This window comes from Miniopterus schreibersii (assembly GCF_964146895.1).
Source record: "Miniopterus schreibersii genome assembly, chromosome: 1".
Taxonomy (NCBI): domain Eukaryota; kingdom Metazoa; phylum Chordata; class Mammalia; order Chiroptera; family Miniopteridae; genus Miniopterus; species Miniopterus schreibersii.
The window spans coordinates 166,068,013-166,199,592 of record NC_138101.1 but is presented as its reverse complement, the minus strand read 5'-3'; the positions used below and the strand labels follow the sequence as shown (position 1 = coordinate 166,199,592).

Genomic DNA, 131,580 nt, shown 5'->3' with positions numbered 1-131,580 from the left:
TCCCTCTCCTTTCCTCTCTCTTAAATCAATAAAGATATATATTTAAAAAAAATTTATTTTCTAGCCCTAGCCATTGTGGTTCAGTTGTTTGAGCATCGCCCCATGCACTGAAAGGTCACCAGTTCAATTCCTGGGCAGAGCACATACCCAGATTGTGGTTCATACCCAGTGGGGGTGCACGCTGATGGATGTTTCTCTCTCACATCAATGTTTCTCTTCCTCTCCCTTCCCTTCTCTCTCTCTCTCTCTAAGGAAAAAAATCAATAAAAACATTAAAATTTTTTTTAATGTATTTTCTGGAGTCGATGATCCTTGAATGCAAAAAACAAAGCTGTTTGCTCCTGACCTTGTCTTTCTACTTCAGAATCCTAAGTTGTCAGCTAACTGAAACTGGTCATCCACCCTGGCCACCCCCAGGTGTGTGGGAAGAAGAGGATTCAGACCCCCCGATTCCTCTCTCTGAAATCAATAAAAAGTCTCAGCATTTCACCTTCTCAATGAGACCTACCAGACCTGAGGCGATAAACCTAATTTTGGAAAAGAGTTATTACAGATTATAAACATCCAACCTCTTTTTTGTATTAAAAAACACACACACCCTTTGTCCTTTTTTCTCTGCATTTGAAGAAGTCCTTTGGCCTATCTTGATTGAAGTGTCCAAAAAGAATCGAATCTTGGACAATTCCCTCTGTGCACTTCAAGAAGGCGAAACCAACTTTTATTATCAAGTGTCCTGAGCTCCAATCTAATGGCTGATCAGAGGTTTTTCAGGTCATTAATGCATCTGTGTAATGATTTAACACAGTTAAATGTTGTCTGCATGCCAGACAGTTTTCCAGGTACTTTATATGACCTATAAAGTAAATCCTCCTTGAAAATTAAAAAATTGTCATTAAGGATATTCAAAAGGTGTCTAAGGATGTAAAAGTGAACTTATACACAAAACTCTGCCCTCAAAGAGCTTGCCACTTGGCACGGGAAGACAATATAATTATAAGCAAATTATTTAGTATTCTAGAAGGTGAAAATTCCCATGGGAAAATCATAACAAGATAAAAGGAATAAGGAGTGGGGGCACTGGGAAATGATGCAGATTGCCGTTTTAAATGGAATGATCAGGTTAGTTCTCACTGAGAAGGTGAAATGCTGAGACTTGAAGGACGTAAGGGAGTTAACCACGTGAATAAATGGGGGAAGACAGTTCTAGATGGAGCACCCAATGCAAATAAGAGGTAAGAATGGTTTATACATTTTTAAATAGTTGAAAAATGAAAAGGAGACTATTTCATGACACATGGAAATCGTATGAAATTCAAATTTTGGTGTCCATAAATAAAGTGGCATTGGAACACAGTCATGCCCACTTGCTTCCTGGCTGCTTTGGTGGTACAAGGGCAGAAATGAATAGTTGCAGCAGAGACCATATGGTCCACAAAGACTAAATATATGGTTTCAGAGAAGCAGGAGTGGCAATTTCACCATTATTACCAGGCCAACACATTATCAAGCAAGACAACAAATAAGAGATACAGGTTGTTCTTTGAAGGTTATTTTCACAAATTGCAACATTTTAAAAAAGTCCTGGCGGTTTTACTACAATCCTTTGTTTAAATTATTCTTCCAAAGACAGTGAACAGAACAAGTTGATAACACTTAGGAATATACACGAAATCTTTATATTGAACAGAAAAACAAGTTTGATGTTCTAATGAATGTTATCAATTTAACACTCTATTAAATCAGATATTTTTTAACAAGTGGTAAATGCAAAGAGCAAAGAGAAGCTTCAAGCCTTCTTCCTTGGAGCATTCTAGAGAGAGTACATCTCCTTCATCTCTTTCTGTTAATTATGAAGACGTGCTTCTTTTTTTACTTTATTTTTATTTTTAGGTCAGGTTCTGGAATTTCATGATTTAACATTAAAAGTAAAAATCAGGCCAGTAGAGCTCAATTTTAATGGTAGAAATAGAAACCAGAATATGTCATCCCCAAATATGCCTTTTTGACATAAAAATTATTTGGAGCTGAAGGCAATTAAGAAGCAGCAAACCCAGAAAAAGCTCCCCCTTTTTTTTTGCCTGAAGGCAGGATATAAATTCTCATTTTACTAGAGACAGCCTCTTATCAGCCCGGAGACTTGATAGAGGACTCTGCAAACAAACCTTACTTCACTAGTTTTCTCCTATATATTTACCTTCCCAGAATTTGTGGCCCCTGGAAGACTAAAACTGCTTTGTCCTATATGCTTCCACTTATATGAGGTACCTGGGGTAGTGAAACTCATAGAGACAGAAAGGAGAATGGCTGTGGCCAGGAGCTGGGGTGGGGGCAGGACCAGGTGTTATTGTTTCGTGGGTGCAGAGTTTCTATTTCTCAAGATGAAAAGAGTTCTGGAGATGGATGGTCGTGATGTTTGCACAGCAGTGTGAATGTACTTAATACAACTGAGCTGTGTACTTAAAAAATTGTGAAGCCCTGGCCCGTGTGGCTCCGTGGGTTGGATAATTGTCCGTGCACCAAAAGGCTGCAGGTTCCATTCCCCGTCAGGGCACATGCCCAGGCTATGGGTTCGGGCCCTGGTCGGGCATGTGCGGGAGGCAGCCAATCAGTTTCTCTCTCACATCGGTGTTTCTCTGTCTCTCTCTCTCTCCCCCTTTTCCTCTCTCTGAAATCAATAAAAAAAAAAAATTAAACCTTAGAGCCAACCCATAAATCAGAATATTTCATATATTTCAGATTTCTTCTCAGCCTTTCCTGTCTCCTTGCTTTCTCAGAGCCTATAAATAGGCTTATATCACCTTGAAAAAAAAAAGCCAGCCTCAACAATATGCTTCAACCTACCACTTCAAGTTGACTTTTTCCAGTTCTGCTTCACATCCTGCCCTGTAGAAAGCTCAAGACTTGACATTCCTTAAACCTCAGGGATCCTCAAACTATTTGCGATGAAGGATCAATTTAAAAATTTCCAATCTATCACACACCTATACTTTTGTAAAATACAATAAAAAAACATAACACCAGAAAAATGAAAGAAAAAAGATACACAAAAATATAAACTCAATTTTATTATTCTTAGTTTGAACAGAAATAAAATTATCAATTTTCTATATGTTTTTAAAAAATATATTTTTACTGATTTCAGAGAGAGAGGAAGGGAGACGGGGAGAGAGAGAGAAACTTCAATGATGAGAGAGTCATTGATTGGCTGCCTCCTGCACACCCCCAACTGGGGATTGAGCCCGCAACCCGGGCATGTGCCCTGACCGGGAATCAAACGGTGACCTCCTGGTTCATGGGTGGGTGATCAACCACTGAGCCACACCCACTGGGCTCTCTATGATTATTATATGCTTACTCTCAGTTTCTGTACTTCACTCACTGTGAACCAATAACAACTATATGCAACCCAAAGTCAGCAGAAGAAAGGAAACAATGAAAATTAGAGCAGAACCAAATGAAATAGAGAACAAAATGACTATACAAAAAATTAATACAGCAAAGAGCTGGTTCTTTGAAAAGATATTAAAATTGACAAACCCTTGGCTACACTCACTAGGGGAAACGGAGAAAAGACTCATATAAACAAAATCAGAAATGAAAGAGAAGGTACTACAGACATCACAGATATACACAGGATCACACTAGAATACTATGAAAGACTATATGCCAACAAATTCAATAACCTAGGAGAAATAATAAGCTCCTAGAAATATATAACCTTCCTAGACAGAACCATAAAGAACTGGAAAGTCTAAATAGACCAATAAACAGTGAGGAAATCAAAACAACCATCAAAAACCTCATAAAACACAGAAGTCCAGGACCAGAGGGCTTCACTAGTGAATACTATCAAACTTTCAAAGAGTTCATACTTGTCCTTCTCAAACTCCTCCAAAAAATTGAAGAAGAGGAAATACTTCCTAACATATTTTATGAGGCCAACATAACCCTCCAACCAAAACCGGGTAAGAGTAACACAAAAAGAGAAAACCACAGACCAATATCTCTGATGAACACAAACGCAAAAATCCTAAGCAAAATACTAGCAAATCAAATATAACAATACATTAAAAAATAATATATTACGAATAACAAATGTAAGTGGGGCACAAAACAATTCCCAGCTTTCTCTGCTCCGGTGACTCTGCTTATGCTGTTCCCTCCATCAGGAATGCTGTGCCCACTGCTGTCCACCCACCTTTTCTTTCTCCCCCCTCATCATGATCATCTTCCAAAGACCTCCTGATCCTTCAAGGCCTTTGCAATGCCACCTTTGCCAGGAAGCCCAGACTGGCTGTCCTCCTCTTGGCACTGTGTTATGATCACTGACTGCGTGCTTGTGTTATCATGCACCCACCAAAGACCAAACTTCCTGAGCTCAGGGATTTTCTTTCCCATGGTACTAACACAGAGCCTTGTATGTAGTAAGCTTTCAACACACACAGTACTTCAATTAAAAAAAAAGCAAAGATGCCACTGGGTTAGTCACAGAATGTTAGTGGCAAAGGTAGAAACAAGACTCAGGGCTTTGGGCTCTTAGTTTCATTTTCATGAATTATTACAAATTTAGCCCTAAAAGTGAGATAAGTCAGACAGAGAAAGACAAATACTATATGATATCACTTATATGTGGAATCTAAAAAAGCCAAAGTTGTAAAACCAGAGAATAGGATGGTGGTTACCAGGGGCCTGGTGGTCACCAAGTAGGGGTCTTAGGGAGATGCTGTTTAAGGGCATAAACTTGCTACTAGTAGATATATTAAGTTCTAGAGTTCTAATGCAGAGTATAGTGATTATAGCCAATAATCCTGTATTATAAACTTCAAAGTTGCTAAGAGACTAGATCTTCATTGTTTTCACCACAAAAATGAAATAATAACTATGTGACATGATCATATTAGCTGCTCATATTGCAATATATAAATGCATCGAACCAATACATGTTGTACACCATCAACTTACATAGTGTTGTATGTCAAGTACATCTCAATGGAAAAAGCAACCCCCAAATTTGAAAAGCTTGAGCTCTAACAGAATAACAGAGAATAACAGAAAAATCTGATTAACAAAAGAAAACCACAGCTCTATTTATTGTCAAATAAAATTTGACAGTCTGTATATCTTATCTGAATTTGAATGAATGCTCAGGCATCTGGAAGAAGCACAAGGGGAAGCCCTGGAATTAGAATCCACATGTTCTGTCTGACTTTAGTACACGTTCACGCAAGACTTGGTAATTCCTGATTCTCATTCTGGCCTAAAAAAGGGGGTGGGAGAGAGACTCCAGATAATCGAGGGATCTAAAAGGGATCTTATGAAGGAGCTGCTGGAGGGAGCACATCCAGGGTCGGGGAACTGTTCTTGGAAGGCTGGAACCTCTGAAGGCTGGAACAATGAAGGAACAGCCAGCTTGAGAGGGACACTGAGGACACGTAAAATCTTGACTCCCTATTTAGGGCTTCTGGGAAGTTCAGGGAGGTCTGACCCTTTCCAGTTTTTGAGGTTTCAGGCTTATTTTTTAAATCAAGAAACACCAAGCCTTGAAAAAATTGTGGTATAAATGTAATGTTTACTATATACCAAACGAACACTTTTCTCACACATACACACACATACACACACACACACACACACACACACACACACACACACACAAGTGCATATGTAGCCTCACTTGGAAATTAATCTAAAAGTCTGTATGTGAGGCTGCTAGGGAATCAGCCAAGATATGGGGGTTTGGGCGGGAGGTAGGAAGTCCCACAACTGGTGGTTTATGGCTGATGTTTCCTCCTTTCTGCGCCAAAGATTTTGAACATTTGCCTCCTGGTCTGTCGTGGGAACCATTTGCAGCAGGTTCCCTTTACAGTCAGACATTCCTGGGCAATTTCACTTATTCCTGTGTCTTTAATTGCCATGTATTTGCTGATTCTCAGATCCATACCCTCAGGCTGGCCTCCGAATTGCACCATGACCTCTCTTCTCTGCCCCTTTGCACTTGCTCCTCTCAGTCTACAGCAGCCTCGTGTCCTCCCTCCGCTTGGCCGAGGCTTCCTGGCCTTCAGGACTCAGGTTAGGTCATCACCTTTGGGATGCCTTAAGCCACCCTCTCTGCAGTTGGTGGTATTAGGTGTCCCTCCACAGTGTCCCTCACTGGGTCACTGCTTCACATAATTATTTTTTATCTGTCCCTTGACTAGACCTTGAGCTCCTTGAGGGTCATTTGTGTCATACCGCTTTGTATCCTCAGTACCTAGAACAGTGTCCCAGCACAGCGTAGTGCTCAAGGAATATTTGTCAGCCCTGGCTGGTGTGGCTAAGCGGTTGGAGAGTCAGCCTGTGCACTGAAGGGTTGCAGGTTTGACCCCTGGCCCCAGTTGGGGCACGTGCGGGAGGCAACCAATGTGCCTTTCTCGCACTGATATTTCTCTCTCTTTCTCTCTCCCCTCCCTCCCTTCCACTCTCTCTAAAAATCAATGAAAAAAATATCCTCAGTAAGGATTAACAAAACAGAACAAAAAAAGAGAAATATTTGTGAAACAAATGCAATAAAAAAATCTATAGGCAGGGCTGGTATATACATATGTGTGGGGGCAGTGGCCCCTGAGGAGGCCTGGGCCGTCTCCAGGAGAGGAAGGAGGCCCATGCAGGGCCATGGTGCAGTGGGAGAGGCCCCCAGTTCCCGGGCGGATGGTGGAAGGGCAGGCTTAGGAAGTTAGGGGCATGTGCCCAGCTCTCCATGTGAGTGTCCCGGGCACATTCTGCTGTCCTTGTCTCCGCGATGCGACGGGCTCTAGTCATAGCTCTGCTCTAAATTTTACTATGATCTTGATCTCTTAACTTCAGTTTCCTCATCTGTAAAGCAGGACCCAATTAATCGCCCTAACCAGGGTATTCGCTGTATTCGCTACTGCAAAACCGACTGCTTGGCTTTCCCTCCTGGCTGGGCAGTGTCCGTGCCTTTCTGGTTGTCAATTCTCTTCCACTTGACTCCTAACGACACAGTAAGTATGAATGTGAGGTCGCTTTCTTTTTATGCTCTTATTTACTATTAGTCATTTGCATACCACTTTCTGAGTTTCCTACATTCACATTTTGCCTACATTACTTTTTTCTTAATATTTTTACTTAAAGCGACTCACTTTTTACTTATACCCATCCTAAACAAGAATATTCTTAAAATCATGAATATGATATGCAAGCGGTACTTTTGAATAGACATACAAATATATACATAATTGTTACAAAGAATAATATTCATCTGTGTGCTTTCTACAGTCATCTTGGGGATCTCACACACCAGTTGTTCTCAAAGCGTGATCCCTGGACCAGCAGCTCCAGCATCACATGGGAATTTGTAGAAGTGAACGTTCTCCAGCTCCACCCCGGACTTATTGAATCTAAGACTCCGAGGGTGGGGCCAGCAATCTGTGTTTTCACAAGCCCTCCAGGTGATGTGCCCAAGACTGAGAATAGCTGCCAGAGAACTTTGGGGGCTCCCAGCAGCTGACCTCTTGTACACAGAAGAGTTCCCAGCTCAGACCCTTTCCTGAGCCTTGGCTCAGCCCCGCCTCCCTTCAGGACCATCTACTGTTCAACCAGGGAGACCTGAGCACCCGCATAGGGACACATCTGCTTCTCCTGCGTCTCCACAGGGACAGCCTGCACTTGGAACAGTTTCCTCCCCACTTCTATTGCTTCCCAACCTTTCAGGCATTGAGTTGATTAAATTCAGAGGAAGAAATAGGTCATATCTTCTGTTCCATAAAAACTGATGTCCTTCTCTGTCCTCCTGGTTCTGTCCTGTGAGGTGGGGGAGTTCTTTCCTCCTTCGTTCTGAGCATAGTCCTCTGTTGTCCATGGCCCTGTCTGCTGGGCAGGTGGCCCCAGATGTCCATACATGCTCTCAGACGCTTTCTGGGCCTCTGACAAGAAGGACCAGAAAGGGAGAAGTGCAGGCGTCTGTAAGGCATGTGGCTTCGCTCAGCCATTGTCGCTGCCGCTTCTCCTTCAGGGGCAATGCACCTTTGCTCTGCCCTCTCTCATTTGCTGGCTTCAGCTATAGACACGCCTCGCTTCATGCTCTTTGCTTCAATGCGCATCACACAGGTCACGTCTTTGCAAATCGAAGGCAAGACCCCCGCCAGCAAGTAGATTCCGATTGGCCTTATTCCAGTGGTGTCTGGAAATGAACCCACGGTGTCGGAAGCATGCCGGTGCTTCATGGCCTCAGCCGTCCACCCGCCAGGGAGGCCCAAACCTGACCGTTCAAGCCCCCCCTCGTCTGAGAAGCTCTAATGCTGCCATTCCTGGGCTGGCCTCATCCTCTGCACCTCACAGTCGACGTGTCCAAACTAAACACATCACCCTTGAGGAGAGGAACAAAACATTTTCCCTCTGCCTTTCTAAGTTCTTGGCTGGGGCCCCTGTTACAGATAAATAAGAGAAAAGCAAACCACTGTTTATTTACATGTATCGCTCATGTATACATGGGAGACACCCAGGGAAAAATCAGTGGCTCTCCAAGAGAAAGCTTAGAATTCAGGCTGAAATACCATCTTTAACTAAAAACAAAACAAAAAAAGGGTATAGGGAATACCAGTCTCCGGGAGATAACCAGGAAAAGTAAGGTCCACAAGAGTCAGGTTTGTTATGCAGACTTAATTCAGTGGCATAAATTAAGAGTCTCTAGTGATTTATTCATCCAGGTACAGAGAGGGGATTTCCTTTATAAATGTAAATTTCCCTTACTAAAGGGTAACTTCTAGTCTATTTTCAGAGCTTCTCCTGTGTCTGCTGTTTCTCAAAATAAAGCTTATGCCAAAGGGGCATATTTTGGGGTGGCCTATTTCCACAATAAACCCATTTGTTCTCCTGCATTTCCCATCTCAGCTAATCAAACCAACGTCTACTGTATCATTCAAGCCAGGAAACCTCGATCCCTCATCTGCAGCTTCAGTGAGTCACCAGGGCAGTGACTCTGCCTCTTCATCAAGTATCTTTCCCCTCTCCATCCTTCGAGCCACTCTCTTAGCAAAGGCCCTCCATCTATTATCTCCATCTTAGCGAAGGCCCTCCATCTATTATCTCCATCTATTATCGCAGCAATATTTTCCCGCTGCTTAGGCCCTTTTTGTACCCACCCACCCACCACTCTGCAGCTAGGGTGGAATTCTAGATACTAAGTCTAATCATTAGCACACTTAGCACTTTGCTGCTAAAACTTTTTCAGGAGCTATGACCTCCTGGGTAAAGTTCAACACCTTCGCAAACAAGGCCCTTGAGCACCTGGTCCCAAACTTCATTTCCTATGTGTTCCCAAAACACAGTGCGCTCCAGCCACACAGAACCACTTGCCATTCCCAGAACATGATGGGAGGTTTGGGACCTCCGGGCCTGGGAAGCACCCAGCTGCCCCTTCTTCCTTAGTTTCGTGAGTTCCCATCATGCCTCAAATGCCAGCTCTAATGTCAACTCTGCAAGTTTCCCTGACTTCTCCCCTCGGCACTGGCCTCTGTGTACCTTCAGTAGCCTCTGCAAGGGAGCAGATGGGGGTGGCCTCTCATTCCCCTTGGTCTCCTCAGGGCCCAATGCAGATACTCAAGTCAAACCAGCACCTTAACAATCTACAAAGATCAACCCTTTTCCTGTTAGGTGTAGGCGAGAAAAAAGTTTTTCTTGACCCTCTTGGGGTCCCTGGCTAGATCTGAATATTAAATTGACAAAGACAGACTAAGAGGAGAAAGGAATACAAATTATATAGAGTTCTTACATGTACATGGCGTCTTCACAAGAGAAAGAAGACTCGAAGTGACCAGAGCAGGAAGCTTTTGCAGGAATACTTCGGAGAAACTGCAGATTTGGTTCCAGACCACTGTTATAGAGAGGGTATTGCAATAAAGTGAGTCATAATCTTTTTGCTTGTGGTACGTCTTGCCTTCAATTTGTAAAAAATGCAACACTTTGAAGTGCAATAGAATTGACAAGACCAAAAGGTCTGGGCTAGGGGACTCATTATGGCTGGGCAGGCCTCATTGTCCTTAACTGGGAAGATAGGGTTAGTTTAACAAGGTTTGTTGGCAGAATCCTCTGGTGCCCTCTCTTGGCTGATAAGAGTCTGTCTCCAGTTAAAGGAGAATTTATTTCCTGCCTTTAAGCAGAAAAGGGGGAGCTTTTTCTGCATTTATTGCTTCTTAATTGCCTTCAGTTCAAGATAATTTTCATGTTAAAGAGGCATACAAATTTGGGGTGACATATTCTGGTTTCCTTCACAGGCTACCTTATAGCCACAGAGTCCTCATATCCAAACATGAAAGCTGTAAACACAGTTCCATTCACCCCTAAAATCTGGAAACCCAGAGCAGGCTCAACATTTTGTCTCAAGTCACGAGGGCACTGGCTGTGCCTATATCCCATCCACACTGAGCCTCTTAGACCACAATGACCGTTTTTAAAAAGCTGAGAACCAAAACTGTCTACCCCCTAAACTCTACAGTTTACCATCTACTTTAACATATCCATACTGTGCCATCACCCTTATTAGCATACCTTTACTAGTTCAGAGACTCTTTCCCAGGAAAAGCAAATTTGCAAATTTTTGTTTCATTGTAGAAATTTCTGGAAAGTCTCAGCAAGTTATCAGATGACAGTTTACATTCCTAGACTCAGTTTACTTGTGTCCACCAACCCTAAAGGGCTATATTATAATCCTTACCCAATCCTAATCCCTCTCCCAACATGAAAAGATCTGGTTTAATCCAGACCTCAAAGTCTTGGTAAAAAAGACCTTGCCCTTCCCCTAGGGACTCAGACTTCCTTATGGAGGTAGGCAATACACTCAGCTTTGCCTTATTAACAGGCTGTTCGGTCAGCCGGCCTTCAACAAGGCTTCGTGGTCCCCAGACCTCCCCCTCCTAACCAGGGGGATTATTAGTTTGCATTCAAAGAGAGTTTCATTTTCTCACCAAGTTAGACAACGAAGTTCTGTATCTTCAGGTGCTGATACTCATGTACTGTGAACAACTTGACCAGGCATGGAAATACTTGTCTCTAGGTCAAAATCAGCCTTTTGCTTCTTGCTGGAGACAAAGTCCACCCGCAGATGTAAACACGCTGACATGGTGCCTTCTGAGAGCTGACCAGCAGAGGGTGCTCTTGAGAGAGAAAAATGATTTGAAAGCTTCTTTCTGCCAGGGACTGGAAAATTCCCACACTGGGGGCACCACTTAATTTTAATTATTGTAATTAATGGTAAAGGCAAGCGGAGCTTCCGCAGGACATAAACCAGAACAGCCACGGAGTGACAGAGGTGCCAACGGTGGGAAACCCAGCGGAGAACTTCCCCAAAGTGGTGCTCAGATGAGAATTTAAAGCCTCTAGTGGGGTTTTGCTTTTTTACCGAGGCTTCTGCAGTAACAGAATTTCCCCCCCAAGTAATTCTGAGACCTGAGACATTTAAGTCATGTCATGCTGAAGTCCTTCAGAACGACTTATTCTGGAGTTCCTGAGAAATTAATCCTAACATTCACACAGAAAATCGCTCTCAGCCAGGAGTTGGTGATTATTTTCTGTTAATAACAGATATTTTCATTTTTTACAGGCCATACAGTCTCTGTTACAACTTCTCACATCTGCCCTTAGAGCTTGAAATCAGGCTCAGAAAATACAGAACTAACAGGTGTGGCTATAGTCTAATGAAACTACATTGATGGACCCTGAAATTTGAATTTCATATAATTTTCACAGGTCACAAAATTTTGTCTTTTGGTGTTTTCCAACCACTTTAAAATGTAAAAAATCATTTTTAGCTCATAGGCTATACAAAACCAGTTGGATTCAGGCCATGGCCTGTGATTTGCCATCTTCTGCTCAAGATGAAGGAACTAGAACATCCCTTTGAGGTCCTACTATGTCTATTATTGAGCAGACAGCTGTTAAAATTTTTGGACTGAGTTTGGGGTTAATAAAAACTCATGATTCTCATAATTAATGCTCTTTATTGTGTGGATATTGACTGAAAAATGCATATTTTGCCCAAAAAAACTCTACTGGATCAGCACTGAACCAGGGGAGAGAGTGGAAGTGAAACCAGGTACACCAGGGTGAGAACCCAAACAGAGCCTTACAGATTGAGGTCTTGGGCATGTATGTGACTTAACTTCTCCAGCTTCTCTTTCCTCATCTGTAAAATGAGGAGATAACATTATCTATATGATGGGGCTTTAGGGAGGATGTCAAGAACCTGAAACATAGTAGACACTAAATTGATGGTAGCTATTATTACCCAGAAGATAGAGATGAACTCTGAGAAATACCTCTTCTATAGATGAGAAACGGTACACTCCAACTTTAGTAATGGGTTATATGGTATCTTAGTCTATTTGGACTGCTATCACAGAGTAGCATAGACTGAGTAAATTATAAACAGCAGAAATTTTTCACAGTTCTGGAGGCTGGAAAGTCCAAAATCAAGGTGCCAGCAGATTTGGTGTCTGGTGAGGGCCTGCTTCCTGGTCCATAAATGGCTGTCTTTTTGCTGTGTACCCACATGGTGGAAGGGATGAAGGATTTCTCTGGGGTCTCTTTTATAAGGGCACTAATCCCATTCATGAGGGCCCCATCCTCACAACCTAATCACTTCCCAAAGGCTCCACCTCTTCTATTTTTTTTTTAAAATATATCTTTATTGATTTCAGAGAGAGGAAAGGAGAGGGAGAGAGAGAGATAGAAACATCAATGATGAGAGAGTCATTGATCGGCTGCAGCCCGCAACCCGGGCCTGTGCCCTGACTGGGAATCGAACCCCGATCGCCTGGATCCTAGGTCGATGCTCAACCGCTGAGCCACGCCCGGCTGGGCATCCACCTCTTCTAAATACAATCACACTGAGAGGTAGGATTTTGACATATGACTGTTGGGGAGACACAAAATATTCTCTCTACAGCATATAGTAAAGGAATGGATTGTAAGATCCTTGAGAGCAAGCACACACCAAGTTCCTGTTTTTCTGACTCATTTAGCTTAGCTTGGTGCCTTTACCTAAAGGAGCCTCAATTGTAGAGTAAAACCTGTGCTTTAAGGGGAAGCTATGCACTGCTCAGAGCACACGTTTCCAAGCTATCTGAGCCTGATTCGATGGGGGCTCTGTATCTTTCTTTGCCTTTGAGCGACTTTATAACTGTGAGTTGTAGATACAGTGTGAACTAGTTCTTGCTGTAGTCATGCAACTAAGTTCTGTCTATTGGAGGTTCCATGACTTCTCTCACCCTTTGTGAAAGAAACCAGTTTTGCATCCCTTTGCAGATTCAGTCTGCCGTTCCTGATTTTAAAATGTCTCTGCTTTTTTACTTTTGCCTTGAACCAGTTGTAACATCTGCCTGGGTTCCTTATTAATAGTAAGTTAAAGAAAATCTCTGACATGCGTTCATTTCACACCTGTATGAGAGTCAAGATTTTGCTTCTGTGGAAAATTCTCTTTCAACACGCTATTTAACTGTGAAATTGAATTCAGGAGTGTTTTCCTAGGAAACATTTGAACAGCATCCAAGGGGATGACTTAAAATGTTTGTCTTGCCCTTTCAAGTCACCTTTCCTCACCACTCACGTTCTACCCATGACTCTGTCACTAAATAGCTGTAAGATTTGGAATGATACATTTTCTCATCTGCAAAATATGGGGTTGAACTAAAAAACTGTCTATAAGGCAGCAGTTCTCAAACTTTATGGTCTAAGGACCTTTTTCCACTCTTAAAATGATTGAAAATCACCTCAGGTTATTAAGATTTGGGGACCTATATATTGCTATCTACCATATTAGAAATTAAAACTAAGATTTTAAAAAATATGCATTTTTAAATTCACTGAAAATAACTACAACAAACCCATTACATGTTAACATAACTAACATATACTTACGAAATATAACTATATTTTCCCAAACATAAAAATGCAGTGAGAAGAGTGGCACTGTTTTAGACTTTTGCAAATCTTTTTAATGACTGGCTTACTAGAAGATTGCTGGGTTCTCACGTATGCATTTGCATTCAGTCTGTTCTGACATCAATATCATTTAGCCTCTAAAAGCTCCACTGTGTACGCCTAAGAGAGTAAGAGTAGAAAAGGCAAATATCATAGTATATCATAAACATAGTGACCTAGCAGACCCCCCCACACACACACATCCACACAAAGGCTCTCAGGGACCCTCAAGAGTTTGTGAAACACTCTGGGACCTGCTAAGTACACCCAGATAACCTGCAGGTGGGAGGAGTGGTTTCTGATGCGGGGATGGGCCAGCACCTTGCACTGTCCCTTTTTTCCCAGTGCCCAAGTGCCCGTCTGCCTTCTCGAGCACTCTGGGACAGTAAGCGTGTCCCCCTGCCCGTGGTGTGCGATTGCAGGGGTATCTGGATCTGAGCTGGGACTCTGTGACCGGCCGCCTGGGATGCTGCACAGCCCTGGAGCTGGGCAGGAAACGGGGTGGGGGAAGGAAACGAGCACCAATCTTAGCTGTTCCCAGAGAAGCTCTGGGTGAGACCTTGAAGCTGCACTGGCAGGGGCCTTTGTCCTGAGAGTCTTCCCCACCCTTCTCTCAGATGAAGCCCCTGGAACCCCCCATTGCCACTCAGACCGCGCTTCTGGCCCTTGGAAGGGCCCTGGGTTCTGAGATTACAGGGAAGCAGTTGTTAGCACAGTAGTTGGAAAGGGAAGAAACTTTCCCCTCCTGAAGTCCTGAAGGAAAAGAAACACTCTAGCCCACCGTTAAAATCACCCTTCTTGGTTTCCTGGCCCCGGCTCCCCGATTCCAGGCTCTGTGCTCCGCGCAAGGCGAGCGCTTCCCAGGCACCAGGCGGGCACAGTGAACAAAAGGTGACGCTCGGCTCTGTTCAGGCAGAGGAGCCATTCAGAGGTTCGAGGCTTTTACAAACAATCTGCTTATTCTGTAAATAAGTACAGCTTCGGAGCTTTTCTTACACCTCCCTCTTCCATACTTGCATCCCCGTTTCCTATAAGATAGTAGTTAAGAGTTAAATCTTTGAAATCAAGACACAGCCAGGTACATATCCTTGATCTCCCACTTAGTAGCAATGGAAGCTTGGAGAAAGGCCTATTTAAATCTCAGAGTCTTCGGTGTAAAATGGGGTTGAATTCGCTTGAGTGTCCCCAGTGCAGAGCCTGAGTCAAGGACCTGGGGCTGGTGGTGAGGGTGATCCCAGAGAGCGGACATGTAGGAATAAAAATAATGAGACAAGTGAAGAGGAAAGGCCACTGTGGCGAGTTACTGGGCTGGTTACTGTTCTGGATAATTGAGGCTCATCCTGCCAGAGACCCTCTGAAACGCCATATAAAATAGACTACAGAATTATCCTCTGAAGGGTAGGTGCCTGAGACATTTGTCCCTCCTTGGCTGAAGATTGCCCCAGGGGCACTCATCCCCGGGTGGGGTGGGGAATGAGCGAGCACAGGAATCTCCACCGCAGCTGTGGCTGAGATCAGAAGTGGGTCACCGGATGTGACACGAGGCGTAGAAAGTACCTGCTACACGAGATAAGCAACACCCATATGCTAGAGTTATTGTGAGCATTCACTGAAATATCTGTAAGAGGTTTAGCACTGTGCCTGGCACATAAATACTTAATAAGTGTTCACTTTACTGTTGTTGCTGCTGCTGTTATTATTGTCTCATGATTGTTATCATTGCACTTTCTTGAATGGGAGACAGGGGTAAAATTTTGGAATGATACCTAACCCACAGCCTGTCTCTTCTATATCACAGCCTGTATGATTGACCATGACCTCTGGCCATTTGTTGTGATTATTATAGATTATTACAATACTTTTAATTTTTCCATGTATGTGTGTGCGTGCGTGTGTGTGTGTATTGAAATTTGGTCGCAAGGATAAGTCATGTCCGGTCAGTTGTATGGGGTGGAAAAAAGGTTGCTAACCATTGCTCTAGAACAGTACTGCCCAACAGAACTCCCTGCAGTGATGAAAGTAGTCTCTGTCATTGTCCAATGCAGTAGTCACTAGCTGTATGTCGCAATTGGGTACTTGAAATATGGCTAGTGTGGCTGAGAAACTCAGTTTTTAATTTTATTCAACTAGTTAATTTGTATCTAATTTAAATAGCCACCTGCAGACCCAGTGGAAGATCAGCAGAGATCGTGTTCTTAGTGAATAGCCAGTGGGAAGGACCCTTTCCCTGGGGCTAAGATTAACGCAATGTGGCTAGTGGTGTATTTCATCTAGACCTAAGCCCACCAAATCTGACTTCTGGGTTGGAGAGTTGTGGTATCACCGAGACCAAGGGCTGCTGGCTGAAAAGCATAAAGTTGTGGAGACACAAAGCTGGTACTGGCTGGGAGAGGAGAGGCCGCAAGCTCCCTAAGGCTTGGCCCATTGTTCTGTGCACGGAGTGACTGCTGACTGTTGTGCAGGGGAGGGCTTTATTCTTAGCTGCCTTTGCAAGCTCGCAAGGCCAGCTTTCACTAGATATGCCTCTGTCTTGTCCCATTTCTCTGCAGGCATTTGTCCTGTGCTCACGATCCATGAATAATCATTGCTGGGTACTTACTATGATCCTAAGTGCTGTGCTAGGCACTGAGGAAGATAAAAGAGTGGCCTGTTCTCTACTCCTGAGAAGATTACGGTGAGAGACAAGATTCTCATATAATGGGCCACTGCCTTCACTAGCACCTTCTCTGGTTGGCAATACCCCTCTGCCTTCCTCCCCTCAGCTTTCTGTCCTGGAGCTTCTCACTCTGAACAGTAATTGACAATTTACTTGTCTACTTCCTCCACTAGAGCACAAGCTCCTCAAAGTCGGAGGCCTCAAACACTAAATACTAAATACTAAACTGTTTGAAGCTGATAACCAGGGCAACAGGAGTTAAGAAAGGAAAGAGATAGTATTCCCTAAAGTCATTCATAGATAACATGAAATTCAGGCTGGGCCTTGAGAAATGATTTATTTACTCGAGGAATTGAGTAATGGCATTCCGGAGAGAGAACGTCATAAGCAAAGGTGTGGAGGTAGGAGGCAAGATGAACCAGAAGAGAGTTTAGAAAACGAGGTAGGTTTAGCAGGGTGGGCCTTGACAGCCAGGCGGTCCAGTGGGGATCTATCGTATGGGTTGATAAGAGCACCGTGAGCCAGAGCACTCTGTGCCTGAGTGTGGGGAAACCTGAGGTTACAGGAGTGAGTCTTGCAAGACGTGGTTGACACCACTTTTTTTTTTTTTTTTTTGCCTTTAACCTTCGATCTCTCCTCCTTTAGTAGAAGCATTTCAAATTCCCAAGAACCATATTTCTGCCCTGTGGCACAGTGACCTTACTCCCATGCCCAGGTTCAGGAATCGGTGGACACGTGAACCAGATCCAGCCTCTGAGAGTCTTAGGAAGAGTTTCACAGACACAGCCAGGGACTTTTGCTGGAGCTATTATCTTTCTTCTCCAAATGCTAAATTAGTGAGACGTAAGCCTGGAGCTGCTGACTCTATCCTGATGCTGCAGGGAAAGAGTCTGAGAGTTAAACAGGCACAGAGGAAAGCAGAGGCAAGGAATGAGAGAGACACCTGAGGACATCATCTGAACACTTGGATCCAGCTGACCCTGAAGTAGCACCCATTTCTGAGCTCATCAGTTATTAGCCGGTTTCAATTAGTTTCCTGCCACTTGCAACTAAAGGAGTCCTGATTAGTGAAGACTCAGTGGTAAGTGGGATGGCTTAGAACAGAGGAGATGAGAATCAGAGTGGTCACACCAGCAGGTCGTGGCTGGAACTCAGACATGAGGCATTGAGGGTCTCAGTCAAGGGCTATGGAGGTGTAAAAAATTAAAAAAAGTAGGCGAGTCAAGAGGAGAGAAGGAACTATCTAGTCTTTTCCTCTTTGGAAGTTATACAAGCAGTGTCTAATGATTATTCATCATATCTTCCTTCATGATACCCTTTACCTGCTCTCTTTCATTTGGTTTTGACAACTTAGTGATGCAAGTGAATCGGGTATTCCTGTCCCCATTTTATAGCATGAAGAGGTTAAAGGACTTGCCTAAGGTCACACAGGAACTCTGGGGTGTAATCCTGATTCTCTAGCTCATGCTAGGTGGGCTCCTATTGCTTGAGTACAGTAGGGACTGAAGTCACCAGACACGGCATGATCTTTCTGTCACCTCAGAGTGGAGATGCACAGCCTCCCCCAGGCTTCTCTTATTATGGACATGGAGAAACAGTAGGAGTTCTCACTGAGGAAAGGCCTGGGAGCCCATGACCCCCTTCATTAAAAATAAACTGCCTGAGTCTCCTGGTTCTAAATAGAAGAAATGTAGATTTGGGGCAGAACCGAAGGGAAAGGGATTTCCCTTGGCAAATTATTTGCAATTTGTGGATTGGAGCTGACCCAGCTCTAATTCCCACGTCATTGTGAGCGCTAAAATGTGACCAGCTTATTAAAGAACCAGAGCTGGAGGCAATCCTCCCACGGGGCTCCACTGAACAGGAGCAGAGTTAAAACCCAGCAGCTTCCTCCTCAGCGTCTCATGTCCAGGAGCTGCCTAGATTCTCACCCTCGGTTACATGTTCACTCCCAGGCACCACTTTGTGCGCTGTAGGAACTGGAGCAAGAGCAAGCATATTTATAATTGGTTTGTGTCTTTCCTTAGGCATTATGAAAAGCTACCTGTTGTATAGTTGGCACTTGAACAACACGGGTTTGAACTGTGCAGGTCTACTTGTAAGTGGGTACTTTTCCCAATAAATATATACAGTAATGTAAATGTATTTTCTCTCCCTTATTCTTTTCTTTTTTTTAAAAAAAAAATATATCTTTATCGATTTCAGAGAGAGGAAGGGAGAGGGAGAGAGAGAGATAGAAACATCAATGATGAGAGAGTCATTGATCGGCTGCCTCCTGCATGCCCCTGACTGGGGATCGAGCCCGCAACCCGGCATGTGCCCTGACCAGGAATCGAACCCAGATCACCTGGATCCTAGGTCGACGCTCAACCGCTGAGCCATGGCCGGCCGGGCATCCCTTATTATTTTCTTAATAACATGTTTTCTCCAGCTTTCTTTATTGTGAGAATACAGTATATAATGCATATAACATACAAAATGTTAATTGACTGTTTCTGTTATTGGTAAGACTTCTGGTCAACAGTAGGCTAAAAATAGTTAAGTTTGGGGGAAATGTAAAGTTATATGCAGATTTTTGTCTGCACGGGGGAGGGGATGGTGGTGGTCAGCACCTTTAAACCCTGCACTGTTCAAGGGCCAATTGTACTTAAATTTTTATTCCCCAGACTATAGCATGCGGCGGGTACATGTTCTTAAGTGCTACTGCCAGAAATTCTGAGTTAATGTGGGGCCTGGTGTCTGCTTTTTTTATAGACACCCCAGGTGATTCTGAAGTAGGTGGTCCAGGGAACATAGTCTAAGAAACAATGATGTAAATGGACAAATGCATCAACTCCAGTGGCCTCTTAATCAGAGGTTTACAGGTGCTGCTGTGATCTGCCCAAGTCCTAGGAGATCCAACATTTTCTTCTTTACTAACAGGATATCTTACTGGCATAATTTGAAGGACATATAGAAAGCTTTCTTGACTAAGATTACTCTGAGGAACTGCTGACTCTAGATTTCTAAGCATTTCTCTTCTCCAGTATGCTTTTAAAATCATGACCAGCTAATGGAGACCACTTTCTGTGTTCTTCTTCTTTTTTATATGTTTTTACTGACTTTAGAGAGAGGGAGGTGGAGGGAAAGAGAGAGAGCAAAACATTGATTGATGGGCTGCTTCCTGCACACCCCTACTGGGGCCTGCAACCCGGGCATGTGCTCTGACTGGGAATCGAACTGGAGACCTCTTGGTTCCTGAGATGACTCTCAACCAACTGAGCCATGCTCGCCAGGTTTTTAGGGTTTTTTTTGGAAAACAAAAATCCCCGTGTGGCATACCTACAGCATGTTAGAGTATGAATGCAGCTCATCTGTCTTCATGATCCAGCCTACTGGGGCCCTGGATGTGTCCCCACCATCTTCCTCTGTGCCCAAGCCCTTTACCTGAGATATAGACACCAGGGAGAAAGGCTTGTAAAGAGCTCATGTGAGTTTTTCCTTCCTAGGGCATCTCTATTAACAAAACCCTAAAGAAAAATCAATGAATTCCTATTTCTACATTCACCTTACGTGTCGTCATCCTTCTCGAGTTAACCGATGGGCGAGGTGGTCCACAGGCCTTCCCAATAAAAATGACTGCATATGAAATGAATCTGAAAATTCCATTTATTAAAACAAATAAATGGTCCATGTGGGATGAAAATGTACACATCACATTCAGGTTTTCCTGCTTTAACATTTCTGTATTTCCCTCTCTTTGAAAGACACACTCCATGGATCTTATATAGGAAAAATGTGAACAATTTTTAAGCTGGGAAAACATTAACGTATATGTAACAATTCACTGTTGCCAGGAGCAGCTAGAAGCAAATATGTTAAAAAAAAAAAAAAAAGAGAGAGAGTACAAAAATTCCTTAAGCTAGCATGCTTGGTTTCTCAAAATTCCACTTGTGAATGAATATATGAAGAAATGGTTTCTAATTTTCCTTGGTAAGCAGCCTCTTTCAAATATTATTAGCAAATCAGCCTCAGATCAAAGTACTTATTTACAACCTCTGATTTAAATAAAATAGTATTTGGTTTAAAAAAAATGAAACTGGAGTTAATATTGAGAATGATGCAAGATTTTTTTTTTCTACATATGAGGGCTATTGTTACTGTTTAACTAATTCTATGGCAGATTTCATTACTATCCAATACATTATACACAGAAATTGTGGCCTTTAATAATTTAATTAAATTGCCCCTTGAGATAAAATTATGCTGGTGAAAATGATTGCTGAATTTCTAAAAGAATTAAAACTCTTTAGAGGCATAAGTAATCAAAAAACTTTTTGCTTCCCCCGCTTAATAAGTAAAAATATTAATAAGCCAAAACTCATATAAAGACTCTGGTATTATAATAATTCCATACTGTAGGACATAAAATTATGAAAAAGCCAAAACATGTTCCTCAAACTTAATTTCAGATGGGCTGTATATTTACTAACTTCCCTCTCCTTTTACAAACAAGACCACATGAAATTTGGAACTTTCTTAATTTTTAATTACCAGAGCTGTATTATGCTGCTTCCTAAAGTTTGAATTCCATTTTCATTGCTCCAAAGATCTAGATTTACATGAAAATAGAGTCCTTCTGAGAAAAATAAATGGCGTGGATTATGAAATTCATCAGGGTCTTATAATGACGCCTTAATCACCAACAAAGAATGCTTATTCACACTTGTTTTTATGTGACCACATATTCAGTTCATATTGGCTTATTTTACGAATGGGTATGGTTTTCGCTGATTCCACAGTATTACTAAGCTAATGGCACAACACTGTAGTTTAATACATACTCCGCCAGGGATTTTCCCCTCTAAATCTCCATCTGTGTCCTACTGACTAGAACAAAATCCCACAGTTTGAACAGGAGGAAGTTCTAGAAGTGCATTCGTTTCTGTCACAATTATTTCAGTACTCCCTTCACTCCACCCCAGGTGTGAGCTTTAATTGGATGCGTTTATCCTTGTAACAGCATGCCCATAAAAAGGAACAAAGGAAAATATTTACCAAGTCTGTTTCAAAATCCGTCCTTGGCATATTGTCTTCTTTATCTTCGTTTTTCCTCCCTTTCCATCCATTTTTTTTTTTTTTTTTTTTTTATAGGAGTAAGGAAAGAGAGGAGAATACAATTACTTTGGAAATGGTCTTTTGGGATTTTGAGGCGAACAAGAGCATGCAAGAGAGGCTGTCTTTTGCCTGGGAATGGCACAGGAAAAAGGTGCTACAGGCTTCCAGGGCCTCCTGCCACCGCCGGGGCCGGAGCTGCCATGGAAAGTCACGTTCAACGTCACCTCTTGCCAAGAGGCTCTAGCTGCAAGGAAGCTGTAAATAAAGACTGAGAGACTCTCAGGAACAAGATGGGGAGCAAAAACAAAGGGAAGATTCTAGTGGAAAAAATAGGTGAGTGACACACAAAGACCGTCTCAGTGGAAAGAGGCGCCAGGCCCCCTCTGGCGGAGGCTGTGGCGGCCACACCTGCCCCTCCTCCCTGGCGGGCCAACAGCCGGGATTCTGAAAATGGGTTTTCTCTGGTGTCATGGGTCCGTTTCTCCTGATACTGGGGGGGGGGGGGGGGCACAAAAAAAGGGCCACATTTTTCTTAAGAGCACACAGAGTTCTTTCAATCTAGAATTTCTGTGATTCAGGGAAAGAAGCAATTTCTGCTCTTGCTCTGATAAAAGCGCCTCCAACCACGGTGGACCCCTGCCTCTCCTGCTTGGCCGTACCTGCGATGGCCTGGATCCCACATAAAACCCAAATGCTTTGGATTCTGGAAATCCTGCTGGGGAGGCGGTTACACCAGCGAAACAGGAGGTATTTCAGGCGTGGCTAAGGCCCTAAAGTAATTCCAGTTTTCAAGCTACTGAGTGTTCTCCTTCCCAGCTTCTTTTCTCACTTATTCTTTTTCCAAACGTTAGAGTCAAACAACAAAACTTCTGAATGGATGTAACACGGGGACATTTTCATGCAATATTACTCAAAAATTGTCACAGATATATGAAAGCACCAGTCACAACACATGATTTACTTTTACTTGCAGAATCAAAGCGATCATGTACAAATGTTAGGAACAGTGATAGGAGAACACAGACAACCGGCACGGTTTTTGTTATCACCATGAGGATAAACCACGGGGAACAGCTCCCTAGACACTGTGGGTGCCCATCCTTGGAGTTCAGTCTCACAGACAAGTCCAGCCTCATCTCTGTTCTACTCTACTGGGGAGCGGAGAGAGGGAGGGCCAGGGAGAAAGATTAAAGGAAACAAAGGCACAAAGACTAGACATCAACGCCATTAAACCGAACCGCAGTTACACTGGACAACTCAGCTGCTCAAAGGGTATTCTAAAGGCAATACTCATTCCAAGAAGGTCATATGTCTCTCAGCTCAGTACAGCTGTCTGTTTGAATTTTTATTTTTTAAATATGAAGCAGAAACATAAGGTTCGGGGAGGGATAGCAGAAAAGAAATGACACGGATTTATCTTTACACAGTCCCTTCCTCCAGGCAATTCTGCAGATATCAAAGCTCTTAACTGGGGGTGTGGATTGGCTTTCATTGTCATAAAGGGGACCAGTTCTTTAAACATGCATAGCCTGGAGTTTCCAGGATGGTTCTCCTCCCTCTATTTAAATGCTGTGGACTAGAAAGGTGCCCACTTTGCTAAAAACTCTACATCAGTGTCCCAGGAGCCCCGAGGCTCTTCAGGCTCCTCGTGAAGACTTAAAGGATGGCACAGAAGAACTTCTTCTCCCTAAATGGGTTCTCTGAAGCCGGAACGGGGGTCAGGAGCGGGTCTTCCTTGGCGTGAGCTTCACAGTAGGCCATCAAGTCCGCAGCTGCCTTGGATACCTGGAAAGGAAGACGACAACCGAAACTTTAGAGGAGGCATCGATGCAGGGGCAGTCAGTCAAGGCCCGGGCTTTGGCGTCCAACTCCCCTCAAGAATTCAGGTTCAGATCCTAACCCCACCACTTACTAGCTCACGTGAAAGTGAAGCAAGCTACTCAACCTCCATAAGCCTCTGTTTACTCATCTGCAAAGAAGGGAGCTGATGATCTTGACCTCAGGACTGTCGCAAGCAGGTCCAGGGCAAAGGCGAGGGGAATAAGGCACTCAGGGTACAGAACTGAAGGAGGCGCTCATGGTCAGGGTCGCGCAAGTCTCAGCTCTGCATCTGCACAGCGCTGAGAGTGGCATTTAATTTTCATAGTATTTATGGGCATTTAATTGTTCATAGTATTCTTTTATGGTCCTTTTTATGCAGTATCAGTTGTCTCTTCTTTCCTCTTTTTTATTAGTCTAGCTAAAGGTTTGTCAATTTTGTTTATCTTTTTAAAAAACCAGCTCTTAGTTTCACTGACTTTTTTTCTATTGTTTTTCTGGGTTTTATTTATTTTTGTCCTGATCTTTGTTGTTTCCTTCCTTTTGCTAATTTTGTGCTTAATCTGCTTTTTTAATCCTCACACAAAGGAGGATATATTTTTACTGATTTTGGGGGGGGAGAGAGGGATAGTGAGAGAGAGATCGGTTGCCTCCAGTATACACCCCAACTGGGGATCGCACCCACAACCTAGGCACCTGGGAATCACACTTGCAACCTTTTGGTGCACGGGACGAAGCTCCAACCAACTGAGCCACCCGGCCAGCGCTTTGCTTAATCTGTTTTTTAAAAGCTTTTTGAGGTATAAAGTTAGGTTTAGATCTTTTTTTCCCCTTAATGTAGGCATTTATCACTGTAAACCTTCCTCTTAGAACTACTTTTGTTGCATCCCACTAGTTTTGACATGTTGTGTTTCCATTTTTTTTGGATGCTTCAAGATATTTTTGATTTCCCTTTTTATTTCTTCTTGATCCATTGGTTGTTCGGGAGCATGTTGTTGAATTTCCACATGCTTGTGAATTTTCCAGTTTTCCTCCTCTTACTGATTTCTAGTTTCATACCACTGTGGTTGGAAAAGATTCTTGGTATGATTTCATCCTTCTTACATTTGCTAAGACTTGTTTTGTGACCTGTTCTTTAACCTATCCTGGAGAATGTTCCGTGTGCATCTGAGAAGAATGTATATTCTGCTGCTGTTGGATTAAATGCTTTGTATGTGTTTGTTAGGTTCATTTGGTCTAATGTGTAGTTAAGGTCAAGTCCAACATTTCCTCGAATTTCTGTCTGGATGATCTAGCCATAGTTAAAAGTAGAGTATTGAAGTTCCACACTGTTATTGTATTGTTGTCTATTTCTCCCTTCTGGTCTGTTAATATCTGCTTAATATATTTAGTGCTCCAGTTTGGGGTACATATATATTTATGATTATTATATCCTCTTGATAAATTGACCCTTTTATCATTTTATAATGACCTTCTTTGTCTCTGGTTTTAGTTTTGGCTTAAAGTCTCACTCTTTAATAGGCATTACATTGCTTATAAAAATATTTTTATTGTGTTCCTATTTTGTTCCAGACATCGACTTAAGTTTTCTCTTTTGATCTACACAATAATCCTGAGGCAGAAACTCCTATCCTCCTTTTAAAAATGAAAAATTCAGCTCAGCACATTGCATGAGTTGTTCAATGGCATATAGCAAAGTACACAGCAGAAAGAGAACTTGAACTGTTACGTTGTGCCATTAAGCCACAGTCATCCACATACAAACCACTCAAATGCAGGGCTAGCTCTAAGGTTAATTAAAATTCTTTGTGCATCTTCATGAAATGCTACCATGACAGAATGAAAGGAAACATCCTGTTCTTGTCTTAGCTCCTCTAAATGAAAGCAAAGAACAGACTTTCGGAATCTTGATTACTTTTTTTGTCTGTGTGCCTTTTACTGTCTGAGCCACAGTCATTATTACACCAGACAGGAGCTTAGCTGTTAGCAGCAAAGACTGGACAACAGGAATATCTAAAACTCACTTGTTAAAAAGAGACCAGCACCATCATTACTCGTTTGTAATGCTCACCCACAAATACGTGGCAGAAATTCTCAAAATCTTGTTATGAAACAGAAAGTGCTATCCTGAGCAAAATTAATAGCTTAGGATTGCTCATCTCTTCTATCTGAACACTTGATTCGGAATGGTTTCCTCCTCAAAATATATGACGTGCTTTACCTTGTTTCCTCAGCTAGATTGCAATCTCTTGGGGTGATATCCCAAAACAATGTCAGATTTTAGCAGTCATTAGAATAACTACTATATTTATCTGCCCTTGCTATGCGTCGGAACTGTGCTAACCACTTTATATACGGTGTCTCATTTAATCCCTACAACAACATTACGGGTCACAAGCTATTACTATCTTCATCTTTTGAGAAGTCAAGGCTTCATTAGGTGTTTGTCCTACGTCTCACACTCATGCGTGGCCGAGCCAAGGGTCTCGAGGTCCCCGACTTAAACCTTCATGCCCGTCCTGCCCAGCCCACAGCTGCCAGCCTGGTTCCTCACCTTCCAGTGGTTCACAGCAGGAGTCTGCTAGCAAATCTTGCTTTCCGACTATTCCTTTTAACATTCTGTACACTGCTTATTTTTACATGTCGCATCCCTCGGCCTGGTTTTTCCATGAAGACTTCCCCCATAACTCTAGGTAATCTCCCCCTTTTCTGTCCTATTGATTCTTCTTCCAAAAATATCTCAGATCTGTCCCCTACTGTGATCTCTACCACTATCACCCTAGTTCAAGCCTCCATTCTTTTTTCTCCATAATTACTGAAATAACCTCTTAAGATAAAAGTCCCAAGGGATCTGCTATAGACTGAATGTGTCTCCCCAAAATCGTATGTCAAAATTCTAATCACTAAAGTGATGATATTTGGAGGTGGGGTCTTTGGGAGGTGATTAGGTCATGAAGGCAGAGCTCCCGTAAATAGGATTAGTGCCTTTATAAAAGAGACCCCAAAGAGCTTCATTGCCTTTCCACCATGTAAGGTTAGAGTGAGAACATAGCCTCCTATAGGCAGGGAGCAGGTCTTCATCAGACACCAAATCTACCAACACCTTGGTCTAGGACGTTTTGCTTCCAGAACTGTAAGAAATAAATTTCTACCGTTTGTAAGCCACATAGTCTATGGTATTCTGTATAGCAGCTCAAACGAACTAACACAGGGTCCATGGGCAGAATATGGGGGGTAGTCTATGAACTTCACTGATTTAAAAAAATTACATCTTTATTTTCACTAACCTCAATGGAAATTTAGCATTTCTTTCCACTATAGATATAGCATTTCCACCATAGCATTTCTTTCCACTATAGTGGACAACACACTACAACAGCATTAGCAGCTTCTGTGACTTAGTTGCCAATAGAAATCAGATCTTTTCCCTCATATTACAATTTTTGCAAACATCTCAACATTTCATTTGTGCTCACCCACTTTATCATTATAGACCCACTAAAGGAGTATGCATATAACTACATCACAAATATTTTTCTAAAAAATATTCTGGCCCGGCCGGGTGTGGCTCAGTTGTTGAGCATCGACCTAGGATCCAGGCGATCAGGGTTCGATTCCCGGTCAGGGAACATGCCCGGATTGCGGGTTGCAGCTGATTAATGACTCTCTCGTCATTGGTGTTTCTATCTCTCTCTCTCCCTCTCCCTTCCTCTCTCTGAAATCAATAAAGCTGTATTTAAAAATAAAAAAATAAAAAAATAAAAAATAAAAATAAAAAATATTCTGGTAAACTATATTTCAATATAATTAGTTTCCTTTGTAATTTAAAAACAATCTGAGAAGGGGACCATATTCTTCAACAGGCAGCCAAACAGGTTTAGGGCACAACAATTGTTTAAGAATTTCCTACTTTTATAACTGTGCCAGGGGTAGTATTCTCCATATATAGCTAGAAAGACATTTTTAAAATATAAATTGGCTCATATTACGCCCTATTTAAAACTTTCAATAGCATCCCATTGTACTTTGTAGAAAACTAAAACATCATAAAACAACCTGTGGATCCTGCCTGCTTTGGGCCTGCCCATTGTTACCATTTCATGCCGTGGCATTCTTTCCTCCCCCAACAGGTCTCCTCTACCTTTGCAAAAGCTCTAAATTCTTTTCTGCCTCATAGCTTCAAAGATACATTTCCCTGAAACCATTGAATAAAAGGAGAAACCATGGGTCCATATCAATATAATGAAATACAACTTTAAAAAATAGAATGTTTGATGAGGAGAGGGATAGTGATAGTCTCAATTTCCCTCCCCCAAGCTCCAAATATTTATTAACTATAAAGGGGAAAAGAATAACTTTACATGAAGAACCTGGAAGACACCATCTTAATCAAGTAATGAAAGTTAACATTACTAGTAAGTGCCAATTTGAAATTATGCACCACTGATAGAATGCAATGAGACAAATGCCCCATCAGTTCTTGTATATTAATGCCACGGTTTTGTTACCTAAATTTAATTGTAAAGAAACATCAGACAAACTCAAACTGAGTTACTATCTACAAAATAAATGGCTTATAGTCTTCAAAAAGGTCAAGGTCATGAAAGTCAAGAACGTCTAAGAACTAGATGCAACACATGATTCTGAGCTGGGTACTTTTGGTAAGAGGGACATTACTGGGGTGATTTGCAATAGTTAAATGGGGTGTGAGGTTTAGAAAGTAGTATAGTAATGTATCAATGTTAATTTCCTAATTCTGATGATTGTATTATGATTATAGAAGAATGTTTTTAGCCTGGCCTGCGTGGCTCAGTGGCTGAGAATCGACCTATGAACAAGGTCATGGTTCCATTCCTGGTAAGGGCATGTGCCTGGGTTTCGGGCTTGATGCCCAGCAGGGGGCGTGCAGGAGGCAGCCAATCAATGACTCTCATCATTGATGTTTCTCTCTCTCCTTCTCCTTTCCTCTCTCTGAAATCAATAAAAACATATTTTTTAAAAAAGAATGTTTTTATTTGTATAAAATACACACTAAAGTATTCAGAGGTGATAGGGCATCTGTTGACAACTTATTCTCAAATGGTTCCGGGGAAAACAAAACTCTTTCCACTGTATTTGCAACTCTTCTGTAACTTTGAGATTATTTCCAGAGTAAAAATAATTTTTCAAAAGAAAGGGAAAGGAGAAATTAAAGACAGTGAATATAAACAACTTTTTCAAGAAGTTATGCTACACTGCAGAGCAAACAAATGAGGCAGTTGTTGGGAGAGAAAGTGGGAGATTCAAGAGGAAAAATGTAAATTTTATTTAGGATGGAGGAAGAACATCACGTTTGTATGCTGATGGGAAGATGAAATAGCCTAAATGATTCAGGACAGGCAGGTGGTGGGGGGTGAACTGCTGGAGATGTCTTTGATTAGGGAGATGAAACTTACGGGCAAGTGAAGGAATTTACTTCTGTTAACAGCAAGGATCTCCCTAGATTGACAGTTGCTAAAACCCTGTTATCCAGCAGCCTCACCAAACCAGACTAAGAAGCAGGGAGTAAGGGGAGGAGGACCCTAGATAGTCCCAATAAAGGCCACCAGGCTGTGATGTTAGACTCTAAAAGAAGAAAAGGAACCTACTCTAGGCAGACACCCTGACAGCTCTGAGAAGCAGTTTTCTGTACGGATAAAACCAGACCCAAGAATTTAACCAGTATGCTAGGATATAGCTCTGTCTTCATTACATCCTGAAATTGAGACGCGTCTTTTGTTTTAAAAAGATATCTCAAATTACGTAATTCCACCTCCGTCTATCTTTTGAGACACACCTTAAAACTGATGTTGCCAAATGCTTGCAAGCCATCAGGCCGAGAGTCAGCACTGAGAGGCTGTCTCTGCCTGTTCATGCGGGAAGTTGTGCATTAAGGTATCGTCATTCAAGTGCTTCTTCCATTGAGGTGCTGGCATTAATGGAGCCATCCAGGTTGACAACTTTAATCTGTTGCTTAAAAGAACCTCAAAAATTACACTGAGATGGAGGCTTGAAAATGAGACGTAATACTGAACACTGACCGTTGTCTGTCACAGGCCTGGCAATACAGCTGAAGGCAAAAGAAACCTCTGAACCTCTGGGAAGAGATCATAGAATTTTCAAACTAGGAGAGATCAGTCTGACATTTGTTTAGAAAGATCTTTTACTCAGGTCAAAAGCTGCCGGCTACTGTCAAGCTTTCGTTTTCTTTGAATCATTAACAAATAATTCAAGGAAGGGAAAATTTACGCATCTAGCTTACGCACTAGCCAATGCAGAAGCAACCTCAGTATTCTTTGGTATGCTCTGGAATCATACTGAGAACGGCGGTGCCTTGGAGAGCAAGCTCCCTAATGCTGGGGAAGGAGAGCAGCAAGTTATGCGACGCGGCATCGCCAGGTACCCCCTCACTGCCCGTGGCAGCGGCCAGGCTAACGGGCCTTCCCGGCGCCGTGGGTGAGGCGCGCTCAGGATCCAAGTTTGACTGTGGTTCTAGAGAAATTAGAATTGTATAGATAAATATCTACTATTTTTTGTTTATAAAATAATGTGAATATTCTAAGTGAGCTTTCCCTTCCCACTCCTCCAAGGTGATAATTGATGGTACATATCCATAGAATATTTTTAAAAAGGAAATAGAATAATTTTTAAAACAACAGTCATCAAGAAAAAGTACCTTATATTTAATTTACTCTACTTAATAAAAGAAAAAAAGACATTCAAAATTTTCATACAAAATAGTTTTATTTTTTAAAGAAGGGAGACATCATTTGGCCTGGAAACTAAGCTACTCGGAAAAATCCAGTTCCCAGAGATTTCAGATGATCAGAGCTTTATAGTTCTACTTCTCTAGCTCCAGACACAACGTATAAGGCTAAGCACATACATGGTGCTTAGCAAATATCTATTAATTTTTTTTGTAATTTTGTTTTAATGTATCTTTATTGATTTCAGAGAGAGGGAGAGAGAGAGAGAGAGAGAAACATCAATGATGAGAGAGTCGTCATCGATCGGCTGCCTCCTGCACATCCCCTACTGGGGATCGAGCTGGCAGCCCGGTGAATGTGCCCTGACCAGGAATCGAACCAGGATCTCCTGGATCCTAGGTTGATGCTCAACTGCTGAGCCACACCCAGCCAGGCTCTCTTAAATTTTTAAAATTTATATCAACTCTTATAAAAATGAAGTTTTGTGTTCAATTATTAATGTATATTTGAAGTAAAGTTATAAATTTTTGCTTCATTTTCAGCAAATCAAATGAATTAGAACTGGCCACCTCTGAACACAGCCCTTTCCTCCATTAAATCTCGGATATACGATGCCAATTTCATGATCCCCAAAAATACCCTCAATTGGCCTAGGAGGCTTACATTTCATTCTGTCTAATAAATTGAATGCAAGCATGTTTAGGGAAGAAATGTTAAAACTTTCAATTCAGTGCTGGAAAAATACTTGAAAAGCCCCCAAACCTAGGATGTATGTCCCCTCTCTAGTACAAGTATGATGACTAACTGGTCCATTTCTCAGTACAGCTTTCTGTGAAGTTCAGTTCCAATTACCATGAGCCAGTCACTAGAAAGATGATTCAATCATTAGACATGTTCATATTTGGAAAGTAAGTTACACATATTTGCCAGTTATGAAAATCAGTCTGTTCTTTTTATGTTGAACTATTTTAAAAAGAAGGTATACTATAAATACTGGCTACTTATAATCATACATATGACATGATATACTTTATCCATAAAGTGATCAATTCTGCCCTTCTTTTTTATATTCCATTAAATGTTCTCCCATTACCACAGTTTTATTTGGCTGATTACCTTACTTCTTGGAATTTCCTAAACCATAAATATAATTGGAAATGTGATGTAGAATAGTTCCTAGTGTCTTGTCATATGACACTCTTAGTACATGAACTTAAAGCTATCCACTAAATAAGTGTTACCTTATGGCCTGGATATCTCAAGACCATTAAGGATGCAAAGAAGTAGATAACACGGTCATTGGCTTGGAGGATTTTATGGTTTAGTTGGAAAAATGTATCTGATGAGGGTAAAATTAATTAGTAAATTGATTAGTACATATGGTCAGAATGTAAATAAAGATTCATGGACAAGTGAGGATTTGAGCTGACCCCTAATAGAGGAGTAAGATTTGGATAGTGTCTTAGTCTATTGAGGCTGCTATAACAAAATACCATAGATGGGTGACTTATAAACAACAAAACTTATTTCTCACAGTTCTGGAGGTGGGGAAGCCCAAGACCAAGGTGCTAGAAGATTTGGTGTCTGGTGAGCGTCTGTTTCGTGGCTCATAGATGATTGTCTTATCACTGTGTCCTCACATGGTGGAAGGGGTAAGGCATCTCCCTGGGGTGGCTTCTGTAATTGCCTTCATGACCTAATAACCTCCCAAAGGCCCCACCTCCAAATACCATCACGCTGGAGGTTAGCATTTCAACATACACGTTTTTGAGAGGGACACAAACCAAATAATCTATAATAGAGAAAGAATAAAAGGAAGGGTGTTCTTAGTGAGGGACTTGGAATTTCCAGAGAGGTGGAAATTTGCACAGCATATTCTTGGGATGAGAAACAGTCTATTGGGATCCTTCGGGAGAAATGAGAAATAAGTTTGACAATTTTATATGGGGTCAATTTATGGAGCATCCAGTTAATAAAGAAGCAATCATTTCACCCACTCTCCCAGCCTCGGCTTTCTTTTGCTCTTACATTATCTTTCACGATATAACAATGGCTTCTGTCACAGAACATTTTCCCAGCTTACAGTGATTCTCTCCCCTCCTTAAATATCTATCCCCTTCCCATCCATAGGAATGGGTTCATTCCTAGGAGCCATGTCTATTCAATGTGGTTCAATTCTAATGTCAGTTGATTGTAGCGGCAGATGGCTCATTCTTGCTAGAACAGAGATGCCACTCCAGGAATACGGAATTGAGACTAAAAGGGATTGAATCAATCTATTTCTTTATTCATGGAGCTGGAACTGTGACATGTGATCCTGGGAGCCATGGGAAGTCATCCTGTGTCTGCCACATGGAACAGGTAGCTGAGTAATCTGTTCTTCCCGGGAAAAGAAAGAGGCAGACACACAGAGAGAAGCAGAGAGCGCACAGTTCCTGATGGCCTTCCAGTTCTCACGTCCACTGCTAACCCAGCGACATTTCTGCTCTTGGGTTCTGAGACACTCTCTATCTTTTACAATCAACCCCCTCTTTTTGCTTAAGCTGGCTTGGGTTAGGTTCCTATTATTAGAAACCCAAAGACTCCCAACATAGTGATGAATAAATAGCTTTACTGAAGTCCTGCTGTCCTTTACTTTTATGCATGCTCTCTCAGCTTGTGCTCTCAGGACAGGGTTTCTTTCATTCGCCTAAGTGTGAGTGTACTGCTGCTTCACATATCTGTGTGTCACGTCTCCACAACACCCTCCCTGCCCCTGCCCCCAGACCCCTGCCCAGCTCCTTTTGATTTTACCTTCTGTCCCTGAATGAAATACTAACAAAAAAACACAGAAAGGCTGAGAGTATAATATATATGCCTGAGGCTTATGAATAGATAATGGGTTCCTTAGCCCAAATCTCCCAGGATCTGTGATGCAAAGGGATAGGAAACAAGAAATTTTAAAAATGAATACACTATTCAGATCCTTTTACAGTAGGGCTACTCTATGCAGCCTGAGTTATTCTGGAGGCCACATGAGATATAGGCCACCTCCTGCTTAAGGGACCCTCGGCAGCTCCAGGGCCAGCTGTGCCCCTTTACCCCTGTTCCTTGTGGCCTCAGCCACGGTAGGCTCTGCTGGATGTGCATGAAGCCATTGCAGCCAGAAATGATGACTCGAGCAGGTCACTACTCCGACTAGAAAATCACAACCTGGGCTCTTCAGAGAGAAGCCCCTTCCCGCTGACAGTATCATGCATGGAAAGCAGGTACAGAAGCCTGAATGCTCAGAAGCCCTGAAGGGACCCCAAAGGCAGATAACCAAACCCTAAACCAGTTAGCTGACAACTGTGTCAACACAGCCGCAATTTCATCCAACAGCTAAACTAAAAATAATCTGACACTTCACAGCATGCCAGCCTGGCTCAGATGTGCAGAGCAAATGCTGAAATACAGGCTGCTGCTGTGCGTCCAACAATTTAAGATCTAATGACATCAAGAGGGATTTGGAGGTTTGAATGAGAAGATCACCTAGGAAGACAACTCCTTGGAGCTCAGTTGATTAGGCTGATGTTTTGTCTCTCTTTTAATAGTGATTTGTTTGGTTTCTTTAGAAGTAGTATACAAAGATAATCAGGGTGTTCTGTTGGCTTCTTTCTTACAATATTTGGTAATTATGCTCCTTGGATATCTTACTGGCATCATTGATAGGTCTTGTTCATAGTTTGTGTAACCCTTCACTAGACAAAAAGATCCTTGAGGACAAGAATTATGTCTTCATCTTTACCCATCTCTATATCACTAGTACCTAATGAAGCCTGGAAATTTAGAAAGCTCTCAGTAAAATATTTATCAGAAAAATGAATAAATGAACAACTGAAGAAATAGCAAAAATTCAACTTTAGGAGGAGGGTTTGGGGGAGCTTTTTAAAGGATATAATGATTGACTTGAGTCTTCAAGGATATGTAAATTCATTGATGTTAATAAAACAGAAAGGTAGAGAGGAGGAGACTGAACGTTCTAGGCATTTGAAATTCCCATCAAGGGAATTAAGTGGTTCAGTATAACAAGTGGACAAAAGGAAGGGAATGAAGCTGAAAGATGGGCAGGGTCTAGAAGGACCTTGCATACTCTTCTAAAGAATTTGAATTTTATAATGTGATACATCACATAAACAAAATGAAGGATAAGAATGATATGATCATACCAATAGATGCATAAAAAACATTTGACGTAACCCAACATCTATTTATGATAAAACTCTCAGCAAAGTGGGGATGGCGGAACATACCTCAACATAACAAAGGCCATATATGACAAACCCACAACTAACATCAGACTCAACAGTGAAAAACTGAAAGCTTTTTCTTTAAGATCAGGAATGAGACAAGGATGCCTACTTTCACCACTTTTATTAAACATAAGAATAGAAGTCCTGGCCACAGCAATCAGACAAGAAAAAGAAATAAAAAGCATCCAAATTGGAAAGGAAGAAGTAAAACTGTCATTATTTGCAGATGACATGATACTATATAGAGAGAATCCTATAGATTCCACCCCAAAGCTATTAGAACTAATAAATAAATTCAGTAAAGCAGCAAGATATAAAATTAATATTCAGAAATAGATTGTATTTTACACACTAATAACAAATAATCAGAAAGAAAAATTGAGAAAACAATCCCATTTACAATTGTATTAAAAAGAATAAAATACCTGTGAATAAACTTAACCAAGAAGGTAAAAGACTTGTACTTAGAAAACTATAAGATATTGAAAAAGGTGAAAGGGATTAAGAAGCACAAATTGAAAGTTACATCCCAAAAATAGTTATTGGGATGTAAAGTGCAGCATAGGGAATATAGTTAATAATATCGTAATAGTTATGCATGGTGCCAGATGGGTACTAGAATTACAGGGGTGATCACTTTGTAAGGTATGTCAATGTTTAATCACTATGTTAAACACCTGAAACTAATATAATATTGTATGGCAAGTGTAATGAAAAAATAATTTTTAAATAGAGAGTTTGAATTTTATTTTACAGGTGATGGCAATCACAAAAAGATTTTAATAGGAGAGGAATATAATGAAATTTTTAAAGGAAATTTTTCTTTGGCAGCGACAGGGAGGGTAATTGAGATGGGCTTTCAGGGATCAGCTAAAAGCCCCTTGCAGTTAATAGTCAGGTGAGGAATGATAAAGGTCTGAGCTATGGCTGAGAAGGCCTCTATCTTTCTTCTTCCTCTCACTGTCAGCTTTTCATCCCCATCAATACTATCACAACCTCCCTCGGAAGGCAGGCCCAGGGATGGAAATGCCAACCACAATAGTTCTTCACAAACACTTTTCTCTTAGTTGGGCCACCCCAAAAGGGAAAGTGGACTTTTCCAGAAGGTTTATGAGCAGAAACTGCCCCCCATCCCCACAAAAGGAAGAACTGCAGAAAACTCTTTCGGATGCCACCATCCTCAGGCCACCTCACTTCTCTCAGCAATTATTGTGCCCACCTGACACACTGTACTTTTTCAGCAAGGGCGTATACAAGGAGAGGCGAAGGGAAAAGAGGCGACGAGGAAGGTGGCACAGGAGCAAGGCAGACGGTGAAGGACCTTTATTTACCTCATTTGTGAATAAAGAAGAGCGAAGCTGTTGCAAGAAGAGTAGAAGCTGTTTACCATCTTGTGGCCCATTAGCAGGACTCAGATTTTACAAAGGAGATTTAGGATAGATGGAAAAGCTTATTTATGAGGGAACACCAGCTCTCCCTCCACTCTCTGGCACATATCTGATGGGAGTTAAAAGGAACTAACCCCTTCCCCTAGGACCAAGGTCCTCAACCTCAGCTATACATTGACATTAACCAATAACTAAAAAAATATACTCATGTCCGAATCATACCCCAAGAGATTCTAATTTAATTGGTCTAGGATATGGTCTTAGAATTGGTCCATTGATAGAATTCCCTGGGTGACTTGAATGTACAGATGGGCCAAGAACCATTGCTCTAGACCAGGGGGCAACAAAGTTTTCTGTAAAAGGTAAGAGAGTAAATATATTATGCTTTGTGGGCCCCATAGTCTCTGCTGCAACTACTCTACTCTGCTGTTGGAGTGTGAAAGTAGCCATAGACAATATGTAAATGAATGGGTGCAGCTGTGTTCCTATAAAACTTTATTTATAAAAACAGGCAGTAGGCTGACTCTGGCTCATGAGCCATAATTTATTGATCTCCACTCTAGAAGCACACTCCAAAGGAGGCTGGATTGTCCAGGTTGCCAAGTCAGGTATAGAGAAAATGGGGAAAATATTCTAGTTTATAAAAAAAGCATTTGGAAAATGTTCTAGTTTTATTTTAGCAAAATAAGATATGTTTCTGAGTCCCATTTCATAAAATGTTTGGTTCTTCTGGGAAAGTAAAGTTTTGGTAGTTGACAAAAATTCACTTTCCCAACCCTGCAGGAGCTATCAGTTAATAAGGACACTGTGTAGATAAACTTTACATTTGAAATCTGACAACAAGGAGTTTGGATTTAAAGTCTTGGTTCCAAATTAGTTAGGCCCAGTGTAAGGCAAAGCGGTCAGGTTAGATCTGGGGAGTGAGCGAAAGAAGGTAAAAAGTAGGCTAAGTTCCATTCAATCTCTATGCTGTTTGACTTCTCAGGGAGACCATGTGTGATTTTTGTGTTTTGGATTAAAAAATACAATAAGGTATAAAGAAAAAAACAACCACCTACAATGGTGAATTAGAATGATTAGACATGAAAAATGGGCAACTTAAACTTAGAACTTAAATCAGGACAGAAAAAAATTAAAACCCAAATAAGAAGGTCATAGAAGGTAAGGGAGGTTGACTGGCGGACTGCTATGTTTTATGTGTTCTCCGATTTCCTTCGCTAGAATTCAGTCAGGAGCCTATGTTTTCTTTTTGTTTCTTTGTTTTTAATATATCTTTATTGATTTCAGAGAGAGGAAGGGAGAGGGAGAGAGAGAGTTGAAACATCAATGATGAGACAGTCATTGATCGGCTGCCTCCTGCACGCCCCTGACTAGGGATCGAGCCCGCAACCCGGGCCTGTGCCCTGACCGGGAATCGAACTGTGATCTCCTGGGTCATAGGTCGACACTCAACCACTGAGCCACACCTGGCCAGGCAGGAGCCTATGTTTTATTTCTGTTTTATTTCGTTGTTGTTTTGTTTTTAATCCTAGATGGATAATCAATTTTAATTTACACTATCATATTATGCTGGAGAAATCTAGAGAAAGCCAAGACATTAGAAAAATGAACTTCTGCCTGATGATTAAGTTTCTCTTCCATCCTCACTCACTCTGGAAGTAGTAAATGATAGGTTGCGGCCAGGCATGCCCCTTGTGTGGGTTATTCTGTCCTTACCTTTATCCTGTCAATGTTGGCTTCCATCTTCAGCTGTTCCACCAGCTTCCTGGCTTGTGCTATGCTGGCAGTGTTGTTGCTGGCCATTGGAGTGCTGGGGGGGGTTTTCAGACACCCTGAGAAAGAAAACGAGGAAGAATGCATGAGAGAATTCAGGAGCTGTCAGATGTGCAGGTTCATCGTAATTGAGGATCTCGAAAGAGTGGCTGCAGTCGAGCCTGGCTAATCCAGCCTCTACCTCTTCAGTCCAGCACTGCCTTGGGCTGCCAGGCAGACCAGAATATGGGGTTTGCTTTTCCAACTCCCTGCACCTTCTCGCCTTCCATCCTTAGTTAGGGGGGGAAATGAAGAATGTTACCGAGTCAGTTATAGTAAGATGTGCTGCCACATTAATAAAGCAAGTTATTAAAATTATCATAGTTTATGAAATAAATTCAAAAATAATAAGGGTGACCATATACTTACTACTGTTGTTATTTATTGGGTACTACTATTGTCAGATACTGTGCTAAGTGCCCTAGGCAGATGAGTGAAAGGCAAGCAGAGAGAAGAATGGTAAATTATATAACCCTTCAGGACTAAAGACACCGAGTTTACCAAGTGTTCTTGATGGGCTCATACACCAGCTTTCTGGTTAACTCTAATCACCAAGGCCTATTAAACTGCAGAGACACTGCAGTAGGAGGTGTGGCTTTGCAGTGTTACTGATCCAGCAAGAGAAATAATCATTTCATTTACTCTGCCTGAAACATGGCTTTATTTACAACTACTCACTTTACTCACAATTCTTCAGGATCATATCTATAAAGTCCAGGGGGAGGGACTGCCATATCTAAGTTGTTAATTATATCAATGAGTTCACGAGTGGCATCCTAAATTAAGTACCACAGACTTGCTACTTTTTAAAATGTGAAGATGGAAGATAAATGTTTGGAGAGTGGAGCTCTGTACCTATGTAGATGGTGAGATGGCTTCCTAGCCACTGGCTCTGCCTGACCTCTTCCCACCCTCGCTCCCACCCCCTTCCACTTCCAATCCCAATTTCAGTCCTTTCCTAATTCTTTCCTGACCTACCATCGCACTTCATTCTTGTTGTTCATCTCGGAGTGCATCCTATTTTATTTTCAGCGCCCATTTCCCCCACCCTCTGATCAGGTCTCGCTTCATGCCAAGGTGCCACGTGCTCTTTCAGAACCGTCTGTGTAGATGAGCCCCTTGAGGTCACTGACCCCCAAGAATGAAGCAGTGTCTGAGAGCTGCAGTTTTACTAGAGTGCAAGAAATGCGGAGCATTACAACACTGCTGCAGTCAACGCTGGTTGAAGCTTGTTCTGAAGACATTATATTAAAAACCTTGACTTCTGCTAGCTTTGGGGAATATTTTTATCTATGGATAAAGTAGGATCAGGTTACCATCTAAAAAAGGAAAGAGGGCAAAGAGAAAACCTGGGGAAGGAAGACTAACCCATAATAAGTTCAATACAGAGATTTTTTTTTTTTACTAAAATCAAGAAACAATTTTAAATTACCAAAACCCCCCACAAAATACTATAAATTATCTCCTTTGGTTCTTAATTCTGATATCTAGCTCTTCATGACAAAAAAAAAAAAAAAAAAAGTATAACTCTCTATAAAGAAGTCCCTTTATAGAAAGGGCTGTTTTATAAAGAATACTGCAAAATAAATCACCGTGACAATATTTGCAGTATAAACTGGCAGATAAATCAATTATTGCCTCAACTTATTTTCAAAGGGTTTGGAGACAATAAAGTGGGATGGAAGATGCAAGGGCTTTTAAAGCCACAAAGATCTCTGACTCTGCTTTCATATGCTTGAAGATAAGGAACATGTAAAAACAAACAAATATAAATAAATGAAATTAGGCTTTAACAACTATGATTTCATCAGCATGGTTAGGGACCCAATCATCTCAGTCCTACAGGAAAATTATAGGCCCCCAAATCAAACAAACATCTAACCACTTTGCAAAGCCTCACAGGGCCAAGATGGAATACTGACTTATCCATTAGAGTAGCCTAACTCTTCCATCCATCCAGAGCTGGATGCAGCCACGATCTACAAGCCCCTGGACACGGTTCTGTGAAGCTAATGTTTCTTACAAACTAAAATTTATCACACTAGAATACAGACTATCACAGAATTACCAAATCGTCATTGGGCCTGAGGGAGCTTTGGGATTCTGGCCAGCTGTTCTCCTGCCCTTGAGTATAAATCAGATCACAGAGACCACAGTTTGCCTCCAAATACCCCTTCTTCTCTTCTTCACTAGTAATAACAATTCTTGTTTTTGTTTTTAACAGAGACCCAGAGAATGTTCAATTTTAGCTGGGCATATTTAGCTGAAAGATACATTCCGCAGCCTCCCTTGCAGCTCAGTCCAAAGTTTTGGCCAACGAAATATAAGCAGAAGTATCCTTGAAGGTAGGGGTTGTGCCCTTTGCCTCCCCTTCCTCCTGCTACTGGCCTGGAGGGTGGTCATGTTGACCACAGAGCTCCATCTTGAACCCCTCGGCTACACTCCAGGGTGAGCAGGAAGGATCTGGGTCCTTATTGACAAGGTAGAGCCACCAGGCCACCTGTGAACTGGTTACGATCTATGTGAAGAGAAATAAGGCTTATCTTGTGTCCACTATCATTACTAAGGGTTTCTCTGCTATTGGCTGACAAATCCGCCATTAACTGGATAAACCACCCATTCTTTTCATTTGAGTATCTAAGAAAGTCTATGTCCTAATGCCTGTTCATTTTCTAGGGAAAGCTGTGGATGTCTTGAGGAGACTAACCTAGAAAGTATATGAACTGGCTATTGCCGCTGTGATACATTACGATAAATTTAGTAGCTTAAACAATAGAAATTTATTATCCTACAATTTTGGATGTCAGGAGTCTGAAATAAGTCTCACTGGGCTAAATTCTAGGTGTTGGCAGGGCTGCATTTCTTCTGGAGGCTGTAAGGAAAAATCTGTTTCCTTTTCTAGCTTCAAGGGGCTGCCAGCATTTCTTGGCTCTTGGCCTTTTCCCTCATCTTCAAAACTAGCAAACGTGAGTTGAGCCCTTCTCATGTCATATCACTCTAACCTCTTCTCTAGTCACATTTCCCTATGACTTTCCTCTGCCCCCTTTGTTCACTCATAAGGACCTTTTTAACTACATTGGGCCCACCCAGATGATCCAGGATAATCTCCCCACCTTTAGGTCAGCTGATTAGCAACCTTAATTCTACTTTTCCATGAAACAACACATTCACAGGTTCTAGGAATGGGGACATGGACATCTTTGGGGGCCTTTATCCCTCTTACCATAGAAGGAGACCTCTGTGCAGGCAGAGGAGGGAAGTGGGGAAGTGGGGGTTGAGATAGGGGAAGAAGAGGAATGGGGCAGGATGCCAGTCTAGAAATGCTGGGAGAGAACACGTTTGAAAACGAAGTGGACTTAAGAGAAAAAGGAAACATAGGCTTTGATTATGTTCCTAGTTTTAGGAGGATAACATCCTGAATGTTCTTGCTTTACCATATCATCCACCAGAGCCTAGTGCCACTTTGAAAATCACTATGTGCATTTTCCTCTTGTTTACATCCAGCTGCTTTTCCATAAAAGCACTGACAAAATCCCCCTCTTGATGACTGACAACTGTGGAGTTCTTGACCAGTGTTCCAAGGAAGTATGTGTTTTCCTGAAAAGTGGCTGTGGTAAAAAATAAAAGATCTATTTCCTAAGCTTGAGGCATTTGAACAAAGCATTTTACACACACACACACACACACACACACACACACACACACACATTCTCTCTCTTTTTCTCTCTATTCATACATAAAACTGAAACTCTGTATCTAATAAACAATAACTTCCATTCTTTTCTCCCCCCAGCCCTGAAGACAACCATTCTACTTTCTGTTTCTGTGATTTTGGCTATTCTAGGTTCCTCATAGAGGTAGAATCTTACAGTCTTTGTCTTTCCATGACTGGCTTATTTCATGTCCTCAAGGTTCATTCATGTTGCAGCATGTGCCAGCATTTCCTTCTGTTTTAAGGCTGAATAATCTTTCATTGTATGTATATACCACATTTTGCTTATCTGTTCATCTGTTAATGGACACTTCGGTTACTTGCATGTTTTAGCTACTGTGAATACCTCCTCTGTGAACACGGATAAGTAAATATCTCTTCAAGACCCTACTTTCAGTTCTTTTGGGTATATTCCTAGACTTAGATTTGCTGGATCATATGTAAATCTAGTTTTAATTTTTTTGAGGAACAGTCTACTGTTTTCCACAGTGGCTGTATCATTTTACACGGTCATCAAAAGTGCACAAGGGTTCCTATATTTCTTTATTCTCACCAACACTTGTTATTTTCTGGGCTTTTTGTTTTTTAATGTGTGTGTGTGTGTGTGTGTTTGATAGTAGTCATCCTGATAAGTGAGAGGTGGTTTTTCATTGTGGTTTTGATTTTCATTTGCTAATGATTAGTGAAATTGAACATCTCTTCCTGTACGTAGCGACCATTTGTATATTTTCTTTGGAGAAATGTCTATTCAAATCCTTTGCCCATTTTTTGAATCAGTGTTTTTGTTGTTGAGTTTTTGGAGTTCTCTATATATTCCGGATATTAATCTCTTACCAGATATATGGTTTGTAAATATTTTCTTCCATCCCATGAATTGCTCTTTCACTTTGTTAATAGTGTGCTTTGATGCACACAAGTTTTTAATTTTCATGAAGTCCGATTTATCTATTTTTTCTTTTGTTGCTTGTGCTTTTGTTGTCATATCCAAGAAATCATGGCCAAATCCAGGGCTGTGAAGTTTTTGCCCTATGTTTTTCTTCAGAGTATTTTATAGTTTTAGCTCTTACATTTAGGTCTTTGATACATTGTTAATTTTTTAATATGGCATTAGATAAGGGTCCAACGCCATTCTTATGCATGTGGATATCTAGTTTTTCCAGCACCATTTGTTGAAAAGACTCTTTTTTCCCTATTAAATGGTCTTACTACCCTTGTTAAAAATCATTTGACTGTATATGTGAGGGTTTATTCCTGGGCTCTCTGTCTTATTCTTAAATTAATTCTATTCTAAGTTAATTGCTACGTATTTTATGCTTTGGCACAATTGGAAATGGAATGTCTAAATTAATATCCTTTTCAGATTGTTCACTGTTAGTGTATAGAAATGCTACGTTACTGCTTTTTAATGGGGAAGAGGAAGCCTTTTGTCTTCCAACCCGATCTGAGTTGAGAGGAATTGTGTGCTGTGAGAAGTGTGGTTGAGGAAAGGGTCTTGCACCTTGTGAACATAATGAGGCCAAGAAAAAGTGGTGACAAAGTCCTTTTAGATGCTTTGGCAGTTGCAAAAGGGAAGCACAGGCACACATCAGATATTCTTGGCTAATGTTCCTGTTTCATTTTACATGTAACCCAAATTGGGCAGAAATAATTTTTTATAAGAGGGAAGGAAATTGTTTGAATATACTAACTAAAATAGCTAAAGGAAAAAGTAAAATTCCAATGAAAATATCACACAAATAAAGCTTTAAAACTCATATACCTCTTAAAACAACTAAAAACTTTTAGTTAAAAATAGAGGGTGATTCATCTCTATGCATTGCTTCTCTCTCACCCCATCAGCACAGTCTTTGGACTGCATTGTATGCACTGGCGTTTTTACCTTTGCAGGGGCCCAGCTTGGCCCTGGAGCCATCAGAGGGCCACTCCAGAGATTCACCCAGCTGTGGACTCTACCTCTTCTCAAAATCAGTGGGACAGAAGGAAACTGAGTCCGAGTCTGGATCTCTTAGGGAAACTCTGGATTCCTGAGGTCATTTCTGGACTCTCCGTCAGGTGGGGTGACAATCAAAGGTTGGGTAGCGCTAGAGTGACACTCTTTGGTCCAGCAAGCTGTTCTTAGCCCAGCAATTGTTAGTACCTGTCAAATGCTGGATCATCTGGCAATCAAGCTATGACACAAAATACAGGTAGTTGCACATCTCCAGGTTTGACTTAGAGGGCTATAATATCGCACACTGATTCTTTCAGAATTTTATAGCCAAAAGCTCTTTTTAAAATGCTAATAATGTAACTCTGGAAATTCCAAATGGGATTCAATCTCTTCTCCAAGCCCCACACTAGGTTCATGGCAGTGGTTCTCAATCAGGGGAGATACCACACATTTGGAAATGTGTGGGGTGGTCTGGGTTATGACAATAACTAGAGGTGCTCCGGGCACTTAGTGAGCAGAGGCAGATGCTCTCACGCCCTGCAGACTGCCAGGCAACAATGACCCGTGCTGCTCGATGCCCATAGTACTCTCAATGGGAAAGGACACTGACAAAGTAGCCGCAGGGCCATGCGTGAGAAATCTGCTCAAAGAAGTTTACCCCTCAAGGAAACTTGCAACTAACTGGGCTTTTATACTTGCGTTTTATGATCCCTATTACCTTTCCGCGGATGAATATGTGTTAAGTGCTCTTCATTCTCATTAGCGGGCGCTTTATGGATATTTGATTTCTGCTTATTTAAAAGAGAACAAAGTCTCTTTCTTTCTTGCAACATGCTGGTGGAATGAGATTCTGCTGAGTTTATCTGCCAGCCAGCAAAAAGAATGCAAGCAACGACACCCCCTAGAACAATGATAAAGCTTGTGTATGACCGACGGGCAGGACTCTGCAAGAATGTCCTAATGATCCCACCTGAATTCCAAACCCAAGAATAATACAGAAGGCATTTTATTGTTTTCGACTGATGGGAAAGTGTCCCCCCACCTCTACCCCAGCAACAGGAGAGACAGGCCTGTCCTGGAATAAAAACCATTAAATGAGTTTTCTTTTTCTTTTCTTTTTTTTAAATATATCTTTACTGATTTCAGAGAGAGGAAAGGAGAGGGAGAGAGAGAGATAGAAACATCAATGATGAGAGAGTCACTGATCAGCTGCCTCCTGCAATACCCCCAACTGGGGATCAAGCCCGCAACCTGGGCATGTGCCCTGACCGGGAATCGAACCCTGATCGCCTGGATCCTAGGTCGATGCTCAACCACTGAGCCACACCCAGCTGGGCGAGTTTTCTTTTTCTAATGATACATCCAGCATTTAAGTTTCTTTCAGGGGGAACTTTTCTGTTAAGAAACCACACATTTTCTTGCCATTTAGGCTTAGGAATAAACACACAACCCCTTATTTCTTTGGCACAAAGATAAATAAATATTTTGATAATGGGACCTTTGCCTTAGAGTGTGTAGGTTAATTGCAGAGGATTCCATTCTTTTCATACCCTAATGGGTGTTCTTTAAGCCTGGCATCCAGCAGGCTTCCTGGTGGCCTTTCATTTTAATTACAACTGTGTGTTTCTCAGAACTGTGTTTTGATATTTGCAGTAGGTGCAAAGGGGGGGGGTTGATTTATTTGCTTTGCGTATTTACAGGTTCAGATTACATTGGCAATAAAACAAACGATTTTAGGTCTAGAAAACAAATTAGAGGTTTATAGTCTCCCAGTTACCTGATGATACCTCTATTATTCTCATTTGCCAATTAGCCATATCATTTAATTGGTGAGTGGTTGTTACTTGCTTTTGAATTAGAAGGCTAACTTCAAACTATTCCAATTTAAAATACTTCAGAGCTTCTACAATTAGTTGCCTAGATAAATATCTTTGTTAACTGTTCACACCACAACCCAAGTTCAGCATGGTCGTTTTGCCACTCATTTTAATTTTCATTCCCACTCTAATTTATTCTGCAGCAAGTAAGGACATCATCACGACATTGATCAGATTATACATACAAAGAGTACAGTTAATATCTATTCCTGTGAAGGGCTTTAGCAGTCAGAACACTGGTGAATTTATGCATAGCAGCTGCAGTGTGAATAATAATAATTGTGAAATAGCCTGCCAGGCCTCAGCGTAGCTTTCTGTCAGGCATCTCTTTCTATTACCCATTGGCCACTTTGACTTGATACCAAAATAGCACATTTCAATCTGTACTAATCAGTACACACTCATTTCTCTTTGGTTCTCCAGCCACTAGGGAGATTTTAAATCAATAAGGGATTTATCTGGGAAGCCTGTTGCTTATCCCTCAGCACTTTCAAGCCCCAGAGTAGCAGGGTTGGAATCCATCTTGGATGCCCACTCTTTCCCAATCAGGTGTTTTAAAACTTAGAAACATCGCCAAGATAGCTTTCGGGTGTCACAATGTCCTGGTCGCCTCACTTGCCTTTGCTCACTTTTGAGCAGTAGTGTGGAGGCTGGAGACGGAGAACATGCACAGGGATGCACATAGGGCAGGTGGGGGGCATTGAGGGGTAGGTTAGGGCACATCCAGGCAGACGGGCATGGCGGGGCTTGGGGATAAAAGGTACGAAATGATGCTGAACTCCACTGGGCACTGGTTGGTATCTGAAGAGGAGAGGGGAACCGGGAAGGAGAGGGGAGGGAGGGGCCCAGGGAGGGGAGGGATCCGAGGAGGTGGAGGCCGGGAAGCTAAGGTGAAAGATGGGTTTGTAAACAAAACAAAACTGGGGCCTTCTAAGTGCCTCCTCCCCCTCCCTCATCTTTTAGTGCTTCTCATTTCCGGGAATTTGATTTTACAGGACAAAAGCTCTGTTCTTTCATCAGAGGATCAGGAACTCATATTAAAAATGAATATTAGGTTATAAACCAAGGGCTTGCCATGTGCCAGGAAGTGGGCCAAGCGCCTTAAAGCGTTACCCTATTTAACCCCCGCAATTCCAGGGAAGGAAGTAACCGCCGCATCCTTAGTTGAGGGAAACAGGTTTCGATTAAGTCAGAACATTAGCGAGAAGGCTGTTTCTGAATCATGCTCCCCAGGGAAAGGTTTTCCTCCAGTGCTCTCAATTCACATTTTTAGAGGCAGCAGACTGATCCTAATCTGGGGAGTACAGAATATGCTTGGCCATTTCACAAACATAATAGCAATTTTCCAGGTCTTTGTAGCTCGGGGAGAGCAAATGTGAATGAGGGCGAGTGTGGAGGCTGTTCCTAGCAAAAGTGCTAGGGGGCCAAGAGGGAACAAAAGGAGCCAGGGGAGCGACATCAACTTGAAATCCACCCTGTACTATTTCCCTGCGGCTTTGCTGGGATACTGCCACTCGCCCAACGGAAGAAAGACAAGATCCCACCTGATTTCCCTTAAACCAGCATGGGAGCCATTTATGCTGTGTAGGTGGAGAGTACGACACAATACAGCCTCCCTGTCTCACTGGGCTACCAGAAGCCATTATTTGAAATGACAGCTCTCTGCTTTCCAGTAAACTGTTGCTTTTGAAACAACATCTCTGCGAGGGGCAGCCTCCCTCTTGGAAAGAGCATCATTGGTTAGCTGCTTTTAACGACCTTGACAAAAACACAGCCTTTGAAAAATATTCACTCAAAGTCAGGGATTTCACCAATTTTGTAAAACAAAACAGGAATGAATAAGCCACGTTGCAACTTAAAAATGACACGTAAGCTTTTTGTTTTTATCTGAGTCTTGGATAAGAAAAAGGCTTGTTATCCACACATGGGGCTGACATTCTTAGATGTTAAATGGGCTTTGTTCACCCCAAGGATAAAAGATTAGTATTTTGTATGGCATATGCTAGATTTTTCTCTTTCTTTTCCTTTTTTCTTTTTTTAAATATGGAAGCCCAGACCATGAACCAGTAGGATTCCAACAAAAGAGAAATAATGAGCTCGTTTCCATAGAAATGGCTCTGTTAACCTCCTGATGTCTAATGCCCCACAACAGCAGGCAAGGGGGAATCTGACAAGCAGCGGTCTTCTGCCCTCTTGTAGGAAATTATCTATTGGTTAATTAATTTCTTTAAAAAACACACACACACAAAACCGCCCCCCCCCCACCCCGCTCTGATTCTAAATCCTCAGTGGATCTCAAGCCTTAGGCAACCCCTGGAGTTCAGGGAGGCTTGCCTGTCTGAGCTTCGGCTTACAAAATGGTAACGCCAGAAGTCCTTTGGCTGAGCTTTTCAGCATAGCCCCCTTCCCCCAGTAAGAATTGGCCCTCCTCCATTCACGTTTGTTTTTTATAGCTGTGTTGTCTGGGGATAATCCCCGTGATGCAGCTGACAGGTAGTACAAGAGCGAAAAAACAGGCAGAAGGAGATAGGAGACCTGAATCCTAGTGTGTTCTGACATTCCCAAGCTGTTTTACAGTGGGAAAATCGTTTAATCTTTCTGGGGCTCAGTGGCTCAGCTCTAAAGTGGAAATCACAACTCCAGGATTGCACAAGTGTGTTTAATGTTTGTAACAGCACGCTATAAGTTATAGAATGCTATATAAGAAGTAGGCATGAATAGAGAATGACCACCACCATACACTGAGCAACTACTAAGCACTGTGACCTAAGAACATTACATACATAATCTCCAATCCTCATAACAAGGAACATGGAGAAGGGGTCAGGGACTCAGAAAGGCAAAGGGGAAAATCTATGACGGTGACCAACTGTGACTCTATTAAGTGAGGACTTAATAATACGCAAGAAGAACTCCACAAAAAAAGCCAAAGGGAAGGAAATCTTTTCTGGGAAGAGAATGGGTAAATCTTTACCTTTAATTTTGAACTTTCTAATTTGCATTGAGAACCTATGGAAGAGCTGGAGATGATTTGAAAATCAACTGTGATTTGGAATTAGTAAACAAGGATTTATTGAATCCTTCACGTGTGCGAGCCAGAAGCCTGTGCCCAGGTTACCCACAGTGTTTCTAAGGAAACCAGCTCCCGAGTGCTATCCTGACAGTTCCAGGAAGGCACTTTCTTTCACTGGTATCTTCTGCAGGGAAAGGCTCCCATCCACGGACAGTGTTTGTGAAGGTTTTCTGTGGCCACAGGATAAACCTGTAAGCCTAGCATCTGAGGCTAACTGGCTTCTGCTCCCTCCTCAGGCCTGTCTCCTGTATGGAAAGGCCAGCAGAGCATCTGTGCGCACGCAGCGAGCGTTTCCATCAGCATCACGGCCTGCGGCCGCCCCGCATCACCAGCCCTGGTCTTCAGCCAAACCAGCCTTGCTCTCTGTTCTCCCGACACAGCTCGTGCCCGTGGCAGCCATGATTTTGCCCTATCTCTTACCCCACATGCACACCCGTATCTGACAGCCCAGCTCCAGCCTCTGTTCCTCTGAGAAACCTTCCTCAGTCCCTCAAGCCCTCCTCAGCCCAGGAGCCAGTGCTAGCATAAACCAGGCCATTTCTCTGCCTGTTTTTAAAATTGCATGCTGACTGGTATGATCAATTATTAGTATTTTGTCCAGCCTTCCTCCCATAAATATTTATTAAACCTGCCCCTCTAACCCCCCGATTGCTCTAAGTTTGTCTGTCTTCCCTGGTTCGACAGGTGAAGCCCGGTTTCCCCCGGGCTCTCGCACTTGCTGTCCCCAGGTCCGCAGTGCCCTGCAGCGCTGCATCTTCCCGGGGCGGGGCCGCGGGCTGCGGCTCTCTCCTTCAGACCAGCGTTCAGCCGCCAAGTATCCTGATCACAGGATCTGAAGTGCCGCATCCCATGGTCATTCTCCAGTACATCCCCCTGTTGATTTTCTTCAATGCATTACAATAATCTGCAGTTATTGAATTAATTTATATATCATTAGTCACTTTTCTCCTCTAAATATAAACTAAGAGCAAAGACCTTGTCCGTTGTATTTACAGAAAGTGCTCAATAAATATTTGTTAAGTGAGTGAACGTCCTCCAGAGCACCCCCAGCACCCAGCCTCGTACACACATATTAGTGCATCAGTAACTGTTTGCTACTTCTGCGGGTGAGTACTTGGCGCACAGCATCACCCACCCCCGAGCTGTAGCCCCACCACACAGAGGTTTCTGGATACAAATTGGTAACAACGGCTTTTGTCTGGTAGCAAATGGGCTTATGGCGCATATTCTCCAAAAGGGAACCTCCCAGATTTTATATCCTGTCTGATCTTCAGGTACCCCCACATTCTTAGGGCAAAAGATAAGCTTGTGACTAGTACCTCCTTCCCTCTCACCATTTCCTGGCTCCTGCCAAAAAAGGGGGCAGATCCTCAAGTGACCAGATACATTCTGGGCTGTTTTTGGCAACATATAACGCATCAATAACTTTTCCCAGTTGCTCTGTTTGAGAGGGTAAACCTCAGTCCAACGCTGAAAGCTGCTCTGTAACGTTGGGCTCGCGTTCCCCCGCCCCCCACACCAATCTATGACCACCCATCAGACAGAATCCCGTGTGAGGCCACAGCCCCCAAAACGCAGCACCGAAGGCCTCGCCTCCTTTCTATTAGCTTAATGTCAGGGAAAGCAGGAGGCCCATTTTCCCCCAATTCACTTTTAAAAATATTTTCTCTTATAAAACAAACACATAGCCATTATTGGAAAACTGGAAAACACAGAGATTCAGAAAACAAAAACCTCCTGCAATCCTTCCACCGATAGACAACCAAGCTAACCTTCACAGTAACTTTCCAAAGTTCCCCAGCTTAGAGTGCTTATTTTTTCGGTGGGTGACATCATGCTAGGAAGATAATAGTAACTGATATACATAACCATTGCTGGGCCCTGCATAAACAGGGGCTTTCTGAGATGTTTTCTTATCCACCCTGCAAGAGTTGTTCCTCCTCTGCCCAACATCCTTCAGAGAATGAAGCCCTTGTAATGTTTCCCCATCACTCAAGTGCCAGTCTTTTAAGGTTGTGACATATCTCACACGCACCCATTTTTTTATCCCTTCAAACAATATTGTTTTCAAAACTGCTGCTCTAGGTGCATAAAATAAATTGCCACGCCAATATCCCTCTCATCCTAAGGAGTGAGGAGAGAAAAAATGTAAGAAGTGATGAGACAAGAAACCTTTTTTATTTATTTGTCACTAGGTAAGGAAATAGACAACTACTGTCCACACTGAGTCAGAAGCACCCTGGCTGCAGGAGAGGAGAATCGAGAAAGGAGCCCTTCTCCACAGGACACCTGCTTATTTGCCATCTCCAAAGGGTGGGAGGAACTTGTCTGAAATGTTGACTTGGGAATCAGGAGTTCATCTTACAGATACTTTTAGTAAAGGCAGTTTCATCAAGGTATAATTTAATACACACATTAAATTTCACCGTCTTAGTGTGCTGATGAAAGGGTTTGATAATTGTGTGTATATAGTCCCGAAAGCACCTCAATTGCAGATACTATTTTCAGGAGCTATCTAACCACCTTGGCCGCTCACTTTCTTCTTTCTCTAGCCTGCCCTCATAGAACGAACACCTTTGAGACCAGTTGCCAGGTTCCTAGAGAAGTTCAGAGAAAGCAAAGTCTGTGAACTGGACTGACCTTAATTAATCTACTCTGGAATTCATGGAGTTATTAAATCTCAGGGTTTGGCAGGACCCAGAAGTTATCTTGCAGACCTATCTATCCATAACAAAAATCTTTTTTATAACCACTGATTTAATACCCTTTAATCACTTATGGCACAGGTTTAGAAAATAAAATGTATGGAGCCCAGAGTGGCACTGTGCTTTATTTAATATTTGGTCCAGTTTGGGCAGACCCTTAGGGGCTCATGAAAGGAGGCCTCTCCAGGTTAAGAATTCAGGGTTTTTTTTAGGAATGAGCAAGTAAGAAAATGGCTCATCTGCAAATTTATGCCACCAATGTTTAAAGAGAGGCTAAATATAAGCCATTTGAAACCCACTGAACCAATACTCTTATTTCACAGATGAAAAAAGTTAAGGGCCAGGGTGAATAAATGAATTGCCTTAAAAAAACAGCTATACCGGCCAGGCGTGGCTCAGCGGTTGAGCGTCGATCTAGGATCCAGGCGATCAGGGTTTGATTCCTGGTCAGGGCACGTGCCCAGGTTGCGGGCTTGACGCCCAGTCAGGGGTGTGCAGGAGGCAGCCGATCAATGACTCTCTTATCATTGATGTTTCTATCTCTCTCTCTCCCTCTCCTTTAAAACAAAACAAAACAACAACAACAACAACAGAAAACAGCTATAACCTAGCAGCAGAATCAAGTACTTAAACCCTGGTTCAAAAGTTAGATGCACTATTCACTGTTTCTTGAGTATTTCTAACATTTTCGTACTTCTTAAATTGGAAGCATTATTATGGTTCATGTTCTTACTCAGTTTTGCCCCCCCCCACCTCCCCGGGTGGTCACTAGTAGGGAAAATCTATTAGGAAAATGGGGGAAGGAGAGAAGGGAGTCAATGAAGTCAAAGTAATAGCCTACTCTCTCTGCTGACCCTCACCACCCTATGCTGATCACTACTCAACAGTGAGGCATTCTGATCTACTTAGACTAGTTACTTTTTTGTATCATTTTTGCAAAGAATGTAAATAGCCAGCAAATCTGACTACAACATTTCCCCGATTAGTGAGAGAATAGTATTTCCTAAGCAAATCCCTGCACTTTAATAAAATAAGTTCAATGTTGTGTGGAAGGAGAAAGAGATAATTATGTAGGTCCCTAAGGAATTTTTAAGAGGACATCTCTTTTTAATAAATGTGGTTCTCTTGATGGAAGTGTGATGGGAAAAACAGAGGGTATGGAAATAGCAGAGCCATGAGGATGCTCAATGAGCTGACAGTCATGGAACCCCAAGGTACTGAACCAATGTTCATGAAGAAATGTCAGAATCAGTGTGGGGTAATACAGAGTGCTGAATTATGAGGCTGGAGGTCTGGATTTGAGTTTCAACTTTTCTGCATAATCATAAATGAGTTATTTCACCCTTCTTGGCCTCGATTTCCTCTTCTGTAAAATGAGAGAATTAAGTTGGATAATTTCTTGATTCCTTTCTAGTTCTTTTGCTAGCTATTGAAGATATTAACATAGTTCCATTCCTGTCACTGTATCATGAAATCCCACAGCTCTGGGACTCTCTCAACATAGTTAAGTTTCAGCCACACAAAACTGAATGTCCAAGGAAAGTGGGTAAATAGGCAGAAAAGCCCTACGACCAAGAGGACTCCAGCTGGTTGAAAGGAGTATTTCAAGCTTTCCATTCTCTCATGTCCACTTCCTGTCTTTCCAGATCACTCCCACTATACCCCAATTCTAAGAATTCAGGACTCCAATCTATTGAGCCTGCTGTTTCTTCACTGTCCCTCAAAACCCTCAGGTCCTTTTGTGCTACCTTAGCAGGCTTAGGGATTCCGTGGTCTATCATGTGGTCACTCCCTTTCAACTCACAGCGACTTTATCTCTTTCTCCCTCAATCATATCAGCTCATAAAATCCCCAACCCTGGTTGAATCCATCCCTCAACCTGTCCTTGGGCAACTAAAGAATGTTGAGTAAACACACAACCACAGATTCATAGATATTAACTTCAAGTGGGTCCTTAGTGCTGCCCAGCATTTCTTCCACATTTCCGTAGTCAACTTCCAATGGCTTTTTTCACACCTTCTTCTCTCTCCTCAAACTTTTAATACCTCTTTTCTCCCCATCCGCATCCTTAACTGGTAACTCTGCTTCTTACTTTAAGTAGCAGCACCCAGAAGAGAACGCCCATCTTCTCCCATGAGCAATCCCACCAGCTTCCCTGGCCTTGCACTTTCATAAACTCTGCCTTCTCTTTTCTTGTGATGATGAACTGCCCATGCCCCGATTTTGTTCTGTTTTGGTGAGGAGCCCCTTCACTTCAGCACTACTCCCATCTTCTCTTGTCTAGTAAAGGACTCTCTCCTCTTTATTGCAGCAATCTCATCAGTATACAATACAAACAAACTAAAACATCTCCCATCTTAAGAAAAACAACAAAACCTGTCCCTTGACCCTGCACATTCTCCTGGGCAAGAATCCCATTTTCCCTGACAGGTGACGTGGAACCGTTGTCTAGCCTGGCAGCATCCACTTCTCTTTCTCTTCCTCCTATCCTTTCTTGTACTCATTTTAAATCATTTCTCCCCAACGACTCTACAGAAACTACATTTGTCTAGGTCACCAGCAGCTCCAGCTTCCAGTCTGCCAAATCCAATGGTTCTTTCTCAGTCTTCATTTTACTTGGCCCCTGTCTTAGTTTTTTACGGCTGTGGTAACAAATTACCACACACTTGAGGGCTTAAAACAACAGAAATTTATTCCCTCACAGTTCTGGAAGCTAAATGTTCAAAATCAGTTCCACTGAGTGGAAATCAAGGTGTCATCAGGGCCATCCTCCCCCTAAACTCCCTAGGGAAGAATCCGTCCCTTGCTTCTTTCAGCTTTAAGTGGCTACCAGCATTCCTTGACTTGTGGCCACACGACTCCACTATCTGCGTCTGTGATCACGTTACCTCTTCCTCTTCTGTGTGTCATCTCCTTATGCCTCTCTCTTGTGTGGATACTTATCATTGGATTTAGCATCCACCAGGATAATCTAAGATAATGATTCCATGTCAAGAACATTAAGTTAATCACATATGCAAAAACTCTTTACCCTTATAAGGTAACATTTACAGATTCTAGGAATTAGGACCTGATGTCTTTGGGGATCATTATGAAACTACTGCAACCTTCTAGTAGCATTTAACACAGTGAATTACTCCCTTCTCCTTAAACACCTTCTTCACTTGACTTCATCACTTGACTTCAGAGATGCTGCTATTTCTTACATGATTGATTCATTCATTCATTCATAATTGTGGCAAAAGACACCTAACATAAAATCTGCCATCTTAACCATCTTTAAGTGTACAGTTCAGTTGAGTTAGCTATGTTCACATTGTTGTGCAACAAATCTCTAGAACTTTTTCATTTTTCAAAACTGAAACTCTATGCCCGTTAACAACAACTCCTCTCACCAGCCCCTGGCAACCACAATTCTATTCTTTGTTTCTATGAGTTTGACCACTTTAGATACCTTTTGCAATTGAAATCCTACAGTATTTGTCTTTTTGTGACTGGCTTATTTCATATAGCATAATGTCCTCAAAGTTTATTCACATTGTAGCGTTTGACAGAATTTCCTTAAATTTTAAGGCTAAGTAATACTTCATTGTATGTATATATCACACACTGTTCATCCATTCATTCATCAATGGACATTTGGGTTGCTTCCACCTCTTGGCTATTGTAAATAATGCTGCTATAAACATGGACATGCAAATATCTCTTCAAGATCCTGCCTTCAATTTTTTTGAATATATACCCAGAAGTTAAATTGCTGGATCATATGTACATTCTATTTTTAATTTCCCAAGAAACCTCCATACTGTTTTCCCCAGCAGCTGCATCACTTTGCATTCCCACCCACAGTGCAGTGCACAAGGCTTTAAATTTTTCCATAGACTTGCCAAAACTTGTTATTTTCTGTATTTCTTGATTCCTGTCTTATTTTACTGTCAGTTCCTCCTCAGCTCCCCGTTTGGGTTTATTCATCTCCTTGATCCCCAGGTCTCACTGCGCTTCTACTTTTATCGTCTATGTTACACTCACCCCTTACCCTCCCGTGCATGATCTCATTCAGATCCCTGACAGTATATACCATCTCTTAGCTTACATCTCTCAAACTTGTATCTCAGTTACCAGTCTTGCCCCTGAACTCTAGACCCATATATCCAACTATCTACTCAACCTCTCCATATGAATGGGCAGGTCAGACTTGACATGTCCCAAACTAAGTTCTTGATTTTTCTCCCCAAACCTGCTCCTCCCGTAATCATCTTCATAAAGATCAACGGCAGCTCCATTTCTCTGGTTGCTCAGATTAGAAACACTGAGGATAGTCTTGCTGCTGTTTCTTCTTTGTTTCACGTCTCACCTATAATCTACCAGCAAACTCCTGGACTCTTCCTTCAAAATATCTCCAGAACCCAACCCCATCCCTCCCTTCCACTACTATACATGGTCTATAGGGGTTGGATAATAAGGTCCCCGGGCATCTCCCTGATTTCACCTTCCACCAGTCTTTTTTCTTCACTCTAATATAGCAATAGTGTGTCCTTGCTGTTTCTTGAAACTGGCAAGCATACTCCTGTCCCAGGGCATTTGCACATACTGATCCCACTGTTTAGAATGCTTTTCTTATAGTTCACCTCCTTACTTTATTCAGGAATCTGCTCAAACATCAACTTATCAGAGGCTTTTCCGTCTAAAAATGCACCCCTCCTTCTTGCACTTCTCATCCCCCTTACCCTGCTTTATGTTTTAGAACTCGACACCACCTGACATGTTTTCTTTCTTTCTTTATTTGACCTGTCTGCATTACCTACTAAAATATAAGCTCCATGAGCACAGAGAATTAGTCTGTTTTGATCATTGCTGAATCACTGGTGCCTAGAACAGTGGCTGGCTCATGGCAGGCTTTCAATAACTATTTGCACAATGAATAAACAAATGAATGAATGAATAAGGTACCTATAATGCCTTTGTCAAATGAGTCATTTTCCAAAATGGGGTTTGCTTCTACTGATTATTTGTAGATGGGTCTTGAGAGCTTTGACACTTTGAAACTTTAAAAAAGACCTTACAGTCCTGGCCAGTGTGGCTCAGTTGGTTGGAGCATCATCCCATACACCAAAAGGTCTTGGGTTCGATTCCTGGTCAGGGCACATACCCAGGTGGTGGGTTCAGTCCCCCGTTGAGATGCATACGGGACGAACTGATTGATGTATCTCTCTCACATTGATGTTTCTCTCTCTTTCTCCCTCTCTCCCCTTTCCTCTCTCTCCAAAATCAGTACATATAATCTGATGAGGATGAATAAATAAATAAGACCTTACAGAAATAAATCTTTAAAACAGGTTTCCTGTTGGAGCCTCTAAATATTCTTTTTTTTTTATAATATATTTTTATTGATTTCAGAAAGAGAAAAGGAGGGGGAGAAAGAGGTAGAAATATCAGTGATGAGAGTCATTGATTGGCTGCCTCTTGCATTTCCCCTGCTGGGGATCGAGACTGCAACCCGGGCATGTGCCCTGACCATGAATCGAACGGCGATCTCCTAACTGATGTTAAACCACTGAGCTACATCAGCTGGTCTAAATATTGTTCTTACCTATATAGGTTAGGGGATTTGATGCTAACTTCTAAGTGATACTCAGAAGGCTTATTTGTTCCATTTAATTTTAGGCCATCAATATAGAACGGTAAGTATAATTGTGGAACATTACCTTCAAGAACCCACACTGTATTTTCCACTGTTTTGGGGAAACATCTCTGAGGAAAACCAGAAACAGATTTTCAGATGAAGAAACAATAGAGAGAGCAGGTGGACTTGACCAAGGTCACAGACGGCAAACAAGCCAATTCTATGTCTCTGAGACCTAGTACTTTCACCAGGACACCCCAGGAAATAGAATCTCTTTTCTTACTAGACCTTCTCTATGAAAATGACTAATTTCCTCCACTACATAGGGCTAAGAATGGAGCTCACATTCAGAAGCATTTTGCTTATGGTGGTGTTGGGTGGGTCAGGCCCCACCACCAAGAAACACGGCAGGCCAGAGCTGAGTAGCATTTTGTGGCCCTGGGATAAAGCAAAGGTGGCTCTGCCGAAGAGAAATAAGAGTGACCAAAACATATCTGCACCGTATGCTAACCAAACACACCACAGGGAGTGCACACAAGAGCCAGAAGAGCGGCTCACGCCCGGTTAGCGCGCCGTCCGCCGGCTGAGGGTTGGGCACAGTGTCACGCAGGCTGAGGCCGAGGTGAGTGGGCACCGCACAGACAGGGGCGGTGATTAGCTGTCTGTAAAGAAACGTATCCTGGAAGCCCTGGAAATAGGTGCTTTCATTACTGGCGAGTTTAAAATTAGGGTGATACATTTTCTTCCGGCTGGTGGGAACAGATATTATCATCCTAGCAAACAGTTTTCCAGAGGCACTGAACCTTCTATAACATTTTTCATTTATCTGTGAAACTGGCATCAGAGCAACCTACGCCAATTACTGCTGCCAGCCTCTCCTCTCAATGCCAGCCTCACAGCCTCCTCGTGTTTTCCACCCGGCCGAGCACAGAGGGAGCAGGGAGTCCCTGCGGCGAGCGGATTCGGTCTTCTCTCATCCTAAAGAATAGCTCCGTGAAAGCTGAGCCAACACCGAGAAGGAAAGAGAGGTGGACATATGTTCAGTTTCAACACTTGGATATTCATTAACCTCAACCACACCCAATTATTTTTGGCTCTAGGCACATAAGGCTTACAGATACGACAGTGCCTGGTGTTCTTTCTTTCCTTTTGGCCTTGCTTGGAGAAGCAAATTCTGTGGAAGTTGCCAGAGAATTCTGTGGCTTGTGGACACTCATCTTCAGAAACCTTGTGTTTGAAAGGCTGCTTAGTGAGCGACTCTGGATTCTTAGCGCCCTCCCATCTTTTCCCTTCTTTACAAATGTTCAATGGGTTGTGCAGCTATGAACTGCATCCACCATTGGGAGGTAGATAGGAATGGGATGAATGAAAACAGTTAGTGGCCCCATCACAGCAGCTATGTAAAATAGCTGGAAAAGACACAATAAACAACCCTGTATCTGAGCCAGCTTATGTGCTAGGCCTGTCATTCAGGTGCCTCTGATTAAGCAAATGAGCCCGATTCATTTTACAGAGGTCTAATTAATACTCTGACATTACAAAGTCTTTGAAATTCCTAGAATTTGGTCCAAAAGACCCTAATGTCAGTAACCTACATGCTGGTAAAATGCTTTTTATTCCTAAGCGTCCCACATATACACAATGGACAGAACAGAATCTTTAGTAAAAGTCTTTTAAAATTACCAAAGTTATGGTTTAGTGCAAACAAAGAGAGCCCATGATTTCTATGAGACAATGTCTCTGGTCACATGAGGTACTGTGATGGTTCAAAGATTTGACAAAAGGGGGACTTCAGAGGAGACCTGGTATTTTCATGAAGTGTTTTGGTGTCACAACAAAGCCCTAGGATTTTAATTACATAGGAGATCAATCAACTTTTCTTCCCATTGTTTGCAAAAAACACCAAGACTTAGTTTTAAAAACTTCCAGTCTTCCTTATATAACAGATCATTCTTCCTAAACACCTGTGTCTTTATTTAATCAAACTGGACAATTAAACAAATCTCACCGCCCTCTGTGGCTACTTTCCTTTCAGGTCTCAGTGTAATCAAGAGATTTGGGGCCTGCCTACTTAATGAGCCAGGTGGTGCTGGGAGCCAAAGATAGAGTAGGGAGCTGGACACAGCCCAGTTTTCAAGGAGCTTATACTCTAACGGTAAAGGCAGAACCATAAATACGCAATTTCAACACAGTATCCTGTGTGCTAAGATAGGAGAAAGCCCAGGTACAATGGAAGCACCTAGGAGGGGGACCTAACTCATTTTTTTCCCATAGAGAAGAAGAAATAAAAAGAGTTTATAGTACTATCTGAATATAGTGATCTGTTAGGTTAAATAAGAATTTCTCTCCAAGTAGAATGGTGGTTACCAGGGGCTGCGGTGAGGGAAATGGGAGATGTTGGTCAAGGGTAAAAACATCTAGTTATAAGATTAATAAGTCCTGGGAATCTAATACACAGCATGGTGACTATAGTTAATAATACTGTACTATATACTTGAAAGTTGCTAAGAGGATAAATCTTAAATGTTCTCATCACACACACATACACACACACACAATGGTAATTATGTGAGGTGATGGATGTGTTAACTAACCTTATTGTGGTAATCATTTTGCAATATATTATGTTTTAAATAATCACACTGTATACCTTAAACTTAGTGTTATATGCTAAATATATTTCAATAAAGCTAGAAAGAGGAAAAAAGAAGAATCTGGTGCATAAAGAGCCCTCCAGGAAAATAAACTACTCTGAACTTGCTTTGTAATACCTGTGTAAGGAACACTGTGGTTTAATCTTGAGTAATAAAACAGTGAAGTACAAAAAAATAATAATTTATCTCTAGCTAATAAATGCAAAGCTCTGAGTGCTCAGTGTACAGGATATGATTTATTTAAGTCACAGACTTAAAGGTAAACTAAGTATTTCAAGTGACAGCGAGAAAGGCAAGGAACTTAATTTAAATATGTGACAAAAGCTGTAGCTGGTTTGGCTCAGTGGTTAGAGCGTCAGCCTGTGGACTGAAGGGTCACAGGCTCAATTCTGGCCAAGGGCACGTACCTGGGTTGCAGGCTCGATCCCCAGCCCCAGCTGGGGCACCTGCGGGAGGCAACCAATCGATGTGTCTCTCTCACATTGATGTTTCTCTCTCTCTCCCTTTCACTCTCTCTGAAAAGCAATGGAAAAAATGTCCTCAGGTGAGGATTTAAAAAAATAAAAAAATAAAAATAAAAATAAATATGCGACAAAAGCTGAAAACAAGGATACCAACAGTTTTCTCCAGCTTTGAACATGAATTCTTATTTGATCCCTGGTCACATGATCAAGACAGACTTAAATGATGTGGAATCATAATTTGAGCCAATGACATAAAGGATCAGACATGACTGATTTGAGAGGTTTAATGTTATTTACTATTCACACAGTGGTAGGTGGACCTTAGTAAAACTAGCCCTGACTTACAAAAAAAAAAAAGTGAATTTGAAGAACTTTAATGCTATTAAATTGGGAAAAGAGGTCAGAGAAAAGAAGTATGGTGATTGTAATTCAAAATGACATCAGCTCCAGATAAGCAATAGACATTTGATCCCAGACAAAATTATTTACCATGTTGCTGGATTGCCTATGCACTCAAATTGAATTATCCGACCAAATGAGACTGCTAATGGTCAGAGACAAAAAATGAGAAGGTCAGTGCAGCCCAGGAAGGAGGGAAGACTCTTCTCCTAATTAATAGCCCAAGGAAAGGAACCGGTTGAAGCGTGTTTGGCAACTTGCCTCAGGTCAGACAGTTGCATTTGCCTCCAGGAGCCTCCTCTCTCTGAACGCTGAAGAGCTTAAGAAAGGTGCCCACACACTGAGTTATTATTGATCAAGGCATAAGTGAAAGTCATTTTATATGAATGAGCCTGAAAATAGAGAAATACAGATATCTGGTACCTATAGTCAAGTATTTTTTTCAAAAAGATTGTCTTAAGGTGATGACGTTATTTTATTGACATTTTAAAGATAAGAATTGGTAAAGAATAATAAAAATAATCATTCAAAAAATTAGAAATCTCAGACAGGAAACGGTCGTGGAGCCACCATTGGCCTTTATCAGTGGTGATTTGGGGTAGGTCACCACAGGCAGGAACATCAGCCTTCAGTCTACATTCCTGCCCACTGCACCCCCTGCCCCTGAAAAATTAGTCCAAAGCTCATTCAAGAGTCAGATATAGGCCTTCTGCTTTTTTTCTTACATATGAATCTACTTTTGCCTGTAATTTCTACATCTTATTTAGAAGGGAAGAGATAGGATATTGTTAAAAGGTAAGATCTAAAATCCACTACTTTGCTTTGCTCTTCATGACTTTGCCCAAATGCACCGCAGTGAAGCCTGGTATTAGAAGCAAGCATAATGTCAAACTGATGATTTCAGGGAAGTCTGGAAAACAGTAGAACAACTCAGTGTATCTCATCATGGCCGACAACAGGTTTGAGAGCTCACTAAATACTGCAGATCACTTTTTTTAAATGGACAGTTTATGTTCTCAATGTCCCTACACATCTGTTCTTCTCAAATCCTACTCAGCTTCAAAAACAAAACAAAAACACAACTGATCGCTTCCTTGGAGTCTTTTCCTTTTTGGCCCTTTTCTGTCCTCACCTCTCCAAGTACACTTAAGGCTTCAAGGTCAAGTCTTGCATAAGAGAATTTGAGTGCTGGCCCCAAAGAAGGGAGCGTCCTCTGATTGTCAGAGGAGCCAACTCCAAGTGCTTCTTGTCTTCTGCACATTGTAACTTCCTTACCTACAATGGCTATGCCGTGAATTGGGAGGAAGTACAAGGAGGCACAGTATCTATTCAGTTCTATAGTCATACTACCTGGTTTCAGTTGCATCTTTTGCCATATAGTAATTAGTCATGTTACTTAAATACTCAGCCTCAGTTTTGTCAACTGTAAAATGGGAGTATTGAAGTATCTAGTTCTTAGGGCTATTGTGAAGATAAAATAAGATGATTCAGAGACGGTGCTAGATAGTGCCTCATACTTAGTACTTGCCTAATGACTGTTGCTATCACTAGGATGATGAACACCAGAGGAGAGATGGCCCGCAGCATCACGAGCAGGAGATAAGAGCACTATGGATTTTGAAAGGTAAGTGGAACCAGTGTTTAGCTTCAGTTATTTACACTTTTAGTAGATCTTTGCTTTGAGAAATATTTTACTCAGAACTCCATAGCCTGTGTCCTGGGGGTTGTCTAACAATTTAAGATGAATCTCATCTATGGACTTTTTCCTTTATAGCAACTTGGGCAATCAGAGGTCTACCTCGAGGTCCCTCTGCTGAACTGCAAAGCAGAACTTTGTCTGGCATTTGTTCACCTCTTTCTTCTTCTTTCTCTCCTCTGATTTGTAATCCTTTCAAACACCCAAGTTCCTCACTGAGATGATGCTGTAGGTCTGGTACCTCTTTCTATGCCATTCTTTCTCATCTATTAACTAGTCTCAACTAAAATTATTAATAGTGGTAAGTGATATTTAAACAGCACTTTGTAATTTAAGAGAGGCCTTCCATGCACATTGTATGCCATTTTGACTTCATAGCTGTTCTATGATGGTAAAGCAGGTGTTATCATTCATTCCCATTTTCAGATTAGGAAACAGCCTCAGATGAGTGAACTGGCTAGCTCTAGTCCACAAAACTTAAGGACCTTATGTTAGGAACTCGCAGCTTCTGATTTGGTCTGTAGAGCCCATATGAACAGAGAGCTAGTTATTTAAAGCAATTCATACTAAGATGTGGATGACCAACTGCTTAAACCTAAAAAAGAGAAGCCTCAAAAGGCTAATGCATTTATAGTTATAGAATAAAGGTGGGGATGGGGGATTTAGGTATATTTCAGCAGAGAATCTTTCTGACTTTTGCTACCCATACCTGCTGACCTGCTTGGCCAGCCCTAAGCTGAGGTGTCTCGGGGTGTCTGCTGAGGCTGAGAGGAGAGTAAATCTGTACCCCCAGGGAATCTGTGGGCCTTTCCTGTCACAAGCAAGGGTTACGTTCCATTTTTATCTTAAATGCATATACAGTTTGCATTCTATTCCATGTTTTTACTTTTATATAAATTTTCAAAAAATAAAATAGAATGAAACTTTTACCATGCTAATCCTGGTATATGGTAGCATTATACCAGTTTAATAAGGTTCTATGAATTCCATTAAGAGTGACACAAACAAATGTCTTCTCATTTAAATCTAAATCATATATATATATAAAATATGTCATATATAGAAAATCTAAATCATATACATATATATTTATGTATGTATGGGGGAAAATAAAACTAACCTTTTGATTTTATAGCTTCAAAAAAGAGTGAATCACCAAGTCACCCCTCTCTTTACCACCACAATTCAGATACAAATTTTCTGGAAGCCAGGTGACCTTTATGTAATTTTAACTTAGGACCCCCAGACCAAGCGGGAGCTCTCTCGGAATAGCTCCCTTTGCTCCGGGCACCCTCTTGATCACTTCAACAGGAAGTGCGACCCACTGGCTTACTGGGGCTGCCACAGAAAGAAACCTTAGACAGGTTCCAATCGTTTCCTCCTTAATGCCTGTTATTTTCTCTGCTCGGTTGTTATATTTAAATATGGGTATTTTGTGAAAAATAAAACCTCCTGTACGCGGAAAGCCACAAAGAGTTCTTTGGCAGAAAGAACTGCTCTGCTAACAAAATGTATGCTGGCCTGTTTGGGCAGAGCTCCCGAGGCGCTCGGCGCCCAGGCCGGTGCCCTCCGCTGCCCACCCCACCCCGCCGGCCTCGGCCTCGGAAATGAGCAGCTGCAGCCTTTCACTGGGCCCTATTGAGCCCTCCCACCCGCGGCTGCTCAGGAAGCACATACCAGCAAACGGAATGAAAGGGCCCTTTATACACAGGAGTCAGTTAGTTCTTAAACAGACTCCCACATAAAGACTTTTTTGTTTCTTACTCTTTAGGAAAAACTGAGCTCCTTCTGAACAGTCTTCGGAGAGGGAGGAGAAACCGTAGGTGGGGAGGAGGCTCGATGGGGGACACTGCACAGCTGGGGACAGACAAGGGGCAGTGGGAAGTGTCAGAGACCTTTCTGAGGTTCCAGTGTTTGGTGGCTGATAGGGAGCGGGGTCAAGGTGTTGTCGGGGTTAAGAGCAGCTGGCTGGACAGCCACTTGAGGTCTTTTCCCCCGGGAAGGGGTCCATCTATGTAAAGGACATTTAGGAGAAATCTTAGTGCTCTGGTCTCCAGAAAAATTTCAGGGAACTAGGTGTTATCTGAATAGATTTGATTTCTTGTCTCTTTCTTCTCCTTTTCTTTTTATCTAAAAAGCTACATTTTATCTTTTACAAGATTCACAAGCAATTTCTTTCCCGTCGTAGTACCCTAGTTTGTTTCTCTTTTCCTAAAGAAGCAAAATCTCCTAAACTGTTTCAGACATCCCAGAATCTGATTACGTATACAGGAAAAGGCTAGAGTTTTACAATTTGACTAATAATCATGGCTGTAACATGATTAAACTCATGTGTGCACGCACACACACAGAAGTACAGATATATATAGCACAGCCTCAATTATCCTTCATTAACTAAACATTTAATAAAAATGTATCACAATCTCACTGAATCCAGGTGCTACCACTTATGACAAAAACACCAAGGAAAATAGTACAAAGAAAATATGATGGGGTTTTAGAGATTTGGATTCATTAATAGAGAGAAACTAATGCTGCTTATTGCATCATTTAGCTTTATCAAAACAGAATCTCTACAATGGGCAGGAATCAGCTGAGGTTAATTCTTATCATTTATAAAGAACTTTTCATGATCTGAAAAATCTTTCCCAAGTTTAACTTATGAGATCTCATTACGTTGTTTAAAAAGAACAAAAACTCATTGCCCCGAGAGAACCTGCATCTCAGCACCTCTGGTAATAGCATTGATCTCGGCTGCTTTGCTGCCCTAGCCGCAGGTATAACAGCATCTTGAAGTAAGCACTAGTTTAATATCCTACACATTTAATATCCTGTACACACCCCATACCCAGGGACTTAATTACCTGTGTCCCAAGGAAGATGAGAGTCCCTGCGGGTATCAAATAAGGCGTTCCATGGTTATGGCCCCTGGAGCAGCAATAAAAAGTTGTCCCTCTACAACAGAGGGAAGTTTGATAGGAATTGTGGAATTGCAAATCTCGGTTCCCACACAGTAGTCTGTTTATATGTTTGCTCCAGTGTCTTGAGCATTCTGTATCTATTGGAGTTCCATCCTTCAAGGAGGTGACCTCCTTTCAGAGGATATTAATAATAGTCACACTTCTTAAGTACTTACCATAGGCAGGCACTGTTCTAAGTACATTTACTTGAGTGAATTCATTGAATTCTCACAACACGATGTGGTGGGTACTAATATTACCCCCCATTTTACATTTTTGGAAATGGATGCACAGGGAGGTTAAGAAGCTTACCCAACATCACATAGTCAATAGGTGACAAAGCTGGGATTTGAACCCTCTGGTTACAATCTGGCTCCAGAGTCTGTATTTTTTGTCACTATTCCATACAGCCTTTTAAGACCTCAGATCTAAAAGGACCTCAGAAATTATATCATCTTAATTGTCTCGTTTTATAGGAAAAAGAATGAGAGTCAATGGAAGTTAGGTGACTTTTCTTGGGTCATAGCGCTACTTCTTAGAAAGTCCAGAGCAGAACCAACATCACTCTAATCCTAATGAAATGTGTAAGTACATCCGGCCCGCACAGCTCAGCAGTTGAGCATTGACTTAGGATCCAGGAGATCCTGGTTCGATTCCTGGTCGGGGCACATGCCTAGGTTGTTGGCTTGATCCCCAGTGGGAGGCGTGCAGGAGGCAGCCGATCAATGACTCTCATAATTGATGTTTCTATCTATCTCTCTCCTTCTCCTTTCCCCTCTCTGAAATCAATAAAGACATGTTTTTAAAGAAGAAAAATGTGTAAGTACTGTCCTCTTCTCTCACCTCCTTCCCCCCAGAAGAATTCAGGTTTTCCTAAGGAGCCCAGTACCCTTTTACTAGCCAACACTTCCTCCTATATTATCACAGCCCCAACAATTGCAATCTGTCAGGTCTATGTAAATTAATGATGCCTTGGTTAAAAAAGATAAATATTGGCAGTAACAAAGGCAAAATTCATGGTTGGGGCATTCTGATAGGATATAAAGAATGAAAGGGAAGGAGGGACTAAGAACCATTCAAGAGACACTATTCTAAGAACTCAAAATTCCTGATTCTCTCCTAAGTTCTATGCAAAGTAAGTCTTCCCTATTGCATCTCATGGCACCCTGTTCCTATCTGTCAGAGTAATTCTACGTCACAATTTGTAATTGTACATGTAGGGGTGTGTGTGTGTGTGTGTGTGTGTGTGTGTGTGTTACAGCTAGACTATAAGCTCCATAAGGACAGGGGCTAAATCTGTTTAATTTGCCTGGAACCTGGTACATAGGAGGTGCCCAATTAATATTTTTAAATGAACTTACACGAAAGACTCAGCAAACACAGTGTTAAAAGATGATCTTGTGCTGCTCTACGTTTTGCCTAATAAACTTCTGTTCTTCAGTGCTCATCACCTGGACCACATCCCTTACTAGAGCAGAACATGTGCAAATAGACAAAGTCTCCAGCAGCAGCAGTCTAGTTGGCTTGCAAATCTACCTTTCATTCAGGGTCAGAAACCCCCAGGGTGGGGCTGGTTATAATGTTAAACCTCAATCAGCAAACTAAGTAGAAGACCAGTCAAAAACATGTAAATTATGAAATATGTTAGGAGGAAATGCATGACGTTTAAGTTCTGAGGGTAACTCAAAGTAGGTGAGCAGAGTTTGCCGTAAGACACTTCTTTGGGGACCTGCCTGATAGATTAGAAAAAACAATTTGTGTTTGCATGTTCCTGTTTGCCATGCACATTTATATGTAAAGAGCTATTTCAAAAGACCTCCAGGATGCTGAAAAACAAATTATTGTTTTAACATTTTAAGCATTACTCTTACAATCTTGTTACATATTAGTGTATTATAATCATTTGCATTATTATATACAGAGGGGGGAAAAGTTTGTTGAGTAAAACTAATGTCAATGAAGTCACTATCTGAAACAAAACAAACTGTGAATTAATGGAATATAAATCAACAACATTTTTACACTCGCTGAATTATAAACAGTTTTCTAAATTCGATTTCCTTGACAATTATGTATAAGAATTTCTCCAAAAACAATAACACTTTTCTTTTAACTCTTTCCCAATGAAGTAAACAGTTTCAAGCCCGTAGCATTAACTTTGTGCCTAAGTGACCCATCTGCTTTGGTTTCTATTTTCTACCTAGATCCAAGTAAAATCTGTCTTATCTTTGTGCTATATATATGTTACTTATTTTGAGAAGCATAAGTGATTGAAAAGAGAGCCTGCAAAATACAAGGTAAGCGCTCTCTCAAGGGGACCACGCCAAAGGTGAAGAGCTACTTTTTTATTTATAGAAAACACCTTTGTGTAGGTTGGGACGGACAGATATTTTTTGAAATTTGGATTCAATATTTTGCCTCATCTTATCAAAATGAAACTGCAAACTGTGCTCTTTTTTAAATGAAGGAGATAAAAGTCAACTTTATATTTAAAAAATGCTCTCTGTTGGGACTTAGGTTTACGTAAGGACAGCTAAGCGGAATTGCCCGCAGCTGCTCTGTGCAGTGTGGACATAGCGCAGGCCTCACCAGCATGCGTGACCACATCTTGGCACCACGGCCAAATCTTTAGTTTCCTCTTTTATTTATTTATTTATTTATTTATTTATTTATTTACTTACTTACTTACTTACTTACTTATTGACAGCGTCACAGATGTGTCCCATTTTCTCCCTTTCTGCCCCCCTCCACCGAACCCCTCCCCCTCCCCAGGTCTTCCCCATGCTCTTGCCTGTGTCCAGGGGTTACGCATATATGCGTGTACGCTTTTTGGTTAATCTCTTCCTGTCCCCTCCCCCCATCCCACATCCCCCACCCACTGAGTTCTGCTTTTCTGTTCTCTGCTTCCATACCTCTGGCCCTGTTTTGTCCGTCAGTGTATTTTGTTCCTTAGATTCTACTTATAAGTGAAATCACGTGCTATTTGTCTTCTCTGACCGGCTTCCTTTGCTCAGCATAATGCCCTCCAGTTCCCTCCATGCTGTCTCAAAGGGCAAGAGGTCCTTCTTTCTTTACAGCTGGGTAGTATTCCATGGTGTGAATGTCCCGCAGCATTTTTCATCCACTCATCTACTGATGGGCACTTGGGCTGTTTCCAGGTCTTAGCTATTGTAAATAACCCACAGACAAATCTTTTTAGGTCCCAACCTTGGCAGGTGCCCTTGACACTGTCCAAAGTGCTTTGGCGATTGCTTCTATCCAATGAATCCCACTGCTCCCCCATCACTCTGGCTTTTTACCCTATAACTTTAGTCTTCGTGCCTTTTTTGGAGAGGGAGGCGGGGCTTGCTTGAAAATAATATAGTGTGTCTGATGACTGATAAGGAAATGATCAGAAATTCAGATTTGCTTTTATGATTAAAATAATGGTGGCTAAATAGCTCAATGGTATGTCTTTTTTATTTAAAAAAAGAAAAAAAGAGCCTGATTTTTACTTTCAGGGAACAAAAAAGCTCCTTTGATTAATTCTAAATTCCTTTAATCAGAGGAAATTCCAATTTTAAAATATAACATTTGCTAGATGTTAAGTAATAAAAAAGACACCTGGCGAAGGTTCTGGCACTAATCCCCTAGAGGATGCTGCATCTCCCAGGAAGAGTCCAGAGGGGATTTCAGGAGGAAGGAAACCAGCCCTGCCCTGGCCATCTGACAAACGGGATGCAGTCTTCTTACGCTTTCCTCCCGTAGCTCAGCCACTGCCTCTCTGAGAAAACTGCTTCTTCTTTACCCGTCTTCCCAGCAGCGGCTGGATTTCGCTGGGAAGTGTGGTGACTGGGTATTTTGACTCCAGAGCATTTGGGAACTGTCTCCACTTCGATGGAAGACATTTCGGAAATGAGAAATCATTCCTAAAGGGCAAGGGCTCAGTTGGAGATGCCTTCACGTGCCTGAGGGCTACCAGGGTTTGGGGAAAATCATTAAGCCATGTCTTTCCTGGCCACCACCTTCTGCTCTCCAGCAACAGCCTCGCTTTTCAGCAGGCTTTGTCTAGCCGGTACCCGAGCCAGCCCTGACCAAGCCTGCAGTGCATTTAAATCAGATCTCCAGCAATGGGCGAGTTATGAAATAGATTTTGCTTCTTAAGCCACATAGCCAGGGAGCTGGGAACACCTGGGCACCCAGGACACATTCCCTGCATTCTGCCCATTTGGCTGGGCCTTCTGCCAGGCCCCAACCCTCAACGGCCAGGCTTTCCTCCCTGAATCTTAAACGCTATTAGATAGGAGGTGGCTTCAAAGCTGGCAGATGGCCATGGAACCCTAACACTATTCACTAACTGACATCCTCTGTCCATCGCACTGCGCCCCCGGGATACCTACACTAACCTGGGTGTGGTCCAAGCGGCCTGTGCTGCCCCCACAACACTGCGGGCAGCTGGGTCACCCTGTGCCCCCTCTTCTGCTCCAGGCTTGCTCCTTTCTCAGTGGCCCCAGATGAAGATGTGCCAGCTACCCATCCTGATCTTCCCAGGAGAGTGTGTTTAATTTGATTAAGTTCCATTTTCTTTTTCAGGATTATTTTGATGGTGAAATTTTAGCACTTTAAAATTTTATAACATTGGCATCCTAGAGACTGAAATATGAAATAACAGCACAAAATAGGTCCTTGTGGGAAGCCAATGTGCAAATTTTCCCACCATCTTCTGCCAATGGTGCACAATTCTCAACTAACTACTCCATTTATCTCCAGGGGGCAAATAGTGGATGTGTTCCAGCACCCACTCAATTTGTGTTTTCTTCTCGCTAAAATAATAGATCTAAAATATGGCTTTCCATCTAAAATTAGCCCTTCGTTAGAAACTATCAGCTCCCAGTCAACACAAGGAAAATGCATACAAAAATAAAGTGATTATGCGATAGAATGATGCATTATTTCATTAATTGAATCAACCATTCTTTATTCTTCAGTGACTACTCTAGGTAGTATGTTGTAAAGAATTAAACAGGAAGAGGTCCCATTCTCAAGAAATTTATCTCTGAGGTTGACTTTTATAACATTTTATAATCCCACTGTATCCTTTGTAATCCTAATGCCCCTGTCTCTGAAAATGACAGTAATATAGGTTTATTTTACTATAAATATTGCTGTCACCTGTCACCTACTGCCACACTCCTAGGAGAATGAGAAAGCCTATAGGTGGCCTCCTACAGTATGCTTCTGCCTGAGAAAAGACTATAACATCCATTTACAAAGTTCTGAACACATACCCTTAACTCATATATGTAGGCCAGAATGGTTTCCTGCCAAGTGCATACTCCTTTCAAACCACTAATTTAGAGCAATGCCACTTTTTTTTTTCTTCAAATAGAATTTTCTCACAAAACATTTTAGAAGAATATCAATTTACCGTTGTGGAGAAATTCTTTGAAGGGCTTAATATTTATAGAGGAAGGTTGTTTTTTAAATAAAAATACACTTTAACTCTGATTGGGGATGGGCGGTATCGGCAAGAATTGGGGTTTGTTTGAAAAGTGCTGTGAGAGCCAGACCCCATAATGACAAGGCTATAGAAGACAAGTGGTGGCTTCTAATGTATCATATTTACCCATTCCCCCCCTAATTTTCCATTTATTCCAAGTTCAATTTGTTTACCGGCACCTCTCTACATCCCTCCGGTATCTTACAGCAGCTTTGGTGTATTTGGTGAATTCATTTATACTCTTGGTTCTATCCATGTTATGTGAGGCTGTAACAGTTTACAAGAATAAAACACATCATATTATGAATCAGTCATAATTTTTACACTCAAGTGTATCCTTTTGCCTCATAACAGAGCAGGGGCTCAATACTGTAAACTATAAATTTCTCAACCAAAAATTGTTAATTTTATCCACTGCCTTTACAAGGCTCTTTTCCTTTAAAGATGACACCCTTATTCTAAGAAAAGAGCAAAACAGATGAAAGAGAGACTAGGAAACAGATCACTGAACTGATTAATAAATTTGAGCTCTAACCAGGGCCAGGAATTCTTAATGGCTTAGGCAAAATGGTGAATACTTTGGGTTACATCATTTTCTGATAAGGTAAACGCAAAGTACACTCCTAAGTAGAAAAAATGTCCCTGAAGTTAAACCCAGGGGAGAATTCATGAAGCGACAGGCTCTCTGGCCCTTCCCGATGCAGCACGCGTGGCAGTAAGGCATGACACCAGCCATACATATCTGCTGCCCATCTCAGCCCTGCTTCACCCAGACGGGTCCCACTCATACAATCTTCTGGTTTCTTCCAAAGTCATGAATATGTGAATGACTCTGATCAATATTAAAGACCAGTTTAAATCTATATGACACTTAAAAAAACACACTCTTCCAATAAGATCTGATCAAGCTAACAAGCCCCATGGGAATACATCCAACAAGTTTCATCAGCCAAGATCTCTCTCTGTTACTGGACCCACCAGATCAGGGCCGCAAAGGAGCTCCCTTAGACTGCTTTAATTAGGTATTTCACTTACAAATGAATTAATTAATTAGTGATAAGCACCTGAAGCACATTACTCATGTGGTCTATGTAAAGCCTTAAATAGATAAAAATTGCTGACATCTCATTACTATCAGAAAACGCTACACGGGGCTCAGCACCCAAGATTATTTACCAAATCTCTTGCCAAAGCAGGAGCCAGGGTTACTGTGGTCAGTGTTTCTTTATCAGCATTTCTTTAGGCCTAACAATGCTTCCCAACCTCAAGGCCCCCTTCCATTTGTCTTGATCTGATGTCTGTTTTATGTTGCCTGATGATCCCTATGCAACAGCACTGCCACATCTGGCAGCCTCTAGCTGGGATAAAAGTGGTGACAGACATACACAAGAGCCACAACGGAACCACCACATTCTCAAGAAACAGAAGATCATTGCAATTTAAGTACCTTTTGCAAAAGTATATTAAAAAGCAAGCAAGCAAACAAACAAAAAGAAAACTTGAATTTTACGCTTGATACAGTGACTCTCAGTATTAAGCACACACATGGAAATTCCTACCCAAATAGGCTGAGTAAATATGGCAAACTGAATAAAAATTTAAAATTAGATCAGAAAGAGTTTTGTGTGTCCTTTATAACATTCATCCGTGCAAATTTAAAAAAATCATCTGGTTACTTGTGGACATAATATGGGCCTAGGGATGAAAACACGTTTGTCAAGAAGCTAAATGAATTCTTGGCATTGGTCTTTACTCAGGAAGCCACTGGAGAAGTTCCCATCTGAAAATAATCTTGGGAAAGAGAAATGTCTGAGCAAATAAATCAAACCCATGGTAAATGCACAGCACATTCCTGAACAGACTAACTGCACGTAGATAAGTGACCAGACCAAGATGGTTCTATTCGAGTTTTAAAGAAAGTAAGACTGAAATTGTGGAACTATTGGCCAAAGTACTTTTCAAATTAGTACATGTGCAAAACTCCTCAAAACTGGGCAAACTATTAGGTGGTCAAAATTCATAAAATCAAAAATATAAATAAAGCCATCAACAGTTTATTCATTAACTCCTGTTAAGATATAGGGCATATTCCCTGGAAATGTCTAACATTAATTTCTGGATAAAAGGAGTAAATTCCATGTGATGCAGTTGTTAATGTAAATACAGAAAACAAGTTATGTATGGATACTATGTACATAGCATTTATTTTATAAAATACTGCCTTTTCTTGATTATAAAATATGTCACTTGAAAATAATCTGGAAACTCAGAGAGGTAACATGAAAAATAAAAAATGATTTGTAACCTACCATTTAGAGGAAATTTTAGGAACATTCTTTCCATTATTATTATTTTTATTTTTAATCCTCACTCGAGGATATTTTTTCCATTGCTTTTCAGAGAGAGTAGGAGAGAGAAAGAGAGGGAGAGAGAGAGAGAGAGAGAGAGAGAGAGAGAGAGAGAGACATCGATGTGAGAGAGACACATCAATTGGTTGCCTCCCGCATGGGCCCCGACCAGGGCTGGGGATCGAGCCTGCAAGGTACATACCCTTGGTGGAAATCGAACCCAGGACCCTTCAGTCTGCAGGTTGATGCTCTAACCACTGAGCAAAACCTGCTAGGGCTTCATTATTTTTTACATACATACAAAATGAAACATGGGAAAATATTTCATGTATATGCACAGCATTTCTGTTGGTATTGTTGGATCAGTTTCAAGGGAATATAGGAGTACCTCCATCCTAGCATTAGACTTGTAAATGTCATGTAAGGCTGTAACCTTCACTCCCACAGTAACTTTGAGCTCTGCAGCAGCGATGCTTATTTCTTTACCTGGAGCACTCCTTCCCCATATTCCCGTATGTTGCCCTCCCTGCAACCGTTCCAGTCTCTGCTGCTCGTGCCCCTGCAGCTGACAGCAAGGAGAAAGCCCCACTACACCTGCACTACCCTCCCACTATCCACATCCCATCCGGAGCAACTGCATTTTTCAAATTCTTCCCCTTAACCTTATTTTTTAATGCTTTTATTTCCCCCAACTTTTATTTAAAAATTTATAATACAGAAGAGTAGAAAGAATAAAACAATAAACGCTGATATACCATCCAACTAGATTTAACAATTGTCACTTCTGCTTTCTCTGTCCCTCTGTCTCTCCCCACCATTTGAAACTAGGCAGCAGACATCATTACACACTGTCCTAACCATTTCAGCAGTAGCATCCCTTTAAAAGCAGCTTAAAATGATTCCCAGAGAGTTAGTGAACTTTACCCAAATATTTATTTTAGTTTTCCCTAAGCAATCTCCCACCTCAAGGAAACAAAACAGAACGAAGCCAGGTATCAGAGACGTGGGCTGCAGCACAGCATCTGGTGTAAGGCTTTAGGAAAGGACTGCCCACATGATGTTGCTCCCCTGTGTGGTGGCTTTGGCCTCATATTAGAATCATTGACATATTAGCAGAAAGAATCTAGGCTGGTAGCCCTTCAGGGAATAACTCTCTTCTAGAATGTCAGATCTGGTCAATCATGTAATTCTGTTATGAGAATTTCACCCCTGAGGACTTCTTCTGGCGTGTCTGAAGAAGTCAGTGGTAATGAAAGTAGACAGGACTCAATCCACAAGAAGGCTTCTGCCCTGGAGACGGTGGCAGGTACCCCTGCAAAGACCCCTGGCAGGAAGTGGCAGTCTCTCCCTCATCTAACTGGAATCAGGAGGTTTCAGTGAGGGTGTAACATTCTCAGGACACACTCAGTATTTAGTCTCAGCCCCTGGAATTAAGGGTTTTTGGGTGATAGAGGTAGTAAGGGGGGGTAGGGGTGGAGAGTGGAGGGCAGAGAGGTCCTGCTCAAGATACAAGGAAACCTTAGTGCTTTCTTCTTCCTTCTTTGGCTATTCCTGCCATATTTCCCCCATTCTTTCTTCCCCTCTCCCAGTGATAACGAAAGCTAACATTTATGTATGGCTGAGAGGCGGGGTAGCCAAGTGGTTAAGAGCTTGGACTCTGAGCTTGACTGTCCAAGGTTGAGTCTGAGTTCTGGCATCTACAAGCTAGCTGATGTTGGGCAAGTTACTTAACTTCTCTGCCTCCCTGTCCTCATCTGGAAAGTGGAGGTGAGAAGAGTAATCACACATCTCCTGGGATCTTGTGAAGATTAAATACTTAATATGTTTAAGGCACTCAGAGCAGTGACTGGCCCTGTTAGCTCTTCTTTAAATCTATTAAATAATTATGTCATACAAAGACCTTTTTCTGCCTCAACTCTTTTAATCCTGACAAAAAAGCCATGAGAGAAGGCTATCATTATTCCCATTTTACAGCAAAGAAAAGAAAGCTCAATTAAGTTCATTAAATCTCTAAGATTTCCCAGATAGTAAGGGGTGGTACCAGGTTTTGAGCTCAGGCAGTGGGTCTCTAAGGCCACATACTTGGCCCTTCGTCTCTGAGGCTTCCCAAGTCAGAACACAGGAACACCAAGTTCAAGCTCATGCTCAGGAACTACCTCATTCTCACAAGGCTGGATGAACATTCCTGTCCCTGCCCCATAACAGGTTTACTCATGTACCTCCCCATCCCCATCCCAAACACACACACACACACACACACACACACACACACACACACACAATTTTTATAAAACCTGACCTTAAGAGCATGACAACATTAACGCATGACACCAGGCTCTGTTGTACTTTGACATGATTGCAAAAGCTGGAGCTGACCTGTCAGGTCCCTGACCCAGTTCCCGAGGCCCCGCGCACATTCCCTGCTCACTTCCCCAGTGGCACTGCTAGACACATTCTGAAGCTAGCAGCACAACTCTCAACTGTATGCCTCTGTGTTAAATAATGCTTCAGAACTGACTTAAGCAACAGCGATGCATTTCAGAAGTTCAAAAACTAAAGGCAAAAGGGAGGGAAAGTAGGTTGTTCTCAAAGCTCTACCAGCTAATTCCATGTAGACAGGTGACCCATATTATGTCAATTAAGTGCTGCTGTAGAGGCATGCCACAGTGGGCTTTTTAAAACATTCAACATTGTAAGGTAATGTGGAGATGGATTAAGGTTTGCTGAATGCACTAGGGCCTTTCCTTTGTAATTCAGTTAATAGAATCGGGCATGGACTTTTATTGGAATCCTCCTAGGCAGCTGAAAGGCAAAGTGGGGCAGAGACTTTTAAGTCCTTGAGGGTAGAAAGGTAGGCCTTGGCAAGGCTGCTCAGCCCCTGGAGTGTGTGCCGTGCAACACAGGGTCCCCGCCCCGGGCCACTCTGCCCCAGGCCATTTTGCCCAGGTGGATAACCAGGGGAAGGACGTACGTGGCCAATGAAGCCGTTGGGGCCTCCTTACCCAGCTGCCATCTCATCCTTCCAGCCCAATGTCCATTTCTTTGCCCCCACCCCTTCATACCTGCTCTTTTAAACATTTCCACACCCTGAATTCTTTTTTTTTCAAACTGCTTCTTCCAGAAAAATATGTAGGCCCTGCATGACCTGGCTCCCAGCACCCTTCTCCAGCCTCAACTCTTGCTGTGACTGCCCCTGGCCACACTGGCTTTTTTCAGTGTTTCAAACGGACCAACTCCTCCCCACCTCAAGCCTTGGCAAGTGTGCTATGTGCAACCTTATTTTCTGCCTGGCCAGAGTCTCCAGCATCTCTCCTAATGACCCCAAACTCATCCTTTAGATCTCCACCTTCCTGGTTCCCTAAAATACTGCTCATTTGTAGACATAATTACAGTTTGTAAATATATATTTGTGATTTTTTAGATTATTGTCCATCTCCCCCACTAGACTGGCAGCTCCATGTTGGTGCCTCTTTGGGCTCACGGTTATATACCCAGAGCCTAGGATAGCTCCCAGCCTACAGTGGGTACTCAGTAGTTATTACATGTTCAATGAACCCATGAATTAATGAATGGCCTCTTCAAATAATGTGAAATATTAACCTTGTTTACACAATAGTGGCTGATATCAACACACCACTTTTCTTGGACAATATGTGTGCTATATAAAGGATCTTGAGTCCAATGTGTCAGGCAAAGCAATTGTGAGATTTTCAGGGAGGAATTCTGCAGGCTGTTGGAAAGAACTGGAGGAGCTGGCTTGCTACAATCCACTTATCTTCACATCCAGGCTATTACTGCCTTCACTGATGCATAGAAACCTGAAGACATCAGTTATTTCATTAAGAGGAAAGCTGGGTAAACAGCCCAGTGTTCATACACAAGGCACAGAAGCGCACTCGGGCTCTGGAGGGGCATGCAGAGCTCTGGGGGGTGCGTGGGGTGCAACCGCCTCGAATCAGCCACTCACAGGGTCCGTTTCACTCTCCCGATGGCTACTCTGATCTCACCATGGGCCTTTTTTCTCCTTTTTGTCTTAGGTTTCTCTGCCAAGTACAATGCCATATGCCTTCCTCAAAATTACAGCACTCGTATCATTAGAAGCCGGGTGTTTGGGGCGCTTTTGTCACCACTGGATAGAGTGTAAGTACAACATTTTTAGCAGACAGTTCAGCAGTATCTGGTACATTTTTAAAGCACATGCTCTTCATTCAGGAATTCACTTTGAAAATTTACCCTGAAGAGTTCTCACACGGCAGATATATATACAAGCATGATTCTTATTTTCTCTAAAAATGGGAGAAAAACTTAACTGTCCACTAGTAGGGACTGGTTAGAAAATTCTAGACAGTTATTCTATTTGCTACCATCATTCAATAGATTGTGCAGCTAGTAAAAAAATGAATTTATATACTGACAGTGAAAGATATCCACAATACTGTTAAGTTAAAGAAAAAAGATTCAGAATAGTGTATAGTGTTCATTAAGTATATTTTATAGAGCTATATAGATATGTTACTAACTATGGTTATAAGTTTACATGAAAATTTAAATTTCTATATTGTACACTATTACCTATCATTTACAGGCTTTGTGTGTGTGTGTGTGTGTGTGTGTGTGTGTGTGTGTATTTGTTGTTGCTGTTAATCCTCAATTGAGGACATTTTTTTCCACTGATTTTTAGAGAGAGTGGAGAGGAAGATGGGGAGAGAGCGACTGAGAAACATTGATGTGAGTGAGGCACATCGACTGGTTGCCTCCCACACATGCCCCAACAGGGGGCAGGGATCAAATCTGCAACCCAGGTATGTGCCCCTGATGGGGAATTGAACCCTCAGCTCTTCAGTGTACAGGCTGATGCTCTAACCTCTGGGCCGTGCCAGCCAGGGCTTTTACTTTTGTTGTTGTTGTTAACTGTATTTTATTTAAATATAATAATATTCACATTTACATTTTTAAGCAAAAACAAAATTTGTTTTCAAAATGTGATAGTCATTGTCATTCACTTGATCAACAGGCTGTCATCAGATGTAGCACCAGACTTACAAAGAAAATAGCTAACCCATTCCACGGTTTCTAGAAAAGCTGGTCAATTGGACCTGTGGTAGCCAGCCTCCAAGATGACCCACAATAACTCCTGCCCCCTGGTATCCACACGCTTGTGTGATCAATAGAATGTGGTAGAAATGATGGTTTGTTACTTTTAAAATTTGTTTATACAAGTCTGTGGCTTTTATCTTGGGCTTTCTCCCTCCTCGATCCCTTGCTCAGGGGGAAGCCATGTCATGAGCAGCTGTACAGAGGCCCCGTGGTGAGGAGCTGAGGCCTCCTGCTAACGGCTTACATGAACGAGCTTGGCAGCCGATCCTGCAGAGCGGTCAGGCCTCAGATGACTTCAGCCTCGGCTGACGCCTCAGCTGCAGCTTCCTGAGAACCTGAGCCACAGCCACCCAGCGGAGCCACTCCTGGATTCCCGACCCACAGAAACTGTTAGGTCATAAATGCGTGTTGTGTGAAGACACTGTTTGGGTTAGTTTTTTATGTAGCCATAGATAACTAATATAGGACCGGATCTACTCTATAATTTTTAGTGCCTCTTTCCCAATCTGCACATATAGCCTTTTGAAGTTACCATCTTTATGCTCTAAATTCAGTCTCACATTGTTCCCACTTTGCACCAACCTGAAGCTGGTAAAGACCAGCACCTAAAGTTACTATAGGGCACTGTGTTCTCTCCTCAGGGGGGCATCGCTAATGAGGAGGGGAAAGAGACTGAATTGGGTGGCAGTCGTCAGAGACATAGGTGCCTGGAACTGATTTGGTCTCAAACTTCCAAATTAAAATCTTGTGCATTTTAAAATACTTCTGTCCTTTTTTAATCTGACCCAGTCAAATTGTTACTTCATTAAGCCAGTCAGTGGTTCATATTCAACGTCACCAGAGAACACTCATAACAAAGACAAAAGGACAGAACAGCTGAAAAAGCTGTTCATTATTTCCTTGCTAAGCGGAGTCTCTGATGAAAGAAGAAATGAGCTCCTTCATAAGTAGGTTTAATTCTGCTTAACAGCCAAGAGAGGAAAATGAGCTTCCATTGTTGTACCTGCCAGTCTTTTCTGGTATTATTGTTGGTATGTTTCCACTTGAGACTCTTATTTTCGATCGTTTTAAATCCAGCCATAAGCATCTGTTCAAATAATTCTAGGAATGGCTTTAATGTTCTTTTTTCAAACGGCTTGCACATGTACTGTACATTCTGTATAACTGAAGAAAAGGTGTATGAACCACCACCTGAAAAATCAATGGGAGGGCAGGGAAGCATGGCCAGCATGTCCTGGGGGAACCAACTTCTCCCAAGGCACCATTGATTCGCTGCCAGCTTGGTCCAAGGAGACTTGGCAGTGGCTGCCAGCCTGCATAAAATCTAGGAGATGTCAGGCCAGTGCCTCCAATGTGGCTTAGTAAAAAAAAACATTAAAGAAAAAACAATCATTAAGTCCCTGCAAGGGGTTCTCAGACAGGCTCCATGTAAAACATATTCAACACATAAGTGTTCTTCTATTTTCTAAATATACATAGATGACAGTGTGATACATCAAAGGCAAATTCATTCAAAGGTACTCTTCAATTAATAGCTTTCTTAGTCAATGGATATGAAAAGTATAGTTTCCATTATATAATACTGAGATTTGTAAAATTTTATTTAAAAAAAAAAAAGACTCCCTTTCTTGTTCTCCACTGAAATGTAACTGCAATCTATTTCACCCGCTCCCCGAATGTGAACATTCAGCGCATTAAAGCAAATCGTGCTTTATGCATACATTTACATTGCAGAGTATACGTTTTAAACAAAAAGAGCAGTCTCATCAAGTAGGATACATGAAATGTGCTATAATGTTGTAATCTCTGGTATGTCAAAAAACCCCAATATGGAATAGTAAAATAAAGAAGGAAGGACAAGAAAAGAAGGAACAGAGCAGGGCCTTTGAGGGCCATCTGGTAGGAAAGGCAGGGACTAGAAACTCCTGCCTCATGTGGAACATTCTAGAAACTTGAGTCGACCAGTGACAGAAGTCAAGCTTACTTAGAAGGATGAAGGAAAATGTGTGTCTTAAGTCTCCGTCATATCTGAAGGCACCCTGCTGAGGAATGCCTCCTCTATAGCTATGGGCCACTCATTTCTGTGACATATTTGGCTTCCCTTCTTTCTGAGCTTGTCTATAGTTGAAAGTGAAAAGGTAAAGGTAATGAAAATGAACCTAACATTCCTAGATCTTCTCTGGGCCAGCTCTGTGATATGATGTGGGTGTTACTTCTCACTAATCATCTTCCATGTATCAAGATTCTTCAGCTCTCCCAGAGATTCTGTGAATGCCATGTATCCTTCTGATAAATTCCTTCTATGGAAAAATTCACCCACAGTGACTAAGGCTGCCCACAGTGCGTAGAGCTGGGGAACAGAAAACAGTTCCCTGAAGCTTGAGTCTTTACATCCAGCATGGGCTATCTGATTAGGATTTGAGTCATAGCCACCATGTCACTATCTGAGTTCTTCCCAAATCATAGAATTGGTGGTAGTTAGTAACTTTTGATCTGAAAAGTAAAAATGTTGGCTATATCAGGTTCCTGCCATTTTCTTGGGATTTATTGTGCTGGTCTCCACTGTTTGAGCAATTATATTCTCATTGATCTTAGAAGAAAAAAGGGAATAAAGGACCAGGAAAACTCCACAGGAAGGGAAAGTTATGGAGGTCTGGAATTAAGTATGTTCACTGCTGTGGGGGAGTAAAAACAATAACCTATAAAAACAGATTTTTTTTCTGCCTTGCCCAAGATTTGGAAGATCACTGAGATATTCAACCAGGTGTGAGCACTCAAGTCTATGCCCCTAAAACCACATATGGTCAATTCTCATTACTCGTGGTAGGCAGGTCGGTTCTGTAAAGTTGCTGCAAACACTGAGTTAGTAAACGCTGCAGCACTGCACCTAGGAGAAATATAGGGCTAGGTTCCCGGGAGCTTTTGGTCACAACATTTGTTTAATGGATCAATACATAACCTTGTTTTATGTGTTTCTGTTTGAAGACACCTTATTTTAACATATATTGTTGATTCATTAACATGAACCAGGGGCCAAGAGCACTATAAGTCATGCCTGAATGAAGCTTATCTTCAGGAGTAATGTAAATTACAGAGAAAAACAATCTTCGGTTTGGGGAAGATTAATATGGGGTTAAATTTTAATGTGCTAATAATTATCTGTAGTGACTTTCTAAATTAGCAATCTGTGAGGGAGGTCAGTTTTTCTTCAAGATTATGTTTATTCCTTAGCAAGGAAACCATAAAAATTACACCCCAACAGCTTTCCATCCACTAGATGGATGTGTTGTTTTTAAACATGGCTGTAGGTAGAATATGCACATTATTTAATTGAAAACATAATCCCAAAGGTTATGCCTTTATTACCCTATGGGGCATTAGCTAGTTTTGTATGTAACTTGGCAATATTATTTCAGCATTCATTCTTTCATTGACTATATATACTTCTTGCATTCTTTAAATTAGGTTTTCCATTCGCTGTTTCCTTTAATGAGTTAATTAAATCTTTGACATGCCCACTATGTATTTTTTATATGATTCATGTCCTTACATTTTTCAAAATTGACTTTGACAATCATAACTTAACGGTTTACAGTGGAGATTTGCCAAGACATCATCAAAGACAGAATTATTTCCAGAAGGGTGATGAAATTGATGGCAGCGACTTGACTGCATTAATTCCATCACCTGTCAATTAGGAAGGAGAAATTGGTGGATCAGCAATGGGAGCTTCATTAGTAAATGTCCATCCATGTAAGCACTCAGCTTAGGGGAGCGGGGGTCCACTTGGCAGGTACATTCCTGTCTTCAGTAGGTTAACGGCCTGCTGTCACCAACACATAAACCATCATCTGGCTCCCTTTTTCCCAGGTCCATGCTCACTGAGTAACCTCTAGATTATAGGTTGGTTTCCCAGGCAGAGAAATGATTCACTGGTCAGGCTAGCATGCATAGCCCATCCAGTTGGTACTTTCAGTTTTTCCCTGCAAACTGAGAAATTGTCACTGGCGTGTGGTTTTACAGTCTAGTTCCTTGTGGAGCCTGACAGCATGCGTCTGTGTCGTGACTCCTACTGGATCGAGTTTCCAGGCCTGCAGGCTGTGGCCTACCTCAGAGCACGTGATTCCACCAAAGAAGTGCTTCCCAAGCTATCTGTGGCTGCAGACATGTTTCCTGTCCATTTGTTTGTTTTTCATTTCCAGTCCCTGCTTTTATAAAGTCTAATAAGAATATATTACTAGAAAAATAAAGTTTTAAAAAAGTAATAAAAAGGCAAATCATTTTATCATAAGATTCAATAGAATCCAAACATCCAAACTACTCTGTAATACAGAAGTTTCTTTTAAAAGTATAATAGTCTCTCTTTTTTTTATACTTGCAAAATAAAGTTTAATTTTTAAATTAAGTTTATTGGGGTGACATTAGTTAATAAGATTGTGTAGGTTTCAAGGGTACATTTCTATGATACATGATCTGTATATAATAGTCTCTCAATGCTTACTCTCAGTGTATGTACGTATCTCAGGTCTAAGGACTACACTTCACCTGGGAACTTGTTAAAAAAGGCAGATTCTTGGGCCTCGCCCCAGGCCTACTGAATCAGAAACTCTGAAGGTGGGGCCCTGCAGTCCGTGTTTAACAAGACTGCCAGGGGATCCTGGTGCACACTCAACTATGAGAGTCACTCACCTACAATGAGTATACATCAGAAGTCACAGCTCAAATGGCAAAGGGGCCAGGCGGGTACAGAATAGCTTTGACTAGATGAGGGTCATAAGGAAGGGTAGCTTCTATGGCAAATTGTAGCTTGGATGTCCCACACAGAAGCATTCAAATCCAGACACACACACACACACACACACACACACACACACACACACACTCCCTTCAAGCATACCTCTGGCTAGCATGGGACCCCTTGGTCTGTGACTCTTTCTAAATGTGGATTAATAGCAACCTCAGCCTTGATGAAATGATGAGCTGCTTTCCCCTGCCAACTGTGTAAGCTCGGAGTATTATATATTAAAGCCTAAGTGTATGAAGTCTATTCCTGAGCTCTTGATTCTGTCACAATAATCTATGTTTCCCTTTTAATTCTCTATCACGTTATTTTGAACTGTGAGACATTACATTTTTTTAACTCATTGGAATATGTTTTAATCTTTGAAGTACTATACAGATGAATTAGTGTCCTCATAAACATCTTAATCATCCTTGATTATCTCTTTTTCTTTGATAGTTTTAAAGTTAATCCTCACCAATTACTTTTAGAATAATTTTGTCATATTCCATAAAGTGTCCTGTCAATATTTCAATAGAAATTGTTAACAATTAATTAATTATTAGTTAACTATTAGCTTACTTGGTGATAGGTTAGAAAAGAGCAGGGTTTGGGTTCCCATCCCAGCTCTGCTGCTCAGAGAGTCTGTGGCTTTGTGCAAGATACTGAGTCTTAGCCTGTGACCTGGAAGCAATAATGCCTCCCTCGCAGGCCCGCCAAGAAATTAATAAAATAGCATATGCAGATCACCTGTCAGTTGGCGGGTGCTCCAAAACATCAGTCTGTTTCCTTCGTCCCGTTCTCAAGCATTGCAGACTCCTTCTCCTCTCTGTCCAATTAACAATTTTCTTTATTCCAGGGAAGGAAGAAATGAAGACTAAAGTAACCCTGAACGTGGTACACTCCTTCCTTTGTAATGCTTGTCTATAACCAAGTTAGTTGATATGTAGTTACTTTTATTACAACTATTTTTGGGTGAGTTGTACTATGGTCACAAAATGTGACATGATGATATAATTTTTGATTTCTTAATTCCTTTTTTAAAAACAGGTTTTCTCTGTGTGTGTTGTTGTTTTTTTACAGGGAGATGAAAGGGGAGAGGGAGAGGAACATTGATATGAGAGCAAAACATCAATCAGCTGCCTCCAGCACACCTTCTATTGGGAATTGAGCACACAACCTGGCACATGCTCTGACCTGGAATCAAACCCACAACCTTTTGCTTCATGGGACGGCGCCCAACCAATTGAGCCACAAAAGTTTAAAAGTTCATATCGAAAACTTTCATGTGTTCAAGTGGAGAATACATTTTTATAACTTCCTATGTGTCTGAGAGAAAAATATTTTCCATAGCAACAAAGAAAAAACACATAAATTAGACCACATCAAAATTCAAAACTTTTGTGCATCAAAGGACACAGTAAACAGAAACGGCAACCCATGTAATGGGAGAAAATATTTGCAAATCATATAAGGGGTTAATATCCAGGATATATAAAGAACTCCTACAACTAAATAATAAAAAACAAATAACCTCGATTTTAAAAATGGGCAAAAGACTTGAATACACTTTTCTTCACAGAAGATATACAAATGGTCACTAGGCACATGGAAGAATGCTCAATGTCACTAACGTCAGGGAAATGCAAATCAAAACCACAGAGCTTCACCTCACACCTGTTAGAATGACTCTTACCAAAAAGGGAAGAGGGAAGTACTGTTCAGGATGTGGAGAAAAGGGAACCTTTGTGCACTGTTGATAGGAATGTAAATCCACCATACTATGGAAAACAGTATGGTGGTTCCTCAAAAAATAAAAATATTGAACTACCATACGATTCAGCAATTCCACTTCTGGGTATTATCAAAAAGAACGGAAAGCAGGATTTTGAAAAGAAATTTGTACGTACAAGTTCATAGCAGTTTATCCACAATAGCCAAGGGGTGGAAGCAAACCTAGTGCCCAGCAACAGACGGGTGGGTAAATAAAATGTGGATGCACATAGAATGGAATGTTACTCAGAGTGATTCAAAAGAAAGGAGATTCTGGCACATGCTACAACATCGATGGACCTGAGGACATTATGCTAAGTGAAATAAGCCAGACACAAAAAGACAATACCATATATAATAAATACACTGTATAGAAATATTTACCTGAGGCATCTACAGTAGCCAAATTAATAAAGACAGAAAGTAGAATGGTGGTTGCCAGGGGCTGGGGGCAGACATAAATGGGGCATTATTGTTTAGTGGGCACAGAGCTTCAGTTTTGAAAGATGAAAAGAGCTCTGGAGATGGGTGGTGGTGATGGTGGCACAACAGTAAGAATGTGCTTAATGCCACTAATCTGTACACTTTAAAATGGTTAGGATAGCAAATTTTGTTATGTGTATTTTACTACAATTTCAAAAGAAGAAACCTCAAAAAAACCCCAAAACAACCCAAGTTGTTTTTCTTTTTCCTACCCTTAATTTTGATATAAATCATAATTCTGCCCTACCGTTGGCACCCTTCCTGCTTCAGTTCCAGCCAAGGCCTGGGCTGGGGATGTCCCCCCCGGGGAAGGGGCGTGTTCAGAGCCTGCGGGCTGACAGCATGGCTGGACCTTGGCAGATCCGAGGCCCAGAAAGAGCTGATGGGCAGAAATGCACTGGGACAGGAGAAAACCCTGGGTTTCCCCCAAACAGCCCAGAAGCAAACTCGGCTGTCAGCAAGGTTGTCAGGACCAGAAGCATGCTGCAGAGAGAGGGGAAGGTCTCAAACAGGCTGGACACAAGTCCTTGAAGGTGGATTCCAGAGTAGAGTTGGGTTTCCAGAAAGCTGACAAGGCACTATCGGGGGGGGGGAGATTTTTTTTATCTATACTTTTTTTTTTTTTTATTGATTTCAGAGAGAGGAAGGGAGAGGGAGAGAGAGAGAGAAACACCAATGATGAGAGTCACTGATGGGCTGCCTCCTGCACGCCCGCTGCTGGGAATCGAGCCCGCAACCCGGGCATGTGCCCTGACTGGGATTCAAACTGTGATCTCCTGGATCATGAGTCGATGCTCAACTGCTGAGCCACACCGGCCAGGCAGGGTGGAGATTTTATCCCATTGACCTTCCTCCCTTTTCTTTCCCATCTCTCCTCACTGCTGCTGAAGGGGAAATACATCGGAACTTCAGGGCTTTATTAATGAGTGGTCTGGCTCACCCGACCTATTTTATTTCCACCAAATCCTCGTGGTATTGTGGCAGGAACCTGAATGTCCAGGTGCTGTAGTGGACTGTCAATGAAGTCAGGTGACAGTGACTTGGCCCTGGCATAGTTGTCAGGGAAGCTCTTCCCTATGGTGGCAGAGGCAGCCCTATTTCAGAGGCTGCAAAGTACCGGAGCCAGGGGGCTCTGCAGTAAAACACACATCTGTATTCAAAGCACATCCTACCATTTTCAGTTATTTTTAATTCAGACAAAGAGCTTTCCCCAGTCCTTTGTGGCTATTTTGTTTGTTCCATTGGTCTTTTGCTGGAGCTATTATTTTAACAATTTTCTCTTTTCTTTTTTATTATTATGATTTTTAAAAATCTTCACCCAAGGATAATTTTTCCATTGCTTCTCAGAGAGAGTAGAAGAGAGAGAGAGAGAGAAACAGAGAGAAACAGAGAGACAGAGAGGGAGAGAGAGAGACCCAACCAGGGCCAGGGATCGAGCCTGCAACCGAGGTACATGCCCTTGAGAGGGAATCGAACTCAAGACCTTTCAGTCTACAAGCCAGTGCTCTAACCACTGGGCCAAACCGGCTAGGGCTCTTTCCATTTTTTTTTTTTTAATGAGTGATCTTTTTAGCTTTCTTACATGTTACTTTTTTTTTTTTTTTGGTAGTGTTTACTTTTATTAAACAGGGATGAGAAAACAAAGAAAACTAGGAGGACAGTCTTTTCTCCTGGCCAGGTCTGTGGCTTTCCTTCTTGTACCCCCTCAACACATATCTATGTCAGACCCAGCAAAATCTAAATGCGAAGGCTATTTCCACCCTTCAAATTCATCATGCAAATCATTCAAAAGAACCACTAAGAAAGAAAGGCTGCGTCATTCCCTGTGTAATTTAAATATTTCATAATCATTTGTAAGCAATGATATCAGCCTCAAAGACAGCTTAAGGAAATGGTTGGAATAAAAACACTCCAAATTTTTCAGAATATGAGATCTGTAAACGAGGATCTGTGGTCTCTAACATATGTAACCACACGACAGAAACAATTCACATGAGAAGCCCAGGCCATAGAAGGAAAAGAAATGAAAACCAATACTCAGAGAGCAAGAATCTTCTAGAAAACAGCCAGAGAGTGTTAACTGCATAGTCAGAGGGTTTCTCTGTTTATAGAGCCCCTTTAATATTGGCTGCCCCACAGCAACCTCATTTCGAGGCAGGACTTGAAAAGAATGTGAGTATCATGCAGACATTCCCCATGGCCTTCCTTTAACATGTTGTTCCTTCACACATTGTGGGACATGTGGCTGTCATAACATTGTGGGACCACGGCCTCGACCATGGCAGAGCCAATAGCATCTTCTGTCTACCTGGTCACTTTGAGCTCCACCTGGCCTTTCACCAAAGGAGTTCCCTGCTCTCCCAGAACCAGGTGAGAAGGAACCACAGGCCACTTTACAGATAGGCTTACGTCCCTGCAAAGCAGAATTGATCACTAATTCACCACCTAATAACTTTTCCATCAGTTTATTTCTCCTTCTTGAAGTTATCACTAGAGTTCTGACCCAACTAGATACGTGGTTCCACCTTTATAACCTGCTCATCTGTCATCTTAGTTCTAATATCCCCTGGAGTTGTGCGATGAAGCCACCCTGACTCCCGCATCTATTTCCATTCTCGTTGGCTCTAAGACCCATCACTCTCACAGCTGCCTCACCCGAGGAAGCCTCTTTCCTCCTCGAGATGATCAAGCCAAGGAAACACACATTTCCTACTCCATGTGAATGAATGGTTTGACTTTACTTTATCTCAGTCCAGACAAAACCTGACTGTCCAACTCTCCTCGGTGTTAGTAAACCAGGAGTGTACAACATGTATTTCTAAATGTCAAAAAGCCAAAGCTCTTCCATGGCCCTAAGGGCTCTTGGAATATGCCACACAGTGAGTCAAACTTTATCCTAGAATGATGTCCCCCAAAGGAGAGACTCCACTGTAATATCACCACTTATGCATTTTAACATTATTTGCTTGCCCTTTTGATTCTAAGTCTCCCACCTTACCCATTTTGTTGTGCAATTAATTCTCGGATATTATTATTCTTGGTGTCCTTATGATGTTTAATTAATGTGTCATAGTCCTGCCTTGTATTTTAATATATGACCTTTTGTTTTAGGTGCATTGGTTGTGTGGCATAATTAAGTTTATATCTGCTATGATTATTACATTTGGACCACCATCTATCATTCTTTATTTCCTCTTACTTTTGCCATTTCTCATTTTTGCTTAATACATGCCACTGGCATTGACTAAATGTTGTATATGCACTTCTTTCTTCTTTCTTTTGAAATATGTTTGGAAGAAAGCATTGAGTAAGCCTATTTCTACTTAACTCAAATCTATACACCAATACACACATACACACAATTGCGACAATCATCAAGTACATTTTTCTGTTGGTTTCTAGTTATAGTCATAATAAAACCCCAAACTCATAGGCTTCTCTCCATGAGTGAAAGAGAACACTTGAGATATGGGCTTTGGCCCTTCCCCTTCATATCTCATTCTCAGTTTCTGGACTGTTATTCTGAAACTTCTACTTTCTCTTGCAAGTCAGAAAGACATTCTGACTCAACTACTTAACAGAGCAAGTTATTTAACCTCTCTGAGGTTGTTTTCCCATCTGAAACAAGGGGATCATATCACCAGGGTTTTTAAAGATTAAATGAAATAATGTATTGGGAAAAAAAAAAAAAAGTAGATGCTCCCTAAATATTGGTCTCCTTTCTCTCTTCCTTTTAAGTTTTAGATCCCAATTTGATTTTGCAGTGGGACTGAGATCAGAAGCATTGAGCCTTCCTATCTAGTGTTTTTAATCTCCCATCCTGAGAGTTGATAAGTCAGCCACAATATAAAGAAACTCCCGTTTTGAACCCAAAGTGTAAGATCAGTGACTCTTTAGGGTTGATGGGACATGTGAAAATCTTTCTTTAGTTTTCCCAGATGAATGACATCTTGCCTGGATAATTTTTTCCACGAAAAGAACTGCAGATGTTTCATTTCCTCAGGGAGTTTATGGTCTCCATTGTGGCCACATCTGAAATCAGTATTTTGAGTATTATCTGGCCTTTCAATCCAGATGTTTTAAGATTTCTTCTTACTGAAATCTGAAAATGTTATAAGTAATGTCTCGATATCCTTCTCTAGATGTTAGTTTCCACTTATAGGATAACACTTTATATCTTAAATTGTTGATTCTTTAAAATTTATTTTTTTCTATCAGCTCATGTACTCTTATTATACACTTTTACTTAAGCTATTTAATTTTAAATTTGATTCTGTAGTTAATAAGCATACATCCTTAACTAACTATTCAGCAGTTCTTGCTGTAAACTCTTTACTACTTTAAAGTAATAAACTTTAAAATTGTTTGATATGCCCTGGCCGGGTAGCTCACTTGGTTAGAGCATAGTCCTGATACAACAAGGTTGTGGGTTCAATCCCCAGTCAGGGCTCATACAAGAATTAAGCAAAGAATGCATAAATAAGTGGAAAAGCAAATTGATGCTTCTCTCTCTCTTAAAGTAAAAAATTGTCTGATACAGAACAACCAAAAAGTCTCAGTTAGAATTTAAAAATGACTGCCCAACCGGGCGTGGCTCAGCGGTTGAGCATCGACCTAGGATCTAGGCGATCAGGGTTCGATTCCTGGTCAGGGCACATGCCCGGGTTGCGGGCTCAATCCCGTCAGGGGCGTGCTGGAGGCAGCCGATCAATGACTCTCTCATCATTGATGTTTCTATCTCTCTCTCCCTCTCCCTTCCTCTCTCTGAAATCAATAAAGATATATTTAAAAAAAAACAAAAAGAATTTAAAAATGACTTAAATATACTCTAAATGATAAGAAACAAGATATAAGGCCATGAAGCAAAGGCCATGTAGTGAAAATTCCAATATCACAATTAAGGACATTTCTATTACATTATTTTATTCTTTTATAAACATTTAAAAGTTTTGGGGGTTATTTTAAAAATTCTTCTTGGACTTGTTTTTTTGGATATTGAGGTTATGTTATTAAAGATTTTTGTTTGAGACATTTTCATTGGCATTTTAATGAGTTTTAATATGAAGAAGGCTATCTATACTGCTACTTAGGCCATTAGTTTCCAAGTGTAAAAATGTCTCTACTTGCCTATTCTAGTCTTTAAAAGTAAATACAGGAGCACTGTATTTTTTTAAACTGATAATAAAATTTTTCCAATAAATTATATTCCTCTTCTGCCTTATATCTTGAGGTTAAGCCTCTGTTCAACAGAGCTTCCTACAAATCAAGGAGCCAAGTAATATTATTAGAAAAATGAGCAAAGGATAAGAAATGACAACTCACAGAAGAGTGATAAAAAATATATATGAAAATATACTCTATCTCACTAAAATTCAAGGGAATGTAATTTAAAATAGAATATAATTCCTCACCCAGCAGAGGAGTGATACCAGGATGACGAGACTGCGGCAAACAAGCAGGCTTATACTTGCTAATGAAACCCTGAACTGGTACAACTTTTTTGGAAAGAAATCTGTCAACATATTTTAAAATTTAAGATACATGTGGCTTTGATTCAACAACACCTGCCCCCCCTTTTGGCATTCAACCAGAGTGAAGCCCTGGAATATAGGGGCAGGTTAATTAGATGAAACACAACCACAACCAAGGGAAACCATGTTAATTTCTCTCCACAGGGGACAGTGGAGTGAACGCTATGCAATCGTGAAGGTGACTGAGTTAGATCCACACCTATGAGCTGGATAAATGTCTGTGACATTTGCATGTAAAGCATAGTTGCATGGTAATGATGATATTTGAAAAAATCCCCAAAGACATGATAAATATGCAGTGCCATTGAACTATATGAAACTGCTGACATGTATGTGATTGAACTATACAAAATTGCTAATATTCAACTGCTTTAGAGCTAATAAAATGGCAGTCTCATAAGTCTCAACCTAATATAAGTTTATTACATATTTATGAGCATTAAAAAAATGTAGAAAGATATAACCCAGGGCATTAATACTGGTTACCTGGAGGAGGGGCAAGATAAGGGAAAAGTGGGGAAATAAACTTCTTCATACATCTTTGTACTGTTTTTACTTGTTAAAAAATGTGCAAGTTAAAAATGTTTAACAAATTAAAAATTTTAAGAATAGAAAAGAAATGAGAATTTTGGTGTGGATATTACTTGAAAACATATATCTAGAGACAGAATCTACAGCAGTGGTTCATTTAACTTTATCAAATGAAGTAAACAAAAATGAATTTCTTTCCTGATCTCTTTCACCAAAATAGTTCAAAATAAAAATCTAACCAATTTTTGTTATTTACATAGGGAATTTCATAACATAGCTGCAACACAACTGAAATTCAGAGAACATTATTGACAAGTGGAGTAATAGGAACACTTTCCACTGCTAATGAAGAGTAAATCGGTGTCACCACTTTAAAATTGCTGAATAAAGTTGAACAATGCACATCCAATGACCTTGCAACTAAACTCCCAAGTATATGTCCTAGAAAAACCCCTGGGTGAAGACTAGGAGACATATACACTGCTATCAGAGCAGCATTTTCATGAGATCAAAAAGCTGGATGCAAGCTGAATGCCACAAGCAGATAGAATGGGTAACGTGTGCTGAATTCCACACAGTGGAAGAACAATCCTGATGTACCGATTAGTACTAGGTAAGGGTGAAAATGAGGGACCTATAACTACACACATCCACCTGGATGAATCTCAAAACATAATGTCGGGTAAAAATTCAAACCGGAGATAAAGGCATGATTCTGTTTCAAAAACAGGCCATATTAAGCAACATAACAAAAAGCAGGAGAATGACAAAAAGTCCCCTTTCTAGGAAGGGACGAAGGAGGGAGGGGTCAGGGGAAGGCAAACAGGAGTCTTTAAAAGTGATGCTGATCGTTGTTCCTATGAATCGGTTTTTGTTTTGTTTGCTTGTTTTGTTTTTAGATTCCACATTTAAGTGAAACCATATGGTATTTGTCTTTCTCTCTCTGACTTATTTCACTTAGCATGACACCATCTAGATCTATCCAGGTTGTCACAAATGGCAAGATTTCATTCTTTTTTATTGCTGTGTAATATTCCATTGTGTGTGTGTGTGTGTGTGTGTGTATACACATACCACATCTTTATTTATTCATAAATTGATGGGTGAAAAGGGGAAGTCAATAATACATAGTCAATAAATACCATGATAAGTTTACACAGTGACAGATGATTACTAGAATCAGTGAGGTGAACACATTGTAAGGTATAAAAATGTCGAATCACTATATTATACACCTGAAACTAATATAACCAATATAGGATTGTATACCAACTATACTTAAACAAACAAAACAATTAATTAAATACAATTTTTAAGTGATACTGATCAATAAAGTTGAGGGAAAGAACGAGGAACATATGTGTTTGTTTAATTAATAGTGTTAAGTGTGTGTGTATGTGTGTGCATGTATGCATGCTTTTAATGGATAGTACATTTCACACATGCACACACATGCACGCACACACAGAAAGAATCTAGGTCAATGTTGGCTCGTGCCTACAAAGCCCATCCTATTACTGGAGAGGCCATTTAACTGTCTTCTGGGAATGCTTTGCACTGTAGATGCTTAACAGATAAATGAACAGATATATTTCTAGACTAATACTCAAAGGAGCATCCCTGGGAGCCATGTTCTTCCAGGGTCAGGATAAAACAGAAAGTTCTCTAATGCCTTTTTTTTTTTTTTTGTAGTGTACCAGGAGCTGGAGAGAAAACCCAAGATAAACACACATACCAATACCAACATGAAATTTTTCAAATCACCTTGGGAAAGCTTCATCTGCTAAGCTACAGCAAAAATCAAAGGTAACATCTCTGAGTAGCATTACATGGGCTCTGCTCTCACCCTAGGTTAATTAATACCTTTCATTCACTTTTTGATGCAAACTAAATGACACCAACATTCCAACTTTGGCTGGTAAGACTTTCAAGAGCAGGAACAACAACAACGACAAAAAAGCCTTTTCTCAATGGGCAAGTGTGAGTTCCCGGGGAACACTGATGCCTTGGGAAGCAGACCGGGGAGCCCAGCGGGCGCGGGGCCTGCAGAAGGGAGGGGGCCCCTCAGTCCCTCCCCAAGGGGCTTGGAGCAGCTGCCCCCGCTGGCCGCTGGCTCCCTTTCCTTCCCAAGGATTATTCTGAGTACTTGGATTCAACTTGCCTTACCCCGTTCTAGCCACTGCTGCTCGGAGTTGGGTAAATAACCTGATGTAGCTCAGCTGCTTTACTGCCAGGATATCCTGTATCCAGTTTCACTAAGGCAGGGGAAGGGGTGATGAGACAACCTGAGTGCATGTTATTTTTAAAAGGAAAGGAAAAGACAAAGAAGTCAAGGTAGCTACGGGCCCTTTATCAATCTCAAAGTAAACCGAAACAACACGAGACCGAACCGCCTCCTAAAATAGGACTTGCAGCCGATGGGACATTGGTGCTTCCTCACTCTGGCTAGTTCCACTTTGTGCTCAAGACCTGGAAATGCAGGGACAGCAGGTCAATGAGGTAAGCAGCTGCAAGCTTCCCTTTTAGCAAACGAAAAAAGAGAAAGGAAAGGCATTGCTGCTCTTGAATTTTTTATCTAAGCAAAGTTTCACAGATTGCTTGTTAAAAGTAACAGCCTTATTGAAATATACTACACACACTATAGAAGTCACTCTTTTAAAGTATACACTTCAGTGATTTTTGGAATATTTACAGGGTTGTGTATCTATCACCACTGTCAAATTCCAGAATATTTTCATTACTCTAAAGAAAAAACCCATTAGCAGTCACTCTCCATTCCAACGCCCCCACCCCAGCCTCTGCAACCACTATTCCACTTCCTGTCTCTATGGATTTGCCTATTCTGGACATTTCGAGAAATCAAATCATGTAACATGTGACCTGTTGTGTCTGGTTTCTTTCTTTCAGTATAATCTTTGCAAGGTTCATCCACATTGCAAGCATGAATCAGTATTTCATTGCTTTTTATGGCAAATAATATTTTATTGTAGCGATATACCATAATTTCACCCATTCATCAGCTGATGGGCATTTGAGCTGTGTCCCCCAGCTTGCTTGTTTGTGGTAAGGAACAAAAGAAAGCGTGGGAAGCAGAAGGAACTGAGCTTCAGTTCAGAGCTCAACCTAAGCCAGTTTAACAGACACAATTATTGTTATATCTGCATTTATACCCAATTCTTGTAATTGTGCTACTCCTGGAGGATGTTAATGGAAATGTCAGCTCTGGTAACATGAAATATGTGAAAATTTTTCTCATACTATTAATGAGAAAAGAAGAAGGGAAACAGAATTAAAAATAATTGACTAATTTCTTCCAATAATTGCGCAGATAGACAAACTGTGATACACTCATCCAACAAACCACTACTCAGTAATAAAAGAAGTAAACTACTGATGCATAAAACATGGATGTACCTCCATGTAATTATGCTGAGCAAAAAAAAAGGCATTTTCTCCTAGTATTTTATAGCACAGTATATGATTGCATTTATATAAAATTCCAGAAAATGCAAACTCTTCTCGAGTGACAAAGCAGATGAGTGGCTGCCTGAAGATGAGGTTGGGAAGATGTTATTGGGCATGAGGAAAGTCTGGATTGGTATGTTCATTATCTCGACTGCAGCAATGGACTTACGGGTTTATGCAGTCAAAATACATCAACTTTAAATATGTATCATTTATTGTACATCTATTATATCTCATGTTAATTATACCCTAATAGAGCTGTTAAGAAACAGTATTATTTAAAAAGTGAGCATATCCCCAAAAAAGTGTTTGAATGACTTCTGTGTGAAAAACACTGCTTTCACTTTGCATATAAGATTTCAATTAATTTTATAATAAGTCAAATTATTGTCATTTTGCACATGAGGAAACCCAAGATCGAGAGAGTTCAGTATTTTGCCAAGGTGGCTGCAGTTAGCATTAAGCTGAGATCTTTTATTCTTAAAAAGCAAATCCATGCTCTTTTCACTGTACCACACTGCCACTCACTGTTCCTATTACAGACCCAACTCTTTCTTTTGAAATCCCTGGGTCCCATAATTTCCGAAGTCAGGGAATTTTCTGGGTCATAGGAGAGGTTTACGCTTTAGGGTGTGGTATTCCAATTTTGTTTTCTTTTGCCAGTCATCATATTCTGCCACAAATGCCTCTCCAGTTATGGGGGTTTATTAGATTCAGTTGAGGTATTCATTTCCATGGATCAGAGCAGTTAATCTGGTAAGACCAAGGTAGGTAACCCTGGTCCTTGGGTCAAAGGACTGAAAATAGTTCGTCTGAGATGAAAAGCAAGCTGGACAAAACAAAGAACTGGCCATTCAACCCACTAGCTGGGCACTGTACCCCTTTGGGACAATACTCACTCCTTTGATTATGGGAGGCCCAAGATAGTGGACTATTCAGAGCTGCTACCTACTTTTGTTGCCCCTTTCACCAAGCTTGAACTTTAAGTTGAGGCTGTGGGCCCATCTCTGAATAGGACGGGCATGGGCACGGTGTCCCTCCTCCAGGTCATCTTCCACCACACAAACAACTGAACTCCGCCCAGATGCTACCATTGTATTGAGGCCCATTTGCATGTGAGCTACGACTTGGATTAAGTAAAATTAATGAAAAAGTGAAGCTTGGTTAAAGCAATTTCTTTTTGTAAGACACCTAGATTTTAGGGAGGAACGAGTACCATTTCTTTCACAAAAGACTTTCATAATGAAGGTTGTGTGTTCCACTTGCCCTTCCAGATTCACCCTCTGTGCTGCTCCACACAGCTCTACGCCCAAGGACACTAAAGCGTATGGACTCAGCAGCAGGGTATCTTGTTCTTTGTCTTCCTTTGGGGTTTGGTCAATGGGGAACACAAGCAGATCAGAGGGAGAGAGAAGAAACATTTCAGGGTATTTGTTTCCTGGGATCCCTGCCCGAAGTATGCTTATAATCCAGGTCCCCCCCTTCCCTTGAGGCCATAGCTCCACTCAGGAGGTGCTCTCCTCCCAGTCCTCACCCCTTCAGACCAACAGGTGGTAAAGAAGCCCTAAAGAAATATTTAATGTTAAATATTCTCTTTATTAAACTCTGCTAAAATTAATTAATTTGAGGTTGTCAGTTGTTTCCAATACCACTGACATTTCCTGAGGGCTATTCAGAAAATGAATTTATTCCATCCAAATCCTCAGTTGATATGAAAACACTGACATTCATGGGGTTGATGTCATGCCCAGCCAAAGAAAAACAATGGTCAGGTAATGTGTGGTCAAACAGCACTGACTCAATCTTACTGCAGTGGCCACTGTGTAAGGCGAAGGCACATTCACATAGATTTACAAGAACAGTAAAGGGCCCGGCCGGGCGTGGCTCAGCGGTTGAGCGTCGACCTAGGATCCAGGCGATCGGGGTTCGATTCCTGGTCAGGGCACATGCCCGGGTTGCGGGCTCGATCAATGACTCTCTCATCATTGATGTTTCTATCTCTCTCTCCCTCTCCTTTCCTCTCTCTGAAATCAATAAAGATATATTTTTAAAAAACAAAACAAAAACACTTTCAGGTTGCTATATCATGCTTCTTCACACTTACAAATCATATCCCCATGGTGCCTCCAAACTTTTTGCATATGTTATTCTACCTAGATTGAGACTTTAAACTACTTTGGGGGTTCTAATTATCAAATATGAAGAAAGAGATGTTTGCTGCAACAAAAACTGCCTAGGCCTGGCTGTTGTGACTCAGTTGCTTGGGCATCGTCCTATGCACTGAAAGGCTGCCAGATGAATTCCGGGTCAGGACAGGCTTGATCCCTGTAGGCGGCATGCAGGAAATAGCTAATCGGCGATGTTTCTCTCCTGCTCTCCTTCCTTTCTCTCTAAAAATCAATTAAAAATCTTTTTTAACAAACAAACAAAAAAAACCCTGCCTAAATGACAAATCTAAGAGAGGGAACAGATTTCAGAGGTACCATCTTTTTTTCCCTCATTGAGAGGTATTTCATATGTAGTGAAAAATGCTATGAAAGTGACTGGTGCTTCCTGTTCATGCATAAACTATAATCTCAAGTAGATTTTAATTACTAAGAGCTTATATCAAAGATATAGGTCCTTTAAGGAAAACAATGAATCTTGATCCTATTTAAGCCCAAAACAACTAACCTCCCATCCCCCGAATCATATCACTCCCAAATGAAGTATAACTAGAAAAACTACATTAAGGTTGATTTTCTTTGATGATTTTTCTCTGATGAAGCCAAAATGTCATTTAGCATGAATCTCTAAAGCTCTTTTAAATGACAAAGCTAAAATACTGAAGTATTAATATAGTGCTTTGTTTATTTTTGTTTGGAGTGTGTGTTTACCATAGATTAGGGCCAGAGCTAGAAAAGATAAATTCATTGAATTAACCTGAATCAGCAAAGTAGAACTATCCTTGTATTCATTATGGAGTATCTGTAAGAATTTAAGAGTATTTCAAAGAAAATTTGGGAAATTCTGGCAGCTTCCATTAAATTCTGCATAACACCAGATGGCTCTTACAAAGCTCTCCCTATTTTCCAAATGAGTGTTAATTTCATTCTTTTGACTTCCTGGCTCAATGCAACATATCAATGAATAATACCATCTTGTATTTATACAGCATTTTACAATTTACAAAGTGTTTTCCTATTCATTATCTCAACTGATCTTTACAGCATAATAGTACCCCCTTATCCACGGTTTTGCTTTCCACAGTTTCAGTTACCCCCAGTCAACTGCAGTCTGAAAATATTAAATGGAAAATTCCAGAAATAAACAGTTCCTAAATTTTAAATTGCATACTGTTCTGAGTAACATGATGAAATCTCATACCATCCAGCTCTATCCCACCTGAGACATGAATCATCCCTTTGTCCAGAGTATCCTCACTGTAGCTATGCACCCCTTAGTCACTTAGTAGCTGTCTCAGTTATCAGATCAGACGGTCATGGTATCACAGTGCTTGTGTTCAAGTAACCCTTATAGTAGCCTAGCCCTATGTCACAATGCCTATGTCATTCACCTCACTTCATCACATCCCATAGGCATAGTATCAGCTCATGTCATCGCAAGAAGAAGGGTGAGTGCAGTGCATAAATATATTTCGAGAGAGAGAGACCACATTCACATAACTTTGATTATAATATACTATTATAATTGTTCTATTTTATTATTAGTTATTGTGAATATCTTACTGTGCCTAATTCATAAAGTAAACTTTATAGTATGTATAGGAAAAACCAGTATACACAGGGTTTGGTACTATCTGAGATTCCAGGCATCCACTGGGGTCTTGGAACATATCCCTTGCGGATAAGTGGGGACTACGGTAGTTCAGATATAGTCAGGACAAATATTATAACCCTGATTTTATAGAAGAGAAAACAAAGGCCTAGAGATATCAGTCAGGACTCTTTCAGTAGAACTTAAATTAGCTTAGGCAAAAAAAATGAAAATGTATTGGCTCACAACTGGATTCGTGGACTCCAGGTGTTACTATGCTCTCTCCTTTCTTTGCCTTTAACTACCTGTCTCTGTCTGTGTGTCTCTCTTTTGCTTCCCTTATGTGCATTGGGCTTCATTATCTCAACAAACTGAAACATGGTCTTACATGATTCTTTCTGTCTTAGGACCACTCTTCCTTCAAGATGAGTTGGAAAATTCCAGCGGAAGAACCTATTGGTCCCTGCTGGGTTGCATGTCCACCCTTTGAACCAACTCCTGTGATCTGGGTTTGAAATACTATGGCTTGGGTCAAGTCCTCACCCCTGTGGCCAGTATTACCCAAAGAAACAAACAAAACAGGAATAGACATAGCCAGTGAGGAAGCTGTGGGGAGAGAGCTAGCCACTGTAATTTGTATGTACTTCATTAAATAACTTGCCCAAGGGACTGAATCAGGACAACTTCACAACAGATCCTCGGCCTACAAGCCCAGCTCGTTCCCCTTTACTTCACAGCTTATCACTGCCGAAGGCACAGCGGTGTCTCTGTGCCTCAGTCTCCCCACAGTTACCAGTGGGGTCTAACTGAGGAGTAAAACCTGGAAAAGGCTCATGTCCTAGTCCTGATCCTGTCACTCTTCAGCTGTGTTTGTGGGCAAGTTACTTAACCTCTGAGAACCACAGCTTCCTCCTTTGTAATATAAAGTAAACAATTCCTGCATCACAGGGTCATCAAAAGGATAAAGGGCGAGAAAGTACTCCAGATGACTGAAAATCATAAAGATCTACTGTAAGGTTTATTCTTTAAGTTCTGCATATAAATTCTACAGAGGCTAACATTACACATGGACATTCTTGGATTACAGTTCCCTCTACCAGCCCTCTAATAGCGTTATCTTGGTTCTGACACTTTCACTTTTTCAGTTTTAAAAGGCACATTTCAAAAAGAAGTACCCAGTAGTGTCTCAAAATTAAGACACAGTTCAGAAAAGGAGCTCATGAACAGATGGTTTAATGGCACATGTCTTGGTCACTTTTCCAATAAGGATTAACCAGGAAATAACATTTTCTGGAACACACAAGAAACTATTAACAGTGGTTACCTCTAGGGAGTGGGGCTAGAAGTTGTTGTTTGGAAAGAAACTTCTAGTTTTCATGTATTCCCATGTCTACTACCTGAATTTTAAAAATCTTCCACATAAGTTCCTTTTATAATAAAAGACAATTTAAAAAATTAAAAGCATGGTTATCACAGAAAAGAAATACAGTACATACCCAGTATAGTGTCTGACACATCAGAAGCTTTCAATACGTTCTTGTTTGCCGATCATACTGGGTATTTCTAGTTACCACCCCCCAGCAAAGTAAAATCACCTTCACTCGAATAAAAGCCAGCCTTCATCTCTGTGACTATGTGTTTTCTGTTAATCATTTTGTGAGGAATGCTCATTGCCACCTGCTGAGGAGATGGCTTTAAACTCTTACACCTTCACCCACCAGCAATGAAACCTACTTTCCTAATTCCCAATTATAAAGCACAGCACATTGGGCTGCCTCTCGACTCCTGCCACTGTTCTTGTAAGCACACTTCCTTGCAAATATCAGAGGATGCTGGGCTTCTAGGAACCATTCTATTTTATAGCTGGGGCGGGGGGGGGGGGGTGTTGCATGATATTTTCCAAGAAATTAAAGGTTACATAGAAGCATATGCCAAAGCTAAAAGACAGATTTAAATAGTATTTTTAAAAATGATGCAATAGCTACGAAGATTGGATGCTACGCACTGGCTAAGTGCTATACTGGTTGCCTAGTTACATCTCTGTAGAAAGGTCAAAATGATTGTCTCTGAATCTAGAAGGAATCAAAAACCCTAACGTTTCATCATTAAACTAAAGATTGTGTGCAGAAACCCTCTGGCATCATCTCTTAAAAGAGTCGCCATTAGACTTTGATCAAGTGACAGCCCTAGAGGCTACCTAAGGAGATATTTTGATAAAAGACATTTCTTTATGTGAAATTTGTTCCCATGCTCATATTTCATTACAGTTACCACAACTTTCCATTTCATCATATCCAACTGCTGTCCACTACTATAGGATATTAAAAACTGTCCCAGCCTCATTGATACAACTTTTATCACATGAGGTAGAAGAAAGTCCAGTGTTTTAAACTGTTACACTTAAAAAACAAATTTTTATTGTGATCAATTTTGCAAAGTATAGGCCAGTCTATATTTCAGTAACAAAAAACTATACATCTTAATAATAAACAGCTAGTGTCTTAACTCTCAGAGATGTTCCTCTTTCACCTCCTTGAGATTTCCCTCATTAGTTCTGCCTTTTGCAGACACGTTTCAATCCAAATATCTTCTCCCAGTAATGGGACAGGATAGAATAACAGTTTTGGTCTAGAAATTTAACGTGTGAGTATTAAAATGGATGCAGGCTACGTCTAGAATTTTAAGATAAGGAGAGGTAGTTTCTTAAAAAAAAATCTCTTGAAGTTCAACTGACATTTTATTTTAATTAAGGGAAAATTCACATAGCATAAAATTAATCATTTCCCATCTTAAAGTGTAAAATCCAAAGGCATTTAGTACATTCACGATGTTGTGCAGTCATCACCTCCATCTAGTTCCCAGGCCTTTCTATTTCCTCAGAGAAACCCTGTAGCTGGAGTAGTCATCTGGATCTCTCATTTATATTTACTCTCTAATGTCCCTTCAGAAAAGAATAAAAGAATCGGTTTAAATGACAGCATCATGATTTGACCTGCTGTCATTTCTGCTGCAACTTGTTTGATTCACAACAAAGCAGCAGAGGTTCAGAGCTCAAATGAGACTGGTCTGAAAATAAAACCAAGACTGGGAGTCCTACAAGAAAGGAACCCAAAAAAGGGATTGAGGAGAATATCAAAATAATTCACAATTCTATCCAAGGCCTACCCTCACAGAAACCCAGATCCACACCTCCATGACTGATAGTGCTCAATCTTTTTGTGGACCAAAAAAAAAAAAAAGATGAAGAATTGAAAGAAAATTCTTTGTTCCTATCAATTAGGACAGTTGGACAGTTTGGAAGATAAGGAACAATTAAATACATTTAAATATATACACCAGCTCTAAAAGTCAAACATCTGTTCTGGGGAAAGCTAATGTATTGCTCTTTCCAGTACACTTACAGTCCTCTGTTTAGTCCCAGTGGCTTAGAGAGCAAAAGTCTCCAAATGAAGGCCACAGAAATGTATGAGACTAGGGCCTAGGACCTTCAGTATTCCTATTTTCTCAGTCTGGCTTTGTTACGGATACAGCCACTTACATCATTAAGTAGTTTACGCTCTACAACCCCGGAGGTCAGGAAGTACCAACTTCTTAGAGCTGGATAAGACTCCAAGATGTTTTCCACTCCAATCCCTTCCCCTGGGGGCACTCAAGTTAGACTTCTTAACATTTATCTATTCCTGAAGGAATAGCCTATGCTGTCTTTTAGGGATGCGGGGAGTTCGATTTTGTTCTACAAAAGACAGGATTCAAGCTAAGAGAGTTTCATGGTGCTTTGGCAAACTTGGGTTTTATAATTTCCACATATGCTGATGTGCTGAGAAAGATTTGATGAGGCCCTGTAGTCACCTCAATAACAAAGTCATCAAAGCTGTGATCATCAGAAGCATCATGCAAGAGCTTGCTGGTGACACTGGAGAGCTGCAAGGGCAGGTTATGAAATATAATATTTCATAAAGGTTGCTGGTTCTTAGTTCTGAATCTTAGTGGGTTTTTTAAAAAGTTGATTTTGGGAAGCATGTATATGTGGATACAGATTTTCCAAGAGTTAGATTCACCCTCGTCGTCAGCCGAAACCCTGGGGGTTGTTGTCATTGTTGAATTCAATCAACATTTCTATTTTAATTCATCAACATGACAGCCACTTTCTACCAGAGCCATTTGTTAGACATCTGGGTTGACAAACTGTTCCGATTTGCCCCAAGATTCCCTTAGTTTCAGCACTGAAGGTCCATGTGCAGGGAACACCTCAGTTTTGAATAAATAAAGATAGCTTGTTACTCTACTGCTAGTCTTAGGTTTGGCCTTCAGATCTGCATTGCTGAAGTGTCTAGAAGTGGATAGAAAGGGGGCTTGCTACAAAAAATAGGCGAAAAGTTTTAAATCTTCATAGAAAATTGGCTACATTCTATTCCAGAGATGGTTTTCAAAAATTAATCCAGTGATCCATTTCATTCACTAGGTTAGAAATGCTTTCTTACTTTGTGGGCCTGCCTAATGTATGGAGGAAATTAAGCCATACCTAGGAATTAGCTATAGTAAATACCACTACAGTGAGGTTCTGAAATATTGTGTTATTTTTTCCTTCAATTTTCACATTTAAAGCCTAATAAATAAAGTATAATATGACAGGCAGACATAACAGCATAGAATAAAAACCTGACATTTCTTTGCTGTTATTCAAAGACCTTGGAACCTGCACACTGTAGGCAAACTTTTCAGAGTTGGAGAAATGCCAAAAGCAGCACACTCTCCAGAGGCCACACCCACAGTACCAGAAAGTCTGGCCAAGAATGGAGCCCTTGGACTTCAACCTGTCCACTTGACCCCATGCCAAATACTCCAAGAAAACCAAAAGTCTTCAGTGCCTGTATCTAGAGAACAGGATTGCAGAATGGAGACAAGAACTTGCTTCATCAATTTAGGAAAAAACCTTCTCAACCCAAACAATAAAATGTTAGATAATCTTATCTCTGCTACCTGAGGGCATTTCTACCTTTTAAAGAGGTTGAAACAATTGCCCAGCCAGCGTGGCTCAGCAGTTGAACAACCAACAACCTATGATCCAGGAGATCAAGGTCTGATTCCTGGTCAGGACACATGCCCGGGCTGCAGGCTCCATCCTCAGTTGGGAGTGTGCAGGAGGCAGCTGATCAATGACTCTCTCATCATTGATGTTTCTTTCTCTCTTTCCCTCTCCCTTCCTCTCTCTGAAATCAATAAAGACACATTTTTAAAAACAGAGAGAGAATGAGACAATGAATTACTTTGGAGTAAACAGAATAATAGTCTCCAAATAGGTCCATGCCTTAACCCCTAGAACCTGTCAATAAGTAACCTTACATGGATAAAGGGACTTTGGTGATGTGATTAAATTAAGGACCTGAGAAGGGGAGATTATCCTAGATGATCCAGGTGTTCCAAATCTTATAACACGAGTCCTTAAAAGAAAATTAAAAAAAAACCCTTTCCTGGATGAGTTCAGAATTCGATGTGATTATGGTAGAAAGACACAGAGGGGCAATGCTGTTGCCTTTAAAGATGGAGGAAAACAGACTCTAGAAGCTATAAAAATCAAAGCAATGAATTCTCCCCTAGAGCCTCCAGAAAGGAGCGCAGCTCTGTTGACACTTTGCTTTTAGCCCAGTGAGATCCCTGCAGAACCTCACCTGCAGAACTGTGAGATAATAAATCTGTCTCGTTTTATGCCACGGTTGGTGACAGTTTGTTACAGCAGCAATGGGAAATAAGTACATTCTTCATCACTGCCACTATTCAATATGCATGATGCCTTAGTAGTATTTTGCTTTAAACCCAGTATTTGACTTTCGCTTGCCTAGTGTTTAATTTGCTTCTCTGCATAGACTTAATTGATTTTAGTACTAGAGCAAATAAGCTCAAAACCCCTACGACAGTACAGAACAACACTTTCTTTTCCTTGTCTACTTTAGTTTCCTTCTTTAGTTTGTTAGCACAGAGACCACTTACATAAGGAACCACTGAGCATAACAGAAACCAACAATTTTGCAAGAAGCAAAAATTCTTTTAAGTGAGAGTAGAGAAAATGCCAAATCACCTCTTTGTACACTAGGACACAGTAGTTCTCAGTGTCTCTAAATACTACAATGACTGGAACATGCCCCTGGCCTTCTGTGAACCAAGGACAGGACAACAGAGAGCACAGTGAAGAACTGTCCCACTCACCGTGCCTGCGGCCCCCACTGAGAAATTCTGCTTCGATTGATTTAAACTATTTAAAAGTATTAATTAGCATGGAAGAAATCAACCCAAATATTAGCCAAAGAATTTCAAATACTTATAAAATGGTCTTTGTTATTAGTAACATTTGGTAGAATGTAGGGATGACTCAATTCTCACCTGTAAGATATTAAGTACTGAACTCCAAAGGAACCTCAGTATGGAGTAGCAAAAGCTATGCGTGGTCTTGAAAGCACACACACAGGCCTTTTGTTTAATAAGCTCTACACCAGAGATTCTCCATCCTGGCTGCATGTTAAAATACCTGTGAAGCCTTTAAAAACTGCAGATGCCCAGACCCCTCCCCCAGGGATTCTGATTCAGCTGGTCTAGGTAGGGTCTGCATATGAGTGCTTTTAAACTCTTCCTTGGGGATTCTGATGCGCAGTCAGGACTGGGAACCACTGCTCAGTACCCATCCATGAGCAGCCTACTGGACATACCTGCCTAGACATGGCCAGTCCACGCAGCTGAATCCTCTCTTCCTGTATTTGTAGCCCAGTTATCAATGACCTATATCATCTCCCAAGAGAAATCTGGCAGTTATTCCAGATGTCTTCCGGTCCTTCACTTCGCCTTTTTAATCAGCAAATCCATCACTTCTCCATATCAGACCCATCATTTTCCAAACCCAAGATCAACTGGTCTCCCTTCCATCAGTCTCTCTCCACGTCTTCATACTTTACTCTGAAGCTTAAGGAATTATCCTTAAAAAGAATTATGTGCCCTTCTCTGTCTTCACACCCAAACTAGAATCCACTCTTGGGCCTGGCACCTAGAGTCATAGCCAAGCTTCATCAGCCTGCTTCTCAGGCCACATGTCTTCATGCGGCTACTTCCCAGCCATGCCGTAGTCACTGCAAATTTCTAAAGGTTCCACCATGCTCTTTGGGGCCTTTGTGCACTTTCATACGATTCCTTACCCCCAGAATAACTTTCTCTAACTTTTCTGACTGTGGCACTCCACGTCGAGCTCAAATAAATGCCCCTTTGCCCATCAAGCCTCTCACCAAACGCCCCATCAAGTTAGTCCCCTGCTCCCTCACCCAGAGCACGCTCCGCTCCGCTCCGAGGCCTCCTTTTGGCAAGGGTCTCTCTCCCATGACACCGAGCAACTCTGGGGCAAGGCCTGTGTGTTTTTCATCTTCATAGTCCCAGCACCTGGCAGTCACTCATTTGGTCATTCATTCAACAGTCGTATTAGATATATGACAGGTGCTGAACACCTTGCTAGAGACTATGGGCAAAATGCGTTCTCGGAGCTTATATTCTTGAAAGGGAGGCAGATAACTGGACAAACGTTTATGATAAAATAAGAAGGTACATGAAAGGGTTGGGAAAAGTGTTCTGTTTTTAAGTTTCCGGTATATTGAGAAGTGAACAAATGTCAAAACGGGTTTTAAAAGTTGTGGCACATTTTAAATGTTTACACTTAACAATTAAAGTTATATGATGAGTGTCATCTTTTCATTTTGTCAGTGTGCCTCCGACAGATAACCTCATTTGGAGAGGTCAGAAGTCCCAATTTGAGGACTTCAGAAATGTGAGGTGGGGAAAATTGGCTCTCTTATCCTAAGAAGGCTCTGACACTAGCAAATAATAGATGTTTACTGAAAGGCTAAATGGATGAATGACTAGCTCCAGTAAACTAAGTCAGGTAATAAGTAGGTTTTATTTCTTATCAACATTTTGCTATAGCCACTAAATAAATATATAAATAGTTAAAGATTCAACAACTGAATTCAAGCCCCTGTCATATAGTCCAATAGGAAGAAAGGACACCTGCATGGGGGTATAAGTAAAACTATACTGGCCAGGAGTTGATAATTGTTAAAATTAAAAGAAAGGGCATATGGATGTTCATTATAGTATTCTCTTGATTTTGGTATATGCTTTCAATTTTTCATAATAAAGTTAAATTTAAAAGGAGAGGGTGACAATCCAAGTCACTGACTAGAGAAAACTGTATATCTTGGCTGGGAAGGACACATACGTTACCACCTGTCTCTCAGCAATATGGTGACCTTTCAAATCTATGACCAGATTAACATGACTTTAGCTGGTTTCAAAAGCCAAGTCAGCTTCTTCAAAAAGCATTAAATTGACCTTTTATTGTAGTTTTTGTCGTTGTTGCTGGAAATGCCCTTATGCTGTCTACAACCAATCTGCTAAGCACAGGGTTTACCCCCCTCTGATCTCATCTCGTCCCTCTTTCACAGGGTATGTTCTCAACGGCTGTAACCAACGAGTCAGGTTTAGTGCCACAGGAAGACTTAATGTTAAGGCAGCAACCTCAAAGGCTCTGCAGCTCGGGTTTTAGAAGAAGATGGGGAAATCTGGGTGAGAAATCTGACTTTACTGATCAAGGAGAGCTGTTTGATTTTTCCTTTAAATCCCCAAACCATGTCAATATTGCTACAGACACTGTGGATGTTTGATAAATATCACACAGTAAATGCTTTCATCTATAGCCTCGCTGAAGATATTTATTTTCCTCTTGAAGTTCTGGTTGGATTCGAGACAATCTTAGAGGAAAATATTTCAGAGTCCTTACCTTTTCAGTTCCTGAAGCCTGAGGCTCCCTGGCAGATATGGCTGTCAAGAAAGCAGAGGAAAATGTGTTGTTTAGAAAAAGGAGAAATAACATGATACCTAAGAGCTGAACAAGCAGAGGAACGTTCCTATAAGTGGGATTTGGTGGTGATGGCCAAATGCCTCGAAGAGCGGGAAGGCCTGACAGGTTTATACTTCTGAGCCAAGAAGCAGACACTTTCTTAACTCTTTTATGAAATATATTTGTAAGAATAGGAGTTCCTTTCTTTGCGAACATCCCTAGCCTGCAAGAAAACATGAAAACACAAAGTTATTTGGGGACCCTAGGGGACGCAGAGTTCTTGGTGACGGAGGCTGTGTGTCAGTGAGATGAATGCAAACAAGCTTTCCTCCTGACCTAACCAGGTGGCTCCCAGCAGGACCAACGTGGCAGAGATGGAGTGCGCTCTTTCTCTAGGTGTTAAGGGCAGAGTTGGAGTTTCATTTGTGTGGATCTAGCACTTTGAAAGGGTGGGTGGACAAGTCAGTGGTTATAAAAGCATCTTTAGCATCCAAAGCTTCTGCAGGCTGTTTATAAGTAGAGACACCTGTACCCCAAGGCACTAATGATCTCTGATGGGTGTTGAACAGACTTGGCCTAACTTTGCCTACTGCCCCCAAATGGTGCACATCTAAGGAAGTTGCTATGTTCAGGAGCTTCTTTACTCCTGAAAAGCTACCCAGCACTCAGCTCAAAGGGAATTGCCTCTGCCCCAGGAAGTGCTTTATAAATTCTTATCTTGTGTCTCAGAACAAAGAGGTACCTTGCCTCTAAAGTGCTGACTAAGGGTGAAAATCCAATTCACATTGGGCCCTAGCACTAACTGAACACCAGTGTCTCTAGTGACCTCACGTTGCTTAAGACTGGCACGTGTGCTACACCCTCAACCCAACCAATTATAGTCCCAGAGGACTTTAAGGGATTATATGTTTTTAAATGAGCCAAAGTTATTAGAAAACTATTATCATGATTAATGACAGCAAAGGGGGAGGGGGGAACATACACACAAAAACAAGCCGAGGGCAAAAACAACCTATTTTCAGAGAATGAACCCTAGAGAGAACAACGATTAGTGGGACGGGCAAAATAAGGCTGCTCCAGGCTGTGCCACACTCTCAGATGTTACTGGCAATAGCATAAATCAGCACAACCTCTCTGGAAAGCAGTTTGGCACCATTTATCAAGATCCTCCAATATATTCTCAATCATTGTCTCAGTGATGCCGCTCCTTGACTTCATTAAATAAAATCTAAAATGTAGACAAGCCTGGCCGGGCGTGGCTCAGCAGTTGAGCGTCGACCTAGGATCCAGGCGATCGGGGTTCGATTCCCGGTCAGGGCACATGCCCCGGTTGCAGGCTCGATCAATGACTCTCTCATCATTGATGTTTCTTTCTCTCTCTCCCTCTCCTTTCCTCTCTCTGAAATCAGTGAAGATATATTGAAAAACATAAAAAGTAAAAAAAATAAAATGTAGACAAAGAATTATTAAATTCCTAAATAGCCTAAATATCAAGAACAACCTATTAACTAAAACAGAGAAACTCCACATGATGGAACTTTAAAACAATGAATACAAAAAATTTAAACAAGGAAAAACATGCATGATATAAAGTGAAAGGAGGCTATAAAATTTTATATACAGTATAACCTCAACTAGCTTTCTAATATACATATTTACAAATACATGTTTTCTAATGCATTTTCTATATTTTTCATATGTAATGTTCTTTTACTATATCATATATTATATTTTCCAGTAAATATTATACATAATCTTTCTGATATATATTTTTCTAGAAAAAAGATTAGAGGAGGTACATCAAAATATAAACGGTGTATTATCTCTTTTGTGTAGAAAAATGGAAGTAGCAGAAGTCGTTATCTATGCCCCAATATTTGCTCTCCTCTTTTCCATGATTATAATTGAATTCTAAGCTAGCATATACCACATACATGTCAAAAACAACTATTTTTCTCAGCCTCCCTCATTGCTAGGTGTGTGGCCACGTTCAAAGGGATGACTGCAAAAGTGATAAGGGCAACTTCTGGGTCATTCCTTCCCCTTTCAAGTTTCTCCCTTCTTGCTGGTTATAGTGGGGTCTTTATGGCAAGCCATGTTAGACCATAAGGCGAGGGAAACATGGTAGGAATGATGGAAAATGTGACAGAAGAAGCCTGGGTTCCTCAATTTTGTGGAGCAGAGCTATCTTACCAGCCCTGGCCCACCCACCTCTGGATTGTTATGTGAAAGGGAAATAATTCCTAGCATTTGTCAGCCACTATCAAATCAGGTCTCTTACGTGCAATTCAACCAACAGCCTAATTTATGGAAAGGGTCAGCCTTATTTTTTCTTTACATTTCCAAATTTTTAATAATCACCATGAATTACTTTGATCATCAGAAGAATATTTTAACTTAAGCTTTGCTTATTAATGTTAAGAAAATTAAGGCAGCACAGAGTAAGTTTGGGCAACCTGTGCCTTCTTCACACACATAAGAAAAAATGCAATCTATACTTATGAGAAGTAGCTATTAGATCATATGCCAGTACACAGATTACGCACAAATACCCTGAGCTTGTATGACCCTTGGTCACACCCCATGGCACTTTATTTGAAATCTTTTGAAAAATAGGTTTAATAAGGGAAAGTTGTTTAACTAAAATCTGCTTGAGGAATAATCTAAAAAAGTAAAATTCAAATCAATATATTACAGTAGTTACTCCTTATCTGTGGTTTCACTTTCCATGGTAAGCCATGGTTCAACAATATTAAATGGAAAATTCCAGAAATGAACATCTCATGAGTTTTAAATTCCATGCCATTCTATGTAGCATGATAACATCTCGCGCCGTCCTGTTGCATCCCGCCCAGGGTGGGAACGACCCCTTTCTCCAGCCCATTAGTCACTTAGTAGCCTTCTCGGTTATCACATTGGCTGTCATGGTTTCCCAGTGCTTTCAAGTAACCTTTATTTTTCTTAGTAATGGCCCCAAAGTGCAATAGTGATGCTGGCAATTCAGATATGCCAAAAAGAAGTGCTTCGTTTAAGTGAAAAGGTATGTCAATATAGGAAAAAAATTTAATATATATAGGGTTCAGTCCTATTTGTGGTTCAGGCATCCACTGGGGGTCTTAAAATGTATCCTGCACAGATATGGGGGACTACTGGATATATCCACTTAAGAGGCTACACAGACTTGTCGAAGTGAACTAAGAGACATTCTTAAAGCAATCTGTATGTGCACTAACTCTTGGCTTTACTTTAAGGGTGCTGTTTGTTCCCCACATAGAATCACAATGAATCACTCTCAGCAATTCCACCGGCCCAATAACTCTGTTGACTGTCCATCAACAGAGTTTTTCATTTTTCTTTCCCCTGGAGGGGTGATAGACTTGGCAGAGCTCACATAACCTTCCTGGTCTCCTCTGTGACCTAGGGGCCTGCACTATAAGATGACTGTCCAAGATAAAGGAGACACATCTACTCCACTAAATACAGGAAAGATACCTGGTCTACTTGGGGATCAGATCTGAACCAACCGCCTCACTAAAACCACTCTCTAACCTTATTAGAATAATGCACTGAGGATCCTTTCAACCTGCAATAATGTTATGCCAGGGGCACTTCGTGCCTTTTAGAGGATCATTAAAGCCCTGTGCACCTGCATACAAGACAGTTCAGCAGGCAGACCTTAGAGATTCACATGTAATTATATATCAGATTAAAAACCCTGGCTTTCACCCCTCTTCCAAGAGAATGTCAAATGGTCCTTTTCTCACCCATGAATCACAGCACCCAACACTAATATGGCCAACTTATGTCAACAACAAAGGCAGGATGCCAGCGTTGCTTTACTTCCCTCTGACGATGACTGTGCCAATATGCTCTCAAGAACACCCTATATTCATTCTCGCCTGCCATAACAGAAGCCGAGAGTCGGAGCTCTGAATTCTGTTTCTCTACCCCTGTTCCCTTTACAGGAACACAAGCCAGCCAGTGCCACAGGCCTAATTACCATGGCAACAACATGCACTGGGATGATGAGTGTTTGTTTTTTAAAATGACTCACAGATTGTTCCCCCAGAAGCCCCAGACACACAGGTTTCTGGCTGGTTTATAAAATCTATCCAAAGTTTTCTTGCAAATGTCCTACCCCTATTAGCATCATGGGGGTGATTGAAGAGTTTCATCGAATCAAATATGCCCTTCTCCTTAAGGGTGAAAAAAATTCACTCGGTTCCTTAAACACTCCAGGATTAATCAATTTAAAACTCAAGTTAATAATGAGATTAATTTGAGTTTGTACACTGGAGATAATTAATCTGTTCCCAATTTAAATAATTAAGGTCTTTTACAACGTAGTTTTAGAGACCCAAGTGGAATAATCAGAGGAAATAAAATCAGGAGTAAAGAATATCAAATAAAATAGTCTTAAATTGGGGGGTACATGGTCAGTCACATGTAAAGTGCTAAAAAAGAATAAATGTCTTAATACCAAGATGTTTTTAAACTAATGTCCAAAATGAAGACAGTTATTTTTTAAATGCAGACATGAATGAATACAGACATTTGGAAGAATTGTGGACTACTTCCATTTATTTACTCAATACATATTAATTAAGACCTTCTATGCACTAAGCACCATTGTGGATAACTGGAAGATTGCAACAGGGGTTAGGGAAGACTATTTTATTACCAAAGACGAGAGCCATGGCATGGCTCAGTGCAGTATCTCCTCTCAGAAAGGTCCTTTGCTTCACAAGACACCACTCTGAATAAGCTCTAAGTGAGAGAGATCATTGCCTAATGATCCTATCAGGCCTAGAATTCAGAGTCCTGGCTTTGGCATCTTGGTTGACTCCCTCCAAAAAAAAAAAAATGCTGGTAATTTTGGTATGTTGATTTCCTCTGTATGAAGTGGAAATAAATCTTATTTTACAAGAAACCTAACTAGACCTTTTCATATAAATCTGTTTAACTTAAAAGTCTAAGTATCCTGATGCTTACATGTGATACAACATATACTATGCATGCACACACACACACAAAATAGTCACTAACAATTACTATCTCCAAACATCTACACAATTTATGTAACGTTACAATATATTTTTTCTCTAGCATTTAAAGGGATAACCTGAGTGTATCTGTCAGGATAGGCTAGGTTATAGTGTGGTAACAAACACCACCCAAATCTCTGTGTCTCAAGACAGCAAAGCTTATTTCTCACTCTCACTCCATGTCCATTACGTGTCCATGGAGAGACCATCCCTGTGTTGTCTTTACTCTAAGACTCAGGCTTAGGAGAGCAGCTGCCCTTTCTGTGCTTCTACCACTGACAGTTCCCAAGGAATGTGCTCATGCTCTGCTGCTTACCAGCTTCTTCCTAGAAGTGATGTCATTTCTGCTCATGATTCACTGGCCAATGCAAGATACATGGCTACACCTAACTAAAGGGGACAGAGAAGCATAAACTTACCACGAGTTGGGACGAAAAACTAAAAATATTTATGACTAAGCACATGGGTCACTGAACAAATTGCACATGCCTGAGACTGCCACTTAACTAAGTCAGAACATCGACATGTGACTATCCCACGAAAAAGGCTTCCTCAGGTGATTCCTTACCCCAAGTTCTGAGCACCTATGATTGATGATGGGGCATAATCATTTCTGCTAGAATTTGATAAGAATCCCATGAATAGAATAAAAGATACTCTACTCCAGCTTGTGGTAACGATAGCAATTGTACTAGTAATAGCTACACTTCTGAATAATTATGTGAGTCAGGCACTATGCTAAATAAATATTCTACATACATGATGTAATTTTCTCCCGACAATTTTGTGAAGTAGGCACTGTCATTATAATTTCCCATTTTATAGATGAGGAAACAGGCATACAAAGTTTAAGCAACTTGCCCAAGATATTCTGATTCCAATGTTCTTTAATTCCCATGTTCTCCTGTGTAGGAAGCCTTAGGATATTATTTTTCTACACTATTGTATTTTATAATTACTTTAAGATATAATAAAGGACAAGTTGTGCCGTTTTTTTCTTTTGCCTAGGACTTTTCACCTTTACAAAGTTAAATTTTTTATTATTTTAATTTTAAAAAAATATTGGGGCTGTTCTATATCAAGTTTTTTCCCAAAGGGGGCAGGGGGGCTGTTAGTTAAATATCTTTTAATGCCTACGCATAGCACAGTTCCCTAAGCACAACCATCACTCATGATGTTTAAAAAATTAGCAAAGGATGAATTGAGTTTTCCAAGTAAAGCCTCTAAAATGAGAGATTTTTTTTCTTGTTCAAATTTTTCACAGTTTTTTTTCATATGGTTTTGCACAGATAGACAAATGCCCTTCTTAAACAGAACTCTGTTGGCAAAGTCTAAAAATTAACTTTACTTCCCCGTTTAAAAATGCAAATACAAGAGTAGGAAGCACTCAATCATTTCTTACAGAGAAGGTACTCCTGCATGAATACTTTGTCTGTGATGATGAGAATGCACAGAAATACGCCCAGAGCTGAGCAGTCAAAACAGTGCAGTGATCACAATTCCACAGAAATTTCCCTTTCTCACTACTGCTTCCTCACGGATGCAGCCTCGGAAATATAACATCAGAGGGGAAGGCGGGAGAAAATGCAGCAATAAGGAAACTGCGTGTTGCCTCTGGAGTTAGGAAGTGAAAACCTATTTGCGAAATAACTCACAATCAATAAGTCTAAGGATTATTTATTCTTCTCTTACAGGTGCTGCAATCAACAAAATACATCCCGGTCTAGAAAAAACAAGATTCTCATTTAAGTCCGACAGACACCATGCACAGAACCTTGGCCTCTCTAGCTCATTTCTTGGCCTAGGGTGGATTTTATTTCGATCAAATTGACTTAAATGATCCAGTCAAAAAGTCTCAATTTAATTATATATTTTTACAATGCAGACATGCAGGGCTGGTTGTCTAAATTAAATGCTATTTTTATTGCTTTATAGAACCTGATGTATTTTCTTCTGGAATAATTTGTTTAGAAGGTTCTTCTTTACTTAGTCTTGTATCAGTCATTTTGTATTTTCTTCCAGGATTCTTTCTGCAATCTACGTAGACCATCTCCATCAACCAAAACAAGTTTTGGGCGTGTGTGTCTGTGTGTTTCAAAGGGAAATGCACGGACACACTGTTCAACTCAGAGTTGTGTGATTTTGATAAGTGATTTAACCTTTTTGAGCCTTGATATCGTCACTTATAAAATGGGAATAATATTAGCGGCAGACTCTGCTGATTACCTGCCCGATGACCACTAACCCTTGCTAACAGAATCAGTGCTTTTTTCTGGGATTTGGTGACTGTTCTTCAGAAAGGCGGGCTGCTCCAAGGCCTCAGGAGGAAACTCTTATATTAGCCAACCACAGTGGGCCACCTGCCTACCCCTAAGAGACGGGCATGTGAGTTGTGAAGGGAATTCTGCTGGATGTCACTTTACCTGTAACCTTAAGGAGAAAAAAAAAAAAAAAGGCACATGAGAAGAAACTAGCTACTTCACTGTGCCACACATTGAAACCTGCCTGTAATTCTGAAACTGTAGTAGCCATCTCAGCACAGTGACAGGGTGGGCCTGAGCAGCTAAATAGACCTGCTAAGGATGTCAGAATGGGCGGAAGGAAGAATTCGGGTTGATGAGAATATTGTTTACCTATGAATAACTAACTCTGGATTACCCTCCTCTCAGGAGATTTTTGAGATAAGCTTCCTATTGTTTAAGGCATTTTGGTAGGGTGTTCTTTTACTAGCAGCCAAAAGTGTCCTGGTAGAAAAATACTGCTCTCATCTCATCTCATCGGCTTATTTTTAAAACTAGTGGAAAACAGTAATGTATATAAAATATCCAGCACACAGCAGTACAAACAGAATGTGCAACAAATGCTAGTTCTCAACTTGATTTTGTGAAACATGCGATCACTCATTCAAACATGAGAACTAGACTCTGCGTGGTTTGAACGACTCCTTGAGAATTTTCCCTCTGAGAATTAAGGGTAGAAGTCACTGCTTTCTCTATTTGTTCACCTAAGAGATAACACAAAGTACCTAAGTTTATTTTAAACAATGAGATTGGTGTTTAATTCAGACAGCAAACTCTGTAGTGCTAATTGCAGTGTAGAAAAATATAGTTAAACAGTCATCTTCCTGACTGTGTAAATCAAAGGATCTAAAGAAAATTCAGCTCAGACCAAGTGCCCAACAGAACAGCCAAGTGTTCCCCATTTGGAGTCGGCCTAGTTTAATTGAAAATCTTTCATGGATGAAACACATATTTTATAAATTATCCTACATATATGCGAAAAGGCCACATTTCCTCTGGAATTTCACCTCATGCTTATTTCAGAATCCAGCACCTTCTGCTTGGGAGCCCTCTTCCCCCAGCTCTTCAAATGGCTGACTCCTCACCATAACACAGGTCTCAATGAAAATATCACCTCCTAAACTCCCCAATACAAATACAATCACCATCTTATACACAACTTCTGTCATTCATCCTGTTTCTATTTTAACCCATCTCAGCACTTATCACTACCTGGTATTTTCTTGTATTGTAATTTGTTTCTGCCAGGGGGGTCTAATCCTGGCTGATTCTGATCTAATGAGTCTGGGTTGAAGCTGGGACACAGGTATGTTTTTTAAAGTACCTCTCAGTGATTTCCAATGTGCAGCCAGATCTAAGAACCACTGGTTTATGTGTTTACTGGGTCTCTCCCAGGAACTTTAGAATGTAAGTTCCAAGAAAACAAAGGACTGGCCTGTTTTGTTTGTCCATCTTCCGCTAGCCCCTCAAAGGACACGTGCGTACTGCAGACATTCAGTTAATACGTGTGGACAGACTGACTGACTGTATTGTAACGATGTCAGCAGTTCTGTTTCCCCAGTAGCTTATAAGTGGGCTCCTAGACTATCTAAACCACTCTGTATCAAAAGTAAACGACTCAAGAAAGTTCACTAAATAAATGAATGATAAAATGCTTTTGTGGACTTAAATGTTCTCATCAAATAAAAATAAATAATAGGTAAGGTGATGGGTGACAGATGTGGTAATTAACTTGGTAGGAGTAATCCTTAACAGGGTATGCATATATCAAATTACCATGGTGTACTTTAAATATCTTATAATTTTATTAGTTATACCTCAGTAAAGCTGAAATTAAAAACAAACAAACAAAAGAAAAACCAAACTGGCTTTGTGTGCTCTAAGGGATGTAAAGATGAACCTGGGTGTGGCCATTCTCTTCAAAGATCTTGCAAAAGAAAAAAAATTTCAGATCACCATTATATACACTAGAATGTGCTCATTGCTGTGATGAAAGAACAAAAGGTTTCCGGGGAGGTAAACATCACTTCTTATTGGGGAGGGGAGGGAAGAAACCAAGGAAGGCTTCAGGAAGAGGCAGCATTTGAACTGAACCTTATAGGGCAGATGGAATTTGGCTATTTAGAGAAGAAAGACTATGGGAGTGACACAGGGAAAGGGGGGCAGGAAAGTTATTCTAGGGAGAGGCAAGAACACAAACAACAAACCAGCCCAGCTAGAGATTAGGAGGGCCTGAACTAAAACATGGCTATCAGCATGGAAAAGAGTAGCTAGTGTCAACATATATTTTCAATGCCAATGCAAAGGGCTATGCAACTGACTACAGCGTGGGTTGTTGGTGAGAAAAAAGAGTGAAATTGCATTTTTATAATTGAGGGGCTGAGAGAGTGGGTTCACTAATAGTCATGGAATCAGGTGAGGAGCTAATTTTGAGGAATGGAGGAAGGTGATGGCCAGCGCAGTTTTGGACATGTGAGTTTCACTGTCAGTGGGTTGGATGTTCTGGGAAATTTGCCAGGAGCTTGATGTGTAAGTTTAGAGAGTAGGTGAGAGATCAGGATGGAGAACCAATTTGGGGACTGAGCCACACAGCAACAATGGCTGAAATCATAGGGAGGATTTGATTAAGGGAGAGAAATTAAATGGCAGAAGAATTAAATCTTGAGAACACTCCTATTTAGAGGGAACTTAGAGTTAGTGGAGAAGTTGGGAGCCTTCAGAGAGGAATGAAGAGTGGCAGAACACGCCACCTCAGAATTTGCCTCTTTGGCATAAGGATTATTTTGAGCACATTATTTTGGGAAACAGCATACACAGGAGAAATTCTGAAAACACATCAGAAGTTGCCTCTTTTATAAGGAAAGTTTACATTTGTGAAGGAAATCTCCATCTGTAAAGGTGCCTTCCTCTCTGTAGCAGGCAGAGGATAACTAAGTAACTAGAGACTCTTGCCTATGGAGAGGCACTAATTTTTTTCCTTTAATATATCTTTATTGATTTCAGAGAGAGGAAAGGAGAGGGAGAGAGAGAGAAACATCAATGATGAGAGAGTCATTGATTGGCTGCCTCCTGCACACCCCCAACTGGGGATCGAGCCCATAACCCAGGCATGTGTCCTGACCGGGAATCAAACCACAATCTCCTGGATCCTAGGTCAATGCTCAACTGCTGAGTCACGCCCGGCAGGGCAGAGAGGCACCAATTTAAATCTGCATAACAATCTCACTCTCATTTACCCCTGCTTTCCCTGATCACCTCCCATAACTGGCCTCCTTCACTTCTCCTTCTTGCTTTTATCATTTAGCTGAAGATGTTATTTAAGCCTGAACTCTAAACCACCTCTGAGCGTTACTCATTTTCCCCTGGGTATCTTACATGTTAATAAACATGTTCTTCTCTTATTGATCTGTCTTTTGTTATAGAATGCTCAGCTGAGAACTTAGAAGGGTAGAAGGAAAACTATTTTTCCTTCCCTACATGTAGGAGGAGAACAGGTTAGCAGAGGTTAAAAGAGTCCATTAATTTCCTTCCCCCATTGATCTCCTTCAGAAAGGAAGCTTTGTTGGCAGCAGGGCTGTTTAATTTTTAATTAATTTATGTGTGTAGACTAAGTATGTTTGCAGGCAAAGAGTATAGAGCCAATCAAGAAAAGAAACCAAATATGTAGGAAGGAGATAGAATTATTGTCAGAACCTAGTTCCTAGAAAGTAAAAGGAAATGGAATGGAGAATCCAAGTAGAGAGTTTACTCCCAACTTGAAAGAAAAGACTGTCACTTTGATCTACAAAGGAAGAAGAGAATGAATGAAGACAGAGAAATCTTGAGATGGTAAGGGATAAGTTTGAGGTGGGTCATCTATTATGAATAAAGGGAGTAGGGACTTGGGTTTAATGGTTTTCATTGAAAATGCACAGGGGATAGTAAAAAGTGAAATTAAAAAAAGAAAGAAGAAAAGGATTTTCAAAGAACAGCAATGGCCCCGCTGATGTTGCAGTGAATCTGGAGTAGAACCCAGTTGCCAGATCCTCTCCATTAGCTCTGATTGCCAGGCACCTGGGAGCATGGAGCATGGGACTGTCTGACCCTGACAACCAGGCTGGCAGGGCGGTAAGGAAAGGCCAATGGAGCTGGGGTCAAGTGGTTGGTTTTCCATTAAGAGCTTGACTATTTACACATATTTGCCAAGAGATAAGAGGGGTGATTCTGTCTTATCTTGAACCTTGGTATACAGTGGTACCACTTCTAAGAAATATGTTATTACTAAAGTTTTAGAACTGACCTCCCTCTTTTTTTAATGTTTATTGAAGTCCTGCAGAGATTGTCTGAACATTGACTCATTAAATATAGCTCGATTTCTTTAACATAAAAGTTTTGGAGAACCATATATATCTTTAATACTCTTACCTGAAAATCTGAATCTCATTTCCACAGTGGCATCTTTACATCTGAACAAATTTTAACAAAGGAACTCCATATTTACATAGGGTATTAAATGTAAATATTACCTTCTTCTTTTTAAACAAAATACTTTGGTCTTATAAACAATTTTAAAAGTGACAAAATACAAAGACTTTTGCTATTCATTTGCCCTATTATGGAAGAAAGTGAAATGGAGATTAAATTGGGAAGTGAGGTATTAATCAACTGTGCAACTTTGGACAGAAAACTTAAATTCTGGGCCCATTTCATTATCAATCACGGAGGGGTTGATATAGGCTAGTTTAGTTTCCAAGTCATTTTCAGTTCTACTGTCCCCCATGTCTTAGGCTAGGGACTAAACCTTAATAGAGCTCTGTAATTCCCCTCTTCCTTGGGTATCCATAGAACCAGGCATGGATCCTCTGGGAACTTGTAAAATGAATAGATTTAGAAAGTAAACAAAATCAGGGGTCGTTAACTGCCAGCCCCCATCTCCCTTCCCTACCCAACAACACACACACACACACACAGTGCACTACAAAAAATTAGCATGCAATCATTGAGGAACTCTTCAAACCACTCAAGGTCAATGACCGCAACCACAGTATAAAGCTCAGATATTGTCCCTGTTCAGCAGAGTCCTCCCTAATCTTCTTGCCCAGCCCTCCTCAGCCCCATTTATACCCTACCTCACCAGTTTGGGAGTCAGGAGTGAAATACATAGTGGAAAATTAAACCCAGAAAGATTATTTATTCCCAAATGTGAAATTTAGATTAGAATCACATTTTATTAGTAGAAACCTGTTGTCCCCAAAATCTGTTTTTGTTGTTTAACTACTATAGCCCTTCTCTCCAGGTTAATGCTCCGCATTTGAAGGGTTTGGGGGCAATTTAGTACTTCAGTGTCTCCTCCCTTTTTCTGACACTGCTACCTATTGGGCAGTTTTTTCTCAACCAGCTGATGAGAAACTGGAAAGACACTTAAGAGACAGTAGTAGCCTGGTCCACACTTGACCAGCAGGGTTCCTGGTGTGACTGTATACATAAGGGTTTGAATGTTACTTTTGGGTTCCTGATGTCAACAATTATCAGGAGGTATATAGGTTTCTTGCTTTCTCCTTTTGATTTTAAAAGTTACTTTTGAGAGATGTGTTTTACTTGGGAAAGAATAATATTAATGTATGCAGAAGATGAAACACATAATACTGATCTTTATGACACACTATGTTAAGAGATCCCACCATTTAAAAATGTCTCTTCCAAAACAATCCAAGTAAAAAATGGGCAAAGGACTTGAATAAACATTTTTCAAAGAATATATACAAATGGCCAATGAGCACATGGAACGATGCTCAACATCATTAATCCTTGAGGAAACACAAGTTGAAACCACAAAGAGATATCAATTCACACCTATTAGGATGGCTACTATCAAAAACAAACAAACAAACAAAACCTCCAGAAAATATCAAGTATTGCTGAGGTTGTGGAGAAAAGGGAACTCTTGTGCACTGCTACTGGGAATGTAAAATCGTGCTGTCAGCTGTTACGGAATCAGTATGATAGTTCCTCAAAAAAAAATAAAATAAATTAATTAAACATAGAGCTAACATATAATCCAACAATTCCACTTCTAGGTACCCAAAAAGAAGTGAAAGCAGGGGCTCAGGCAGACATTTGCACACCCATGTTCGGAGCAGAATTATTCACAGTAGCTAAAATGTGGAAGCAGCCCAGTGTCCGCTGAATGAATGAACAAAGTGCGGTATGTCCATACAATGGAAGATTATCCGGCCTAAAAAGGAAGGAAATGCTGACACAGGCTACAACATGGATGAACCTTGAAGGCAAGCGCTAAGTGAATTAAGCCAGTCACAAAAAGGCAAGTACTGTATGATTCCCCTTACAGGCGGTATCTAGAGTAATCAAAATCATAGAGACCGAAAGCAGACCGGTGGTTGCCAGGGGCTGTGGGGGAGGCGGGGACAGAGAATGGGGAGTCATTGTTTAACTGGAACAGAATTTCAATCTGAGAAGATAAAACAGATCTAGATAGATGGCGGTGATGGTTGCACAATATTAATATACTTAATGCCATAGAATGATACACTTAAAAATACTTAAAATGGGAAATGTTATAATATATATATTTTACTACAATTAAAAAAAAAAGCCTCCTGGAACCTTTGTGGTAGTGGCAAAGATCAAGTATAGGCCACCTTTTCCTTATGCCACCAAGGAAATAAAAGAAAATGGCATCTGAGTACCCACTACGTACCACGCACTTGCGTATCTACAACAAAAGCAAAAACAAAATAAAAATCAATGAAACCAAACCAAACAAAAAAACCACCTCCTTGAACAGGTACGATCAACCCCTCTTTACAATGAAGAATCTAAGGTTTGTAAGTCAACACCAGGTCAAGTAGTAAGAACCAGCAGCAGGATTCAAAGGCAGGTCTGCCAACTCTGCAAGCCTGCGCTCCTTTCAGCCCATGATGTTCTTTCCTTCTGCCCGCAGTTGTCTTTCTGAACAGGCTTTCTGCTTTGACTATAGAGCTTTTATACTTAAAAGTTGGGCCTGCCTTCAGAAGTAGGCTAAAAAAGTCAGTCAACCAAATACATCCACTGCGTGCCTACCATATGAGGCCCAGGGCTGGCTATGAAATAATAGAGTCATGTTTCCTCTCAGCCATTGGCCATATGGCAGAAAAAAAACATTCAATTAAAATTTCAGTGTTGGTCGACTCCCTCAAAAGCCACTGAGCACCCTGGACAAAAGCATTATGTCTTTCACTATTCCATATGGCCAGAATAAGAGGAAATAGTCTCATTTTACAGCATAGGAGCATTTTCCTCTTTTTTTCCCAAACCTTTTACCATTATAGTTACTGATCTGCTGTTACTCGCTAATGTTGTGCTTCAAGCTGGAATTTAACCATTAAGGAAATGTTCTGTGCTGTTCAGAAAATAGGCACCTCTTAGTTTTCTGAAAGAGAGCAGGGGGCTCTCCTGACTCTCCAGTGCCTATGGGCCAAGATTTTATTTTCTTACTCTGATGTGAAACACAGAGAGAAGACAAGTGCAGACTGTCTACACACCCCCAAACAAAGCAGAGTGTTGGCATTATCCAGTGAATACAGCCCGTAGATGAGTAACAGATGGTGAGCCCCATATTCATTCATACAGCCCAGATCCCCAACTTTCTACTTCACTTAATGACAGGCAGCTTAATGATCAGAGAACTCCAGTTAGGAGGATAGCTTTACCGGTTTTCTGCAGGAGGCAAATGGGAAGCAGAACGGTGGAATACGTGGCGTGACTTGTTTTGCCCACAGATTTGGTTAAATGCAATGAATCTGCCAGGGGAGCTCTGTGGTTTCAACACCAGCAATATTTTGCCTCTTAGACATAGCGCAGGTTTAATTTAATAAGGAACCTTGGAAAAGTAGACATTTTTTTTCCCCTTTGTAGAGAAATATTCTTCTCTCTCAAAATGGGCTGCTACACCACAAAATTTGAGAAGCCAAATCAATTTCATAAAATGGCATTTAACAAACCCTATAGCTCTTCACAGTTGAGGTGGTGATACATGGGGAGGCATATACACTCTCAATGGCTTATTTAGGGTTTAAAAACCTGTATTTAAAGAATTTCTTAGTGTCTAAATATGATCTTTTTATTATTTTTACTCTACTATAAGCACTTCTTTCTGCCCTTTGAAAATTTATCTCCTTTTATTCTAATAACTCAAGAAAAACCTTTTATCAATGACCATTTATTGCTTAACCACACTTTCTTTTGGAGACAAAGCTTAATTTTTAAAACCAGCTGCACTAGGGTATTAAACTCTTTCTCCAACATATGATGCCAAAGGAATCCACAATCTCATTTCCTATCCGTTAGACCTAGTTAATGCACTTTTACATATCATTCATAAATATGAACAAGCCACGGGCACAGACTCTCATTAAGAGCATCCATTGCTGGAGAAAATCAAAGAATAAAAATCACGTTCCGGTTTTGCTCTTTCACAGGTAAGGAAACAACCCAGCCACACGTTTACATTTTATCCCTCGCTGAAATTAATATGCATCTTGACCTAGAGATGAATAAAATTCATATAAACATAAAACCCATGTATACGCTGGTATCTCATTCGGGGCAAGTTAAACCCGCCACACTCCTCTGAGAAAGGGCGCAACTTTAGGACAAGACCTACTGGCAAACGGTAGCTGTATCCGAGGTTATCCTGAAAGCAGCTACACAGAGCAGAGGGAAGAAGGTAACGTTGTGTTTTTTTGTTTTTTAAAGGCAAACACTGCCCCTCTCACATGCGATTCCACAGCCTTTGTTGGCAAATTCTGAGTACAAAAGGATTTAACCACCTCCCCCCAAAAAAGCCGAATCACAGTCATTATGCTGCAAAACAGACGACACCCCAGCACGCTGTGTAGGGAAGACAGTGCGATTCCCGGTTTACACCCCTGCCACCCCTGGGGCAGGGCTGCGACGCCCGGCTGGGCGCAGCCACACGCCCGATCATCCCCACTCAGCCCGCTCGGCTTCCAAGAGAACTGTGCAAACAGCTTCTTACCTTTACTGTGTTTCCTGGACCAGTCACCAAAGCTAAGCGCTAATGATTAAAAAAAAAAAAAAGCAAATGTGGCCATTCAAAAAAGCCCCTCTCAAAGAACCCTTCCCGACCCTTTCCCCAATCCTGAAACAATGTCTTCCCTTAGAAATCGGCCCCGAAACACCACCGGCGACGGTCACCTTACTCGGAAAGGGGCGACGTGGGAAGCGTTGCTCTCAGCGCGGCGAGGCTGGCGGGGCGAGGGCTCCTCTCTGCTGCCTCCGGCTGCTGCGTGCAGAGCTCGCGCCCGCCCAGCGCAGCAGGAGTAGGAGCTGCCCACGGAGCGGCCGCCGCGTGTGTAGCAGCGGCGCCTGCAGCCCGGGGACTAGTCCCCACCCAGCTTTGTCTTCAGTCATCGCTCTTTCTACAGGAAGCGGCACATCTCCCACTTCCTCCTCGGCTTGGTGGCCGCGGCCGCTTTCTCCTTTCCCTCCCATTCCGCCTCAGGGCTCGCGAGGGCTTTCGCCTTGCCTTGGGCCACTGACACCGTTTGGCCGGGAGAATCCCCTGGACCCCTTTGTTCCCAGCCCCTTGGGCGCTGTCTGCTCCTTCCCCTTCCCCTTCCTCCCTCACCCTCACCTCCCTCACCCTCACCCTCACCTCCACAGCCGCCTCAGCCGCGGCCCCTGGCCTGCGCACAGTCTGCCTTCTTAGCTTGAACTTGGCTTGTGTTCATTGCTGCTGCTGCTGCAGCTGTTCTTTTGGGGGGAGGGGGCCGGCAGCCCCTAGCCAGGCTCTGGCCCTGAGCTCGGGCCCCAGCCTCAGTGACTCCTGATTCACTGCAGGCCCTTAGCTAGCTGGATGCTCCTGGCGTCTTGCTGCAGCGTTTTGCTCTGTGGCCAGCATTCCAGATGCCTAATCTCTCCAAGGTCCCACTACCACTGAAGTCTCGCTTAACCCACATACTCAGAAAAGAATGGCCCTGATAAGTATTCTTGTGGGGCACAGAGCTAAGCCAAGTCCTGCAGTGCGACCTGTAGCCTGACAGTGAGCACAGATTCCCAAGATTGTTGATGGTGGGAAGGAAGGAGGTAGTCCTAAGTGCTATATAGCCCCAGCCCAGAAATAGAGGCCTCTTCCGCACCCCCACCCCCACACTGGTAGAACTGAAAGGACCAGCAGAGTCCTCGCCCTCACTTTAGGAGTGGTGCAGCCTTATGGACAAGGGTAGAGACTGCAGGAAGTCTTTTCATCCACCAGGATTTGAATCCAAGCTGTCATTACTGACTATATGAATTTAGGCAAATTTATTTCATTTCTACTGGCCTCGATTTCCTCATCTGCAGAATGGAAATGATTATAGGCACACCCCACAGCAGAAATCTGAGGATTAAATGAGATGGTGTGCAAAACCATTGTAATAATTCCTGAAACATAGGAAGTGTTCAATACATATTAGCTCCTAGTACTTTCAGAGGAAGGTGCAGCTCAGAGAAGGCAAGTGACTGCAGCAGTCAGCAGCCAAACCAATTCCTTTCAGGATCCCCCACAGGTAGTACATCCATGACCATACCCTGATGTTCTTGGTGGCAATTTATTCAGCTTGCCAGTCATTCTCCCCCAATACCAACATAAGGTGTTTTGCAGAAGCTACAGATTCAACACAGGCTGGGGGTGGGGAAGTCCATCTAGTGTCCAAGTTGCACTGCTAAGAAACCTCTCCTCAGGAATCATTGGCTGGAAAGTTAATCTTCCTGAGCAACAGAGTTCTTTCCCAACTCCACTTTTAAAATCCAGCCTTGCCTTAACCGTTCCAGCAAGTCAACGAACAGGAAATGTTGGAAACCTAGGGCTGATGCAGGATAACTGGATCCTCAGGTAAGCCACCAGTAAGTCTTCCTAAACAGCGTTGGGGACTGCAGCACATTAGCCCAGAAGGCACAGAATTCCACTTCTATGACCTGTTCTAAGACAGCCCAGGACACTCTTTGTTTTCCTTTGATGTCCCATGAACAGTTTCTTTATATCTTCCTGGAAATCTTTGATCCAAAAGGACCCTGATGCCAACTCACTAACATTAGAAAATGACAAATGGATTGGTTAAGATATACAATGAGGAACTACTTTTGAACCACCAGCAAATGGAGTTGTAGTGGGGCAGGATTGGGCATAGACTCCCACAGCCTCCTACAACCCAATGAAAATCAGACATGGATTATCTCCAAATCAGGAATCTTGGTGCCAGGGGTTAGCAGAAGTTTTTATATAAAAGTTTAAATATATATGCTACCAAGTCTAAGAAAAATGAGAAGCACAATCATTAATGGTTGGGAAGATTAGAGAAACTAATCTTTGGTTAATTTTAGACTAATGGATTCTAGCTTTAACTCTGGATTCAAATACGTCTTCTTCATATTTTAATCCTCTCTCTCTTCCCATCTCACTCTCCTCTCAACCATCAGAGAGTGGTTGGTACTTAACTTTTTGTCTACATAGGAAAACCTCTCTCAGACAATAACATCTATAGGAAGTTGGCTGGTTCTGCTTGGTCCTTCGTCTCTGGCCCTTACAAAACTCTCAGTAGGTTAACCTGTCCATTTCTGGGAAGTGAAAACTAGATTTTAAGATCTTTCTCTTCCTGTCATTAACCTCATTGCTTTCAAGTGGTCCCAATAGCCTCTTTTTCTGGAGAGAAAAGAAAAATGTGGGGGTGTAGATTGGCTAAGAGGGAAGATTATTCCAGTTCCTAGCTCTTTGTCTGCAGAGTGTTCATTTCTTAGGAGATATAATTACATCTCACCATTAACAGTTCATGCCATCGGTAACTAAATATGAGCCCATCCTAAAATGCATAAAACAAAAGCCTGTAAAATCTAATATTCATCAGTGGCCCTATTTGTAAGCATTGATGCCTTGTATTTCTTACATCTACCTGGTAGAAGAGCTGGGTGGTAATAAAGAGAAAATCATTTTGGCCTGATCTCTCTCCTGTATTATTGAGCATTCTAGCTGGATGTCCCATGGAGGTATTTAATATGAAAATTCCCTAAATTTTATATATATATATATTGCTTCATCCAAAGCTTGTTCCCCTTTCTATATCACCATTTCATTGAATGAGGAATACAAACCAGCTGTCACAACAGAAATATAAGAATATTACCAGAACCATTTATCTTTGTTACCCCATGTCTGATTTAAAGTTCCTGATCCTTTCATTCCCATCACCAGACTATCTCTTTGACTACCCCACCCCACTCCCATACTCTGCGACTGTCTTATTACAGAAACCCCTTGGTTTTCCCTGTATGACTGCAATACTCCCTCCTACCTGCAGTCTCTCTCCCTAGCCAGGACCATCAGAAGTACATATCTGAAATGAAGAGTTGAGCAGGTCACTCTGCCCTGCTAAAATTTCTCAGTACCTCCCCTCCCCATCACTTTCCAGATACACATTTTAATTCCTTTGCATGGAATGCATAGGAGACATTCTGAAATGCCACCCAAGGACACTCTAACCTTATTATTTAACCTGTTGCGACCCCACCTCCACCCATCCTACATCTACCTTTATGGCGGGTTTCTCAGGGAGCCATGCTCTTTCCTCCTCTGCATCTTGCCATATGCTCTTCCTTTTGCAAAAAGTGTTCTTTTTCCTTCATCTCTTTTGCCTGGGCAACCCCCCCTTATCCTGGCCGACTCGGCTCCTCTCAGGAGCCCTCCCCAGCCGCAGGTGCAGAGCACAGTGTGTCTTGCTCTGTGTGCACCTGGTCCCCTGCCTCTGTCTCCACTTCTGCACTAACTGCATTGGTTCAATGAGTTGCTATAGGTCCACTTCACTCAAGGCTAAGGCCATAATCTATTCATCTTTGCTTGTCACGCACTAGATAGTTAACAGATGTTTGGATAACGAAAAAACGTCACTGGCAGAAATTCCAAAACTGCTTTTGTATTCCTTTGGGTGACTAAGGAGGAAGCAAAAAGGAAGTTTCTGATATGAGAAGTTGGTCATAGGATACGAAACAATAGCCCCTCTATTTATTTATTATTTATTTATTTTTGCAAACTGTCTACAGAAAACCATGGCACATGCATCCCGAATGCTAAATATTTGTTATATAGGTAACCCTAAAGAATCTGGGACAACTCCTGGTTCCATTTCTGCGGTGAATTGCTTTCAAGCACAGTCTGGCAATAAAAAGTAATTAAAAAAAATTTTTTTTTAAAGAAACAGAAAAAGAGGAAAGAAAATGATTCTTCACTTGCATTTCTGGATGAACGTCGAAGAGAAGAATCTATACGCCAGAAACACTTTTTACATTCCCTCCTGCGCTCCCGTTCACCACTCCCAGCTGTCCCGGAGCCGCTCCCGTGGCAAATCCTGGCTCCCGTCCTAATCTCGCTGCGATGGTGCTGTTGCGCCTCTCACCCTCCCCCGGCCCCGCCCGCTGGATCTTTGCTATTCTGATGGACTTGCCTTCTCTGGCTGAGACCTCCCTCCTTTTCTGTCCATGTCTCAGTTGCCGTCTCTCTCTATCTTTCCTCATCCTACTTATCAGAAGGGAGCCACGAGCTGCACGAGCAACGCCAGTCCCTGAGCACATGCGTGGGCTGCGAGGAACAGGGAAAGGTGAAATGGGAACAAGGCAAAGTCATACACTAATCAATCTTGTCCACGGATATACACTGATGAAACATTTAATGGCTTGCTTCATTGTGCCAAATAGTCATTAAAAATAAATAGATGAATCATCGAGCTATTACTTTATGACAGAAAAAAAACAAGGACAGAATTCCAGGCATTTCTTGGATTTACTCAAGGGACTAAAAGGCTCTCTGAAGACTTCTTCAGAAAGAGGCATAATCATAATCTGATATGTGTGTCATAAAATCATCCCCTCCCCCAGACATCTGAGCCAACCCCCAGCTGTTAGGAGCCAAGAAGACTGAATCTTATCTGGTTTAAAGAGAGTCAGGGGGGAGGGGGAGAAGAATTAATCTTTCTTAAGAGAGAGGCGCTGACCCTCACAAATGAAAGCGGTTAGTCTCTGTCTCAGAGCCCGGCTAGTAGGTCAAGGGGTTTGCAGAGTGATGGCCAGCTCTTCCTCCAGAGAGGGTAAAGTGTTAGAGGTGAGAGTTCTTCTTTCCCTTTGCCCTGGGCAGGGATAACTAGGGGATTAAGTGGAATGGTGTGAAGCCCCCCAGATTCTTCTCTGATATTGCCTGAAATGTCATCAAAATTGGGTTTTAACCCAAATGTATATAAGTATGTGTTGCATACATAAATCCTTGGGAGGTTGTCAGTGATGAATGAGTTCAAGAAATTTGCTTTCCTAACACCTCATGAGAAAAAGACAAGTGTTGATGGGAAGGAGAAGGGGATGGGCTTGGAGCCCAAGGGCAGGCAGAAGCTGGGAGGGCTGGAGGGCTCATTGTGAAGCATGAAGTCTTGCCGATGACACATGACACTGAGTATGTAAGGACACAAGAAGAAAGAAGGCAGGTGATGGGGAGGAGGCAGAGGCAGAGCTGGAAGTAGGTAAGAAAGTGCCATAGAGGTAGGATCCAAACAGCTGCGCCCAGGGGGAGGTTGGGCAGCTTAAGTAGGAACAAAGGCCAGGCACTCCCCCAGTAGAGACCGCCTGCAACCTGGCTGAAGTTCTGGTCTTCCCATAAGAAGAAAGTGTTCCAAGCCCTCCACCAGCAGAAGGTGGAGCTGGACTGCCCACTAGGTTAATAGAAGAATTTAAACCTAATACATTATTACCGTAAACACAGAAAGTAATTCTGCAAAATACATGTCCCCACAATGTCTCCGAAGAGCCATACAGAATATCAGGGACAACAGGAAACGAGCAATGAGATCAAGAACAGGGAGTCAGCAGCAAAGTATGACAGAGGTTAGGGAGCATTGTGCACAAGCAAGGCCTTGGAAAAACAAGCCTTTGAAAGGACTGTCAAAATTAAAGGATACAAATCAGTGAGACTTGTATCACAGGAGTAACTCACTTCGAAGTGTCTTGGGAGAAAAGCTAAGAATAATATCTCCAATCATTTGTATGCAAGGCAGGAAGGCAAGGCTGATTTTTTTCTGCGCCAAATAATGTCGACAGACAGGGTGATCTATTTTGATAGTAAATAGGTTGGCGAAAATCTGGAAAATAAAGGTGTTTGGAGGCTTTCTGTCTTGTTAGTTTTCATACAATGAAGAATACTCACAAGTTCACTTGTGGTCTCCCCAGCTCTGATTTTCTCCTAAGTTTTAAGGTCCTCACTTTGACTTTTCCTATAATAGAATTCCAGTAACAACCGTAGCAGTTGAGGAGGGAATTGTGCTCTTAAGTCTGGGATGGTGAATCTGTCTCTTCTACTAGAGTCCACTTGAGTGTGGTAACCAGACTGAGGGCTCCCCAAGGACCAGGGTTTTGTCTGTCATCTCTGTGAGCATAGCACCTCATGTTGTGTGTGCTCAGCATGTGCTTGTTAACTTTCAGTGAACCTAAAACAGGCCCCGTGGAAGAAAGCGATGAGTACACTGGCCGCTCTGAAAAGACAAGAACCTACATTTTACAAAATTCTAAGCGAGTGAGCGCACAACCCACCAAGGCTCCTTAAGCTATTACCAAAGACGCCCTTGGGAATCAGAAAATGAGAAGAGGGATGTGGCAAGGAGGAAAACGTAATGTTGATGTTGAAAAAGGAAAGACGCTGAAGAAATAATATTAAACCAGGAGGGGAACATCTGTCATTTACTAGATTATAATGAAGTCCTACTATGTGGAGAGAGCTCTTAAAAAGTTTTGCGCATCGGTTGTTACTCTTGATGATCTGTAAACTCGGGAGGGACATTTTCGGTAATGCAAAACATCTGATCCAACTTCCTATGGAATGTTACAAAAATGACTTCAGTTGCTTTAGTAAGAAGTTATTCAACACTCTTTAAGCATCACTTGTACTGTTACATAGGGAAATTTCAACAGAGAAAAATTGTGTAGTGTATAGTAAATTTGGAAATCTCTAATTATTGATGTGGCAAAAACAATCAGATGCCTTGGCAAATGGCTATTTTTACTGCATAGGGGCTATAAATGGTGTTGGCAAAAATAAAAAATAAATTAAATAAATAAAAATTTAAAAAGAAAAGAAAGTGGCTGGGTTAGGTGTATCCCCCTCCGCCACACATCAACTCTTATCCTGGTTGCAGCTCTTATCACACTGTATTGTTACTGTGCGTTTCCCTTTCTATAGCCTTCACCATACGTGGAATTCTAGAATACATGGTAATGTCTTACTCGGTGCTGTATCTCTAGTACCTCCACCATGCTCAGTGAATAGCACATAGTAAGTGTGCAATGAATATTTGTTGCATATATGAATAGAAGCAAAAGCATGCCAGGTGAGGCACAGAGATTAATTTTAGGAGGAAAATTATAATCCAAACACCTGTAGGTTTATTTATAATTTAAAAATACGTTAAGTCCTATAGTTTGTTAGTAAGCAAGTTAGTCATTACTTATACATTGTCATGTATGGTTGTATTTTCAGATGAAAAGAGTGGGTTACTTGCTCAAGATCAGTTATCGGTATTGAGTCTTTCCCAGCTCAAAATACTGGAATTCACCCAGTCCGTAGCAAGTCATTTGTTTGCTATTAAAATATTGATGTACATTCTTCCAAATTCTCCATCCCCAAATGTCTGCATCTAGAAAGTGGAGTTATACTAACTGGAAACTGACAGCGTAAATATGACTTAAAAACCCACCCATACACGATAAAACGCTTGGCACTCTGCCATCAAAGCGGAAAACAACATTCCCTGCGCCCTTACTTAAGGATTACACACGCCAATGGTTTTATACCCGAAGAAGGTGACAGCAGTAACCTCAAATAATATATCAAGAGGGAAAGAAGTTGTACATGTCATAGCTGAGGAGACATCACTAGAGAAAAAAAGATTTCAAGGAAGAAGTTAAAGTGTTCAGAATGAATGAGTTTGCTTAATCGTTAGCAAGACATTTTATTCTGTAATCGTCTAAGGAAATTCTTCAAGGACCCACTATATACGATGACCATCGGATGGGAAAATAAAAATGCCTTTCTACACCTAAATTTCTAGGAAGGTGTCTGTGTGTTTAGCTTGATTAGCCAGGGTCTTGATAGTGCCTGGTATACAGTAAGCACTCACTAAACCTTTGTTAAATGAATGGATGGACTTTATTTACAAGAATAGCAGAAACTCACCATTCACATGTACAGTATGTGTAAATGATGTTTAGTATTAATAAGAGATG

The 131,580-nt window shown here is 41.3% G+C and overlaps 1 protein-coding gene across 3 annotated transcripts; it reads right to left on the bottom strand.

Moving 5' to 3' along the window:
- Nucleotides 1-20,260: 20,260 nt before the first annotated feature.
- GNG2 (G protein subunit gamma 2) lies at nucleotides 20,261-124,212 on the bottom strand. 3 transcript variants are annotated; one of them, XM_081161858.1, is made up of 4 exons: nucleotides 123,950-124,212; nucleotides 106,890-106,930; nucleotides 37,646-37,761; nucleotides 20,261-23,512 (listed from the first exon to the last, which is right to left on the bottom strand). In XM_081161858.1, exons 3-4 carry the CDS (start codon nucleotides 37,730-37,732, stop codon nucleotides 23,384-23,386), a joined length of 216 nt encoding a protein of 71 aa, XP_081017984.1. In that variant the 5' UTR covers nucleotides 37,733-37,761; nucleotides 106,890-106,930; nucleotides 123,950-124,212; the 3' UTR covers nucleotides 20,261-23,383. The 3 variants fall into 3 exon arrangements, with proteins under 3 accessions (XP_081017984.1, XP_081017985.1, XP_081017983.1); XM_081161859.1 differs by lacking the exon at nucleotides 123,950-124,212 and adding an exon at nucleotides 123,490-123,794; XM_081161857.1 differs by lacking the exon at nucleotides 123,950-124,212 and adding an exon at nucleotides 123,495-123,794.
- Between the last annotated feature and the right edge of the window lie 7,368 nt (nucleotides 124,213-131,580).

What these genes read in the sequence shown, in the direction of transcription:
- GNG2 (XM_081161858.1), bottom strand. Translation starts at nt 37,732, where the DNA reads ATGGCCAGCAACAACACTGCCAGCATAGCACAAGCCAGGAAGCTGGTG. An exon ending in CCAACATTGACAGGATAAAG is followed by an intron (nt 23,513 to 37,645) that starts GTAAGGACAGAA and finishes CTTCCTTTCCAG; the next exon opens with GTATCCAAGGCAGCTGCGGA.